The 140,547-nt window shown below is 55.1% G+C and overlaps 1 protein-coding gene and 1 long non-coding RNA gene across 8 annotated transcripts; both read left to right on the top strand.

Moving 5' to 3' along the window:
* Positions 1-19,991: 19,991 nt before the first annotated feature.
* On the top strand, positions 19,992-22,266 carry LOC102006691. Its single transcript, XR_264324.2, has 3 exons — positions 19,992-20,655; positions 21,797-21,883; positions 22,027-22,266. It is a non-coding gene; the product is annotated as an uncharacterized LOC102006691 (long non-coding RNA).
* A 36,325-nt stretch (positions 22,267-58,591) lies between these two features.
* Positions 58,592-118,697, top strand: Bahcc1 (BAH domain and coiled-coil containing 1). 7 transcript variants are annotated; one of them, XM_013506095.1, is made up of 28 exons: positions 58,592-58,776; positions 62,507-62,909; positions 84,507-84,686; positions 93,145-93,267; positions 96,348-98,090; positions 98,307-98,415; positions 98,706-98,896; positions 99,033-99,191; positions 99,440-99,699; positions 99,855-100,185; positions 101,115-101,936; positions 104,956-105,155; positions 105,250-105,386; positions 106,119-106,250; positions 108,881-108,998; positions 109,644-109,920; positions 110,596-110,778; positions 110,857-111,158; positions 111,384-111,491; positions 111,579-111,735; positions 111,816-111,930; positions 112,022-112,097; positions 112,178-112,286; positions 112,772-112,891; positions 113,047-113,223; positions 113,350-114,530; positions 115,606-115,842; positions 116,371-118,697. In XM_013506095.1, the coding sequence occupies exons 2-28, from the start codon at positions 62,735-62,737 to the stop codon at positions 116,575-116,577; spliced, it is 7,929 nt and encodes a 2,642-aa protein (XP_013361549.1). In that variant the 5' UTR covers positions 58,592-58,776; positions 62,507-62,734; the 3' UTR covers positions 116,578-118,697. The 7 variants fall into 7 exon arrangements, with proteins under 7 accessions (XP_013361549.1, XP_013361546.1, XP_005407335.1 ...); XM_013506092.1 differs by having other exon boundaries at positions 113,047-113,268; XM_005407278.2 differs by having other exon boundaries at positions 104,953-105,155.
* The last annotated feature ends 21,850 nt before the right edge of the window (positions 118,698-140,547 follow it).

Genomic DNA, 140,547 nt, shown 5'->3' with positions numbered 1-140,547 from the left:
GAAGTGCTCAAGTCAGATGGTCTGGCCTTTCCCCAAACCTCAGGGCAGGTCCCGGGGAAGCCTTGACCCACTTCACAGTGCCAGTCTAAGTGCTTTGTGCATATTCATTCATTCAATCCTCCCAGGAAGCCTACATGGTAAGGTGCCATTATTAGCCCTATTTACAGATGGGGAAACTGAGCCACAAGTGGTTGAGTCAGTAGTCCACTCTGCCAAGTGCCAGGTGTACCACACGATGGCCCCATACGCTGCAATTAGTGCAACAGACCCACCCACCAGGATGAGCCAACCAGGACATCCTCAGAAGTATTTACCTCCCTCAGATTTCCCCACCTTGAGTTTTTTCTCCCCCTTCCAGGCAGGGTCCTACAACCCTGGAGGTCCCAGCTCTGTCCAGGAGCACCTGCTTTGGGAGTACCTTCTTCTCTGTGCCCTAGTGTCTCTACCTTAAGCAAGCATTAGAATCACCAAAGCCCAGTTGCAGGCTCAGCCCCAGTTCTGAAAGCAGGCCTGGGAATTGGCCCATAGCCCACACTCCCGACAGGGACTAGGTGACACTGAGCTGCCTGTGGCCCACACTTTGAGGATCACTGCTCTCTGGGAAGTCCTTCATGGTGGTAGCCAAGGCCTGTGGTTGTGGCCATGGCCATGGCCTGGCTCAGTCCTCTCTTCACCAATGCTGGGGCCTCTCTAAGGCACAGCCCCCAAAACCCAAGATCCTCTTATGCAGAAAAGGAAGCCAGTGCTTGGGCACAAGGAGGGTCAGTGGGCTCTGGGCTGCCTGGCCTCTGGTCCCCTTTCTGTCCTTTAGTCCCCAAGCCCACCCCCAAGGGCACCCTCTGCTGGCCATCAGAGTTGGCTGGGAAGGCTGACTGACCCTGCTCAGCCAGGCTCTCTGACCTAGTTACATGATCAGAGTAAAGGCTGCTCTGATTGGACAGCCTGGGTCCTGTGCCCTCCCCAGTAGGAAGAGGCACTACATTGACAGACTGACCAGGAGAAGAGCTGGTGAGGAGTCAGCTGGGCATCATATCTGGATTAGAGAAATCTGTGCCTTCAGCCTTTTCACAGTAAACATGAGAGCTTTTTAGCCTCTCCTAGCCTCAGTTTCCCCTCTGTGAAGTAGGTCTCTACCCTGCCTGGTCATAGCTTTCAAGTCAGCAATATACTCTGCCCACAGGTTGCAGAAAGAGGGCCTCCCTCCCCAAGCAAGCCATCTGGCTGCCAGTCTAGATCCTGGGGTGGGCAGGAGACTGGTTCCCAGGAGTCTCCCTTGCAGCTGAGCTGGATTACCACCTCCCTGACTTTCACAGTTCCTTCGGGAGGATGGGGTCACCTGGGGTACATCTGAGGATAGTGCAATAAACACACAGCCACCATATGAGATGGACAGTGAACTGGCTGCTTCTGCCCAGATGCTCCAGGTGGGAGCATGTGCTGGGGGCAGGTGGCACCTGCCCTGAGTTGAGCAGATGGGGCTGGAGGCTGGCAGGGGGACTGCAGGGCTGCCTGGCCTGTACTCCCTGGGAACCCATTTTACATTTGCTTATCTCTGCACCAGAGTCCACAGGGCAGGTCATGCATATGCATTTTCCGGTGAGAAATTGCCAAAGCCTGAGCCACCTGGATACCCTGCTTAAGGCCCCATAGCTGTTTTTCCCTGGTTCCAGAGCAAGGAGTCTGTGTCTTCCTTACCAGGTTACACGCAGGATCTTGAGTGGCCTAGAGTGGATGGATGGTCCTAAAGGTCTTCCACCCTGACCTACCTGGTCCAGATGCCCGCAGCAGTCAGAAAGACACCTAGCAAACAGCACCTTGTGCCTGCCAAGGCTTGAGATGGTAGGCAGTTGTGAAGGACAGAGGCACAGTTCCAAACCTAAGGCCTAGAGTAGCCCACCCAAGACTACACTCACCCTAGACCACCAAGCCTGGCACTTGGCTCCTGGGACCCCTGGCAGGGTTCAGTAGCAGCCAGGCCATCTGACTATGTATGCATCTGTGTGTCTCCCCAGCTCCCCCAGTGTCCCAAGAGGGGCTCTGGGATGCCACGGCCTTCCCCAGCCCTCTAAGAAGCTCCTTCAGAGAGGTCCAGGCCCAAGCACAAAAGCCAGGCCCATGTTGGTGTCCTGGCACCCTGAGAGGGTTCAGGAGGGAAGATGTGGAGTGGGCAGTCTGCCAGCCTCACTACTATACCTTCCAGAAGGGAGAGGTGCACCTCAGACAGATCCTAAGGCTCTTCCTTGGCCAGGACAGCAGCAGAGAGGGACATGATCAGGCCAAGGTCAGGACAAAGACCATGGCAGCCTCACCTGTCAGTGAGGGCAGAGCAGCCTCCACAGCCCAAGACTTGTGCCCTGAAGTCAGGCTGACTGTCCCAGATGGAGCCAGGTGCCAGCCCCCACAAGGTGGAAGCAGTGTGGCCCCCCAAGGTGGAGGCAGGAAGGACCCTGAAATGGAGGCTGGGGGGGTCCCCAAGGTCGGGCCAAGTGGGCTCCCCAAGACGAAGCCAGCAAAGGAGGAGGAGAAATAAGGAGAGATCCTGGCTTGCGGTGTGGGCAACATGGGTAGGGAACCACAGCCTCCCCCTGCTGCCTACTCTACGCCCTCCATGTTTGGGCTCTTGGCCCCTGGCCCTGTGTCTGCCCACTACTCACCTGGCCAAAGTTTCTGAGACACAAAGATCTGCTCCAGCTTGTGCAGAAAACAGGGCAGAGGGAGCTGGAGCCTAGGGGGCAGGACAGAAGACAGAGCCAAGTAGTGATGGTGAGCAAAGCTGCAGGAAAATCCATTGCAAAATTGCCCTGAGGGGCTTAGGAAGCTGGGACCAGTGGCAGCTGGCCATGAGGAAGGCCAGAATGAGATGCTGGGCTCTTGCTGTAGAGGGAGCCCTCCACTTACGGTCCCCAGGGGTCCAAAGATGCCCAGGGAGGGAGAGGGTCTACCAGTGAGGGGCCTCCAGCAGCCAGGACAGTCAGCTCTCAGGACCTCTCTTAGGTTAGGGCTGAAGAGCAGAACCAAGAGCAGCCTGGCATCTCCTACAGAAGCCCAACCCCTACGCAGCCAAGGCCTGTCCCAGAATGAACCTGGAAGGGGCCATTTGTCTGCAGTGTGGCCTGAGCATCTTCTAGAAGGGACAGGAAGTGAAGGGAAGGGAAGGAAAGGGACCATGCCCCAATGGCCCCAGGGCAGTGCCATACTCCACCCTGATGGCCCCTCTCCACCCCATTGTGCCCCCTTCTATCCCACAGCCCCCCTCCATCAGTAGGCTGCCCACCTACATCCCTTGGCACTCTCTTCCACCCAGTGATCCCCCTCACCTCATCCCACCCATTTTCACCCCACAGTCTGCTGCCCCACGCCCCAAACAGGTCCATAGTAGCAGAGTGGGCACATAGGACGCCAGGATGCCAGAGTCTGAAACTCCACTGTTGGATGTTCCCAGCACCTGGGCAGGTCTGGGTCCCACTCTAAACTGTGCTCACCACCACCATTATCACCCACTCCTACGCACCCCTACATGTTCCTTCTGAGCCCTCCTAACCCAGACAGACCCTGCACCTCTGGGGGTAGGGGCAGCAGGGGGTGAGAGTCCCCCTATCTCTGGGGACTGGATGAGGGAGTGGGCAGGAGAGACCTCAGCCTGCCTGCCCCCAGGGTTGCCTGGGACAGACCCCTTTCTGGGAGGGAGAGAGGGGACTGGGTTGTCTTCTGGGGGCAAAGGCAGCTGGGAGACTCTTCCTGGGGGCAGAGTTAGGCACATGTTGGGACAAGCTGTCGCTGTCTGGTGACTTATCCAGCCACAAAGTCCTGCCGGAGCCCCCAGGCTGCCTCTCCCCACCTGCCCTGGGAAGTCTCCCAGCAGCTGTTTTCTGGAACAACTGGAGCTGAGGTCACCGGGAGGCCAGAAAGGGACTGGAGGGAGTGCGAGACCAGGAAAGCTAACCCTCCGCCCCGCCCCCTGGCCTGGAGGGTGGGGGCCGCCCAGCCAGTGCAGGAGCCTCAGAGGGCGGGGAGAGTGCAGCCCAGGGCCAGCCGCCAGCACGGCCGCCAGCAATGTGGTTTCAATCTAATTGTCCCAAAATATTGTTACAACACAAACCACGTGCCATCCACTCACCTGCAAATAATCAGCGGCAAAGCTACCGAATAAATCGGTTCCACACTCGCCTGGGCCAGACGGCCCTGCACACCAACCCGGGGCACCCGGGCTGGCCACAGCCAGGCAGCTGCCTCCAAGGTCTGCTTCACGTCCAGGCAGGACAAAGGGCACAGAGGGACTCATCCTCTCTCTCTGCAACTCCCAACCAGGTCTGGAGCAAGTGGGCAAGGACAGCCCTTGATGTCACAGCCAGCTAGGCATCAGGAGGTCAGGCAGTGAGCTAGGTACCACTGTGGATGAACCCTGTTCAGTTGAGTACTGTGCAGTCTGAAGGCCCAGTAGGTTTCCAGCCTCCTCGCTCCACCCTGACCACCAGCTTCCAATACAGGTTTTCTGTCCACTGCAGGAACGGCAAGACAGGCCCCCAAGTCTTTCTGATAAACAAGACTGGAGTGAAGGGCAAACCAAGTAAGATAAGGATGTCTCCTCACTTAGCTAAAGAGGAAGTCTGCACTGTGCTATAGAGTAAAGCTTGAAAAGTAACATAGATGTCTGAAAAGATGGGCGCAAAATACCACCATCACGCCGTTCATGTCCAGGACTTTATCATCCCAAACAGAATCTCTGTCCCTACTAAGCAGTGGCTCCTCATGCCCCCACCTGCCCCTAGTAAACTTGAATCTACTTTCCACCTCTGTGAATTTACTTGTTCTAGATATTCCTTAGCAGTGGAATCTGACAGTATTTGTGCTTGCTTGCTTGCTCGCTCACTCTTTCTTTCTTTCTTTCTTTCTTTGTTTCATTTATTGGTCAGAACCCTTCCACTTGGCCTGTCCTCAAGGTCATGCCCATCGCAGACTGTGTCTGAATGTCCTTTCTTTTGAAGGCTGAGTAATATTCCACACATTTGCTATTTGGCTTATCCCATGGGGGACAGCTGGGCTGCTTCCATTCTCTGGCTTTGTGAACAAAATCATATAAACTCTGGCAGTAGGCTGGGGCTCCGTTCTGGGTGTATACACAGGAGCAGGTTGCTGAGTCAGAGGAGGATTCTGTGTTCACTTTCTTAAGAAGCCACAAAACCTTCTTTACTGTGTCAACCCGGATTGTTTTTATTTTTATTTATTTATTCATTCATTCATTTATGTGGGGCTGGGGATGGGATGCAGAGACTTGTGCATATGAGGCAAGTCCTCTACTCCTGAGCCACACTCAGGTCGGTCCAGATTTCAATCTTTGACAGGGGACTATGACCCCCTACCTAGGGACCTGTGAAGTGTGAACGCTCCAGAGGCTTGGGCAGGGCATGCTCTAAGAGTCTGCGAATTCACACCACTGATTCTCATTAGCTCTGCCCTCCAAGATGCAGGGCCTCAGCAGCTGGCTCCATCACTCTGTGCCTCAGTTCCCTCATGCAGGACAGCATCCACCTCTCCAGAGGCAGACAAGGCCAGTACCAGCATGTAGCCAGTGCTCAGTAAATGTCAGCCCTCACTGCCCACTGCTGGCCCAAGAAGAAGATGGGCACAGGCCGACCACCTTGTTTCTTTCACAGAGGGGCAAATCCTATCCCTGGTGAGTCTTGGCACTTTGCCCCAGTCCATTCTCTCTCTCTAAACAAGCCCCAGGGTCTCCAGGCAGGGCCAGACTGGGGCACAGTGGAGCTCACAGCCCCATGGGAAGAAGGAAGCAGCTGCCACAGGAGGGACAGGTGTCAGAAGTAGACAAGGGAGGGCAGAGGACATCCTGTATTCTTCCAAGCCGTATGGTGTCTGCTGAGGATCCCTGTCTCTACCCTGCAGACAGACTGGGCAGGTAGCTAGGTAGAGTTCTCTCTAGCATGGCAGGACATCTGGCTTGGAGCCCACCCTGGGTGCCCCAGCTGGCACCCTCAGGCTCCTAGGAACCAGGCAATCTCTCTACAGTGGGAAGGCACCTAGATAAGCAAACTGAGGTCCAGAGAGAGATGTCTTACGGGCACCTGCTACTGCCTGGCCTTGCACTGGGAAGAGGCACTTGGAATGAGGAGGGGCTGGAAATGAGAGGGCACATGTACTGGTCTATTCCAGGGGAGATGTGAGGCACAGTAGGGCTGGAGGGAGCCCCTTTATGATCCCCCTTTCCCTGAACACTGTTCCCAGGGCAGTGGGATCTCAGGTTGCTTGGCAAAGCTGCTTTGGGGGTTCAAGCCTATCGAAGGTGAGATAAGGGTCTCTGGACGCTACTCAAGATCACAGACTGAAGGTGCGCCTTGTGATACTCCCATCCCAGGTTATCCCAGCAAAGCTCTTCAGTTTCCAAGAAAAAGCTGTCCTCCCTCAGGCCAGGCATGCTTGACATGACCCACAGATGGCCCAGCAATCTTTAAAACACACATGCTTTATTTTAGTGTGCATTAGGAAAAAAACAAAGCCAACACATTAAGCCCATGATTTCACAGACAAAACACTCTGGACAAGATCAGATAAAGAGAAGTCTGTGAAATTAGTGGGAAACAGTGGAGCAGGAAGCAGTACAGGAGTCTGTGGATGTCAAGCCTGGGCATACCGAGGTTTAGGATGCTCTTGCCCTCTCCCACTTCTCCCACTTGCCTGGCTGAGGAGGGAAGAGAGTGCAGGGCAGACAAGGGTTCCCCAGCTCCTCTAGGACTGGACAAACAGCCCAGGCCCAGTAAGGATGCTCCCAGCATCTGCTGCTGGTCTTTCCTGTTTGTCGGGCAGGCCAGGTGACTCCAGAATGGCTGGGGCCACACTGCCCTTCACCTCTGGCCTAGGGGTGGGAATTGAGAGCAGATGGGAAACCCCACCCGGGCCAGGCGCTAGGCCAGGTGTGTTTGGGCTGTGACTCTTTCCCACACCCACACAGGCCTCTGGCCAGAGTGTCTAGGTCAGCTTGTCTCTCCCCAGCTCTGAAGCACCAGTTATGTCTCCCGAGGCCCAGAACCTAGGAAGCCAGGCTGTCCTGGGGCACTAGTCTCAGGCTCTGCACCCCTCACCACTTGCTCTGGTGCAAATTCTCACTGCTCCTGCTTCCTCCTGGCCGTGTGGCTTTGGCAGGTTGTGCCAGCTCTTGGGGTCTCAGTTTCTTGCCCCTAGATGGTTTGTCAGCCCCACGTGAGCACTCACCAGTTCCTGAATTCCTGGGCCCTCCCCATCCCTTATCATCCTTACTTGGAGCACAGAAGCAGAGGTTTTGGGGGCCAGGTAGCAAGTCAGTCACAGGTCTCCTTCCTGGGGGTCCCTTCCTGTCTATCACTCAGGATCCCCTGGGACAGGTGGACCAGCCCCTAAAACAGTGGAGAGGATCTGCCCAGGGACCACACAGCACCCTCAGGCCCACATGGACAGCAGAAGGTCAAGTGGTGAGTGTGGCAGAGCAAGAGCAGAGGCTTCCACCTTCAGCATCTGCAGCCCCAGGAGAATGGGTGGTGGTCAGTTGGGGCCCAGTGTCTGGGGGCCTGGGATCCAGCACTGAAAACAACAGCCTCCCTCTGCGGGCTCAGGCTCCCACTCCTGCTCTTTGGACAGATGGTGATAAGGTCCTAATGGGGAGGAGGCAAGAGCCAGAGTCCAGGGAGTGGAGCCAGACATTTCCACACCTCATGGTGCAGCATGGCCCATGCAGAGGCTCCATCACATGGGAGACCAGAGCCCAAATTTAGAGCAAGCATCCCATGACAGTCCCTGCAGGCCAGCCATCACTTCCAGAGAAATGTGAGATCTAGTCCTGGGCCTGCTGGCTGCACTCTGTAGACAGGGAGGGGTGCCTGCTGCCTGGGGACCTGAGCAGGCCCAGTGCTATGGGGACCAAGAAGAGGCTAGGGGAGAGACTAGATGGTCAGGCGCAGACACAGACTTGGCAAGCAGAAGCAGGCCTGGAGCAGTCCCAGCCTGGAGCTCTGGGGGACAGGATGCCCCTCACCTGCATCCACTCTGACTTGCTGAACTGCTGCCATGCCACTGGCCCAGAGCTGCCAGGCCAGATCACAGAGAGCACCAAAGTCACCAGCTTGGATTTGAACGTAGACCTCTAATCCTAATCCGCAAGGCCCCATGTCTTTCTGCTGGTGTGGAGATATCTGTTACCCATGGAAAAACAATTCAATCTAAGTACTTGGAAGGCTGAGTCAGAAGGATCACTACAAGTTCAAGATGAGCCTGGGCTACATAGTGAGTTCAAGGGCAGCCCAAACTACATAACGACACTGTCTCAAAAACAAAACAAAGAAAGCAAACCAGAGGGGAAAAGACAGATCTGTGCTGAGTAGGACCTCCTGAGACCCCTTAGTCCCTTGGGGAGTTTGAGGGGCTTCTTCAGCCTGATTGGGTCTTGAGGGACAGGAAGCTGCTAGCCCATGGCTGGCAGTGGCAACTGTACTGAGTGGAGGTGGCCAAGGGGATGCCCCTGTGCTGCTCTGAAACACAGAGCCCCTCGAGTGAGGATGCACACTCCATAGAGAGCTAACTGGCCCTCTACCTCAAGCGCTGGACACTTGTCCTCAGTGGCCCCCTGCAGTACACTCCAGAGCCAGAGAGCAGGCTGTGTGCAGCTCAAGGAGAGCCATCAGCTTGGGGCCAGTTCTGCTGTCCTGGGCTATTGGCCTTGGGTAAGCCATGTCCACTCTGTGTCCTCCTTGACTGAGGTTTGGGTTTTGCCAGCATGACACACAGTGATGTCAGCAATGTATGAAGCCCATCATGGGTCCAGAGCAAACCTGGGTGAGTCAGGGGCACCTTTGTCCTGAATGCTGTGACATGCAGGTGGCAGTAGGGCTGTAGGTTCTGATGCCTGAGAACGTTCCTTCACCTAGGTGAGTGCTGGGAACCCAGAGCAGGAGGCCTGGGTGGGGGCCTGCCCATAGCCTCTCCAGGGGCTATAGAACCAGGACTGGCCCCACACCCTGGCTGGGTGGCCCTAGGTACAGAGTTTAAATTCCTGGCACCTCAAATTCCTCTTCCATGAAATGAGAATAATTATAATAGCACAGACATCCCCATCTTGTGATAGTTCCACCTAATGATTTTTGACTTTCTAATGGTACAAAAGTGATACACATTTTGCTGTGGTTTTTTTTTTTTTTTTTTCCAGTACTGGGAATTGAACTCATGACCTCATGCAGGTAGGCACTGTGCCAGTGAGCTAAATCCCCAGCCCAAAAGTGATACACATTTTGTAGAAAGTGTACTTGAGTTTTCATCTTTTCCTGGGCTATGCTATGAGGACCCATCCTTGAGCTGCCAGGTGCCCAGCACCACCAGGGAGCCACAGCACCCAGTTACCGGGTAATCACGAGAAGCAGCTGACACTGCACTGTGCTAGGTGGCTAAGATACAACGTCCCGTGGACAGTCCACATGTGAGTCGAGCAGCACTGCAGGAGCCCGTGTTCTGTGGCCCAGCGTACAGAGAAGGCTATGTCTACCTTGAGACTCCAGCAGCAGGTATACTTTTGGGGATCTTCCATGGGTCACGACCCTAGACAAGCAAGACCACTAGAAATTTTTCCTTTTTTTGGCAATACTGGGGATTGAACCTAGGGCCTTCACACTGAGCTATATCCCAGCCAGCCCTTTTCTGTGTTTTATTTTTGAGACAGTTTCTCACTACATTGCCCAGACTGGGCTGGAATTTGCACTCCTCCTGCCTCAGCCACCCAGAGTGCTAGGATTACAGGTGTGCACCACTATGCCTGGTCCTTCCCTGACATTTGAATGCCTAACTGAAGGCCCACTGGGGGGCGTGCCACCATGGAGACAGGGGCAATGCCCACTCCTGCCCTTCCCCCACACGCCCCAGATACTTGCTCGTGGTTTAAATTAGCTACAGTCCATTTCTGGCATTTGCAGCCAAAGAATATTTTTATAAATTTGTGCAAACAAAATGCATTTTATACATTGAATTTGTACCCAGTCATTCTTCTTAGAAAGACTTCTGTCCCATTTGCTTTATCTCCTTCTTTCCCTTTATTTAGAATTGCTGAAACTTCTGAGAGTCTTATAGATATCATGCCACTTTGTCCCAAGTGCTCCAGCACCTAAGAGCTAAGAACAAAGACCTTCTTATGTCGCTGAGCCCGGGAAAGGGATTGCTTGCTGTACAGTCCTGTTAGATTCCACACCACCCTGTGCAAATCTTGGTTATCTCTTTAATGGTTCAGGGCTGTCCCTTCCCAGCCTGGGTCTGAGTCTGTGGAGGGTTTCCCATTTCGATTAATTTGTCTACAATAATAGAGCAACCTATCCCCCCAAGCCCCACACCCCACCCCCTTTTTTTCTGTTTTTTTGAAGTGTTGGTGATGAACCCAGGACCTCCAGCATTTGAGGCCTTTCTAAGTGTCCAGAGCTGCAGAATGGCCCTTCCTCCACTGAATCCTCCTGCTGTTCCTTTGTGGCCCCAACTCATTGAAAAATCCCTGAGAAGAGCATCACATAGGTGACATTGTGAGCCATCTGGGGAAACCCAGGCTTGGTGCAGTGGAAGGACACAGTTCCCACAGCTGGTCCCATGTGCTACCTGAGGACCCCTTAGTTTTCATGCTCTGATCCCAAATCACCAGTGCCTGGGGACCTGCATGGATGGCCATCTCTGCAAGATGATGCTCTGTCCACAGAAGCATCCTCCAAAGCTCTCTGAAGCCGGGACACTTTTACCTGCAGGGACAGCATCTGGGCCCAGTGCACAGGGATCTGCATCTGTCTATCTAGGGCTAAGGCCAGTGAAAGAAGAGTAGATGGAAATCCCTGCAGTCCTGAGCTAATGCTGCAAAGAGCTGTTGGACAAACTGGTCCCCAGTAGCTCTAACTAGGACACTGGGGAATCAGGGTTGGGGTGGTCAGGACACGCTTGCTCCTAGTGCTGTCAGAGCAGAGCCCCTACTGCCCCCAGCCCAATCCAGGCTCCAGAGCTAGGAGTGAGGTATGAGCTCCTCATGCGCAAAGGCTGCCTTTCTAGCCTGCCTAGCTTTGGAAGTTGGGTCAGCTGCTTGGCCCATGGGCACTGTCCTGGGCAGGAGGAGGTATCCTTCAGATGGAATGACAACCTTAATCTGGAAAACATTGTGTCAGGACAAGAGCTCATTTCTCAGATAGACACACTTGGTTCAAATCCTGCTGTGTGGCCTTGAGCAAAGTATGGACCCTCTCTGTGTTTCATGTCTTCATTTTTAATGTTATTTCCATGGAACCATCTTCATAGGGCCCCAGAATGCTACTGCTATAAATGTACAAAGTACAGGTGCTGGCAAGTACTGGCTTTCCCTTCTGTCCTGCTCTATATCCCTGTGTCGAGGGAAAAGCTGTTTGGTTTGGCAGTCTCTACAAAGCTGGCATTCTGGGCCAACATGAGCTCACTACACCCTGGATGGGCTCAGCAATGCTCTTGTGGACAGAGCATGGCCAGCTGGCAGGAAGGCCTTACCTAGCCACGGCCCTCACTTGCAGCCCCCAAACAGAGGCCTGTGCTCTGCCTCCCCCAGCATGTTGCATCCCTCCAGGGCATTCCGTCAAGGGCTTCCTCACAGTCTGGAGCTGCTGCACGGTGGGGGTGCTGTGGAGATGCAGGATGTCCTTTTGCTCTCCCCAGTGCAGCTGTCCCCTGTAGGGTTTGCTTTGGTCTCTGGCTCTCCAGGGAAAATTCTAGGGAGAGGCCCTGCTGAAATAGGTAGTGTGCCCCCTAAAAGGCTGTGGCCTGGAGAAACCTTGTCATTGGTGACCCACCCATTCAGCCAGCCAGCATCCCCAGGGCTGGCTCTGCAGCCCAGTCCAGCTCTTCTGCGGCGGTCATTGGACTACCTAGGTCAGAACCACCTGGGATTCTTGGGGGTCACAAGGGCCCAAGCTTCTGGGTTTTTCCCAAGAGCCTCTGACAACTCACCCCAAAGGCTCTGAAGGACCAGCCAGGAGCTGGCAAAGCAGCCAACTGTGGCAAGGGTCTGCTGAGGACCCAGCTGTCACCCCCAGGGTACCAGGGTCCTGGCAGCCTGAGCTCTGTCCTACATCCACTTCCTGCCTGCTGCAAGGAGAGGCTCAGAGCTCCAGAGCACCAGGGATGTAAGGCTATACCTCCTAACAGGACAGGGAGTCCTGGGGACAAGGTCCCCAAAACTACCAGTGCTTTGGAGGATCAGTAGGACTGAGGCCACTTGTCTCTGAAAGGAGGGGTCCCGAGGAACAGGCACTCATGATCCCACCTAGGCCCCATGGTAACCTTCCTGCCCTTCCTCTCTGGCTCCTTCCTTCTCCAGGGCCCAGCTGGCCTGGAGCACTAAGTTAGGGGCTATCCTGGGTCAGTGACAGAGCCTGGCTGGGAGTACCTGAGAGGACCTACTGTGCCAGGTCACAGGCCCAGAGAGGAACTGGCTTTCTGACCCTGGGGGCAGAGGTGGCTCCCACCCTTTCCAGGCACCCCCAGCCTTATGTTACCTCACCCAGCACTGGGGCTGCCGAGCTGCTAAATTGCACGGGAGACCCCTCGCCCTGGAAGATTTTGTTCATTAATGGTTTTTCCAGGGTTCTCTGGTGTACCCAGGCCCCCCCTCCCAACTGTCCTGATTAGCAGTGAGTGCCACATCAGGAAAATTATTAATTTCCATCCCTCAAGTTTACTTCTGGGAAAGTTTGCCAATTAACTCAGCAGGCTGAGGGCTCCCAAAATAAAAGGGAAAGGGAGGCAAAAGCCCAGGACGGTCTGGCGGAGTGGGGAAGGTAAAGAATCTGTCCTCAGGAGCCTAGGGGTCAAACAGGTCAAAGCCACTGGTCAGGGGTGGCATGAGGAGCCAGGAGTTGCCCCTGTCCACCCACAGTGCCTACGGCAGAAGGGGCAAGGCTGCCTCAGTCTGGGTCATGTGGGGCTCTGTGGCATCTTGTGAACCCACTAGGGTAGGGGTGTGGGGAGACAGGGTGGGCCAGGAGCCCGGCTCTGGTGGCATTTGCACCTGGATACTGAAGACCATACAGTGCTGATGGTTGTGAACCGAGAGAGCTAGCAGCCACAGATGGCTGGGATGTTTCAGGGTCTACAGACTGTGGCACCCAACAGTCTCCAGCTCTGGCAGCTCCATGCTTTCTTCTCTTCTTTTGTTTGCAGTTTGAGGGATGGTACCCAGGGCCTTGAGTATGCCACACACTGCTCTCCTGCTGAGTGGCACCCCTAGGCCCATCTGCTGATCTTTTGTGCAAAGCCAGGCCCTAGCTCCAGAGCTGGACTCCCCTCCCCAGCACTTGCCCACCTCTCTGACTCCTGCTAGCACCAGTCTGCTTCCATTTAGTGATAGCTGGGGTTCAAATGTGGTTCTGTGGACATGGTTGGGGAGAGGATAGAGGTGAAGTGGTCCCATACAATGGGACACCCCCATAGGCTGCCTGGGAACAGTGAGTGTAAGCCAGAGACTGAAGGGAGGCAGACAGCAGGTGCAGGAGATCAAGAAGGCATTCCCTGGCATTCCATGTGGCACCCTGGCCAGATGAAAGCCCCTGACAGGGACAGTAGACTTCCCAGAGGCTAGAAGAAAGGAAAATTAAATTCACACAGAAGGGAGTCACAAGGCCAGGTACAAAGGGCTTCCTCCTCTGAGGCCAGACCCAAGGGACCTGCCCAGCAGACTATGGGGTGGGGGTGGTGAACCAATGTGCCCAAGGTCCCAGGGTCCCTGGGTCCCTGGGGGAAAGCTCTGTACAGCCAGCCTCCGGATGTCTGGCTCAGGAATGCTTTCTCAGCCTGCTTGGCGGCATCCAGACACAGAGGGCAAGGCCACCGAGTAGCCTTTCTCCGCTTTTTAAAAAGCAGCCCATAATAGTCCCCTCCTGCGGCCTCAGGCCAGGGCTGTTGGTCTACTTCCTCCCGGGTCATGCTCTTCTCTGTGTACCCCGCACCATCCAACCATGTCCTAACGGCCCCCTTCAAGCCGCAGAAGTACTTAGAACCATAAATTAAAACAAATTGCATTTTAAAAAGTAAATAGGAGCCATTTTTTTTTATTGTGTAACAACCATTAATGAAGTATAGTCCCTGCGCTGTAATTGCCCAGAGACTAAAGTTCAATTCCTGCCATCCACGAAGGCTGGGTGTCACATCTACATAAGTGTAAATAAAGTTTCAGGCAGGATGAGGGGCTTGGGAGAGGGTCCAGCCTGCTGACCCCTTGGGGCAGGTCATAGAGTCACAGCCTGGAGCTGTACCCTGGTACTGATGTGTAGGGGATCCTGGGGCCAGTTGAACACAAAGAGGCGTCTCCCCGTAGGAAAGATCAGGAAGGGACTGAGACCAAGCAGGGTCCACCCACCCAGGAGGAATGGGAGACGCAGACCACACTTGGCTGCCTAAGGCCCTGAAACCCCTCCACAAGCAGGACACATACACACACATGCACGCACGCACGCACGCACGCACACACATGTTCTCTATCTGATCCCAGGCCAGCCACGTGCAGCAAGACCAGCTCGCCAGCCCTTCTGCCTTCCAGGGCAGAGGCACTTTTCTGGGCTCCCTGTTCCACTAGGGGAGCAGTGATGAGGGCCAGACCCTTCCTACACAATGACATGCTGGAGTCCCCAGGGGTGCATGGAGCCAGAAGCTGGGGTCAGGTCTGTGGGTAGCAATTTCCATGGACAGACAAGGGAGCAAGTCACTGTCCTTTCTTGAACCCACTGCTCAGCACTCCATATGGGGATAGGGGACAGCTACCCGGTTTGAACTGTGGGGGGAGGGTGTCCCAGGCAGAGACGGACACTGAGTAGACACCACAGTGGCCTGGCTTTCCCCTCCCCCAGGGCTGCAGGCCTCTTAATGTTTAACTTGCTCTGGGCCAGTGCTGACCCCCAAAGCAAATAGGGGCAGGCTTCCTGCGAAGGAGGCACCTCTTCCCAGTACCAGGCAGCTAGCTTCTTGGGACAGAGAGTGGGGAAGAAGTGTCTTAAAGGAGGGCCCTGGTAGGCAGTTACTTGGAGTGGGCTGGGACAGCCAGTGTCTCCACAGCCCCCACTGATGCTGGGACACTATTAACTTCATCCATCTTCACGGTCCAGAGAGCTATGACCTCTCCCCAGGAGTGATTGTGGCCAGAGAGTGGCATGCAGAAGTGGCCCACAGGACCCCAAGGCCTGGCGGGTTCTGAAGGCCAAGGACGGGGCTGGGCGCCAGCAGGGAGGGGGCTCACACTCCAACAGAGGGCAGAGGTGTCCCTGGAGAGAGCAGGAGAGGGGGCTTCCTCCAGAAACCCGCTGAGCTATTGTTACACTTTCTGAGGCCAGGGAATGTTTCCAGGAGACTGTGACAACCAAAAATAATAATAATGCCCCTCCCCCAGCAGCAAGAATTCCAGAAAAAACAGCTGTTGCCGTTATCACCCGAGGAAAAAACAAGGTCAGGCACTGCGAAGATTTAATTTAAAGTGTGCCCCTGCAGCCCCCGCACCAGCCAGCATGCCCGCGTCCTGGCCACGCGCGGGTTCGGGGCCTGTGTGGGCCGTGGGGCACCCAGGCTGTCCCTGCAGCTGGGGACGGATAGAAGGCTCCCAGAACGGCGGGGGTCTCTGGTCTTTGGGATTTGAAGTGACCGCAGGCAGGCTGCCATTGTCCCCAGCTCCTGGGGGGCTAAATCAGTCTGCAACAAAGCTCCTGACAATGGGGGAGGGAGGCTGTCAGGAGAACTGAATCCGGCTTTAATCAGAAGTGATGGCAGAGTGAGCCTCGGGCCACAGCAAGGCGACTAAGACCCTTTTCCTAGTCAGGCCAGGTGCTCAGAAGTGGAGGGGATAGGGGACAGCTGTCCATGCTCGGAGGCAGAGGCAGGGTGGGCCCGTCTTGGAAGCCCCTTTCACGGACGCTCACTCCTGAGGGAAGGCACTGGCCGCCAGGCCGAGAGGGTACAAGTGTCAGAAGGTGTTGCACAGTGGGTGCTGGGGCCCCTCGTGCCGCCACTGACTGGTAGAACAGAGCTGTTTTACAGCAAGCAGCTCCGAAGACTCTGGGCAGCGCGGGTCTCCTGCACGTGGTGCAGCCCAGGGTGGGCAGAGGCTTCCGGCCCTTAGAGCCCAGAGATCCTGGGGCTGTGCCCAAAGATCCCTGGGTCGCAGCCCCGGGGACTTCACAGCGTGGGACGATGCAGAGGCACAGCTTGGCCTTGGCGAGGAGTGGTACCGTGTGCGCTCGGCCCACAAGGCTTCCAGGTCCCCAACCAGGTCGAGCTGTGTCCCGGCAGAAATCAACAAACGCCATTAATTCTCAGTATATTCCAAATTGGAGAGTTGGGGGTGAGGAGGAAGGGCGGAGGGGGGAGGGGACGGGCTTGAACCCATTGGTTTTTTTTACTTTAAAAATTATATATTTTATGTCACAAACGCTTTTCGTTAAGACCACAAACATCCAATTTGGCTTGGCGTAATAAAATCAGCCGGAGCTCCCTTAAACGGAGCCATTGCGGAGAATTAAGTTGTGAAATCTAATCTATTATATCCATAAAGGAGAATGCTTTCATTGTAAATTCAGGTTATAAAGAAACTATACCTAGGCCACCAGCCTCCCTTTTGGATTTGCTACTTGAAGACTTATCAAATTACTTCAGAATGTTGGGCTACCCTCTCCATATCTCAAGGCAACAAAAATTAAAAGTGGCAACATTTCTTTTAATAGTACAAAAGGTCAGAAAATCTGCCACAACAAGGAGATATAATTTTAAACCCCCCCTCCCACTGTTGGGAAGCGCCCTTACTATTTTCCCAATTAGAGTTTAAAAATCTAAATGCGACAAGACCAACTTCTTTCTAGCTCCGTATGGGGGGCGGTCATCTGGAGCGAAGTCCCGGGTGGGCCGCACGTGCGCCCCGCAGAACACCTGCGGGATCGGGGTGGGGCGCCCACTCCCCACCAAGCGCGCCCAACCACTGGCCCGAGGGCGCTTGGCTGGCTTGGGCAATGGCCAGGCCAGACAAAGGAGTCGCCCACCAGGGGTTTATCTGCCCCTCACCCTTCTGGGAAATTGTCCCTCACACACACACTCCACTGGCAGCTTGGAGTGGGGAAGACGCAGCCCTTAATAATATTTATTTGGTCTTACAAACGGGACAGGGATATTTATTGTCCTTCCCGAGCTGACCAGAAGTCGGGGTCACTAAAGACCCTCCACCTTAGCTCCCGAAGAGAGGTGTTTGGGGGCGACGGCGAGGAGATCGATAAGTTTCTAAATTCCCAGGGAACTGGAGGACGCGGCTTTTGTCAGGCCTGCGAAAAAGATTTATGAGGCGCCGGCGGAGTGTCGGGCTAGCTTCGTCCAGGCTGCCAGCGCACCCCGTCTAATCTTTGATTTCCATCTAATTATTTTTTTTCCTGCCACCTCCGACTCAGTGTCCGGAGAGGCGAACAAAGAGAGGGGGATGGGACCGCATGGCATCTGTGCAGGTTGGCCGGGGAATCCCCCCTCCTGCGGGTACCCCGCAGTGCCCTAGGCCCGCGGCCTGTGCGGGTGATGCAGGAAAAGGGGTGGCCTGGGGCCGCGAGGGACCCCGCTCCGCAGCGGGGCCTGGGCTAGCGAGCGAGCGCCGTCTCCTCGGGTAGGGCCCGGAATCGGAGCAGGCCGCACTGCACCCGGCAGGCATCCAAGGAGGGATCCCAGAATTGCCCACCAGCGGTGGGAGCACAAACAAAAAATTTACCCTAAATTTAAATTAAGGTGGCCGTGGGGGCGGGGGAATAGACGGCTCAGCCTTTGGCAAGTTTCTTTGCTCCCGGCTCAGAAAAGTATCCCTCCCCACCACCAAGAGTAAAGGAAGAGAGAAATTTGGGTTTTCGCGTTGGGGAAAAAATAATCCAAAATGAAAAATGATTTTATTGGTCACCACCCATAAGTCAACTAAAAACAGGGATAATTAGAGTGTGGGGAATTAGGGGGACCATAAATCTGCGGAGCCCTTTCCACCGGAGTCGGGAGCGTTTATAGCTTTAGTTTTATTTGAGAGAAATGAGGTCCAGGGCTTTGGTGGACGCGGGTCCGCACCCCGCGCGCCACGCGGGACCGAAAGACAACGCGCGCCCGGGGCTTTGGTCCGCGGAAGGAAGGTGGTCACATGGGCTGCGCGCCTTGCTCCAAAACGGCTCCTTCCCAGGCCCGGGTCCTTTTCTCTCCCCAGCCCAGAAACCACATTTTGGGACGAGCGGGCGAGTCATTTTCCTCCCTGTCCAGACTCCAAGAAATATTCCTGTGTGCCTCGGTCGGGTCTGGGAGGCGAGGGATTTTTGTTACATGCTCCATCCCACTCAGGGTTCCCAAACTCCCAGCCTATCCTACACCCTTCGCCTCCGCCTTTTGTTCTCATTTACTGGGGGGAGGGGAAGAGACCACAAATTACTCCCCCTACATATCTTCGCCAAATTACTTAATTTTCAATCTTTGCGAAACGGCCAAGAGTAAATTTCATTCCATAGGGGTTTTCATCCCACCGACTGGAGAGTATTTTCCAAATTCCCACACAGCTAGGACCCTTCTCCTCTTCTGAAACAGACTTCCAAAGAAACCTCCCCAAGCAAACATCATCTAAAATCCTATTAATCAGGTAAGAAAGTGGGCAGAGCCCTGGCTCAGCTGTTTCTTAACTTTGGCAAGGGAAAGTGAATTCTCTTTTTTTAAGGAACTCTAAAAACAAAAGCTCCTTTCCTTCGGTTTCTCTTCAATCTTCCCTTTTTTGGGGTTGTCCTTCTTAAGAACGGGGGCGGGGAGACCTGAAGGTCTACAGTCAGAAGAGTTCGCCCCCAAAAAAACGATTCTCCAAAAATTTCTTTTGTTTGAAGTGGGCATGGGGGAGGGGAAGGAGGCTGCTCCAGTCGGACAACCGACCTCCTCCGACCAGAAAAGACCCCAAAGTCCACAGGCCTCTCCTAGCTGCAAGCCCGGGGTGTCTAGGACCGGGAGTGGGTCGTACCGGGGCGACAGGAGCTGCTCACCCGGCAGCCGCCAAGGTCGAGCCTTCCCTGCCCGGGATTCCTTCGACACTTCCTTTCAAATCGAGCCTGCCTGCTCGGAACAGAATCCGAGTTTTCCAAGGGCAGGGGTGGAGACGACTGCAGAAAGAAAGCTTGCTGTACCAGCTGAGGCCCAGGCTGGGCGCCGTTTCGTTGGCGAATTAAATGCCACCGGGAGAAAAGGGACGCAGATTTCCACTGGGCCCTGTTCCTGCTGGTCTCGGGGTGAGGGTAGATGGGCGCCCGGGTGAAAGCTCTAGTAACACCACGTGGGGCGTCCACCCTGCAGAAAGACACGTTTACAGCGAACGGCTCCTACACACCAGCCGGGTTTATTCATTCCCTCCCGAGAGCGGGCTCCGGGCGCGCGGGAAACAAGGAAAACGCACGTACCTGGCGGTGCTCCGAGGGCGGCCTCGCGGGCCTTCCGCTGGCGAGGGGCCCCTCGAAGCCACTCCCCACCCGGCTAGTGGTCCCACGGCCCATCCCTCCCTCCCCGGCGACGCACCCGCCAAGCCAACTCTCCAGGAAGCGCAAGAAGCCGGAGACCTGGCCTGCCTTCGTGGTCGCCGCACATCCCGCCCGTGATCCGCAGAGGGTCCCCGCGGGTCCGGGGGGGACTCCGGGCCCGGGAGCGGCGCAAGGGATGCCGATCGGCGGATCCAGTTGCAGGCTCGGCCCAGCCTTCTGCGACCGGGCTCTGGCATTCCCGGGTTGGCGGGCCCGCTGCAGAGACAGACACGGAGCTTTCGGGGAAGAAGGGGCGGCCGCGGTCCAGGTAGGAGTCCCCGGGCGGGAGGGGTGCAGGGTGGAGGGGCAGGCGGGCGCGGGGCACCCTGCGGCCGCAGCCCTCCGGGGCGCCCCGCCCCCACCGCCCCACCTCCGTGAAGGACAGCGCCTCCGCCCGCCGCGATCCCCCCTCCCTCCCGCGCGCGCAGTGGCCCGCGCACGCCCAATCACCTCCAACCGCCGCCGATCCCTTTGTCTGGGCCGCCGTAGCAGGCCAATAGGATCGCTTGGGGGCGCGGGCGGCACGCGGGTTGATCAATGGGTGCACTCGAGGGCGTGGCTTATGAGGAAGCGCTGCGGCCCGAAGGATTCGTAGGGCGCCCGCTGCGGGACTAGAGTGCGGAAGGCCGGTTAGGGCCGCTGCTGCCGGGTTCTGCTCTTCTGAGCCCCGTACTCTATCTATCAAGATAGCACCCGAAAGCCAGCAGGGGGACGTGGGAGGGGACGTCGCAGTTGCAGGAAGCGGGGACGGCGACTTGGAGAGGGTCAGCCCCGCGGCCTCAGAGGACTTCGTCCAGAACAGCCCATCGCGCCCTGGAAGGACACGCGAAGTGCAGGCGACACAGCCTCCCGGGGGAAAGGAGTGCGTTGTCCGTAAATCAGTGTTCCGCTTCGAAGTCACCGGGCTTCTTCAGGCTCATACTCAGGGAGTGCCTGTGGGATTGGTGGCTGATGTCCCAGCCTTACCTAGGAGGAGCAGTGGCCCCTCATTTCCTGAGCTAAACAGCCAGTGCCGGGGAGCAGACCTGGAGGGGACCACAGCCAAGGCTTCGCAGATTGCTGCTCGGGGCCTCCTCACCCCACAGCTCCTATACACCGGGTAAAGCCAGGGTTTCACCATTGCCCTCCTGTGGGGAAGTGGGGGTGGAGATAAACCCCAGAGGGCTGGCTTCTGACTTTTCTCCAATAAAGATTGCTTAGGCGGGCTGCCTTGTGCCCAGAGGAGGACTGTGGTCATTTCTGGCCTCCTGCATCTCGAGAAAGAGAATCCACAGCCTATGGGTTTCTGTGGTCCCAGGCCTTGGTGAAGGTGTTTTTCAAACTTTCCTTGGTTCCCAAACCTTGGCCCCAAGTGAAATCACAAACAAACCAAAATAGAAGAGGAAACGGAAACAGAGCAACATAGTGGACTCGGTGATTAGGATGGACCCGGAGATTAGGATGAGCCCTTTGCTGTGAGATCCAGTTTGTGGGGCCAAGGGAGAAGTGAACCCTGGTGTAAATAAGGTGTGGCATGGTGGAGCTGGAGCTAGGAGAAGAATCTGGTCACAAACATCCCAGGACCTGCCAAGGGCTCAGCCTGAGCAGGTTCATCCCCCATGCCCCTGGCCCCATTGTCACCAAAGTCACCATCCAGTTCTTTGTTGCCAAAACCACTGGACAGTGACCTCTAAGGCTCTGAGGGTCATAGGGATCAGCTGTTCCCCAGGAGACTAAAGGTAGCCTGGAGAGCAGGCAGGGGCTTCCAGCAACCTGACCTCGTCCAGTCACCACTGCATTTCACAGACCCAGATCGATATGGCCTTGAAGATGCAGCTCCCAGGGATTAAGCATCCAAGGCCTGGAACCTGAACCAGTTTAGAGGCCTCGAAGGGATTGAATCAAGATATAGGTTTGGACAGTTCCTAACAGTCTCTGTTCCCACCCTTGAGCCCAGGAAATGATAGAAAAATGTTAAAACCCATTATAACCAGAGAACTGGAAGCGTACCTGGGGACATGAGTAGACTGTCACAGGGGCTGGAGAGGAGACCACAGGTTTAGAGCTGGCAGGGATGGTAGCTTTGAGGTAGTCATGCTCAGAGGCTTCCCATCACCCATACCAGAGGGTTATTGGGGTAGAGGCCAAGCCCTCCCTGGCTGTGTTCAGCTGGGGACAGTGGACAAGACATCCTATTGGCAAGTAGCACCTGGAAAGATCAGAGAGTCCCCTGTCCTCACGCCCAGCACTGATGCTTGCAGCAACCTGCCTGGCCTGCCACAGTCTTGAGGCTGCTGAACACTTGCTGATGGACCAACAGAACCTCACAACCTGAGGTGACACATCAGGTATGGCTCCCTGGGGTGGGGATGTAGATTGACCCTTCCAGGGTTCCCTAGCAAGGGGTGTGGCCATGCAGCCAGTTCTGCTAAAATGAGTGGCCTTGGTGCTCCCCCGGTGTCTCCTCTCTGCCGCTGTCTCCTTTCCGCAGGCTCGAGGGCCTGGGTGCCCACAACCAAAGTAAACCAGCAGTGAACAACAGAACTACCATCAATCTGGGTGCCGAGTGGCTTGGGCAGTCAAGACCAAAGTGGAACCGTGGCCACGCTCTCAGAGAGGAAGGTGCTTCCCTTTTGTTTGGGCTGTTATGCCAGGCTGTATATATCAGCACCATCAAAAGTACAGTTAATTTAGCTCAAATTGATCTCAGACTAAATAATTCGACCTGGTTCTTGAATTTTATATCCACTTCCTTGCAATAGCCTCTGGGTGGGTGGTGGGCACACCCCTCTCCTTGGCTTTAGTCCTGGTATTGTGGTTCGCTCTGGCCAGTGGGATGTTTCAGATGTGAAGTGATCAAAGGTGTGGAATGTGCTGGCAAGGCCAAAACTGCCCCATGGCACAGTGGAGAATGAATCATATGGCGATGGGAAGACACTGGTCCCAGGAGGCACGAAGCTGGAGCAGGTGGCAGCTCACCTTACATCCCAGAACCCAGGTCCAGCCTGGCTTGGTGGGCTCAGCTGGCTGGGAGGCACTCACTGCTGTTTTAAGGTAGAATCCTCATTGCTGTTTTAAGCCACTCTGGGGTGGTTCTTTATGAAGCATCATGGGGACAGCTGACTAAGAGGCCTGTGGGATTAATGCTGAAGTCAGTGTACAGGGCACTGGAGGGATGGGACCCTAGAATATGTGGCATCAGCTGAGCACTGGGGAAACTGGGCAAGGGGTAGGAAAGAGCCAGAACCTTAGTATGCTGGCTGCTATTGCGGCTCTACCCGGTCCTGCCAGAGAGACAGCAGCCCAGAAATGTGGGCTTGCTGGTTGGAAGAGGCACTGTTTATACCTCAAACAGTAGGAGAGAAGATTCTTATTGCTTCAAGGCCGGCAGCAGAGACAGCTCAGTCAAATAAGAGGGCTTAGGCCTGTGGCAGAGCTCAGATTAAGAATCAGGTTGCCGAGAAGGGATCAGATAATTGAACACGACCTGGGCTGTCAGTGGGATCAGTGCAACTAGGGAAGCTGCATCTGGATCCAATGAGCAGACCCTGGCCCCTGGCCACGCCAGGCTGCCACAGGGTCTTCCTCTTGAGGTGACCTTCTCTGTGGTGACCTTTTCCATGTGTGGGAAGAAGCAAGGGTACTCCTGAATACCTGAAGGCCAGAGGGCAGGCTGGACATCCTGCTGTCCACCCAAAGCAGTTCCTCTTCTCATGGGACACCTGTCTGCACCACCTCCCTGGGCCCCTATGGTAGATGAGCACCAGTTTCAGGCTCACACAGTTGTCCTGTGGTTTCCCTTCCCATAGAGTGGGGGCAGTCATGCACAGAAGCCACACTGATGATGGCAGAGCAGCCATCACCTCTGGGACCTGAGTGGCTATGTGGAGCACACTGCCTCAGGTCAGCAGTAAATAAACTGCTAAGGTGTGTGACGTGGAAAAGCCAGAGCTGGGCGTAGTAGCCCACTTGTGTAATCCCTGGTACTTAGGAAGCTGAGGCAGCAGAACCACACTTTAAAAAAAAATTAATTAAGTTTATTGAGTACATTTTAAGTATAATGATCACATTCATCATGGGGAATTTGTACCTGTACATGGTATATCTTGGTTCTCTTTTTTCCCCTTTTCCCTACCCTCCCTTCAACCTCTCTTCCCCTCCATATTTACAAAAGCTTTGTTTCCATTTTTCCTTTTTTTCACGTTTTTTTCTTTTCACTTCCTTCCTTTCCCCACCCTCATCCTCAGTTCCCCTTCCCATTTGAACATTTTCTTCAAATTTCACAATATTTATTATAAATTTTGAGGACCACAAATTTTAAAGTCCAATCTGGGTAACTTAGTGACTTTGCAAGACACTGTTTCAAAATTTTTTTAAAAAAATTTTAAAAGAGCTCGGGAGGTAGCTCAGTGTGAAAACCCTAGGTTCAGTCCCCAGTACTGGGGTGGAGGAAGCAACAGTTTTTACAACACACAGAATATTTCAAGACAGCACTAATAATATGTTCAGAGAGAAAAGACAGTTTTTGTTTTTATAAAAAAATCTGGGGACTGGAGGTGTAGCTCAATGGTAGTGTGTGTTTAGCATTTGTGAGACCCTGGGTTCAGTCCTCAGCACCAAAAAAGAAAAGAGAAAACAAAGACTCTAAAAAGAAAAAAAATACAAAAATCATCAAAATAAAAAAGCTGGGGAAGTGAATGCTCAGATGATTTTTGCTTTCTTCTTTACAATTTTCTGTATCAATTTCACAAGAATATATTATTTATATACTCGAGAAAAATAAAACCATGTTCATTTGAGAAAATAAAAATAAGCCTTAAAAGATACCTTCTAACAGTCAGCTAGGTATCTTGGGAAATAAAAAATTGGAGACTGGAAATAAAAATGCTCACTAGGTGGGGCAAGGAGTGGAATGGCCTCAGCCGAGCAGTGGCCTTGTGGGCTGGAAAGTCAAGCTGAAGAATTCTCAAGGCCAGAGACGAAAAGGACAAAACATGTAAGTGTGAAGCAAAAGTTAAGAAACATGGCAAATGGGCCCATCGTTTCCTACATCCACTTAAATGGAATTCCAGAGGAGAAAGAAAAGAAAAGGAACTAATAAAACTGTCCAAGGCTGGAAGAGAAACACTCAGATAACACTGTAGAATGCAGGAAAGAAAAATAAAAGTTCCCAGTACGGGAAAAAAACAGAAGAAAAAGCCCGACATCTGCTGTGGCAACTTGAGATTCGGCAACAATGGAGGGGCACCTTCACAGTTCACAGGGACAAGGATCACAGCCTGTGATCCCAGGCCAGCCCTAACAGCCTTCAGGGGTAAGGAAAAACAAACATTGTTTTGGTCATGCCAAGTGTGCAGAGTTTATTTCCAACAAATACTATCTGAAATAATGACTGGATTATGTGCTCTAGCAAAACAAAAATAAATAAACCCAAGAGGAAGGCAGGGAACCCAGGAGCCAGGAAACTGATGCTTATCGGGGCACCCGTGTTGGGAAACGCTCTTGGCAGGCTGGGAGGAGGCTCCAGATGACCTCAGAGTGGACAGAGGCAGGAGAAGGAGGAGGGGAATAAACAGCAAGAAAGGCCGGGTCTTGCCAATGGGATTACACAGATTCCGGTGAGTTCTAGATGGGTCAGAAGGTGTAAATTCAAGTACATAGTGAATATATAACCCTGAGGCTATGATGCAAGCTCAGGGGTAGAGCATTTGCCTAGCGTGGGCAAAGCCCTGGATTCCATCCTAAGTATTGCAAAAAACTATTTTAATTAAATGAAATGTAACCAGTAGATAAAAAGAACATGATATAAACCTTCCCAACAAATGGAAGAGACAGCTTGGCATACGTAACCAAGGTGGGGGAGGGGGTACGCAGAAGGACAGAGAGCATAGTGACTGAGGCCAGTGCCAGGCACCAGGAAAAGTCCAAGTGTATTAGTAATTACAAGAAATGCTAACGAGTTAGTCATGGAACAAAAGACAAACACTTGGCTGAGATACAAATTTAGAATCCTGAATCGGGCATGGTGGAATACCTGTAATCCCAGCACTCAGGAGGCTGAGGCAGGAGGATCACCATGAGTTCCAGGGCAGTCTGGGCTACATAGTGAGACCCTGTCTCAACTACCACCACCACAACAAAATGAAAAAAATTCAGAATCCAGACAAACTACTGAACTGACCTACTCTAGCAGCTGCCCACTCTGGTCGTTGCTGTAGGTAACCTGGGTCTGTGGAAAGCTCATGGGGAGAATGGGGGTCCCAGCCCTTGGATAGGACAGTATTATTTTGTTTCCATTGATGTCTCACTAATACAAGGGCTGATCAAAAAATATGGTGTGTGTTAAAATTTTTAAAATTTATTACAGCTGGTCTATAATTGCAATACTGTGAGGCTGAAGAGGAGGATTACAAGTTTCAAGGCCAACCTGGGCAATATATTGACTTAGTGAGCCCCTGTCTCAAAATTTAAAAAGGGCTGTGCCTTAGTGTGAAGGCTCTAGGTTCAATTCCCAGAAACACAAGAGAATAAATAATAATTAAAGAAAATAAAAATTTATTACAATAAAAGACACATTGTCATTAATCCCCCTCAAAAGACTCTCCCTGGATTTGAACTTATCCCATCATCCTTGCCACTCTGAAGCAGTTCCTGAAGTCCTCTTTCATGAGTGTCTTTATGAGGTTTAATTTTTTAAAAATACAGTGGATGCTGCTACTAAGTGCCACCTAGCAGCAAAGGCAGATTCACAAAAACATTACAGTGTGCCTTCATCCACCTTGTTCACCAGGTCTGACACCATGTGACTTCTGACTCTTCCCCAGAGTCAAACTGATATGAAAGTAAAGTGTTTTGAATCGATTCAGGAACATTGAGGCAACCATGACAGTGCAACCAAAGACACTCATGAAAGAGAACTTCCAGACCTGCTTCAGAAAGTGGTAAGAATGATGGGATTAGTGTGTTTAAAGAAAGGGGATATTTTGAGGGGATTAATGGCAATGTGTCTTTTACTTTTAATTTTTAAAAATTTAAATATTCACAGTATCTTTTGATCACACCTTGTGCTTCGCATTCCTTCACCGAGTTAAGGACAACTAAATATTTTCAAATCAACCTGCAATTATTACAGGGATCTCTGTCAGTACTTGAAAATTCTGGTAGATTTCTTTTTTTTGGTTTTTTTGGGTTTTTTTTCCGGTACCAGGAATCGAACTCACAACCTTCCACTTGCCAGGCAGGCACTGTGCTGCTGAGCTAAATCCCCAGCCCCTCTGGTAGATTTCTAATGTGTCAATAAAAGAGCACGTCACACATCAGAACTTTTGTGATACAAACATATAAAATATATACAAAAATCATATAAATGCTTTGACTACTGTGTTTCATTATAAGTTTCCTTTAAAAAAATCTATGTGTTTTCTTTCATGTATTTAAATACATTTTGAGAAGGGGACCTAAGACTTCACCAGGTGCCAAAGGTTCTAGCCAATCATGGTGATTCTGCAGCTGTGGCTAGAGCCAGGTTGGATGGACTTGACCCAGTTCAGCACAATGGACATCAAGGGACCTTTGTCACCCAGCTCCAGGACAAGTATTTAATTTGTGCTAGGGCACCAGCAGACATGCTCCCTTGCCCTAGATCCTTTGGATCAGGGTAAGAGGCCTGCAATTACCACTGACCTCTGCCCAGCCCCAAGCAGGATTGACACTTTTCCTGTTGCTGAGCTGGAAGGACCCTGGAGACCCTCCCACACCTCTCAATGCCACCCCTACTGCCTGCTCATTCTATTTCATGAAACTACAGAACATGTATTTTGATGTCAGTGGAAGCTCCCACACACCTACCTGAAAGTACCTTGGAAATACTAGCAGTGAGAAAGGCAGAAGGCAACCCCAGCAGATACCTGTTGCCTGTCTTGGGTGGTGGTTATATGTGTATTTGTTATATGAGGATACACAGGCAGGTACATTTCAAATAGGTGCACTTGGCTGGGTGCACTGGCACACACCTATGATCCCAGCTACTCAGGATGTATCCTCAGGTTGAATTCCAAGAACTAAAAAAAAAGTACACTTTGGGCCAGGTATGGTGGTGCACACCTATAGTCTCAGCACTCAGGAGGCTGAAGCAGAAGGGTCACTACAAGTCTGAGGCCTTCCTGGGCTACATAGTGAGTTCAAGACCACCCTGAACTACACAGCAAGACCCTCTCTCAAAAAAAGTATATTTTGATAGATGTATATCATATCATTGGGCTTCAATAAAAAGCTATGCCAGCCAGGTATGGTGGCACACGCCTGTAATCCCAGCACTTGGGAGGCTGAAGCAGGAGGATTGCTATGAGTTCCAGGCCAGCCTGGGCTACAAAGTGAGCTTGAGACCAGCCTGAACTGCATAGTGAAATTCTGTCTCAAAAAGACAAAAAAAAAGCTATACCACATAAATATTAACAAAAAAGGCAAGTATAGTTATAAAGTATATTAATAAAAGATCAAAAGAAATAAGACTAAAAACATGGGAAAGGCCCCAGCCCCGTATTTCATTTATAACTATGCACCGACTGTCAGCCCTGTCAGGAACTATGCAGCTGCAAGTGATAGAGCAATCAACAGGCTGTGGGATGCAGAAATGTAGAGAGAGGCGGACCCCAAGATTGGTGTAGCCACCTGTAGACACCATCCTGGCAAGGTGCTATCTTTGGGTGGCATTTGGTTTTTGTCCTCATGGTTGCTGCACCTCTAATTATTACGTCCTCTTTCCAAAAAGAGTGGGGAGACAGCATCTTCTGAGTCAGAACCAGTTCTGTGGGCACCCCCATCTGCAAGGGGGCAGGGATCTGGCATTTCCTCTAGACAGAGAGAGGGAGGCAGGAGCAAGTGGTGAGTCTGCCACACCAACTGTCAATTCCTAGGCATCAACCAGTAATTTTTCAAAACATACAAAGAAAAAAATTATAGAAGTGCCTATGCTAATAAATCCTCATTTGGTGGGAAATCTCCACACACTAGTCTCAAAAATGGAAGAAACAAGTGGACAAAAAGGAATTAGAGACATAATAGATTTGCAGCGCTGAGGATCAGGCCCAGGGCCCTGCCCATGCCAGCCAAGTGTTCTACTGAGCAACATCCCAAATACTCTTAAAATTTTATTTTGAGACAGGGTCTCACTAAATTTCCCCATCTGGCCTTGGACATGTGATCTTCCTGCCTCAGACTTTCAAGTCCCTGGGATTATGGGGGTGCATCATCATGGTCAGTAGATAGAGAGTTGAAAATCACAAATAATACACATGTCAGAACTTTATAATCATATGTGTGTTATTTCCACACATATGGACTACTCTCCCAAACTGAATATTTATCAGGCCACAAAAGACATCCCAGTAGGTTGTAAAAAGCAGAAATCATGCAGTTCTTGATTATAATGAAATCACTTAGAATTAGTAGTAAAAAGATAACATAGAGTGGTCACCTGAACAGTTAAAGACATCCTAAGTAACTCTTGGGTAAAGAAGGAAATTAAAACAGAATTTGCAAACTATCTTATTAAGAATTTTTTTCTTTCTGTGGTGCTGGGGATGGAAGCCAGGCCCTCATGCATACTAGGCAAGCACTCTGCCACTGAGCTACACCCTAGCCTCAAATTGCAGTTATTTATAAATGAAGAAACAGTAAGAGGCTTAAATTTAATACCTGTGTCCTAGCCCAAAGGAAGAATTTGAAAATATATGACCTGAAGTACATTAATTGAAAAAAAAAAAAAAAGAGTGAAAGGAATAAACTGAGCTTTTAACCAGAGAGGTTGGATAACACACAACAAAGAAACCCAACATTTTATAGGATTCTGCATCATGTTCAGAAAGGGACTAGAACATAGGTTTCTTTTCTTTTTTTCCCCATAGGTTTCTTTTCGCTATTGGTTTTGAAGAAGTGTTGAGAAGAGCCCTCTCTTTTTGTGTTTTTGAGTACTTTATGTAATACGGTGATTATCCCCTGAAAACCTAATAGTTCTTGCCTTGAGGCCATCAAGGGCCAGTGATATTTTTATAGGTAGATCTTAACCACATTTCCCACTTCTGTGGCTATTTCTGCTACTTCTACAGTCAACTTAATATCTTTTTTCCCACCACAAATTAACCTTTTTCTTTTTCTTTTGTTAATGCAGACTTATTCCTAGAATTCTTGTAATTTAAAAACAGTAACTCTGCCTCTGTGTGTTTACAGTCTTCTTTGTGATTCCTAATGAACGGTGGCCACCCTTGCCTGTGTGCACGTCTGAACATCCATGGGCAGATGTGCCTGTGTGCGTGCCCATGTGTGGAGGCACATGTGTATGTCTACCTACGTGTGGGCTCTCTCTCTTTCTCTTCATTCTTCTTCCTACCAGCTCAGGAGGTGACTGTCCTATCATCACTTATCTCCTCTTTGCTCTGCCCTGCCATCTCTTTTTCTACTGGCTTTTTCTCCTCCTCTTATAAATATGCTCAAGTTTCTGTGGTTCTCAGAGTAAACAACATCACCACAAACAACAGCAAACCAAATAACCAAAAATGCCTCCACCAAATGCCCTACTAGTTAATGCCCTGTCCCTCCCTCTCCTCTCCTTTCAGCCAAACATCTGGAAAGAATAGTGTGCATCAGGCTTCTGTTGTATTTTGTTTTGTTCCAAATCCATTGCAAACTAATACTTTTGTAAAATACAATAAAATGAATTACTAGAAAAATGGAAAGAAATCCCCAAAGACATCCAAATTGCAGCCCCTAATTTTTTATTATTAGAGTCAACAGGCATAGATCACTGTCAGGCTATTGCAGAAGTGCTATACTCAAGCCCGGGTGCAGCGGCATGGATCTGCAGTCACAGCCCTCAGGAAGGAGAAGCCAGGCCAGCCTGAACTACATACCAAGATCCTGGCTCAAAACAAACCAATAAGCAAAATGCTATTGCTATTGATCCCCATGCTTATCTTAACAAGAGGAAAGAGCTCATAGTGCCTAGGGCTGGGGGGCTCCCGTCAGAGCAGCAGGGGCTGCTCTGTGCCACTCACACACACTGATCTGCAGCCACCTGACCCTGCTTCAGGGCCACCTTGCTCTGAACAAAGCCCCTGCAGCAGCCTAGGGCTTCTCCCTGGGTGGCCCAGTGACTATTTCCGTTTCTTTTCTTCACTGACTCTCTCCTGTTCCCATCTTAGTCCATTTTCTACAGCTATAACAACATACCCAAAACTGGATAATTCTGGGTAATTTGTAAGGAAAAGTTTATTTAGCTCACTGTTCTGGAGACTGGAAGCCTAAGGCCATGGCGCTGGCACCGTAACACAGCAGGGGCACTGCATAGCAGGACAGGTCAGGCAGCCAATAGCGTCTCTCTTCCCCTCCCTATAAAGCCACAAATGCAGCTGGCATGGTGGTGCACACATATAATCCCAGCTCTCTAGGAGACTGAGGCAGGAGGATAACAAGTTCGAGCCCAGCCAGGGCACGTTAGTGACTTAGCGAGAGCCTGTCTCAAGATAAAAAAAATAAAATTAACAAATAATTTTAAAAAGCGCCTGGGGCTGTTGCTCAGCCCTGCTAAATAAATAAATAATTACTAATGTCATCAGAGGGCCTCCACCCTCATGACCTTAATTGCCTCCCAAGTCGCCACCTCCAAGTAGGATTTCAGTTTAACTTTCTAACACCTGAACTTTTGGATTGACTTCAAACTACTACACCCTAGTTCTTTTTCCTTCCTTCTTTGTTTTCTTCATTTCTTTCTCTCCTTTTTTTCATTACTGAGGATTGAATTCAGGGACACTCTACCAGTGCACATACCAGCCCCTTTTATTTTTTTATTTGGACTCGGACTTGGGCTCAGGCGGTGCCCTAGAGGGAGGACAGTTTAGGAGGTATTCATGGGGGTGTAAGATGTGGAGAGACGGGACGGGGCAGGTGGGGTCAGCAAGGTGTGGTCTGCCCATGGGCCGTGGTCCCTAAGGCCCCTGTCCTGCCTTCCTGGGTTACAGTCCTCCTCGCCAGTGGGCAGCCTGCAGCAGGGGTCCTCAGTCCTGCTTTCTGTATCCCCACTCTGCCCAGGAGCCGGCTCAGGCCACGCCCAGAGCGCAGTGGGTGTGGTCGGGGAGCTGCAGGTTCCAGGAGACTTGGTCTCCACTATGAACCTGGACGTCTGGCTCTTGGTTTCTGGGCTGTTCCAGATCAGCCTGGGAACCCGCTGGGTGCAGAGTCCTGACTGCCAGCGTTTCTCACTTAGAGGCTCCGGGGGAGCCCCAGGAGCTGTCATTTTTTTTTTTTTTATCACTTACAATTTTAAAAGTGTGCAAATGTATGTAATAAATATAGCAATATGTATTTAGCAATTATATAAAATCACACATATAGATTATACATATATATATTCACAAACATGCCAGAATTTTTTTCGTTAAGCTTTTTATTTTGAAATAATTGCAGATTCACATGTTGTTGTTGTCAGAAATAACACTGAGGGATTCCACATGCCCTTTACCAGGTTTCTCCCACGGGCACATTTTGTAGAATCACATGACGTACTCATGGCCTGGGTGTCAACACGGGATCATCACCGGGATCCCTCCTCGCACCCTGTATCGCCACATGCTCTTCCCACCCTCTCCTCTTTTCCCCCTCCAGGAGCCACTGTTCACTTCTCCAAATCTATAATTGTGTCATTTCAAGGATGTTCTGTAAATGGCCTCACACAGTATGTAACCTTTGGGGATTTGGTTTATTCTCTCCACATGTGAAGATTCCTCCAGGTTGTCTCAATAGCTTCTTTTCTCTCTCTCTTTCTTTCTTTCTTTCCTCCCTCCCTCCCCTCTCCTTTCTTTTCTTCTTCCCTCCCTCCCCCTCCCTCCTTCCTTCCTTCCTTCCTTCTTTCCTTCCTTCCTTCCTTCCTTCCTTCCTTCCTTCCTTCTAGAAACCAGGGCTTCATGCATGCTAAGTGCATGCTGCACTCCTGAGCCCCATCCAGCCCCAGCTGACCCCTTGCTCTTCTCTCTTGCTGAGCAGTACCCATGGCATGGATGCCACTATCCATCTGAGGAAGGCTATGTAGATGGTTCCATGTGGTCAGCTAATACAGTAAAGCTGTGATGTACATTTGTACTTAAGATTTTGTGTGAATGTAAATCTTCATTTCTCTGGAATAAATTCCCAGGAATATAATTGTAGAGTTGTTACATGAGGATTGAACCCAGGCCTTTCACACTGAGCTATATCCCCAGGCTTTTTTATTTTTATTTTTAAATTTTGAGACAGGGTCTTTTGCTAAGTGGCTAAGTTGCCCAGGCTGGGCCTGAACTTAGTGATCCTCTTGCCTCAGCCTCCCAGAGCGCTCGGATTACAGGTGTGCGCCACTATGCCTAGCTTGTATCGTTTTTAAGGAAACTGGCAAATTGTTTCCTGGAGTGGGTGTATCATTTTACATTTGCACCAACGATGAGTAATTCAGTTTCTCCACATGCTCACCACCATTCGGTTTTGTGGCTGTTTTGTCTTTTAGCCATCTGATCATAGCTATGTACCAGTGTCTCACCCGGGTTTCAAGTTGCATTTTCCTGACAGCTAAGGATGCTGAGGTCTTTTCACATGTGGATTTGCCTCAGCCTAACCTGGTTAATGAGGTGCTTGCTCTCACCTTTGCTCACTTTCAAACTGAGTTGCTCACTTTTGCCTAGTTTTTTAAGCTTAAGCTTAAAGAATTCTTTACATATTTTGGGTGATAGTAGCCCTGGTCTAAAATGTGGTTTCTAGATATCTGTTCCCCATCTATGCCTCATCCTTTATATTCTGCCTTTAACTTTCTATATTTGAATAATTTCTAGCTTAAAGAAGAGTTCTTAGAACAGTACAAAGAGCCCCTGTATCCTGTCCACTGTGATTCCTCAAGTGTTAACCATTTACATACTTTCTTATTCTGTATTTTTGAGCTACCTAAGAGTAAGTTGCAGAGAAGATGCCTGCTATCTCTTGACACTCACATGTGTTTCCTACCACATTGCCTAGCTCCTACATCACCACAGCAGCACCATCTAAATCAGGACTTTAAAGCTGGGCAAGGTGGTACACGCCTGTAATCCCAGCACTTGGGAGGCTGAGGCAGGAGGATTGCTGTGTGTTTGAGACCAACCTGGGATACATAGTGAGCTCAAGACCAGCCTGAGCTACAAGCTCAAGAAAAAATGAAAAACAAAACAAAAAAATCAGGACATTGATGTTGAGGTGGTACTACCATGAACCCACAGACCCCACCGGAGTTTCTGTTTCACAAATTGCTCCAACACCATCTGTCACGGTTCTAGCCCCTAAGCCAGGCCCATGTGTTTATTTGTTGTTATGTTTCTTAGTATCTTTCAATCCAAGATTTTATTCCACACTCACCTAACAGTTGGGCTCAGATGCTTGGAATTCAAAGAGGTAGGCAGAGCCAGTGAAGCATATCTAGCAGATGGGTAAAGTGAGACCAAAAATTGTGGGATTTGTTCAAGGCTTCACAGCTGGTCCACAATGGGGCTCTCTCACCAGGACTGCAGTTTAAGGGGGCACTATCAGCTGATAAGGTGGCCCTGTGAGCCACAGCCTACTGGCCACTTCCAAAATACATAAATAAAAGCTGGGTGTGGTGGCACAAGCCTGTAATCTCAGCACTCTGAAAGGCAGAGACAGGAAGATCACCAAGTTTGATCCTACCCTGGGCAACTTAGCCACTTAGTGAGAACTTGTCTCAAAATAAAAAATACAAATAAAATTAAAAAGGATTGGAAATATAGCTTAGTGGTACAGCACCCCTGGGTTCAATCCTCAGTACCATCAAACAAACAAAAACACCTAATTAAAACATAATGAGTGAATTCTACTTTTGAATTTGTCTTTCTCTGTGTTTCATTGCTGTGATAGTTTGGAAGAGCCCAGTTGCTCCCTCTCCTGTTGCCCAGGCCCATACCTACCTCAGAAGTGGTCCATACCCCTCTGGGGGTGCTATCAGGACGTGCTCAACATCCGCTTGCCCTTCACTGGTGACACTTGTGTTTGCCACTTGGCTTAAGGTGACGTTTGCCAGGTCCCCCCACAGTGCAGATAATTAATTAGCATTTTGAACTTACTAATTACTAAGTAATAATTGGGAAACACTTTGAGAGCAGATACGTCAAGGCTGAGTAAATAGCCTGTTTCCTTGGGCCTGTCACCAGGAGTCTGCTCATCCACTCTTCACTCCTCCCGGAATCAATTATTAATATGCTGGTTGCCAAATGGAAGTTTTCTAATCCCATTATTCCTCCTACACTTAAGAGTCAGCTTTCTCCCCCATTCATGTATTCAATCATTTATTTTTATCATGAATTATTTATACAGTAAATAAAGATAGCATCCATTACTATATTGCGTTGTTCTGATTGTCCCCGACCCGGCCACAGGGAGCCCTTTGAGCCATCTCCTGCCCTCCCATGGCACTTTCGGCACTTCCGGATTTCCTGGCACAAGAGACATTCCAGCGTATCCTGAACATCCCTGACCCCACCCTGGATTCGGCTTTCTGCAAAAAGCCTTTGTTTCTGTTAGTAGAGAACTAGACTGGAAGTCAGGACCTGGGCCCTAGGCTTGCATGTTGCGGCTGGGGCTTTGCTGTCTCAGGGCCAGTGCTAGACGCACACACCCACATCTATTTCTAGATCTATCTATATTAAGAAACCGGAGGTCTTGCCAATACCGCAACTGCTGTCCAGCACCTAGAAGCTGATTCCAAACTTCCTCCTTGGGCTTCTTTCTCTACAAGAGAAGCCTCCTGCATTATCCTGAGAGCCCCTCCTCAGCTGCCTTGAGTGGGACCCTCTCCACCACCTCCTTTCTCCTCCCTCCACCAAGGGCCCATGAGGCTGGTTCCTGGCTCTGCGAAGGGGAAGGGAAGAAGCCGGGCCTGGTAGCACATGCACACCTGTAACCCCAACACTCTACTTTATGTTTTGTTTTGTTTTTTTTTTTTGTACCAAGAATCAAACTCAGGAGCTTGCACTTGCCAGGGAGATACTTATGCCACTGAGCTATATCCCTGGCACCCCAACACTCTACAAGGCTGAGGCACGAGAATTGCAAGTTTGAGCGCAGCCTGGTCAACTTACCAACTTAGAAAGACTTTATCTCTACAAAATAAAAAAAAAAAAGGGCTAGAGATGTAACTCAGTGTGAAGGCTCTGGGCTCAAGCCTCAGAACAGCAAAAATAAACAAATAAAAATTTTAAAAGAGGAAGGGAAGTTAGAAAGTAGAGACTGTGTGACTTTAACGTGGCCATCATAACAAATGACCACAAACTGTGGGTTAAACAACAGAGATTAATTTTCTCCTCCCTCTAGAGCGAGGAAGACTGAGACAAAGGTATCAGCAGGTGGCTCCACCTGAATCTTGGAGGGACAGTCCATCCTGCGCCCTCCCAGCTCCTGGGACCCTGGCCCTCCTCAGCATCTCTGGCTGGCAGATGAATTCTCCCATCTCTGGCCCTGTATAGCCTCTCCCTTCTCTGTGTACAAACTGCTCTCCCCTTGTAAGCACAGCAGCCACTGGGCTAACTGTGCTTCCAACAGTGAGTACATCTCCTTCATCACCAAGAGCACCACAGGTAGGTGAATCCACCTGAACTTGGTCCCCTCCCAAAGACTATTTCCAGAGAAGGTCAAGTCATAGCCCTGGGGTTCAGCACTTCAACATATCTTTTAAGAGACACAATTCAACCTGCAACAGGATGGAACTTGCATTTGCATTGAGCCCAGGGTTGCAGCTTCAGTCTTCTAGGACCCCTGGGTTGGAGTGAGATTCAACAGAGAAGGAAAGGCTGGGAGCCAAAGGGTAGGGTAAGCCAGGGCTAGGGGTGCAGAAGGATGCTGACCATGGGGCCCCAGAGGGATCTGGATACAAAGTCATCGCACATGAGGAACAGGGAGGGGATAGGAAAATACTGTCCAGGGATATGCTGCTCCCTCCACAGTGGCCAGGAAATGCTGGCCTGGGGACCAATGGGCAAGGGATCAGCTAGGTGCCTTCATCCCAGGGTTCCCCTCTAGTGTGAGAGCTCAGGGGCCTAACAAAAGCAGGGATGTGTAGGCTCAGGCTTCTCCCTGTACAATAAGAGCCCAGGCTGGGCCACCGCCTCAGTGGGAGCCTTGTAATCACCCCTACTTGGAAACTGCTGGTCAGGCTTTACCAGTCATCAAGTCATTTAAAAACCTGTCCCAAGAGCCAGGTATGGTGGCTCACACCTGTAATCTCAGCACTCCAGGAGGCTGAGGCAGGAGGATTTCAAGTTCCAGCCATCAGAGCAACTCAGTGACTTAGTGTGAGACCTTGTATCACAGTAAGAAATGAAAAAAGGGCTGGGAGTGTAGCTCAATGTGAACACCCTGGCTTCTACTCCCAGTACTGAAAAAAAAAAAAAAAATTCCTGGCATAAAACTTAAAGGACGTGGCTGACCCAGTGTGTACAGGCCCTGTATAGCTGTTTCTGGATAGTTTGGCAGCCAAGCAGAGGTGGCCAAACATTATAAACCTAGAAAGCTTGAGTCCTGAGTTTGCTGCCCGCTAGGGCATGGCAGAGATCCCGATCAGTTTTTAGCAACAGCAGATGAAATCAGGTGATCCCAAGCTACACCAGAGGTGGTCCCTCATCATAGAGATGGTGAAACAGGGGCCCGGAGAGGCAGAGGTGAAGTCTGACCAGCTGCCAGGTCCGTATTGGACTAGCCCTAGCCTCTGTCAAACCTAGTTCTGGTTGGGCCTGAAGTTCAGAGGAAAAGGCAGGAAAGGGCCTCCATCCTCCAGGGCTGGAGTGGACACATCTCTCCACCATTGCTTACACGGGCTGGAGCAATGGCTACGGTCACAGGTTCACATGTTTGATGAATTTGTCATAACTTGAAAGGCCCTGGTTTCTACGTTAACTTCCTGTTCCAGTTCGCTTGCCAGCATAACCACAGGCGGGTTAATTGCATGTCCATCAACACCCCCGGGGAGCTCACCGAGCCTTCCTTCTGCCATGGCTGCGTTCCTCAACCCAGGTTCCAGCCTGCAGGGAACCCCTAGTGCCCTCACACCCACACGGAGTCACAGCCAGGGCCTGTGCTGTGTGCCTTTCAGGTCCTCCTCTCTCCCATCCTCCCTGTGAGCTCCCCATGGGTTTGCTGGAAGGCATGGAGTTCTGACAAGCATAGGAGCAATTCCACTGCTGGGACCTTCTTCCCTCGAATCTCACCAGGCCCCAGGCGTGCCCGAGGAAGGGACGCAAGGGACCAGTTCCCACACCTGGCCTACCAGCTATCCCACTCCTGCACTGTGCGGATGAGCACAGGAACAGGGAACTGCATGATCGTGAGGTGTGCAGGGCAAACTTGCAGAGGTGGCTCCATGAGGAAAGCCAAGTGTATAGCTGGGATGTAGCACTGTCCACTGTCAAAATTGAGTGCACTCTGCATGTTTGTGACAGTGTACATATGCCTGGAGGTGGGGCAGGTGCCTGGATGGTTCTTTCTCTTTAGAATCTTTTATTGGGGTAGGAAAGGTTACTGGTAATGGAACCCAACACCTTCACATTGAGCTGCATTCCTGGCCTTTTAAAATTTTTTTCATTCTTGAGACAGGGTCTCACTAAGTCACAAAGTTGCCCAAGTTAGCCTCGAACTTGTGATCTTCCTGCCTCAGCCTCCCAATGTGCTAGGGTTACAAGTGTACACACTCTCACACAGCAACCTTATGAATTTGAAAAGGATTGCTTAGGTTTCCTGGGACTACGGTAACAAATTTCAAAAACACTGGGTGAGTTAAGGTAAAAATTTATTATCTCCTGGTTCTGGGGCCAGAAGACTAAAATCAAGGTGCTATGGGGCCAGCTTGCTCTGGAGGCTGCTAGAGAGGACTGTTCTTTTCCTTCCTGCTTCTGGGGCTCATGGTGCTCCTTGGCTGGGCCACCACATTGCAGCCTCTGCCTCTGTCTGCACATAGCTTTTCCTCTACTGTCTGAGCTTCAAATAGCTCCCTGATTTTCTCTAACTCAGAGGACACTTGTCATCAAATTTAGCACCCAACCTATACCCAGGCTGACCCTATCTGGGAATGAGATGCGAGTAAGAACCTGAAGAAACCTGTGAGCCAGCAGCCCAGCCCTTGCTCTATAAATGGGGTACAGCTGGCCCAGGATGGGCCTGGCCCTGAATGCCTGAGCCCCTGGGTACCTGTATGCCTGGATACATGGGCTGCTAGACTGTGTCCTGAATTACTCCTTGCCCCAGATACAGCCAGCCTGCCTGGGAACACAGGAGTTGGGGTGAGGGTGACAAGAAAGAAGAGACCAGAAGCCACAATAAAAGTGTTGAGGTGTCAAGGTCTCAGAGTTAAGCAGAACTGAGAAAATGCAGTGCAGGTATGGCTTGGCCAGACCTGGTGCCGCTGTGACTCTGTCCAGATAGATGTCCTCAGTGCACATCCTGTGTGGCACCTTGCTATGTACACAACTGCAGAGCCAGGGGATGCAGTGTCAGGAGCCAGGCAGCCTTGGGCTCTATCTATGGTCTGGGGTCTTGGACAAATGACCTTTTCTCCTTATTGTACAAAACAAACGAACAACACTAGCTGGCCTGGGACTGGCAAGAGGGCATAGCAGGATGGCTCAGGAAGATACCTTTCAACAGACAGACCTCATGGGTCAGACTGATTCTGTCCTACCTCTATGCCTGGACAGCCTGTCCAACTCTCTGTGCTCTTCAGCCCTTGTGGGGCTACTCTGGGATCCCCTGACACATCAGTGTGGAGACTGCAGTAGTGACAGAAGGGACAGGCATGGGTCCTACTCTGACCATAAGCATGGGTCCTACTCTGACCATGGCCATGGGAGCTTCTTCACATTGGAGGCAGGAGAGGCCCCCAATATGGAAGAAGGCCAGGGGTTTGACAGAGGTATCCTGGGGCTTCTGGGTGGTCCAGAGGACTGCTGGCTGCCCAGCCCTTTGCCACCAGACACTTTCCTGGGATGTGCATGGCTGGGAGGTGCAGGGTCCAACAGGCTCTTGGTCCTTTCTATCTGTTTTCTAGTGCACAGGATGGGTCCTGGCACTCTGAGGTCCTGACCTTCCTTTTGAGAACAGCGGGAAAGGGGATGTTTCCACGAGACCAGCCTGCAGGGAGCTTGTGTCCTCATAGGGGGTGGAGATCTGCATCAGGTTCAGTGAAGACAAAGAGGGACAAGGGAGACATATGTTGGTGCAGTCTCCAAATTAGGCCTGGCAGAGCACAGCCAGGTGGAGTAACCAGCACTTACTCTCCCTGCTGTTGATGGATGTCTGGACTAGGCAGGCCTCCACAGCCCATGTCCTTCTCCCAGTCACCCTCAGAGGGAGATGGCCCTGAGTCTGATTTTCAAAGGAGGCTTGGCACTGGTAGGCAGAGAGAGAATGAGCAGTTCCTTCGGGCTCCCCAGCCCTGAGCAGCCCAAGCACAGACAGAGCTGCCTGGCACTTCACAGTCCCTGCCCTGTGGTAGGGAGGTAGCATCCTGCTCCCCAAGCTGGACACCTGGGGAAGTGACAGAGCCTCAGCACCTGGGCGTGTCAGGAACTTGGTCACTTGTCTCAATGAATGGGTTCCAGCCGGTGAAAGGGCTGGGGAACACCTGGGCCTGCCCAGCCAGCTTGCCTCAAACCTCCAGCCTGTTCTCCCTTTTCACACACCTGCTTTGGAGCAAACCAACTCAAGGGCCCTCCCCCAGCAAAGTCCTTCAGCCTCTCTGAGACCCTCTGGAGCCGGAGAAGCCACAGCCAGGTAGGAACTCTGAGAGGCCCTAAGGGCAGTGCTTGCTCAGACAATTGGGCCTGGGGGCAAAGCTGGAGGACAGCGGAGGATGGGCTGGCTCAGGGGACAGAACAAAGCAACCTTTCCCGTGATGGGCCTCATGGAAGCCAGCAGAAGGCAGAGACAGAGACAGGCCACAAGTAACCTTCTTCCCCATTGCTACACACAACTCAGCAGGTGGGACTGTGTCCCCCAAAGACACATTCAAGTCCTGCCTGTGTCTGTGATGAACCTAGGAAATAGGGTCTTTGCATGCGGACCAAGGACAAGGTCAGACTGGAGCAGCGAGGACCCTACATCTAGGGCCTGGTGTCCTAGTTAACAGTGAGACCCTGACATGAACGGTGGTGACAGCTGCAGAGCAACATGAATGTTCTTAATGCCACGGAGCTGTGCACTCAGAAATGCTTAATTAAAATGGAAAGTTATACGTACATACATATACATATGCACAATTTTTAGGAATAACTAAATAAAAGTTTAGGAACATGAAGTTTTAGAGGGTATGTATAGTGAAAGAAAATGCATTTCCAAAAGCTGTGTACATGCCCATGGTTCCCAGTGTGCACGCAGAGTGTGACAAGCCACATGCACACAGGGGATAGTGACTCGGATTAAGAGGTGAATGCAGGGGCTGGGGATTTAGCTCAGCGGCACAGCGCCTGCCTGGCAAGCGCGAGGTCGTGACTTTGATTCCTGGTACTGGAAAACAAACAAACAAACAAAACAAAAACAAAAACAAAAAAAAAAGGTGAATGCAGACCTCATGCCAAGCTGAGTATACAGAATCAGATGCTTGGGAAAGCAAACCCAGGCCTTAATTACTTGATTCTGTTTCTACCCCTGACTGCATAAAAATTTCAGAAAGAATACAGAGAAAGCCAGAGGGAGGCAAAGGGTGATCTGAGAGGAGAGAAGTAGCCAGGCAAAGCTGAGGCACAGGTAGTGGCGGGGCTGCCCAACAGAAGGACAGAGGCGGGGACAAGTGGTCATTTGCCACAGACCCTGGACACCACTGTATGGCCCAGCAGTGCATGTGGGTTCTTGGGTAAGGGGGATAGCAGGCACTCAGGTGGTAAGGCCTGGGGGGTCATGCAGGTAGAAGCTGGAGCAGGCAGGAGGGGGCGTTTCCTGGCCAGGAGGACCAGCTGTGAAATGAAGGTGCCTATGACCCTCGTGACAAAGCAGGGTCCAGCCAGCCTAGGGCTGACATTGGGGCTTCTTTGTGGGGTCAGGAGGTCAGGGCCAGACAGCCTGGCAAGGGGATCATGGGACTGCCACCTGGTGCTTGGTAGCCATACACTGGGGCTGGGTGCACTGCTCTTAGCCCAAGAAGAGGAAGGGAGGCATAGAGGTCTATGCAAGTCACCAGCAGCCACTGCAGGGCCAGATCCTAGCGCCACTGCTCAGGCCTCCTCTGGCTGGCCCAGGGGACAACTCCTGCCTGTGAGGACCTGTCTTATCCAGGCTTCCTGACACAACTCTCTCCCTCCTTGCTTTTTTTTTTTTTTTTGTCCGACAGGGTCTCCCTATGCAGTTCAGGCTGGACTTGAGCTCACTTTGTAGCCCAGGCTGGTCTCAAACTGGCAATGATCCCCCTGCCTCAGCCTCCTGAGTGCTGGGATTACAGGTATGCGCCTCCACACCAGCTTCTCCTGAGGCTTGGTCCTGTCCCCTCTTGCTCCTGCCATGACCCCACCTTCACTACTATTCAATGTCCCCCGCCCCAATGTGCCTCAGCATCCAGTCCCTGTTGCCAGGAAGAGATGTTCTCCCTCAGCAGAACCAGCCAACTCACAATTTCCTTGAGTGGCTGATGTCCATGTGGAGCCCCTCTCCCTGAGACAAGCTGACCCTCTGGCCCTGGTCTCCCTGAAGGACCCCCTCCTTAGGGGCTCAGGCCCAAGATGGCAGGCACACATAGCTCTGCTCCAGTGCCCACACCCATACCACCCAGGATACAGAGATAAGCTTTGCAGTAGCCCTGTGACCTCAAACTGAAGACCTGCAGGTGGGCCCTGGGACAGGCCTGGATGACTGGCACGGGAGCAATCAAATAGGCCAGTGGACAGGAGGCGGGTCCAGAAAGCCACCCCTCCCCCTCTGGTTTCTAACAAAGGCCACTGCACTGCGGCAGGCAGCAAGGCCTCCCAGACAAGGTACCACGCCAGCTGGACACTGACGCAGAATGACCCTTGATCCTACATCACATCGTACACAAAAATTAATTAAAAGTGAATCACACACTAAAAAGTGAAGAATACTCCCCAAGCCTTCTAGAATAAAACTTAAGGGCATCCTCTTTAAAACACTGTGGTTAGCAAAGATTTCTGATATCGGACACCAAGGGCACCAGCTCTGAAAGAAAAGAATGGACTTCATTAAAATTAAGAACTTGGAGATGCCAGAAAGTGGGTAAAAAATAATCCACACCAGGCAGTGGTGGATGCTGGAAGAACCAGCTAGTCAGGAGGCTGAGGCAGGAGGATCACCGAGGTTGAGGCCAGCATGGAAAACGTAGCAAGACTTTGTCTCAAAGTAAAAAATAAAGGACTGGGTATGTAGGTAGGGTTCACACCTTACCTCTGTGTATCTTGCATCCAGAATATATTGAGAATGCCTACAAATCAAGAAGAAAAAGACAACTCAATTGAGTTTTGTTTTTTTTTTTTTAAAGTGGGTAACACACTGGAACAGACATCTCAAGGACCCTAAGGTACTGAAGTGGCCAACATGCAGATGAAAACCTGATCATTAATCATCAGGGAAATGAACATGTAAACCACCAGCAATGCTGCCTCATCCCCACAGGAGGGCTGACAATGCTGGATGTCAGGGAGGATGTGGGACAACTGGGGCACCCTCTCACTTCCAGCAGGAGTGTGGAGTGGCAGGGCCACCTCTGAAAATCATTTGGCCACTTGAACCAATTCCTATACCTAACCAGTGCCTCAGCATCCTGGATGGAATTAACCCATGCTGGTTAATTTTGTGTCAATGTGACTGGGTTGAACATTACTCCCGTGTGTCTGTGATGGTGTTGGTTTGGGGATGAAGTCAGTATTTGATCAGATGAGCACAGACTGAGGGCAGAAGATGGCCCTGTCCAATGTGAGTGGGCCTCATCTAATCAGTTGAAGATGGACCTCAATACACTGATCCTCCCAAAAGTAAGAGTAGATTTCCTGCTGACTGGCTGAGCTGGGATGCAAACTGGGTGACTCATACTGTCTCCTCAGTTCTCCTGGTCACAGAATGCCCACTGCAGATCTTGGGACTCCTCAACCCCATAATTCAATCCCAGTTCCTTCCAATAAACCTCTTTATGTAGACACAGACATGATGGGACAGCTGTTTCTCCCATTGGTTCGGTTGTGCTGGAGACTCTAAAGACAATACCCAAGACAACTAAGGGCTTATATCACAAAAGGCAGGAACAAGAGTGTACATAGTAGGGCGTGGTGGCGCATGCCGGGAATCCCAGCACTCTGGGAGGCTGGGGTGGGAAGCCTGAGAATTTGAACCCAGCCTGGGCAACTAAACCACATAGTGAGATGCTGTCTCAAAATAAAAAATAATTAAAAGGGCTGGAATGTAGCTCAATGTAGTTCAGTCCTTAGTTTTAAAAAAAAAGCTTATGCACCAGCTCCATCCTTCACAGCCCTCTAGTTTCCCAGGCCTGCATGACAGATGTCCACAAACTAGGTACTTTACAACAATACAGATTTATTCTCTCCTAGTTCTGAAATTGAGGTGTTGGCAAGGCTGGTTTCTTGTGGTGCCTTTGAGAAACACTTTCTACATCTTTCCTCCTGTTACTGGTGGCCATAGCAATCCTTGCTGTCCTTTGGCCTGTGGCTTCATTAACCTATGCCCTGCCTCCATCTCCACATCCTCCTCCCTCCAAATCCCGCTCCGCAGGGCTGCCTCTCTGCTCTAGTGTGCCTGGCTAGTGGGCATCTCTTTCTCATCTCGCAGGAGGGAGAACCTCTGGGTTCCTCTGGAGACCAACTGTGCCTCCTTCCAGACCCTGGCTGTGAAGACTGTGATGCTGGCTACAGGATGAGGGGTCTGCACATGGAGAAAGGTGCCCAATAGGGGCCAGCTCAGCCACTATTACACAGCTCTGGTCCTACCTGGGGGTCTTCTGGGATTCCAAGGCTGGGGCTGGGGGCAGAGGAAAGGAGAGACTCAGAGAGGAACTCCAGGAGAGAAGGTTGGCAGTGGGGCCCTTGGTCAGGCTGGGCCAGAAATTAAGAGGCTTGGGGGATCTTCAGGCAGGATCAGGAAGCTGGAGGGGACATGGGGGTGGTGAGGGGGCCAGAGTCAGGTACTGGTGCAGGTGGGACAGGCCTCATGTCCTGTTGGCATAGAATTTCTCATGGAGGGGCAGGAGCTTGCAGGAGATCCATCCATACCCAAGAGGTACCTGCCCATGTGAGAGGCTAGCTCCCAGTGGGGATGACATCCTGGGTTCCTTCTGCACCCAGCAATGTGCTGCTTGTTCCAGAAGGAGCAGGGTCTGCCTCCCCCTCCTGGCTCCACTCAGCTGGGCACTGGTACTGCTCATGTGTGGGTAAGTGGGAGCTGGGAGTGGAAGAGAGGAGCCAGGTGGGAAGAGAGACCTGGGCTGTATGTGGCCAGGTGGGAAGGGACCTGTGTGGCAGTTGGGTAGGATGAAGAAACTGGGACACTTCCTAGAGTCCAGCATGTGCCACTGGCTATTCCCCAGCCCAGATGACTCACACCTGGATTTGAGCAAAGGAAGCAGAGCAGTCAAGACAACCAAGCTGAGCTGTGTGACCAGGGACAAGGCTGAACCAGTTAACCTTTAGGGCCATATGACCAGGGACAAGTCACTCCACCTGTTTGGGCTCTGGGCAAGCTCTTAAAGTGCACAGAAATGTTTTGGGGTACAAGAGGAACCCCCGGGTCCCTGGTTTTCCTCTGTTGAAGGAGGTGGCTCTGGGCTTTCCAGTCAGAGGGGACCCAGAAGTGGTCTTTCTGATCTCTGCTCTTCTAAGAACAAACCCAGTATTTGCCCTTTTCAGAAAGAAGAAAGGAAAGAAAGAAAGGACACAGTCACAGCATCCCTGTTCAGTTGGAGAGGCAGTCAGGAAAGAGGGGAAGTTGGTGATTTAAGAGCAAGAAAGGCTCAGGTGACAGCCACGGCAAATCTGGGCAGCCCCTCACCCCTCTGAGCCTCACCACCCTTCTTTGTAACCTAGCAGGAGGGAAAGGGGTATTTAGCAGAGCCCTTAGCTGTCCCATAGCCATCAAACCCCACAGAGACATGTGGCCTGTGAAGGCAGACCTGGCTCCCTGTGTCCAGGTGAGGGTCCCTGTGGGCTGGCTTCTTGTCACTTTCAGAGAGAAAACAAATTTCTGCGTGAAGTCGGTTTGAACTGCTCTGGATTCCAACCTGACAACTTCCAAATTCTCCTAGGATTTAAACCCTTCCCTCCCACCTTTCTGAGCAGGTCTTGGGATCCTCATCTTTCCCTGACAGTCGACGGCTGTGCCCCCTGCAGAGAGGGTCTCCTCTGCCCCCTGTCCTGTCCCCATGGATCTTTTGGGGGACATATACCTACACCTTCCACAGAGGGTGGCCTGGGGCTTTTGAAACAAAGAACCACAAATTGGAGGCTTAAAACAATAAAGTTTATTCTCTCAGAGTTCTGGACATCAGAATCCCAAACCAGGAGGTCAGCATAACCACCCTATCTTTCTCTTAGAAGGACACCTGTCATTAGATGTCGGGCCCACCCCAAATCCCACTTACCTCAATATATCTGCAGAGAACCTTTGGCCTGGTCATATTCTCCAGTTCCAGGTGGAGACTTTTTTGGCAGGTCACCATTCACTGGGGTGTGGAGTCTTCAAGCCATGGGCAAGGCACTGACCACCAGGGAAGAACAGGCATGGGAAGGAGCTGGGGAAGAGGTGACAAGGTGGGGGCTTGGCTGGGGCCCTGGGTAAACAGGATGGTTGTTCCTATTAAAAAAGGATATGCCAGACAGAGAATGTCATGGGTGTGCCCTGTCTCCAAGCCTTGGGCTTCTCTGTGCTGCCTGAGGCTGCCCCATCACCTCCATAATTGCCCAGACATGAGAGTGAGATGAGGTGACAAGCTGGGCCACCTGCAGCTTTCCTGCCCATGAGCAGCAGTGACAGGAGACAGTGATGATATCAGCCAGGTTACACAGGGATCAAGTGGGGCTGCTGTCAAAAGGCCTGGGAGTGGCTGCAGGGCCCATGGGCTGGAGGGGGCGGGCTGTTGTGGGTTCTGGGTGTGGGCTTGGATAGGATGTGCTAAGAGACAGGGTCATAGGTATAGGGCAGCTGTGTTTATGGGGTGACTTCCTCTCTACTTGGTGGCAGGCAGGTTTAGTAGGGGCCTAACTTGCCTGCCTCCTTGACCCAGCATGAGGAGGAACTATTCACCTTTCTGTCCAATTTTCCACCCAAACTCTTGAACGTTGGATCTGCAGCTTATTAATAATGTAAATTACTCAGCAGGAAGATGCAGGAATGGTGCTGGGAAGGACCCACCAGGAGGGTTACCTGCCTGTCCCACCTGCCCCTCACCTGTGGGGAAGGGCCCCACCCCATCCCTGTCAGCCACACTCAACCCCAGCTCGGCCCCTTCCCCATGGGGCCCCACCTCAGCCTCCTGCCAGACAAGGTAAGCAGGCCAAGAGTCCAGGTAGCTGGGATAAGAGGAGCCCCCTGGGGCCCCACATTCATTTGAAGGTACTTCATGGCATGGGGGGACACATGTGCTCAGCCAAGGACTGGTCCCTAACACTAATCCTGGCTATTCATACCTGTGTCAGCGCTAGCCACTCTGAATCAGTGGACACCAGGGGCCCCCCTGAGGCTCAGCTACCAGCCTAAATCCCAAATTTCCCAGAGCTCTTGGGCTATGGCTAGATGGCCTGGCTTCATGCCCTGAGACCTTGCCAGCACAGGGGACTGCCTGGTAGCCAGTCCTGCTCCCTTATGGTCCCTTCCTGACACATCTACTCAAGGACCATGCAGAGCTGAATTCTTCCCTTTGGTCAGCTGAGGGAAATAAGGAGCCCTCCAACGTTGGCATGGGGCCCCTGTGCCCCAAATCTCTTGCCCTTCTCCCTGCTGACTCCCTCTTGGACTCTGTTTTGGGGAATAGTGCCTGCCCTCCCTGAAGTCTGAGTGTCCTAGATCTGCAGTGTCCATACACAGAGCTCCAGGCTACCCCCAGCCCCTGTGGATGCTAAGCCATCGACCCCAGGTCCCCACTCTCCACCACTCCTCACTGCACATCCTGCAAAGGTGCAAAGGGTGCAGAGCAACCACCAGCCACAGCCACCCAGTGCAGGCATGGACAGAGGATGCCCTGTGAGAGACCAGCACAGTGGGATCATGGCACAACTGGGATTGCAGGGAAGCCCAGCTTTGCCTGGGGAACCAGGCTCCACATGCTCTGCCCTTGCTGGGCACCCTATGCCTTTACCTTGTCATGTCACATTTGTGGCTACTGGGCTGCTCTCCTCAGAGGCCAGGAACCCAACCTGGCTGGACCACCTCCCTATGGGTAATCAGGAAATAATCACTGGCTCTACTGGTCTCAGGGGGCAGGAAGGACTTCTCCTTCTTTCCCCAACCTACAGCACACACCTAGATGCAGCTGATGGTTTCCCTGGTGCCTGGGGCAAGCTGAGGCACCCTAATGCCTACAGTCACTCAATGGGCCTCTGATGCAGGGATGGGGCTGGGGGAGCAGAATACCCCCAGCACTCCACAACAATGTAGCTGGGGCATAGGGCCCACCTTGGAGCAAGTTACTGTCCTTCAGGCTTGCAGGTTTCATTGGCCTAGTGTTTATTAGTAGCTTTCTTTTGTTTCTGATTATCAAATGAATATATTTCAAAAGGGAAATTTGAGAAATACAGAATTATAAGGACAATAAGGCCTACCCATCATGCCATTCCCCAAGTAATTCCTTAGTCTCTGGACACTGGCCCAAGAGAAGTGGGCAGCACCAACTACTGAGTTCTGGGGAGTTCTCTAGGCCCCTGAGTGCTCCCCACCCCTGCCACCCCCCCAAAATCCATAACAGTGTAGAGAGGACCCCACTTTCTAACCCAGACTCACTGCTGCCATTCAAATCAGGGAGACTACAAACATTTGCCCCTGTCCCTTTCTGCCTCCAGGAAGCCTTCCATGACTGACCCACAGCACACTCTGTGGAATCATTGCAAGGTCCTCCAGCTACCAGCCTTACACCCTCCTCAGCCAAGGTCTCCAGGGTCCCTTCTGTCTCCCCTCTGGGCTGAGACCTAGCGGGGATGATGGATGGATGCCCTGGGTAGGCTCCTCCTCTTCTGGACGACCACAAACTCCCAGGAAGGTCAGTCTGTGCTTGAGCCAGACCAGGACTGGGGAATTGTTGCTTGGCTTCTATTGTAGCTGGGCCTGGGGTGGAGGCAGGAACGTAGGGGGAGGTGGGGTAGGGGTCAGAACCACCACCACTACCTTGATCTCCTCATCTGACCACTGCATCGCCTCCAGTGGCTGCAGCCATTTTAATAGAAAAAAGTTGAGTTTAACAAAGTTGTGTCAAACCTTGGACTCAAAACTGATTTTTATTTACGTCCGAACATCTCCTACTCCCGGCTCCCTGGGTACCAGGCACATGGCTGGGGAGACTGTGTGCCCTTGCAAGGGTTAACTGAGGCCCAAAAGCCAAAAAGCACACAGCTCTTGTTCTGAGGCCCGCTGATCCCCTGGTCCCGTGGTCACCACGGGGTGTGGGTGCGGACAAAGCCGTGTTCATGGAAGCTCCGGGCCTGATAACAGTGGCACAAGGACCCCTTTCTCTGCTGTCCCCAGCTGTGTCCCCTCCCCCAGCAGGCCTGACATCAGAGGCTCTGGGTCAGACATCCTGGGAGCACCCCCGCACCCCAGGCTCAGCTGCTAAGGCTCTGGGAAATTCACAAGGGGGCTGTGGTAGGGGAGGCTCCTGCCTGAATGGTAAGCGCAGCTGCTGCTGGCTCATCCTGTCCCCAATGGGAAGCTGCCTGCATTTTTACAACTGATTTTTGAACCTAAAAGTGGAGGTTCACATCCAGCCTGTTAAGTGTAATCTTGTTGGTTTCAGGCCAACCTGACCTTTTGGAATCTGGCTTCCAGATTCTTGCCATCTCTTAGCAGTTCCTCCCAACCAGAGTCAGAGTCTGGGGCCTGCCTTGCACAGCTTCACCCCAGGGACTCAGAGAAGTAGGTTGGCTGGGTGGGGCCTCTGTATGGGAGGGGCAGCAGGAAAATAGGGCCCTGGCCCATTCTTCCGGTGAGTACTGTGGTCTAAAATGCTTCTGGTCTTCAGGTGGAAGTGTCAACTAATCCATGGGTCTTGGGCAGTCAGGACCCAAAGGCCATCTGATCCTTATTTTAGTTTTGTAGAACCCAAGGCCAAGTGCTGAGGCCCTGGGTAAGAGGAGGGCAATGCATTCACTCAGTCTCAGTTTGTTTGTCTGTAAAGTGGGCACCATCATCACCTGGTCTGCATTCCGGGCTGTCTGGAGGTTGAGCAGCTAGGGCAGGATCTGGCCCATGTTGTCCTACAGGATAGAGAAGTGGAATGAGCAGGCCAAAGCCACAGTTTTGGGAGTCTTGGGCATAATCAACGCTTTGTGGAGCCCCCTGTGGCTCCCCCTCCAGCCAGGGCACAGAGCAAGCCAGGTCCCCTGCTTCTTCTCTTGGGCCAGTGGGGTCAGGAGATGCCCACTTCTTTTCTCCTAGCAGTCCTCAGGGGCTCTCTCTATCCCTTCCTGAGAAAGCACACCCGCTGGTCCCCACTAATTGAAAGTCCAGTCTCTCGACAGCTGTGCATCCCAGTATAACACGTGTGAAAAGACCCAAGTCCTGGAGAGTCCAGGTAGCATGTGGCCGAAGGCAGCTGAGTTTAGGTCCTCCCCATGGCCCGAGTCCGGCGGGGAATGCGGTCTGGCTGGGGCAAGCGCCCCGTGCGGGCAGTGTCGCTGTCCCTCGCCCCACTGCGACCGTCCCTACCGCGCAGACAAAGGCGGAGTGGCGCCTTTAAGGACGCAGTGCGGCCGGTTCAGTACCGGAGGCGCCCCCCGGGGAGCTGTCGGGGTTGAAGGAGCGCAGTGCGCACTGCGCACGGTCTTTTCCCACTTGTGCCGCGTTAGGGTTAAGCGGGCCTGCGGCCACCGCGCGGTGGGGAGTGAAGCGGGGCTGGGCGCGCAGGAGCCCCAACCTAGGCCTGAGGCGGTGGACCGGGTGTGTCTCGGCCGCCTGCCCTGAGGTTCGTGGAAAAGCGGCCGCGAGTGGGAGGGCCACGGCCCTTACCCTGCCCGTGAGTCGGGAGCTGGGATCAGAAAGAAAGAAGCCTCTGGCGCGGGACTCCGAGGCGCACGGCTGGAGACAGCGACCACTTTTTTCCTCGCGCCCCCAGCCCCCTCCCCGAAAACGAAAAGAGCCGGCGCGCCGGGCAAAGAGATTAGATTTCGCTCCTCTCATCAATTTTCTGTTTAATGTCACCAGGCCCCATTGTGGGAGAGGGAAGCACGTCATCCAGGCCATAAATTCGCGATTATGGCGCCTCCAGCCGCCTCCCGGCTCCCCAGCAGACTCGGCCAGCAGGTGGGGACCCAAGCCCAGGGCGTGACACAGCCAGCCTGGGATTCTCCCGACGCGGGTCCTGCACTCAGCCTGCTCCCCGCCCACGTTCCCAAAGCCCTTTTGTTTCTACCTTGGATATGGGAGCTTTGATTTCTTACCACCAGTCTCCGGAGGCTTCTTGCATAGAAAAGTTCTGCCATTAAAAAAAGAAAGAAAAAAACCAAGCAAATAATTCTGGTAGGAAGAAAATCGCCCATTTGTGTGTAGGTGCTTCCACCACCCAGGGAAGCAGGCCGCTGCCAGCTGAGGGCCCAGCAGAAGCGGCAGGCCCTGGTCAGGTCAGGCTCCAAGGGCTTGGGCCATTGAAAGAGCTTGTGGGTAGTGTCATTTACGGGATTACTGATGCATCATGAATTGGGGTAGAATCTCTTCCCAGGCCTGGCTCCCAGCAACCCTTCCTCCTCAGTCAGTCTTCCCTCCTTTCCTGCTTTCTGCCCCTTACCTTGGGACTCAACTGGGAGAGAGCAGGCACTGAGGGTGGGAATATGTATTTGTGCATGTCAAAAAAAATGGATCTATTGAATGATTTTTAATTTAATGGATCAATTGTCCTGTTAACAAGAGGTGGTGGTTGTGCTACAGGCCTGGCAGCAGCCAGGGGTCAGGTGGTCTTGTGGCCAGACCCCTTCTGCTGTTCTCCGTGTCGGGAAGACAGCCCACTGCAACAGATTTTGGCTGCTTTGTGGGAACTTTGATGGAAAAAAAATGTATTTTTGTTCTATAAATGCTGAAGGCCCAGGACTCATCCCCCCAGAAAGAAGGGGGAGGGGAAGGAAGTGTCCGTCTCCGGGGGAGGGAGCCCAGGAGGCACTGGGGATGCAAGTCCTAGAGGATGCAGGTGTGGCCCACCACCTGAGAGCTGGGCCTGGGATTGGCATGGGGTGCCCCAGGAGTGTCCCATGGTGCAGACTTTGACTGTGCAGGAGGAACAGGCCAGGATAGACATCACTCTACACAATGGGGCCCTCTGCTGGGGCAGAGATACTTGAGGAGTGGTCTGGCCTGGGCTGGGGTTTTCAAAATGGGGAATCATGGGGACCAAAGAAATCCAAGCACAAGCTGGCTTCAGGCAACTGCCATCCGGGGTGACAATGAGGAGGGGCAGGGTGCTGCTCGGCTAGCTGTCTAGACCATCAGAGATACCAGAAAAAGTGGGGTGGCACTGTAGCCCCCATAGACCCATGGTCTACCCTTATAGATTCTGCTGCTGGCCCCACTGACTGGCTGGGGCCAAGCTTTAGCCAGCTGGGCCTCATCTGAAAAGACCCTGATACCCAGCCTGCAACCCCCTTCTGGGGCCCAGGAAGAGGCTGGGACCTCCTCTAGCCCACCCACTGGTGTGAGACCAGGATAGGCAAGTCTGGGTATGGAGGCCTTGAATAGCACAGCTGGGCCCTGGTAGCCCTGCAGCCATTGTGTCTTCAGCACTTCTTCGGCAGCTGGGCCCGGTGAAGCAGACAGTCCTGGCGGGTGTCCTTATGGCTTCACTCTGCTTTGAAGGATGTGCCTGGAAGGACCACATAAACCCCCTCTGGTCAGGCTCTGCCCAGGAATTTGTCCCCAGCAGGGGATCTTTAGCTCCTCAGTTCTCACACCTAGCTCTGTTGGTCTGAGGTCTGATCACCCAGCCTGAACTCCAGTCATGGGGTCCTTCCTCCCTGCCAAGATGGCTTGGGCCAGCCTCCAGCCTTGAAAATTGATCACTCCTTATTCAGTTAGATCCCCAAGCCATCTCCCCCCTACCCAAAGAATCTGTTCCTGCCCCTAGGCACCCCCACACTCAGCTACAGGAGCCTGTGCCTGTGTGGGGAAGGAGCTCACCTGAATAGGTGGGTGCCTAGCACAGAACTGACACCCTCTGAGATTTCCTGAGTGCTCCTCATCGAGGAAGGGACTGTGATCAGGAGGCTAGAGGGATGCAAGACTTTGAGGGATGGAGGAAGATGAGGGGCTGAGACCTTCTTCCTTAGCCTGGGGGTCCTGCATCTTCCAGATCCCTGGTAGTACTAGTAACAATCACACTGTCACTATTAAAAAGTCAGGGAGAAGCCAGGCCATGGATGCTTCTGCCCTTTATGAAAATCACTTTAATTTAACACAGATGGGTCTCCTCTCTGATAACCTTATACAACGAGCACCCTGAATTATACTTTCCGTGTGAACACACTGGGTTATATTTAGCCACAAATTACAACTCTGTGTTTAACAAGCACCTTCCCTGCATGAGGAAAGGGATGGGCAGCTTCCTGACCTGGTTGGACGAAACCAGAAACAACAGAAGTTAAACCTCCCTCTGAGGAGGATGCTCTGGATGCTGTTTATCTGACTTTGGAGTCTCCTGACTGCTCCTCTTGCTTTTTAAAACTTACAACCAGGTCCTGTGATCTGTCTTGGAAACTATCTATGGCCCGTGGTTACAACCTGGGCCTCACCCTGGGGTCCCTAGGGCTCCAAGCAGGTATTGGCCTGACCCACCTTTCTGTTTTTTGTGGGGTTTTTTCCACCTTTCTGTTTTAAATTCAGAGTTGGACCTGTCCTGGGAATGAGCAGCCTCCAGGGAGGTGACTGAGTAATCTCTTCCAGGCCTGGCTCCTGGCAACCCTTCCTCCTCAGTCAGTCCTTCCTCCTCTTCTGCTTTCTGCCCCTTACCTTGGGACTCAGCTGGGAGAGAGCAGGCACTGAGGGTGGGAGCTGGACACACACTCCCATACAGCAGCCCTTTGCCCTGCCCCCTTACCTCTGGACTCAGACTAAGTAATAAAAGGGGCTGTGACTGAAAGCTTCTCTTTGGGACTGGGACACTCTCCTCTCCCAAAGAAGCCTGGCCAAAACAGCTTAAGGCCCAAAGACAGGAGACTGGCAAAAAAGCAGCCACTCCTAGTGCCCCACACTCCATGTAGGACCTCTGGATGTCCCAAGGGCTTCCCTATCTTCCCCAGAAGGGCTCCAGGGAGTTAAGCGCAAGAAAGGGGAGCTGGGCTTTCCTTTGGAACTCTGACCTTCCCCCTACCCAGCGATGACAGACCTTTTGGAGCTCTGAATAACAAACAGCTGGCTGTGGCACTCGTGCCATAGGTTCCCACCACTGTCACCATGCAGTGCAGCCAAAGGCTCTGATGAAAAGACCCCTCCCGCCCAGTGGTAGTAGAGATCCTCCCTCAGAGGATGGGGTGGGGGGTACTCAGGACCCTGCTTCTGCAACCAGGAAGTCTCTTGGAAATGGCATGGTTTACCCTTACCCACCCCTTTATTTGAGAGGAAGAATGAAAATTCCTTAATCGCCTGAGCTGTGCTGATTTGAGGCGGGGCAGGGTTGTCTTAACATGGAGGAGGGTTCAGGGTGCTAGGAGCTTCTGAAAATCCCTGCTCTAGCCCACTCCTCCAGTCCTGTCCTGCCTGAGCCTCCAGTCCTGTCCTGATATCGGTCCTATTTGTATGTTGACCAAGTGCAAACCAGGGTCTGTGGGCCCCCAGCACATCACCACCCATCCCTCCAGATGCAAGCTTCAGGCCTGGCCACTGGACCTGTCCCTGTAAGCCTCTGGTGGGAAGAATTAAGAGTCAATTTTTGTCATCAAGAAATTGTTTCTAATTTGCCCTTTGACTAATGGCCCAGGGAACAATGGAGAGACACCCAACACACAATTACCCAGCAGTGCTCCTTGTTTGCTCTCTGGCCCAAGGAGGCATTTATCTGGAGCAGGGACTAATTCAAAATTTTATATAATTCGCCTTACACTCCCCTCAATTTAAAAAAAATGATTATTTCGGACAGTAGGACCACAGCTATTTGGGAGCCGGGAGATCTAATGTGCTGGCAGTCTTTGGGAGTATGTGTGTGTCAGAGAGCAAAGCTCGAGTCTCCAGGGTAGCAGGTCTTGGGGTTTGTTGGGGTGACAGTGGCCACCAGGCTGTGGCCAGGACAGTAGTTTTGGGGAGTGCTTCTGCACAGGGCCCCTGTGTTGGTGTGTGATTCAAAAGTGTCTTGTGCATGTGGGAGAGTGATGTGTCATGTGAGATTCACATGTAGTGTATGTTATGGATTTATGTTTGCACACACGGCTGATGTGTAAGCACATATAAATGTATACATGTAAGTAGAGCACAAACAGCTGTGCACAAATGTTCACGTATGTGCAACCGTGTGATGAAGAGTATGCATGTGTGTCTGTGCCCAGGTGTCAGGGCACAGCTGTGAGTGGCAACCACTTATCTTCACTGAGGCTGAAGGGAACCCTGAATGGTGCTTGCCAGACCTGTACAAGCTGCCAATGCCCCTGATGGGGAGAAATGGGGCTGAGAGGTCAAGGATGCCCCTTTAAGGTTTTCAGGCTGCTGACTGTGTGGGCTGGGGAATAGGCATCTGAGGCTTACCCCACTGAGAACCCACTCCTTTGTAAAAATTTATCTGACTACAAAGTCCTGGATATTCCAGGGTCAAGAATGACCTCGGGTTCATTATGCTTTCTCTTCTTTCTGCCCTTGAATCTGCACATCCCCACACCATGCTCCTCTAAATTGAAAACATTTGTTAGCTCAATACAGAAGGAAAGATCAAGAAAGGAACTAGGGAGGTTTCCTCCTTGTGGATGCTAAGCCCAGCCAACATGCTTGGGCCCTCCAGGTTGGGAGGCAGAGTCTTGTGAGGGGAACACGAGAGCTTACTTTGGTCCTGTGGAGGGCCAGTACAGGCACTGGGTGGCTGCCAGTCCCTCACCGCATCAAGCAGGCCCCCAGGCAGTTATCTGCTGTAACAACTGTTTTGAAGCAGTATTGAGAGGGAAAGAGGTGGGGGGAACCCACTGGATTTGTGCTAAGTGAACCGTAGAGTAGAAGAGGGGAGCAGAGGTTGTGAGATGGGGGCAGGGAGCTGCTGTATGTGACCAGAAGAGCATAGAGAGGTGTCAGGGCTTCTCCCAGAGATAAGGGACAGCACTAGGGGGTTCTCAAACCAGCTCTCACCCCCTAAAGTAGGGATCCAAGCTGTCAGAAGGATCTAAAGCCGTTTGGAGAGAAGACTGGGGAAGGGGAAATCCTGCATCTGCCCAAATGGGGCTAGAACCACAGTTCCCTCTGCCGGACTCCAGGACCTTCTCCTGCCCTTGTGTGTCTGCGGGCTTTAGAAGACCTAGGTCTTTTCTGCTGGACCCCCAGGACCTTCTGGGGGTCCTAGCAGCTCGGAGGACTAAAGTATGCTGTTAGATCCAAAACTTTCTCCATGTTTTTTCTCATTCATATATATAGAACACACATCATATATATACTTTAAAACTTCAAGTGGAGTCTACAAATTAAAAGAAGAAAAAAAAGATTTCTGGATCCGAAAAGCTCAGTGAAGAAAGCTATGGGAAACTCAGCTTTCAAACAAGCAAAGGAAACGCGCCCTCTGCAAGGGGCGCCCTGTGCAGGCCAACATATGGGGTGGGAACTTCCAACCCACGGCTAACCCTCAGACCGGCTAGGACCGCAGATCCCTGCCTGCGGAGCGGTTTCTCCCCAGCCGGGGTGGTCTCCTCGGTGTGCGTTCGAAGCGGGAGGCCTCCGCGTGCGCCCGACAGGCTAGAGCTGAATCGACCCGGGTCCCCCGACATTCGCTAGGACCAGGGCTTTCCGCCTCGTTCTCCCGAGGCCACCACGAACCCGGTGGTCCGCGTCTCCCACCCGACGCCTGCGCCGTCCCCTGGGCCCGCACCCAAGGACCTAACTCAATTGCCCCAGCCTAATGAATAGCCGCGTGCTAATAGGATCTCCGGGTGCGCCCGGGGCCTAGCGGTTACCGCGCCGTGTTACTAAAGGCGGCGGCCGGGGACTGGCCGGGAGCTGGGGTCCTGGTACCAGCGTCACCGAGCCAAATCCCGAGACTGCAGACCCAGGCTCCGCGCCATGTCCTACGCCTCCGGTCCGGTTCGCGGAGCCCGACTTACCTGGAGCTCCTCCCGGCCGCGACGCCCAAAGCGGGCGCGGAAGTAGGCCTGGTCCCAGGCGGGAGGGGAACCCCTGAGCCCCGCCCGCGGCCCCTACCCCAGGTCAGCGCAGCCCGTCGGGGGCGAGGCTGGTCAGGATGTCTGCCTGCTTCTCTTTTCTCTGTGGATTCCTTTGATCCTAGGCTTCTCCACCGCACCTTGGCTCCCGGGCTGCCGGGGTCGGCCCGCGGGGATCCTGGAAACGGTCCCCAGTTTATCTCCTTTCATCAAGCGGCCTTGGGCCGCCTTGAAACCGCGGAGGCAGTAATTGCTTTTTTCGGGAGGCCCTGTGCGGACTGGACAACAGCCAATCAGCGCCTTGTTTACACTCAGTGAGTGACAGCCTGCTGGCGGAGTGCCAACCAATCCTAGCAGTCCCGCGGGAGCGGGCGGGGGAGGGGAGGCGGAGACAGAAAGGAAACAACAGGCTTGGGGTTAACCCCTTCTCGTCCTCGCCGGAAGCAGGCGATAAAGAAATTCTAATACGTGTGAATGTGTCTTTTGCCATCTAGTTTAAACATCCTTTTTTTTTCACGCGAAGAAAGAGGAGTAAAAAATGATGTATTGCTCGTCACTAAGACATCACCTCGGCTCCCCGAGAATAAATACCACTTGGATAGGAAACAAAATTCTAACCAAAATATTTGCTTGCAGGGTATTTTTTAAAGTGGTTTGATTCTGATTACGGTAAAGAACTGTTCCGTGACTATTTTCCACTGTAGGGAGAATGTAGGGGATATGCAGAAGGGTGGTTCTGAGAAATGCTGTGCCCCGTCCTCACACCAGGTCAGCCTGCCCCAAAATTAACTGAGGAAGTATTTTTAAAACCTAGGAGCAGAAAAAAGTCATCCTTGTCTTATCAACAAATCCTCGATTTTCCTTTTGGATTGTAGCTCTGTTGCAAAGCCCCGCAGAGGGAGATAAAATTGAGGGCCTGCAGCTATATGCGAGTGGAAAGGACGTGTGTGAGAGTGGCCAAGACGTGAGAGGACACGCATTTCTGGGCTCGGGCCGGAGTAAGCGGGGCAAGCCTATGAGGTTTCTGGGTTTAGAGGTCGGGCCCACCGTAGCCAATGTTCTGCCACCTGCCAGACAGATGCCAGGTATCCAAAAGGTATTTGCTTTTAGGGGTATTATTGTTTCTTCTCCTGGCATTCTGTGCACCGGAGCCAAACGTTAGACCTGCAGGATTAAAAAAAAAAAAAGAAAAAGAAAGAAAGAATGAAAGAAAGAAAAAGCCTTCCCTGAGCTCGGACACGCGTTCTCACTCGCCCCTGCTTCCTCTCCCGCCCAGCGCCAACAGATTCCCATTCAGCAGCAATGATCTGCGCAGAGGAGCTGCGCAGTCGCCTGGCTTGAATTAGGCGCCATCCGGCATGGTAGTAGCCCTGCTGCTCCCTGATTGGCAGCTCTCTGGCCTGGCGCCAGCCTATTGGGAGGCCTGTTTACGCCAAATGAGTGGCACGAGCTCCCGTCCGTGGAGGGCCGCGCGGCCAATCAGCGCGCTGGCTGCTCGGGGGTGAGTGGCACGAGCTTATTAGTATGCAGGGCCCGTGGCTCGCCGCGCCGGGCTGCAGGCTTGAGAGCCGCTCTGGATGGGCTCGCTAGAGTCGTTGTTGTGGAAGCGGTGCATTTACAGTGCAACAGTCAGCACATTGAAAATACCAATAGGAATACAAAACAAAGTCACATTTACTGATTTAATTGTATTGCATTCAATTGTATCCAGGAAACAGCCTCCAGTAAGTAACTGAAATTGCTTTCATTTTTTGTATTTTTATTATTTTATTTATTTTGGCTTTGGGGATTTACATTTTTTAGCAAGAAATTCAGGATTGTGGTTTTAAGAAATAATGTATCTTCCCTTTTAAAAATCCGTTATAATGTCGAGAAGTCTTTTTAAAGAAAAAGATGAACTATATATGTGTGATTTTTTTTTTCTCTGAAAGAATCCTATCGATCGGTTTAAAATTCCCCCCGTAATGCGTCCTTGCTTTGCTCTGAGCGCTTGTTGTCTCGATCGACACCCAGCATTAAAAATAAATAATCGAGACAGAATCGGACTACCGGGCAGCGTCCAGCGGGAGCCCCGCGGGTGGCTCCGGTTGGACAGTCAGCGAGCGCCCAGCTCTAGAGTAACCACGAACGAACCCCGATTACTTGCTCCCCCATCCCGGCCCCCTCCCCGAGCAGTTCTAGATGGGCTCCGCCCGATCGTTCCGCCGCACAGAGAGCCGGCCGGCTCGCGGCCGCCACGGCCGCTGCCCAAAGGAGCCTTCCTGGTCGCGGCGAGGGTCCGGAGGGAGAGAAAGGAGTAATAGCGAGGTTTTTCGATTTCCCTTCCCAGCGCCTCGTTCATTTCGGAACCTTTCAGAGAAAATTCTTTTCCGGAGGAGTCGGGGGGTGGAGGGTGAGAGCCGAGGGCGCAGGGCGTCTTCACCGCGCATTCCGGGCAGCTAGCGTGGCGAGGTCCGCAGGCGGATACGTCCCCAGCCGCCAGGATCCGGCGCCACCCAAGCTCGCGTTCCTCTCCGTCGGGGGAGGGGCGGGCGCGGCCGTTTCGCAGGGAGCGGGTTTTGCAGCGGCGCGAGAGCCACCCTCGCCCGGTGCGCGCCTGGCCTGCAGGCCTGTTGCGGACCCCGAGCGCCGGAGACTGGGGCCGAGGGGAGCGGAGGCGCGGAAGTCCCCGCCCCCAGCGGGTCGCAAAAGCCAAGAGGGTTTTTAGATGGAAAAGTTGAAAACAGCGCAAACCTGTATAAGTTCAGAATCCCAGAGCGCGGGAAGAGGGGAACGGCTGCTCCGGGGGTCACGCCCTGCCACCTTGGGGAGGCGATGCGAGGTTCACTTTTTTCCAAAAGGCCCTTGCCGACGATTCTCTGGCCTGAGCGCGGTCCTCTGCACGCCACCGCTTTCACTGCTTTTGCTCCTTGGTTCAGCCCAGTTTTAGGGTCCTCCTCGGCGGCCTGTCCCAGGGATGGGGAGAGGGTGGGCTCGGAGCCCCGGGACGCGGCGGGTGGCGGCGCCGCAGCTCCTGGCTCCGGAACGGATTCGCAGCCTTGGCCGCGGTGGCCGCTCGCTGCCTGGCGGCTCGGGCTCTCGCAGGCAGGCGGGACTCGCGGCGTGGCGGCTCTGTAGCAGCGGAGAACACAAAGAAAAGCCCTCGCCAGTCCAGTAGGAATCGTGGCGGCACACACTGGCAACTTAATCCGCCCCTTTTGTGTAAAAAGTCGAGCAGGTCGGTCGGAAAGGGGCAACCTAAGCCAGCAATCCGTCCGCAGGAGATGGCAGAGTAAAGTTGATGCTTGGTCCCAGAGCCCGCTTCTCGAGAATCTTGAGCAGCTCGAGCTTTCTCGACAGTTTCGAAATTTCTTAGTGGAAAGAAAGCGGGAGAAACACCCACAAAACAAAGGCCAAGCGCACACACGACTCTCCGAGGCCGCCGGGAAGCCTCGCAGCCCCGCTCATAGCCCCGACCCTTCTCGGGCCCTCGGCACCTTTGAAGCCACAGGCTCCTGACCTCCCTCCCCTTCCTGCTTTCCCTTTGTCCTGCCCGGCGCCCTCCAGGACTCAGGAGGCGCCGGCCAGCCCGGGCGCGCAAGCCCCTCATCCGGCCCCCGCAAGCCCTCCTCTGACCCCGGCGCGAGCAGCCCCCTCGGCCTGCTGCTCCCAGCCCTTGCGGCCTGGCTCGAAAGCCTGCGCAGCGGTAAGCGGTAAGCAGAGTTGTTTGTTGGACCGGGGAAGAGTGTGGATACCCTAAGGGAAGGGAACCCCAAGCCCCTTTGTATGCAGTTTTGAGACAAAGAGAATGCTTTGTGTAGTCCCGTTTATTTACAATGTAAAAGCTCCGCGAATAAATATTAAAAAAGCTTATCAACTGAACAAATATGTATTCACTTAATACATTATGTTTTTGGTTATAGATTAAATCAGACACAAAATAGTTTGCAAATAAGATGTTGTAGAACCCAGAGCATAAAATATAGCAATTTATAATGGTATTTACGAAATAGGAAACATCTTAATCGCTTTGTTGTCACGGTGGGTCCGCTAAAGAAAACCACTATGAGGCTTTTTGCAAGCTTCACAATTAAGAATATCGAGTCTATCCATCTCCCTTATGTTGGAGGTGATAGCAAACATTAAAACAGTGCATGTTTAGGAAATAAGGAGAAATATGTAGAATGACAACGATCAAGAACCTTTGGAGGCACGTGCATGGTGGTGCCATTTATAGCTCTTGCTTGAGTCCAGTCTGAAATTGTCTCCAATTTTGCCTGGGAGTGGGCTCCAAGGTGGGTGGGGGTGGAAGAGAAAGGAGGTGAGGGTTATCTTTAGGCAGCCCTGCAAAGGGGTGGGGTGGATGAAGGTCAGGGATCTGCTGGGACCTGGGCATGGGTTAAGGCTTCGCTGGGCCAGGCCAATCCTCCTGGGTTGCAGGGCCGAGCTGTAGTCTCAGATCCCGCAATCACCGGCTGATGAGCCATGTGGAGACTGGCCTTGGCCGGGCAATCTCGAGTAGGCACTGAATGGAGAGATGTCGAGGGCGATTTGGGAGGCTGAGAGAGAACGATTTCTGACTTTCAAAGCCCCCAGCCTGCAGAGGAAGAGCCTGGGCGAATCTGATTGGGGGGTTGGGGTGATTGTTGTCTCTTCAGGAAGCTCCAGGCTTGGGGACAGCAGGCCAGGCACTGCGGCGTGGCAGCCCAGGTGATGCTGGTGGCGGTTGTGGGATGCCTGGGGCACCCGGGAGCCAGCTCAGGGTCCTGGCACAGCGTTAGCGGGCAGAGGCCGGTCCCAGTGGGACCGTGGGAGGGGGTTACAGATTCTAAAGAATGGACTGAAAAGACGCATGGGGGGGATGGGAGAGGGGAGAAAAGGAAGGTTATAAAAAAAACTCTTGAGTTACAATCAATAAAATTACTCGCTTAATTAGCATGGTTATTCGGTTAAGCGGAATGCAGTAAAAGCTGGACCTCGGAATGATGGGCGAGGGAAAAAAAGAGCGTGGACCCCAGGCCTTTTCCTCCGAGACACCTTTGGGCAGCGGGGGAGGGGAGAGGGTGTGCGTGTGAATGTGTGTGTGTGTGTGTGTGTGCGCGCGCGAGTGTGCGTGATGGCTTCGCAGATTTGGGTTTTTATCACCCAGCGGAGCCAGCAGCCTCTTCGACACGGCGCCCTCAGTGTAGGGACCCGCGGGGACGCCAAGGGGAACCGGGGCGCAGCGTGGCCGAGTCGCCCCCTGCTCCTCCAGGCTGAGCACAGCCGGGACGGTGCATGTGCACGCGGGGACCTGGGTGCAGGGCGGCCCGGGTGGCCTGGTGCGGGCTTGTGTGGCAGGGAGACGTACTGAGCGCTCCGGGTCCTGGCCCCGGCTCCAGCCCTAGGAGGGGGAAGCGGGGGTGGCGGCGGGGGCGGGGAGGCCCGGGCCAGCCGAGCCCCCAGTCAATGAGTGTTTTCTGCTTGCTTCCGCAGACCATGGACGTGCACGGCGGCCGCCGACTTGGCGCTCGGCCGCCCGCCGAGAAGCCCAGTCCTCCGGCGTGCTGACGGGCACGCTTCCCCTGCCGCCGGTGACCCCGGACACCGCCTCTTCCGCGCCACCCGCGCGCCACCCGCGCGTCTAGTCGCCCCTGGGCCCCGGCCACGCTGCTCCCAGGAGGCAGCGGCTGGCCGGGGCCGGGGCAGGGGCCGGGGCCGGGCATGGATGGCCGAGACTTTGCACCGCCGCCGCATCTCCTGTCTGAGCGCGGGAGCCTGGGCCACCGCGGCGCTGCTGCCGCGCGCCTGGCCCCGGCCGGTCCCACTGGCCAGCCTTCCGCGCACTTCCAGCCGGGGAAATACTTCCCGTCACCGCTGCCCATGGCTTCACACACAGGTCAGTGCCCATGCTCGGCGGGTGCAGGACGGGAGGCCCTCCGTGCAATGGGGATGTTCGATGAGGATGTTTGATAGTCCGACCGGAGCCCGCCCCTCGGCTCCCGGAGCAGTTCTCAAGCTTTGGTTTCATTTCCCCGCCCGGCGCGGAAGGGGCTTCGCTCCCTGCCAGCCCGGGAGCCTGGTCCTAGTAGTGGTTTATGGAGGCCTTTCCTGGGGGGTCCCCCGGGGGTCTCAGGCAGCTCTGCAGCTGGCTAAAAATAAAACCTTCCATTTCTGACCACCCCCTACCACCACCACCTACTAACTAAATTCCCAAAGAACCTTTTTTTGCATTCTCTGTTCACCTCCTTGGGATGCTCCGGCGCTAGGACTAGGAAGCGCTGTCCGAAGGAACCAAAGGCTCTGTAGCTGGGGGATGGGGCCAGCGCGCCGGGTGCAGCAGATTAGGGCGGCATGCGCGGGGCGAGCGCTAATGGGGACTGCTGGTGTAAGACGAGCAAATCCTGTTTCTATATAAAGCCTTGAAGTGTCAGGGCGAGAATGGGTTTGCAGGGGATGCGTTAGCTTTAACAAGTGCCTCTGGTATCTTGCTAAAGCCGGACAAAGCATGGCCAGAGCGCGGCCAGCAAGCAGCCCGCACCTAGGGAGGGCAGCGCTGCGCCGCGCTCCAGATTTCGGTGCAGGCGAGTGCGCGATGAGTGTGCCCCGAGAGGAGACAGCCTGGGGCGGCCTGTGGGTGCCCAGCTTACCGATTTCTCTCGGTGCACCGTGCACTTTGCAAGCCAAAGGTTCTGTCCTTGGCAGAGCCCACCCAGGCCTCTGTTTTGGGCATTGATCCTGGCGTTGGGGGAGGTCTGGGAGAAGGGCCACATCTACCTCCTTCTCCCGGGAGGACTTTGGGGTAGCGCAAGAGGCTGAGCGTGGTCACCCCGCAGATCGGCTTGATAAACATCAGAAATGTTTGCAGCTTTTTTTCTTTATATTTGGCAGTAACAGTTACTATTGCTAGCTTGATGAACTGTGAATACTAATAAAATTATATCTGTTTTAATGGGATTACAATTAGTATGTGGATTGAAACGGATGGCACAGACAGGGCTAGAAGGGAAAACGTTGGAAGGAAAGGCAGTCTAAGAGAAAAAGCATACATTTCCTTTTTTAAAAAAATTCAAAATTGCCTAATTACTAAGGGGCTACCAGCATGTACTGCTCAAGGGCCTTCCACGCTCACGTGGTCTGGGGCTCCCTGGGCTCTCTGCCGGCTCAGCCCCACTCTGCCCGATTCTTTTCCAGCTGGAGCCTCTGGCCAAACTGCCCTGTTCTCTCCATTGCTTTCTTCTTTCTTTCTCTCCTTTTCTTTTTCTCCAGATTTATAACTGGAAAGAGAAAAAGTACTTGCCTGAGCAATCAATGATTTAAAAATATCCCTTCTGATGTCTCTGTGGTTATTAAGTGTCTCTTTCCACCCTTGCATTGAGATGCTGCCCACCCAGAGCAGGCCCCACTGGGCTGTGAGGGAAGAGATCACGGTGGCTGCAGGGGACAGTTCCCCAGCTTTCCTGCCAGCCCTTGCTTCTGGCTGCAGTTCTGTGGCCCTCTCTGGGGGCCGGGAGACCAAGCCTTCAGGCAGGGCCCTGGGGAGAGAGCTGTCCTCCTCCAGCATGCAGTGCCCTCTAGCCTAGCAGGTCACAGTGCCATGAGGGGAGGGGCCTCTAACATCAAGGCTTTCATGGGGGTGCCCAGGCAGGCTAGGGGCCATCCCCTTTGGGGAGGCCAGCCCAGGCCAGACTCTCTATCCCTTCAGGTCACTGCTGACTCCCAACCCCATTCAGCAGCCCACAGCTGGGCCAGCTCCTGGTTAGCCACCATTTCCCCTTTCTACCCTTGTTTCCAGATCTAGGTAACACCCAGTCCGGTGGGAGCATGGTGGGGTGTCCTGGACCTTTGTCTCGTTCATTCTAAGTTTGACCACGTGGTTCTTGGAGTGCAGGCCACAGAGGGGTGTGAGGAATTTCTCTGAGTTCTGATCTGGTCTGTGTCCTTCATCCTTGTTACTTGACCCCAGTCCCCCCCTACTACCCCCCGTGCATTGGGGCTCTAGAGGATGCTGGAGGTCCCCCCAAACTCCCTCTTTTGGGGCTGGAGGACCACTTGTCCCCTGCTCCTAGAAGCCCAGTTTCTACCCCCTGGGGACTGGAGGGACATATTGTGCTTGGAGATGTCTGATCTGTTTGTGATGGGATCTGTTTGTGATGGGAAGCTTCACGGCATGCAGGGGAGGCGGCTGCAGCTGGAAGCCTTTTGCAACTGTGGAGAGCCAGGACATCATATTAGTTTTTAAGATTTCACTATATGTATTTTTTTTAAAAGGAGTTACACCCAGGACTCCTTTGCCTTAGTCTGTGTCATATATAGGATCTAGTTTAGACAGAAATAGATGTAATGAAGTTAAACAATTTTTTTGTGTCTCATGTGTGGATTTCCAAATGGCCAGTTTGGACTTTCTTCCTATTTCCATGAATGTCCTGGGTTGCAGGCCAGCATCACAGCAGCCCAGCTGGCCCTTCCAAGACAGTTGCTCCAGTTTCTTCTCAGTGTTGGGCTCTCGCTGGGGCCAAGGACCCCAGTGATGCACTGGCTTTCCAAGAGCTGCCTCTTCTAGCCGCTCTCCCTGCCTGCGTGGTCTGGCACCACAGCACAGGCTGCGCCGAGGGTCTCCCCACCAGCTGCCCCCTCCCCCACTTCCCACCCAGCATTTGCACAGCATCAGCCTGCGGGAGATGAAGGTGGGGCCCAAGGGGCTATGGGGCTCCAGGGCTTCTCCTCCCATTGTTTTTCCAAAAATGAAAGTGCTTTATGTGCGGCCATAGGGCTTTGTGGTAAAGTGTTGTTCAGTAACCTTGTCACCAAAAGGTGCAATTAAAATGTTTGGAACTATTATTTTTAGTGCAGTGTTAGATTTTGTCTCTAATACAGATGGTCTGGAGGCAAAGCTGTGAAATGGGGGGGGGCGCAAAGAAAAAAGAAAATTGACAAGAACCAGCCCAAGATTTCTCATCAGCGCTACTGCCTGGAGCAATTGGGGATCTTGCCTGTGGGCTGAGGAGCCTTAATCAGGAGGCAGCCCTGGCCTGGGAGAAAGGCCAGAGTTGTGTGTACATCTGGCCCCTCCCCCCTTCTGGCTAGGTCAGCTTTGGTCCCGTCTGTCTCTGAATGTCCCTCCTCAGGGCAGGGGCTCCACCAAGGGACTATTTCGTGGCTTGGTTTGCATAATCTGAGTCCCTTTTTGGGCTCAGAATTGTCCCTGCCTGGGTAGCTAGGTGCCCTGGGCTGGGGTTGTTATGGGACCCAAGCCCTCTAGCAGGGAATTGCAAACTTCCTTCCTGCCAAAAGTGCTCAGGTAGCCAATCTGGAAAATAAAAATAAAAATAAAATACCCCCTAAATCCCGCCCAGCTTCATAGGAAAAAAAAAAGAAAATAATAATTTCCTGGAGTGAAAAGACCCCATCCAGTTTCCCCTTCCCTCATCACATGGGGTTTTTTTGTAAAGGAAAAAAATACATTTTCGTAAATACCTCATTAACTCCATGACAGGATGGAGTGTCTCTGCAGCAGTTACCAACATTAAGTAGGTGTGAAAAGAGTTACTTTCCGAAGACTCTACCCATCCTGCTCCCTAAGTGACAGAGCTAGACATCAAAGCTGCCGCCCATGCCCAGCGGAGCTGCGGGAATCCCGGAATCTGGCGGCCTGGCAGCCGGCTTGGGGACTGTGCCGGCTGTGGCTGCACCCGCCCCACCAAAGCCGTTTGTGGAATGTAGGGTTTTTTTTCTTTCTCTGTGGGGTTTGTGCTGCCACTGTGTCTGATTATTCCTTTAAGGAAACATCGAGTTTTCTATAGGAATATCCAGGTCACGTGAGCAATAGGCAAATTAGTGATCGAAATGGGGAGCAGCATTGTGCAGATAGCACATCTCCCCTGGAAAACACACGCACCCCCAAACACTCCCTGGTTATTCTTAGAAATCTTCCTCCTCTCCCGCTAGACAGGGTTCAACAGCCGCACAGACAGGACAGAACGCATAGGAGGTTGTTAGAATAACATGGATGAGGCTAAAAATACCCCTCAGAAACACACATAAAAAAGCCAAATCCAACAACAGAACGAGCTAAAAATATTTCAGGCTTTGGCAAAGAGCACAGAGTTAAATAAATTATACAAGAGCCATTCATGGGAGCAAGTTGACTTTCTCTCTTACGGGAACTTGGTTCAAGCTAATAAAAATAATAATTTACTGGCCACTGAGCTTTGCATGAGTTTAAATTTAATTGGTGGGGCTTCTGGCGTTTGTCACTTCTTGGCGATTAGTGGGCTTGCCCTGGCCTGGGGAGGGTTAGGGAGGGGTGCGGAGGCTAGGGTCCTCAAGAAGCAGGGCCCAGGACTAGGGCAGGGTCCCTAGGAGGCCAGAGGAGCAGGAATGAGGCTGCTGGGGGTCTGGGAAGACACAGTAGGAACAAGCAAGGTGCGGCTATTTTAATTTGATAAATGATTGTACTCCTTTAAGAGTGTGTTTTAACAATCAAGATACACTCCAGCAAGTTGATAGGATGTTCGCTGTCAACTTACATATGTCATCAGAGCGGGCTGTGAGCATAAATAATGTGCACGCGAGCGCTCCGTGTGCCTGCAGCCTCTCCTAGAGGCTGAGGCCAGCAGGTAGCACCTGGTCCCCTCTCTCTTGGTGTCTGAAGGCCATAGCCAGAGGAGGATGGGAGGGAGGGGCACTGAATGGTCCTTTCAACTTGGTAGATATGGTCTGGGTCCTTCATTCTGGGGAGATCAAGGTCTACCCACCAAAATAAGAGCACCAGACTCCTTGCTCAGAGAAAAACACTTGTGATGATTGGAAGGAGGCAGCAGATGTTGAAATGAAACCATTTCCCAGGAATCCTAAACCTCCACTCTGAGGATGAGGTCAGGATAGGCCCCTTTGCTCTTTGCTCTTCCTTGGCTGTTCCCTAACTAAACACTCCCCAAATCCCGGCTGGCTGTTCTAACTCCCCAAGGACTACGTTTCCCAGAATGCCTTGGTCTAGCTCCAGGGTCCAGCCTGGGACCTTGCCTGTCCCTGCTCTGGGAATTCCCAGGCACAAATAGAGTTCAACCAGTGCCATTGGGAATAAGTGCTTTCTAGCCCAGCGCCCCCTTGCCCTTTCTCCTTGGAGGCCTCTGGCTGCCTGGCTTCCTTCCTACCATAAATATCTGAGTATAGACCCTTGAAAAAAATGCAGCTGCCCCTCAGCCCCACTCCCTCCACCCTGTAGCACAGCTGCCTTAAATATCAGGCCGGAGTCGCATGCAAGATTGTCACCAGACTTCTAAGCTCTGCCTGTGGCATATGACTTCCTTTGGGAAAGACTTCTTGAATGGTGCAATGCCTATGGAGTCCCACTTTGGGGTGGTAGCCTCCACCTTGGCTTCCTTACATCCCCAACTTGCAGCAGTGCATGACAATGTAGAGATTTCCAAAGAGGAACCACCCCCCCAGTCCCCTGTAGAGGAAGGCTGGCTGTCCTCACCTGCCCTGAGGAAGTTCTCAAACTCTCAGGCAGGCAGCTCCTGGAGGGAAGGTGGCCTGCCCCAAGCACTCCTTGGAAAAGCTCCAGAAAGTCTCCTTGGGTGTGTTCGTCTCTTGTTGCTTTGCAGACATGCTGGGTATGGGCTTTAGGATGCAAAACACATGTCCTGTCTGTGTGGCAGATAGGTCACTTGTTCTGCCCAGTGTCCACCCCCTCATCACCAAGAAACAGTTCCCCTGGGGTTCCCCTGGCCCCATTAACCCCTGGGACCTCATTTTCCCCACCACAGACACGGTGTAACAAGCAAAAACCAAAATCACAACCAGCAGGCAATATCTAGAAATTCGCCCCAGAGGCCAGTGGTACTGAGGAGGCTGGTGGCCTCAGAGAGCCTCTAGCTTGGGACAGTGCTCCACTTTGGCTCTGACACTCTGCCTGCTGATGTTTTTATGGGATAATACACTGTTTAGATCACTCGGGCCTATTTGTCCGTGGGCTGCCCCTGTTTGTCATAATACATAATATCGTTGCCTCCTGTGGCCTGGTGAGCAGCTGCCACTGCAGGTTCTGGGAACTGGTGGATGCTGGGCAGGGTACGCCCAGGCCCTGCTTATGAGGTCTAGGCTGGGTTTACAGCAGGCTTTAGGCCTGGCAGCCCAGCACGCTGCCCGAAGCTGAGAGGCAACAGGCTGGCATCCACTGGTTACTGCTACAGCTGTCCTGTGATTAGGTTCCAGATTGGTCCATCCAGGAAGGGTTTCCTTCATGCTGACCTGGGGGCGGGGGACAGGTGGGTTTGGCTTCTGCCTCCTCTTCCCTCCCTTTCCTTCCCTCTCCCTGAACAAAAAGACCTGTGTTTTTGGACACAAAGACTCTGAGGCTGGCTGGGGTGCTCCCTTTTCCTGTGTTGGAAGACCCACTCTACCAGGGACCAGAAAGATGAAGCAGCCCCTTCCCCTTACCTCAGCCAAGGACTTAGTGCTCTAGGCAACAATTCCAGAAATGTGGGAGGACAGTGAGAATGGTGTGTCTCTGATTGGGACCTCTGAACAGTGGCCTGGGGTCTCTGAGACAGAGGGTGATTAGGGGGAGTGCTTTTTGGGGGGCCCACCATGCTCCCCCATCCTTAACCATATTAGATTAAAAAGTATACCAGCTCACTATTCCCTTTCATTGACAAATCTGGAACCTAATCACAGGACAGCTGTAACAGCAGCCAGTAGATGCCAGCCCACTGCCTCCAGCTGGCTCCCTTTCCCTCCCTGGCCTGTCCTTCCATGGTGTCTAAGGGCTTTCTTTCCCTGTTCTTCTGGAAGGTATCATGGAGCCTCCACCCTAGAGCCAGGCTAGCAGGGCCCTCAGGACCGGCGTGTGGACCGGCGTGTTGAGCAGAGCTGCGATGAGTGAATGGATTCAAGCGGGGAAAGTGTCGGCTAAGGGGAGCAGGTTGGGCACAGCTAGACAGGAAGCCTGCAGAAGCCAAGCCCAGGGTGGGGATGCTGTAGTAGGCTTGGGGAAGTGGGTGCACTGCTAGGTGGGTATCCCTTGGAGGCTGGCAGGGGTTTCTTGGTCCTGCAGATGGCCAAGTTGTATCTCCTTCGCAAGACCTGTGCTCTAGATCCTGACACAAATGTCCCAGCTAGCCCAGCCACCATGGCCCTTCGTGCAGTCAGCAGTGGGCTGGCTTGTAGTCCACTGCACTACTAGCTCACACCTAGATTTCTGCAAGCTCACACTCATTTGCACTTCTGCTGTCCTGCTCACACTGGCTTTTGGGGAGCTGCATTCCAGCAGGCCTGGCAGAGCCAGCCTGCCCCATGATGGGACACAACCTATTCCTTCAGCATGTCCTTCTTGCCTGTTCTGTCCTTTGGCTCCTGGCACCTGCGGGGGGAACCAGGCCACAGGTCCCCAATGAGCTGCTCCCCAAGGGCACAGCAGCTCGGTTCCCCAGTCCCCCATTATACTCCTCTGTGTGTGTGCTAAGGCCCCTCCCTCTCATCTGCTGGAGTTGGCCTAGCCCTTTCCTGAGCTCCCACTGTGAATGAAAATGTTCTCAGGTCCAGTTCATCCAGACACTCTGAGCCAGACTGTCCCCCTCCATCAGTTCCCTGTCCTGTCCCTGTGCCCTTGGCTGTGGCTGTGCTTATCTTGCCCCACAGGATTCTCAACACCTGTCCCAAGGTAGCTGTATCACTGGCCACCTCCTCACACCCCCTACCCATTTTAGCTTGTTGTTCCTGAGGGTTCACCACTCTCAGTTGCCATGCATCCTGCCACCTGGGGCTGCGCCCTCCTGGCACTTCACCTGTGCCCCACCCAGAGGTTCTGACCCACAAGGGGACCAGGTTTCTGGTAACCCTGATGATTCTTTCACAGCCCTGATATTTTGATGTGTGTCCAGGCCTCATGAGCTCAAACAGGCCCCCAACTGCCTGCAGAGCCACCTCCCTCACCCCCTGAGATTCATGTCCAGCTGGAGCTTTGCTGGGCAGTGGGACCTTCTGGGCCAGCCACATGCCCCTTCCCCTCCATAGCCTCAAGCCCCATGCAAAGCTGACCCTCATAGCAGTCCCTGACCAGCATGCTCAGGTCAGTGCTCTTGCCCTACATTGGGCCACCTTTTTGAGGGGCAGTAGGCTCCTGAGTCTGGGGTGTCTAATGGCCCTTTGTAGTCTCAGGTCTGGGTCCCACAACAACTGGCCTTCCTGTCCCAAGCTACTGAGGACTGTGCAGTGGGGCACATGGTTGTGAGAGAGCCTTGCTTGGTTTTTTGCCCCCTGGAAAAGAAGGAAGATAAACCATCAATCAGGGAACTAAGTTTCAGAAAAGTTGAAAGCTTCCACCAGGGCCTCAGTCGGCCCCTGACCCTGGTCCCTTCGTTAAAGACCAAGGTGCCTGCCTTGTGACCCTGAGGAGCATCTGCAGTCATTTGCAGAGGTTTTGAGGCTGAGTACTTGGCACTTTTAAAGGCATCAGTCAAGCAGGTTGGCAGACTGAGCTGTTGCCTCTTTACTAGAGCATCCTGTGGTAGCTGAGGTAGGGGGTGTCTCTTCTGGAGAGGTTGCACCCTGTTGCTATGAAGGAGGGACCTGGAGGGGGCCAGGGCTGGTGGGGTGGTCAGTTCTTCCCTCATGCTAGGACTTCCTGGCCATCCCTGAGGAGTTCTGCATGTTGGAGGACACACTTATATCTGGAAGCAAAAGCCAATGACTGTTGGAGTCACAGGGTGCAAGGAGAAGGTGAGGAGGGACCCTGGGGTTACCCCCACCTCTCCCAAGGTGGCCATGTGTGTGGTTGCATGTGGCAGGGGAAGGAAGAGGGACCAAGTGTGCATCTGCAGTCATCACTTTGCAAGGGGACAGTCAGGGCCTGGGAGAGGAAGGGTGGTGAGCAGGAGCTGTAAACCTCTTCCCTGGCTCCTCACCCCAACTGTCTGCAGAGCTCCCTCCCTCACCCCCTGAGGTTCATGTCCAGCCGGCTGCCACCTGGAGCACCTGCCAGGCAACTGGGCTGGGCCAGCAATGGGGAATGGTCATGGCACCTGAGATTTATGTCACCAGGTCACAGTGCCACTACTTTGATCCCCCAGAGATTCCTCCTAAGCCTAAGGTCCCTATGGGTCATAGTTTACTCAGTGCATGCTGGGCCCCAACAGTTCAGCTACCAGACCTTCTCTGAGTCTCAGTCTCCTGCCTCTAAAATGGGCTACAGCTGTCCCCCACTGGAGGTTACTCTGGGACTTGGGGCACAGTCCTGGCTTGAGTGCCCTCCCCTTGTGGACTTGCTAGCCTTCCCTGTCACTTAAGAGCTGGCTCCAGGAACCCCCAAAGCTGACCAGACCCGCGTTAGCAGCCTAGAACCCCTAGGCCCCTCAAGCCAAAAGGCCAGTGGGTGGTGGGACAGGCAGGAGACTGGGAGCCCTCCTGGGCCAGCCCCCGCTCCCAGTCCAGCTCAGGCTCTGCAGCCCTGAGGCCAGAGTCTGGGCTCACATCTAGGACCCTCAGGGCGTTGGCATCAGTATCCTGCACAAGTCCAGCCCCTGTCACCACCATCACCCTTGCCCTCAGTGTGTCATGGCGAGTATGATGTGGTTGGAGTAGGCCCACATGGCCCTGCCCTGGTACTCTGGGCCTGAGTAGGGATGGCCTATGGGCCATGGAGCCCCAGGCAGTGTAGTGAGGAACCTCTGAACCACTAGATGGAGTGCAGGGCATGGAGGGGCCCTTCATAGACCACCTGGTCTGCTGTGCTCTGGGACTGCAGGGACACCACTTTCCCCAAGCAACAAAGACAAGTGAGACACCAGCAGACCACCTGGGCTAGAAAGCTGGGACCCTAGTCACCCTTCTCTTCTACACTAGCTGTCAGAGTGGCTGTCCCAGGCCCTATTCCTCTACCCTTTCTGATGGTCCAGACAGGCAAGAGTGGAGCTAGACCTATGTGTGGGATGGAAGACAGGAATCCCACCCATTTCTGCAAAGGGTGACAAGGACTCTGATGCCCCTGGCCTTTGAGGGCCCCAAGTGCATGGACCTCCTTGTCCTATCTAGAGAGAGAAGCAGCCCCTCTTCTCCATCTGACTGGCTCCCCAAACACTGTGGTCACTACAGGCCAGCAGGTCACTGTATGAGCAGTTTACCTAGAAGCCAGTCCCTTTTATGAGTCCCTTTTGGTATCCTAAAAATAAACTTTCAATTTGCTTTAAATTAATGCTAAAATTAAATTGTATTGCACCTTTAGGCTAACCCTGAAAAAACCCCTAATGTGTGTGAATACAGATAAAAATCAAAGAAAATGAGGAAACTGCCTACAAGGCCATCCTCATCTTTCATGACATGTGCACAGTTGGTGGTAAATATTTAGTGAAAACCCAAATTACCAGGTCCAAGGTAAAGCCCTAAGATGGAGAGGGCCGGGAAATGCTCACGTACCAGAGAACCAGTACCAGTATGGTGGCCACACATGCCCTGCACAGCAGGAGACTGCTTTTCCATCATGGGCCCTTAGGACCTGTTGGCGAGGCACCACTTGGGGTCCCCCGAGTCTGCACTAGCAGTTTTTCTGCAGAAGCAGGTCTGTCCCCTGTGTTGCTGACTCCCTCCTGAGTCTTATTTCACCTCCCTTGAGGTTCCATGTCTGTTCTGGACCCCCAACCCCTCTACCATTATCTGGTGCCTGGGTATTAGGTGAGCTATTGCTGCATATCAGGCTATCCCCAAATTCAGCAGCTGCAAACAGCAAGTGTTTGTTAGCTCACAGTTGTAGGTACCAGGAATCAGGATCACAGGGTTAGATGGGCTGTGGGCATTTCAAAGTGCAACTATGGGGTCACCCTTCCAAGGTTCCCCTCTGGCTGTCTTCAGCCTCTGGTCCATGCTGGCTGTTGGCTGGAGACTGCACCTTCCCATCGGATAGTGCTTGGTGTGGCAGCAAGCTCTGCTTAGCACAAGTGAGTAGAGCCCGTGGTCTTTCTGCAGCAGACTTGCCTCAGGGTTGTGGTCATTTGCTTTTGCCATATTCTGTTCATAGAAGCAAGTCTGGGTCCTGTGCACACTGAAAGGAAAAGATAACATAAAGCAGTGAGTGGCGGGGTCGGGGTCATTGGAGGCCTCCCACTCCTCCCATGGCCATAACTTCCCTGGTTGTCCAAGGTCTTTCTGACCCTACATGACCCTCCTACACCTTCCTCATCCTCCCCTCCCAAGTCCCACCAGCACTGTGGGCCCCAGCCCTGGCCAGGGCACTGCTGTCTACCACAGACCCTGTGACATCTGACTCTGTGGGCAGCCTGCTCCTAGTTGGGCCGCCAGCAGGTGGAGTGAGCTGGCCCTGTAGCACCCCAGAGATCTGTTGAGAGCCAGGGTCGTAGGTCAGTGTACTTAGCTGCCTGTGTGTCCTCAGATTCCTAGCTGGGCTGGGTGAGAGTGGGTGACCCTGGCACAGGGCAGCGGCCACTCAACCCATTTAATGAATGAGCTGGGGTCAGATTTCATTCTCTGGGCACTACTCAGGGCCTGCTCTGTGGCTTGGACAATGGGGGTTTGTGCCCTCCAGTCTGGAGCTGTGCTTTCTGCAGCTGGCCTAGCAGAGTCAGTTGGTGCCCAGGCCCACCCTGGTGCTCCCCAAGCCCTCCTTGGGCCAGTCCAGGCTCTGGGATAAACACTAGGCAGCCCCATTTCCCTGGAGCAGCAAGCTGGGCCTGAGCCTGCTTGGCTGGTCCAGGGCTTCTGAGAGTCATGTGCATTTGGGGGGTCAGTCATGGATCTCTAGGTCCTTTGAAGCTGTGGGGGACTCTCTGAGGACTTCCAGCCTCGGCAGCCTAGCCCTGAGACTCTGGCCCCTGCCTGTGATCAGACTCCCCTCAAGGCCAGGGAGCAGTTACCATCTATCACTTACTTGCCACTCCCACTGCGGAGCAGGTCCTACCTGGGTGGCACAGGCTCAATGAGATCATTTGCTTACCCAGTGGTCACAACACCTGGACTGATGAGGTAGCTCCTCCTATACTGTCCCAGACTTCTGTGCCTTGCAGTGGTGGGTTGAAGATGAGGCCAGATAGTTGTGACCTGGCTGTGTTGCTTGCTTTCCTGCCTGGTCCCGTCTCTGCTGGGTCTCCTGCTGGGGTCCAGGCTGCGTCCCTTAGCTGGCTGGCTCTGACTGGTTCTGGATGCCTTCCTCCCTTCTTCGTGGGGGCCCCATTCAGTGGGAGTGGCGTCCCTGTCCCAGGAACTCCCTTCACTCTGCTCCCAAAGCATATTTCTATCTCAGGATGCCAGGGTATTCCTTGCATTTTGTTCTGTTGCAGTGTTGTTCTTGGAGACAGAAACCTCCTGGCTCTGTCCTTGGAGTTTGCAGCAGCCCTGACCTCTAATATCAGGGAGCATCCCAGAGCCAGAAAGCAGGGTGCCGGGTGAGGACCCTTTCTCTTGGGGTGGGAAAGATTGAAGTCACCATGCGTGACCTCGGCCTTTCCATGTGGCCTCAGCTGCCCCAGCCTCTGTGTCCCCACTTGGAAGTCATAAAGGACGCCCCAGGGCATCTGGGAGGGGTTGTGGACTTGTGTCATTCCAGGGGCCAAGTGGTTCCCACCTCTGCCTGGCTCCCCAGTACGGTGATGCAATCTTGCTGAGAAATAAGCAGCATTTCACACTAATTGGCCTTGTCTCTGCCCACCAGGCCCCTGCAAAGTGCTTTAGCCTCCTCATGCTCCCTCTGCACACACTCTCTGTGTGCTCTCAAGGGTGTTATGTTCTCCCTACCAGGGTGCGCCCCATCCCGGGCCCCGAGATGTGAATTTACATGAGGCCGGGAAGCTGTCCCTGAGAGAGACAGCCTGCACTGTCATGAACTTCCCCTGCTTTCTCGTCCCACTCACTGTTCATCTAGGGACTGACTTTCCCTGCCCCCCGCAAGTTGTCCTGCTCCCCATGGCTGGCACCAAGGTGTGGCAGGGGACAGATGCCTGTTTGGCCCTTGGACCCGCACTTGGGTGCTGAACAGATGGTCTCTTGGTGTGGAGGAGTTCCAGGGAGGGAGGCCTTCATTGTGAAGCAGGCAGGCAGGGCCTTTCAGAGGAGGGCGGGCTGGGTGTGACTGGAGAAAGATATCATGCGTATCCCCGAAAGGGCAACATTGGAGTGTGAGCCTCAGTGCCTGAAGACAGCTATACCAGAAGCAGTTGCTTTGGAAATGAGGACAAAAGGCTGTAATGGCCAAGGCATCCAAAGAGCCCCTCACCCCTACAGTGCTATGGGCCTCAGTGTTCCTCCTGACTGCTCCGGGGTGCTGCAGAATGAGCCACCCCATTCTGGGAGTCAGGCCATCGGTGCCTGGACCTTTTTGGGGAGTGGGAGCTGGCCTGAGTTCTTGCAGTGGTCAGCAGAGCTCTCCCAGCCCTGCATGGTAGCTGACTCCACTACCAGAGGTGAGGACCACCGTGTGCATGGCTGTGCCTGCTCCATGTCCTTCTTAAGCTGCTGACATAAGTTAGTGTTCACCCTGCCTGGGCTCAGGGTGCCATGTAGGCCTGAGACCTTCTAGGTATCATCGAAGGAGCCTCAGATCCCCAGGCCGGCCTACACTCTCAGCCTGTGGCTTGACTTGAGGATATTTGGTGTCATCTGAAGGACCACAGCTGGCCTTCTCCACCTCTAGTACACAAGGTGCTCCTGCCTGGAGTCGCTGGCCCTGGCCAGGCACAGGGTTGTGCACGTACTTGTTACAGCCTGGCCCAAGGTCATGGTCAGTCCAGCTGTGAGTGCCTGAACATGGCTACCATGCCTGTGGGCTGGGATGGAGCCACGACTCAGAGGCCAGGACCCGGTGGACACTCATGTGGATGGCCTGCAGGGGGATAGAGGTGGCTGGAGAGGAACTAATTGTGTGCCCTGGGTCTGAGGGACCTGATTACGCACAGAGCCATCACGGATGCCCAGGCTGGCCAGGCACCTGGGGACCAGGCCTGTGACTACTCACACCTCCAGGCAGACCAGATGGGAATATGCATGTGGGTGGGGGGCCCCGCCCTGAGGTGCCCCTGGCCTGCACCTGTCTCCACCTCACCTCTGAGGAGGTTGGGGGAATCATGAGTCACACACTGAGCAGGAGCTGTGACTGGTCCACTGGGTAGGTAGAGAAGAACTTTCTGGTGCAAGAGAACTTCATGTTGCCCAATTGAGCCAGAGCCACCAGCCTTGCCTATGCGGTTGCCTTGTCCAGGCTGTGGCTTATATGTGTACATATGTGTGCATATGCATGGTTATGAATCTGTTGGTGTGTTTGTGGATATGTGCTGTGTGTGTACATGCATACTTGAGCACATGTACTCTGTGCATTGTCTGTGTTTTGACTGTGTGTGAGACCCAGTGTCAGTACTGCCACCAGCCCCCTGGCTTATTTCAGGCCCGTGGAAAGGAAAGGAGAAATATGTACTTTGGAGGAGATGCTTCTGCAGGCAGGAATGGTGCTGACCTGCCCCGGGCACCTTTCTATGCCTTTGCCTGCCCAACTTATTTTCCTGTGTGACTTGGGGAAGACCTGGCCACTTGCCTGCCCAGAGCAGGAGCAGGGACACAGAGAATGTGTAAAGAGTGGAGAAGAGGGGAAGTGGCCCCCACCCTTGCTGCATGCTCTTGGGACACTCTGAGTCACTCCGGGAGGAAGGGAGTCCAGGGCCAACCCGGTGGTGAGCCTTGGCCACCCCGCCCCTCTGCCTTAGCCAAAGGGCTAAATTTACCCTTTTAATAAGAACCAGACTTATATCCGATTTTCCTTTTCTTTTATTGGTTCTGGGCTGTTGGTGGTTGGGCCTGTCCCCTGTCATCGGTGTCTCCCAGCCGTCTCCTGGATTTCTGGGGCTGGTGGCTCAGCAACTACAGAATTTTCCTATTATGGCTTTCGAGGGGCTTCCTTGGGGCTAGCAGCGACCTCTGGAAGGTTCCCTAGTCTGGCTGAGGGGCTTCCTGGGTGATGTGCTCATTCCAGGCCCATCCTGTGTCTCAGGAGTGGGCTGAGCCCTCCGCCCACTGCTTCACATTCTTGGCCTCCCCTCTGGCCCCCACCACCCCACAGGCTGTGGTTCCAGGCCCTGCCTCCCTCCTCTTTCTTCCTGTGTTCCTCTCTCCCTGGGCCTGTGTCTGCCACCTCCTCTACAACCAGTTTGGAGCTGCAGATGGGGGCTGGGATGACATGGTGGCCCCCTGGGGTTGTGCTGACCATGGGGTTGGCTTAGAACAGCCCTAAGTGGAGTGAGCAGGCTGTACACCCTAACTCCGGTGGCAGCCAACTCAGGTGGATGGGAACTGCCCCAGATCTGGACAGTTCCTAGGCCTGGCAAAGGGTAGCCCTGCAGGAGCATCTGATATTGGAGAGGAGGGCTCCATCCTGCTCCTGCATGGCAGAGTAGAGATAGGCCTGGCCATGTGGCTACCCTCCAGAATCCATGACTGCTGAGGCAGGACTGGGGTCTTAGAGCTGCAGCCTGGTGCAGACTAAACTGGGAGATAAGTTCTGCCACTGGCAGGCCTGGATATACCCGTACTGGGGTGGAGGAGATGTGGGCAGACTACGACAGAAGCCTTGCCTGGGTTCACTCGGACAAGTAAGGGGGTGTGTCTGTTGGAGATCTGAGCTCTCGGAAGTGGCTCCTTGGAGAACTGGACCAGCCTGTGTCCCCTTGTCCCTGAGTATAGGGTCTGGCTGTATACCCATAGCCATGTGTACATCCCATAGCCACAGACATGTACCCAGAGACATAGGCACATACCCTGTGAGTGTTCACGGGCAGGCCTTCTGGCTCTGCCCACATCTATAGTACAAACTTCCCACATGGGCTGGTACTGGGGCCCTCATGCTTTCGGGGTCAGTAGAGCATCCTTGGCTGCACCTGGGAATCACACCATGTACACTCAGGCACATGGTCACTGGGTGGCCTGTGGCCTGGCTCCAAGGCCTGTCAGTTTTCTGGTGGGCCTGGGTCCTCATCTCTGGCCCCTCCTCTTCCTCCTGGGCAGTCGGATGGGCACATGCCACCCCTGCCTCCAAGCCGACTGAACAGAGCCTTTCCCCCTAGGAACGCACAGGATCCTCGAAGGAAACCCCGGGTGGAAGTTCTCTATCCTCTCTTGTTTCCTGGAATGAGAGGAATGCGGGCGGGGCAGAGGCTATCCTTCCTTTCTCCTCTCCCCTGCTCCCTCTAGGGTGTGGCTGTGCGTGGGAAGAGTGCTTTCGCTCCCCCAGCCAGGCTGCCCAGCACTCTAGTCTCAACCTCTTAGTGTCCCCTGTGGAGACCAAGGGACAGTTGCCCTGGACTGGGTGTCCCCGGCATTTGGGCAGCCCTTTAGGGTTTGGGAGAAGCACAGCCAGAAGCCCCTAAGGGAAGAGGGGCGCTTGAGTGGGTGTGAGCAGGAGGGTGGGAGCTGGCACGAGTGGTGGTTGCAGCTGCCAGACGCAGAGCCAGGGAGGTCCATGCCAGCAGCCCGTCAGCTGGGCTTCCGGAAGCAGCAGGAGCGCTGAGAGCCTGGGAAGGGACTTGCTTCTCAGGAGCTGCCGCCATCTCAGTGAGCCATGTTTTTTTTTTTTTTTAACAACCCATTTCACAGTTTCCAGAAAAGAAAGACGCTGTCTCAGTGGCTCACTTAACTCAAAACACATGCATGTCCCCTGAAGCTCTGTTCCTATTCTACAAAGCTCAAGCTGCTGTCACAGGGCAGAGCTGGGACAGCCAGGCAGGAGAGCCAGCTGGGTGGGTAGTACAGCCAGCACCAGTTCATCAGACAGCCAGGCCTAACCTCTGAGATGCCCAGTCCATGGGGGCTTCTGGGATGGAGCATGCTCAGCATGGTCAGTCTACCCCACTTCTGTTGCCACCATGGCTGTGTCAAGTGGGCCTGGCCACAGGTAAGCAAGAGAGAGACTGAGCCATTACAGATCTGGCATGGCCAGGTGGGGCTGCTCTGCAGGGCAGACACAGCTGGCGGGATAGCACTCCACATGGGGCTAGGGTGAGGGCTGGGTTCCATGCTCAGAAGTCCTAAGTATGCCTAGTCTTGGAGCCACCAGAACCACTTCACATGGCACATGGGGCAGCAGCAGTTGTACCCCATTTCTCCTGCAGCCAGCAGCCCAGGTTCAGGTGCCCACTGTCTCCCCGTGCAGGTCAGCAGGGACCAGGAGGCTGTGCCTAAGGCGCCAGGCAACCTGAGGCATGTCAGCCAGCCCTCCTGGCCTTCTGGCTTCCGGAGAGGTTTTCTCAGCCAGCCTGGTGCCTGGGGCCAGGCCTCCATGGTGTCTTGGGCAGAGCTAAGGTAGCCTTAGAGCTACCACAGCTGGGCAGTGGGGGTAGAGGTGCAGCATGGACTTGCTTGTCTTGGTGGCCAGTGACACTTACAGCTTTCAAATCCCTTTCTGGGGAAGAGCCCCAGTGTACTGTGGCTCTGTGACGGGGAGAGAGAACAGGCAGTGGGCCCAGACAGGCTTTGCACTAGGGCTGGGCCACCTTGACCATGCACAGGGGTGGCTGGGAAGCCTTGGAGCCAACAGGCTCACTTCACCTGGCCCACTTCACCATGAGGGAACGTCAGTTGTAACCCGTTCCTTCAATAGTCCAGTAGTGGATGCAGGACTTGGGGCCTGAGGTGCCATGTTGTGTGGGCCCATAAGGCCCCTGTCAGGGTAGGTGCCAGTGCAGTCAGTGCCAGGACCCAGGTGCCTAGCCAGAGTAGGCCCAGGTCAAGCACCCCTCCAGCATTCTTCACTGTCCCCTCCTGGGCTGCTAACCGGTAGGCAAGGTCTTTGCCAAGAGGAAACAGCTTCAGCCCAGTTCCCGGCTGGACTTGGCCCATGGCTGCAGTGCTGGCTGGGGCCCAGGCTACACCGGGATCCCAGGCAGCCACTGTGCTGACTCTGTCTGGGGTTGACTACTGGTCGGCTTGGGGAGGTGGCAGCCAGGTCTGCCCACAGCTCTGTTGGCTGGGCACTGTGCCATTGCCCAAGTCCTCAGAGGTAGGGGGACAGGAGCGCAGATGCTCTGTCTTAGGGTTTCCTAAGCTGCTCAGGAACCAGGTTGGCTGGAGAAGACCTCAAGGAGCCAGCATTTCCTACCCGCAACCCTGGGACTTGCTGCCCACCTAGCAGAGCCTGCAGGCTCTACTCCAGGTGTTCAGCCAGGGCCGAGATGGTGGGGGTCAGAGTGGGAGTCCCCAGCCTGTGCTGGTAGGAAGGGCAGTGTGCCTTCACAGGCCGTCCTAGTGCTGTCTGCTAGCCAGGGAGTGAGCCTTGCAGCATTTACCATTGTGGGCTGGACTTCCCAGGAGGAATAGGCAGCAAAGATGTCAGGGTTCTCAGTCCCAAGGTGGTCCTGCTGGAATTGGGAGGTAGTGTTCAGTCTTCTATAACTCTAGAGAAGGGTGAATGGCAATAATTACAGGGGAGTGGGTTCTTTTGCTTGTTTTCCTGTGCTTTATTGCTTGGAATCACCTCGGTGATGGTAGAGATATGGTGTCCTTGTGCCAGATACAGAGCTCTAGCCCTTGTTTTCAGCATGAAGGAAAAGGAGTGAAGACCCACCCCCAGGTGGACAGCCTAGCCAGGCACAGGAGGGACGCTGGGGCCACAACCAGCTGCCAGGGAAGCTGCCTGGTCAGAGGATGGAGGCGTGGAGGGCCATCTAGTCTCATCCCCCTCATTTCTCAAGTCTCTGAGAAGCCCACTAATGAAGCAGCCAAAGAACAGGCAGTGTGCGGGCAGGAAGGCCACAGGCTGGAGCTGCTGCGGGGAGAGCAGCCTGTCACTCTTGTGTGTCCTGTATGGGGAGCCAGGCTTGGAGGGCTGGCGGGCTGTAGTGCTTCCTCAAGCAGTGGGCCCTCCTTCTAGATCAGTGTCAGGACAGTGTCAGCAGAGCCCCTCCCAGGGCCAGGATGGATCTCCTCGGTGGGAACATGATGGCCTGAGAGCCTACTCTGGACTTTGGCTTGGGGTCTACCATGGGGGCTCTGGAGGGTTGGTTGGCCAAGATTTCCTACTGCTCTCACAGAGCCCTTAGGCAATTCTGTAGGGCCTCAGTTTCCCTGGAACTACAGGCTCTGTGGGATGCTGAGCTGTGGGTTCTCCTGCCCCGCCTGCCTCCTGTGTGGGAGAGCTCAAGGTGCAGGGTTCCCAGGCTGAGATCCTGGAGTAAGTTTTTTCCAGACCTGACTTTTGGACTCAGTTGCTTCCCACTGTCCTGGGAAGGAAGGAGTGGGTGGGGCTTCCCTGGGAGGCTGAGGGAGGAGAAGCCTGGGGGACTTGGGGCAGGCCAGGGTGGGACAGAAAGCTTGCAGCTGGGGCAGCCACACTCATCCCACAGGCATGCCCCTCCAGAGTCTCCAGAGTGGGGCAAGGAGGCTAACTTCCCTTCCTAGCCCAGAGTCCCCTCCCTTGGCTGGACAAGCCCATGGTCTGGCAGGGGCTCCTAACAGTCTCAGCCCTGCGGTTTGGGAAGTCCCTGGCTCCTGGGCACCTTCCGCCTACTCTTCCTCTCCCTGCAGTGGGGTCCCTTGTAGCCCCTTCCTCTCTGGCCATGCCTGGGAAAGGCTTCCTCTCAGTGGCACATGCCTATCCTGTCATCCCAGGAGGGGAAGGAGCTGCCTTCCAGTGCCCAGCCTGGGCTGGAAGCTGGCAGAACATAGCTTGGTTACTAGGGTCCCAAGGGGCGTCCCCTCTCCCCTGGTCTGGCCGCCTCTCTGCTGAGTCACCTCTTGTCTGGGAAGCTCCTAAGGCCCAGCCAGGCGGGATGAGGCATCACAGATTGACCAGCTCCCCTACCTCCTAGGCAGAAAGCGGCTTCCCTGACTCACCTTAGGCTGCCTGCCACCTCTCAGAACCCAGAGCCCATGCAACCCCACCAGGCCCTGCCCTGCACCCCATACCCCTCAGCCTTGGGATGGCCCCATGCCAGGCTCGTTGCCCAGGGATAGAGATGACAGTGCACAAGGGCACCTTGCCAGGGTGGGGGCCAGCAGTGCCATCTGGACCACCCAGAGTAACCCCATATGCAGAGTGCTCAAGGGCATATATGTCATGCGAGTATAAGAGCTGGTAGTCATGGCAACGAGAGAGACTCATTCAGCCTGGCCTTGGCCACTGGACTTGGCAGGGAAGGAGCACGGCTATGAGTGGAGGATATGGCAGACTGGGGAACAGAGGGGTGGGCAGGCTTCATAGGCTAGCCTGGGGCGAGTAGCAGGTCACCATCTCCTGCACTCCTAGGCCACTAGGGGAAATGCCAAATGTGTTGGCCAGGCTGAGGAAGCTTCTGGCTTCTGCTGCCTGAGCCCTGGATAAATAGCTGTCTGCCACTTTAAAGCCAGCCCCATCAGCCTGACCCTGAACAATTTGAGGGGACTTCAATTGATTGATAAATGTTCCTTCCTTTCTCACTTGTTTTCCCTCTGACTCAGTTTCTCCCCTTGCTCACGTGGGACTGGGCACCCTATTCTGATTAGCCAGTCTGTTGGATGGGGGAGAAGGATGAAGACCTCACTTTGGAGAAAGGCCCATTCCATGCTGCCCAGGCTGGGTTAGAGACCTTGGGACCTCTGGCTGGGGCCCTACTGACTGGGATATTTCAATGAGGCATAGGCAGAACATTTGGCCAAGTGCACCTGTATCTAAGAGGCCTTGAGGTAACCACTGCATCCCAAGAAGAAGGCCTATGAGGTAGCTTATTCCCCACAGACCCTCAGTGCTTACTTCACACTGTACCCAGCACCTGGCAGATGGTACTGGTGCTGATGTCATTACTGGTGGTGGCAGTCATGAGGATGTGATAGGTGGTGGTGCAAGGTGATGTTGATGGTGACCGTGATAATGGCGATTATTGTGGTGGTGCTGGTGTGGTTGGTGTTGTGGTGGTAATAGTAGTTGGTGGGTGATTATGGTGGTCATGAAGGTGATATGATCAGTCCTGATGGTGATAATAGTGATTATGGTTATGTGACGATATGGTTGTTGGTAGTGGTAATGTGGTTGGTCATGGTGCAGTTGGTGGTGGTGTGGTTGTTACTGTTGCTGGGGGTGGTGTGGTGGAGGTGATGTGGTTTGTTGTGATGGTGGAGGTGACATAGTAGGGACAATATATCTAGTCTATATATATATATATCATTATTGGTTTTATAGTAGTGGAGTGGTGTCAGTCCTAAGGCACCTGAGACACACAGAGGCCCAGGACCCTGATGCCATTGTCACATCCCTATGAGACCAAATTTTCCTGTGCTGGGCTTCTTGGGTATTTAAAGACAAAGGCCCTGGGGCTGGGGATTTAGCTCAGCGGCAAAAGCGCCTGCCTGGCAAGCGCAAGGTCGTGAGTTCGGTTCCCGGTACCTGAGAAAAACCAAGAAAAAAAAATAATAATAATAAAAAAAAAATAAAGACAAAGGCCCCTGGGGAGCTTAGGGGTGGGGAGGAACCATGGGCAGTGGGTGCGCCCCCTAACCCGAGCTGTACTGTAACTCATGCTGGCCCCTGTGTCTACAGCTAGCAGCCGCCTGATGGGAAATTCTCCAGCGTCCTCTTTTATGGGCAGCTTCCTCACCAGCAGCCTGGGCTCAGCAGCTTCCACACACCCAACTGGCCCCACCTCCACCCCCTCCGAGCAGGCCTACCGCGGCTCTCACCCCAGCACCTCCCAGATCTGGTTCTCCCACTCCCATGAAGGTAAGTCAAGGTCCTGGGCTCCCAAGTAGCACTGTGGTGGCCGCAGGACTGACCATGACTAACACTGCCAAGCATGCTGTGGGGAGAGTCGCTCCCTGCCGAAGAAGCCCCTTGAGGGAGGTGGTAATTGATTGCAAACAGAGGACAGCCCTGCTAGGCACTAGTCTTGGCCAGATGTGTGCTCCAGATGGGCAGGGAGGGTGGAGGGGGTAGGGCAGTGAGGACTCCAGGGAGCTGAAGAAATGTGGAGCACAGCTGGGCTAGCCGGACTGGGCTGCACCCTCTGACATGGGCTGCACCCACCTTCCCAGACATGAGGAGGCATGGACTCCAGATGTGCCAGCTGAGGGGGAGAGACAGGGAGGGGAGATCTGTCAGCAGGCACAGGCTGCCTCCCTGCTACCCTGCCTAGGACAGAGTCTCCATCTCTTGCCCACAGTCAGTACCTGTGTACCTAGTAAACACCTATCACTCTGGAGATGTCATGGCCGGAGTAGTCCCCTGAGGCCCTTTTGGGACCCCAAAGTGTGGTATGCCGTGCTCAGCTCCCTGGTGCTGCTACTTGAGTGGTGGCCCAAGGCCCCAGTGTCCCTGCCCCCATGGCTACTGGTATCCATGTGGCTGTGCCATACCCCATGGTGTGGGAAGGGTTAAGCCCCCTGCCGGCTGGCACAAGGGAGGTAATTGCAGTTGGCAGCAGGCATAGAGGGCGCTCACTTCTGGCACCGACCCTGCCGTAACTCAATGACTGCTGCACTCGCGTCGTGTTTACAGAGCACTGCGGACCCACACACCGTGCCGCCGCCTGCCCGGGTTCCAGGCAGGGAGATTAGCGCCTGGCACTTCTGGAAGCCAGAGAAACCTCTCTTTGTGTGACAAAAAAAAGGGGCTGTTTTCCAAACAGGACAGGTGACGAGTGAGGGACAGTTGTTAAAATAATCTGAGCTTTAGGCACCGCTTGAAGAGCACATGTTGGGCAGGCGATAAGGAGCCACATTCTTCCTGGGGGGAGGGGCGGCCAGTAGGGTGCTGAGCACCAAGCCGGCAAAGTAGGGTCCTCGGCCCACTTGCCTGTGCCCCGTACCCTGTGGACACTGATGGCCCCCTACTCTTTTCTAGCCCTTCACTGGGCATCGGGTTGGCCAGGGCATCTGGCCCTCAGGACATCTGCGGGAGGAAGGAGGGTGCCAAGCAGGGGGAGCAGGCAGGGGAGGCCCTTAGCAGAAGTCAGGGTCCCTGCCCTTCCTGGCCTGAAACAGGCACACTGGCACACATGGAAAGCTGACTTGGTTTCCCTTCCTTGCACCCAACCATGACCCCTCCTCAGGGCTCAGGAACGGGACAGCCCACCCCCAAGTTCTGCATCAGAAGCTCAAATTCCCACTTCCTCTCCATCCACCCTGGGGACCCCACCAGCAAGGACGACGGTTTGTGGGTAGCACCACCTGCCCTGGAGCGCCACTCTGCCCTTGGGGTCTGCTCAGAGCATGGGTTAGGGGTGGCCTCTAGTCAGTACCCACAACGGCCTTCTGCCCCTCACTTCCCTTTGTAGCAACGGCTGCCTGGCTGAGCTGCTTACAGCTCCCTGGGCACCCACAACCTTCAGTCCTACCATGGGGTGCAGCCTCAGTGGTTCCATCTTCCTCCCTGGCCCGGCAGCATCCATTGGGCTAGAGGGGATGGTGTCCAGGTGGTGCACTGGGGAGGCTTTGACTCACACCCAGCCTTCCCCATGCCCTGGTGGTCCTGATCTGGGGAGGCAGGAAGAGGGGTTTGTACCTATAGAGCCCTGTTTCTGAGACCAGCCTGAGGGCAGTGGCCATGCTTTGCCCTGGGCACCCTATGCACAGGTATCAGGAGACATTCCCACCATCAGCGTGCTTACAGCCTGGGTAAGGAGGCCAGCCCAGGTGATGCAGGAGGTAGAACATGCCTCTTGAGCCACCTCTAGCTCTAGAATACAGGGTGCCACCCAGGGCTCACCAGGGGATGGGCATGGGGATCAGTGGTCCTGGGTTGGGGAGCTTATCCCCAACCTGCCAGGTTCCATTCGAGGGAGGCAGTGAACCCACATCTGCCTGCGTATCATATGACTACATGGACCTTCCTGGTCTGTGCCTCAGTTTCTCCTCAGTGTCCCCCCTTCCCTGCCTTCAGTTAAGCTGCCTGCTGGCTCGGGATCTCCTCCCTTCAGGGCTTCCCCTGCCCTCTGCATCTGCAGCCTCACTCCGGCGAGCCACATGGTGCCGGCCGGCTGCGAGCTCACTGTGCCGGCAGAGGCCAGGGCGGGCGGGGCCGCAGCGAGTGGCAGGCTGGCACGCTGCCCTGGCAGCGTGCCTGGCTGCTAGTTTGACTGGGTGCCAGCTGGCTCCCGCGTGCCAGGGCCTGTTCCTCGGCTGTGTGTGTTCAGGAGGGCGGGGGGCAAGGCGGGTAGGGGGCACGCGACACGGCCGAAGAATGTGGGCTGGGCTGCATGGTGGGCTGCCTGGGCGGTCAGCTTCAAGGCCTGGCCTCATCCTTGTCCCGATCCCCTTCACTACCCCAGGACAGCAGAGAGGCAGGTGCCCAGCAAAGCTAGCTTGCCACTCCTTCCCTAGCCCTGGGGGGCTTCTGTGTTAAGGGCAAGGAGGCCAGGGGTGGGCTAGCAAGTAAGACCCAGGTGGGAGTAACCTCTGAGGCACCCCACCCTAAGCAAGGCCCCCTAGCCAGCCGGAAAACCCCCCCACCTCACCATCTGCAGGGCAGCTGCTAGAGTGGGGCCAGGGCTTCCTCTGTCCCTAAACAGCTGGGGGTACAGGGAGGTACCCTGAGCTGGAGGAGCCGCCCCAGAACATCTGGCTTGGGGCAGAGCCTGTTTGTTCCACCCCAGGCCTCCTGACCAATGGGCTTCTCCAGAGGTGGATGGCTCCAGGGCCCAGGGTGGGCTGGATGGCGGAATGGGGGGGTCAGCAGTGAGCCGCTGTCCAGCCAGCCTGTCCTGGGTGGGTCAGCGTGGGTGTAGGCGCAGCACAGCTGGGCCTATTGTCAGTGAGGCTGGCCTTCTCCCATCCCACTCCCAGCTGCCTGGCTGGGACCACCCACAGGGCCATGAAAGGGGTTCTGTTCCTGGGGGGCTCAGCTGGGGGGACTGGAGATGTGGAACTCCCACAGCCAGGCTCTTCGTGGTCTCTTGTGCCACCTGGAGGGGGAACCACGGGCACACATGCCAGCGCTGGCTGTCTGCTTGGCTGGCCTCATTGTCAGATCCAGCCCTACCCAGGGGCCACTTTTCTATGGGGTCTGGAAGAGATCCAGTAGGGGTAGGGCTGCCCACAGCACCCACTGCACATACCCGCGGCCTGCCTACTGCCACCAGAACTTGTAAGAGATTCAGGATCTAAAACCTGTCTGACATAATAGAGGTCCTACCCGGTGCCCACTGCCTCAATGGGCCAGAGGCTCTGGTGGCCCTCCAGTGCGATCCCCTGGAATTGCCATCTCTGGCAACTGTCCCTGCTCCTGCCCCCTTTCTTGAGATCTCAGAAGCTGCCACCTCTTTTGTACCTGTTTCCTAGGTGGCAGTGATGCCCTTCAACCTGCCCCCAGAGCCCAGGCCTCCTCTCCCCGGTCCCCTTTGTCACAATTCCCTCGCTTCAGGCCTGTAGCCCTGTGTCTGTGTGGTCCTGGGGCCAGGGGCTTGGCCAGGCTCTGATTAGAGGCTGCTGTGGGCCCAGAAGGCCTGCACATGGCCCTGGCCACCCCCTAGGCAGCCATGGGCCCTGCCTCTTGCAGACCAAGTATCCAAGGAAGGCTTCACAGCCCAAGAGCTGCATTTACATGCCCAGCTGCCAGACTCTTAAGACTCAGTTTCCCCATCTGTAGACCACACTTATCAGAATAGCTGTTGGAATCCAGAGAAAGCTGGATGAGTACTGCAGGCTGGGTTGAAACCTGTTCCTTCTCTCCTGTGTCCTGTGGCTGTACATGCTGGGGTAACTCCTCAGCCTTTGGTCACTGGGATGGTATCCTGAGGTTTGACAGGAGCAGGGCACACTGCTCCTTGGTAAGAGGGGTCCCAGGCACAATGCCCTCATGTGCCCAGGTTGTGCCTACAGAGGGAAGGGGAAGAACATGCGCGTGGAGAGCTGCCATCCAGATGTCCGTGAAGATTTTGGAGGTCATGCCCAAGGTGCTATGGCCACAAGCTCAAAGGATTCTCAGTTGCCTTCTCAAGCCTGAAGCCTGCAGCAGGCCGGACCCCAGAGCTCCCCAACCTGTCTGCCTGCATCAAGCCTGGTACTGGGAACTGTCCAGGGCTTGCTGGGGTCCTGGCCAGGCCGCCTGTGACTTTCATTCCAGAGGTACCTGTCAGAGCCTGGCTCTTTCACCTGCTCTGCACTGCTCTTCTCAACACGGGGATGGGTGAAGCTTGCCAGGCCCTATACCTGGGGCAGCTGCAGATCAGCATGTGGACACAGCATCCCTGATCCAGCATCCCATGGGCCTGCAGAGGACTCTAGGCATACCCTGAGGGATCTCAGGTTCCCCCATCACCACCAGAACCCAGGATGTGGTGTCAGTCCCGGGAGGTACACTTGGAAGGCTTAGCCTGAGCACCTCGGCATCAGACCACCTGGGTTAAGGGGGCTTATGGACAGACACAGGTGTCTCCCCCTCTTGGGGAGGGGGCTGTGACAAGGTTACTCCCTTTAGGCAGTAGATCAAGGGATAACAAGTGTCCTCCAAACACCACTATGGCCCTGCCTGTACCCAGAGCCAATGTCACTAGTCTGTTGTGCTCCATGTGAGCACAACCTCAGGCCTCTCCTTAACCCGGTGCTCCTGGGTTGGCTGGAAGCACCTGGGAAGTGGCCAGCACTGAGTTAGCATTGAGTGTTGGCATGTGTAATAGATGCCATGTGACAGGAAGAAGCTGCCAGATCACACAAAAAGCAGAGACCTGTGTCTCCTAGAAGGTCTCAGTGGAGAGGTGAGAGGCACTCACCATACCCACTTGCTCCTCCTGGATGCGCAAGAGTAGTGTCTACCCTACCTGCCCAGTCTTACCTCTGATCTTTGCCCACTGTGGTCCCCTCCCACTTCATTGTACCCAGGAGGGGCTGAGCCCTGAGCCTGTTCTCTGGGTCACTCATGTCTCCAGGCACCTGTGGCACTAGACAGGCAGGAAGGACAGGATGTCCTCAGTGAGACCTCCACAGCCCACTCCAAGGCCTGTCCCCAAGTCAGCTGGGAGCTTTGAAGCAGTGGGTGGCTTCAAGTTTGTCACCTGCCTGTTGGGATGACCGTAATGGCCCTAAGCTCAAAGTGGGATGAGGCTCTGGGATAGTGAGGTGCCCCCAGCAGGGATGTGGGTTTGAGTGCCCCAGCCTGAGGGAGTACAGCCACCCCCTGGCTCAGCCTTGGATCAGACCCTAACCCTAAGCTTAACTCTGTCCAGAGGATCTTCTCCCCACTGTCCTGGGGTACCCCCCAGAATTCGCCACCCTGAAACAGTCTCTTTGGCAGTGGCTTCTTCAAGGACCCCATGCCTCCCCAGTGGGGCCACACCAGCCCTGGCTTCTGATTCTAGTCTCACAGCAGCTGCTCTGATGCATAAAAATCATTTTTTATATTCTTCTTCAGTTCAGAGACTACAGTCTTATTGGGAAAAAGAAAGGGGCCTTTCTGTTGCTGGGTGGGGAGGACCTCCTCCCCCACTACCAGCCCCCCCACCCTTGCTTTTCCTCTTCCTGCCCTGCACTCCTTCCTTTACCCCTAATTCCCCATCTGGGGCCTCAGAGGCAGGGGCCTACAGCAGGCTGGAGATGGAGCTGGCCAGGCCTTTGGGCTGGGCCCCCGGGGATCTCCGGCCCCCACACTCCCTGGCCTGGACACCACCAGTTCAGGCTCAGAAGCAGAGGGACACCAAGGCCATCCACCCTCACCCTGCCCTAAAGGGCAGCAGGCAGGAAAGAACTGCTCCTTAGCTGGCTGAGCGCCTGCAGTCCCTGAGGATGAGGGAGGCCCCGACCTCTCCAGGGGAACGGGGTGGGGGCGTCCATGCAGTTTAGCCTGGGAAACGGCGTCTGGGAAGGAGGAATTTACAGACTTCTGTTTACAAAAACGAGGCCCGTAAAATATTTAACAGCAGCCAATTACAGGGGGACAGCTGTGGTGGTTTAACCAGCCCCCCAGGCCTTGCCCGTTCTCCTCGGCTTTTGTCAAGTCTTCCAGGAGCTGAGTTTAATCTGGCCAACATCTGCTGCCGATGTGCCCCACACACCAGGCCCATTGGCCTGGTGCTCCAGCCCCAGCCTGTTCCTCAGCAGGAGGGGTCTGCCGGGGACAGGACAGGCACAGCACCTTCCCAGGGTGAGGCCTCTGCTGGGGCGGGGCTGTGCTTGGCGAGCAGGTTCTCAAGCCACAGGCCTTCGCAGAGCCTTACTCAATCTGCAGCCTCTTCCAGAATCAGGTAGGGGACAGGGTTCCTTCCACAGGGGACAGAGTCCATGGATTCACTTGGACCCACTGAGCCAAAGAGGGTTTGGTGGTGTCATCAGGGCCTGAGTGGTAGCCTGCAACTGTCAGGGGTCCCACTGGAAATGGAGTACCATGGATGTCATGGCCTTGTTTCAGGGGTCCTGGAGTGTCCCCACCTGCCACCTGAAAGTGCTACAAGCGCTGGTCTTGAGCCCTCATCCTCCTTCACCTCCAAGCTAGGCATTGCAGATTGTCCCTCAGCCACTGCCGCCCCCTCTCCCATGCCCAGTTCCCCTAGCCTCAGCCTGCAAGAGCTATCCTCCACCCCTGATGCTCAGGGCGGGCTTCAGGGCTGCAGCCCCCATGCACCCACAGGGGACCCTGGCACTGAGCTGGAACATTGGGGTGGGTCAGCCCAAGGCCTGAGACTTGAAAACAGACAGACCTGGGGACCCCTGCTCCTTGTCACCATCCAGAGTAGTATGAGAAATCACAGGAAGCTCTCAGGACAGTAACAGAGTCCCCAAGAAAGATTCCCCTGGGGCCTAACATGCCCATTTTAGAGTGAGGCAGGGAGCCTGCCCTGCCCAGTCCTCCTGGTTCTGGTTTATTCTGTAGAATGAGGAGGGGCAGCCAGCAGTGTGTCACCAAATGAGTGCTCAGGACAGAAGGGCAGAAGGCTGCTTTCAGGCCCTGATACTCACAGCAGGCTCTGGGGCTGACCTGGGCCCCACATCCCCATGACCCCACATCCCATCTCCTCAGTCTACAGTGATGAAGCCAGGAAGTGCACAGGATCCCCAGGCCCCATGCAAATGCCCAGCCTCTGAGGACATGCAGTCCAATGGCTGGACAAACCTCAGCTCAGCCCAGCTCCCCTCACTGGAAGCCAGCTGCCCATGTAACAAATGGCATCAGAGCAGCCAGAAAAGGCAGCCCCAGAGCCTGGATTAGTAGACTGGAGGACAGGCCCCTACTCCAAGCAACTGTGGGCTGTAGCTGGGGAGGTGGCTGGGCACAAGTCTGGCAGTGTCAGTAGCCTGGGTCCCTGTCCCATCAGACCTTGTGAAGAAGGAGCAACCCCAAGAAGCCACATTCCTGATGGCTGGTGGTGACTTGGCACCCCGATTGTTACTCAGTCCTCCCTGTCTTTCAAGGTAGGACTTCATCGGGGAGGTTCCAACTGACCAGGGCTCCAGGGCCAGCAGTGGGACCAGCTCCAGGCCAGGGCTAGCATCCCTGCACAAGAGAGACATCTCAGAACCTTGGCTGCCTTGGAGGGGTGAACACTTAGCTCAGAGAGGGGCCCTCCTGACATGACCTGAAAATCTCTAGATAAAGATTAGAGGCTGCGGCCTTGTGCAAGAGTTTCTGGGGCTAATGCTGCCACTGCATGGTCCCAGCTCTGCTGCAGATGTCAGACCATGAAGAGGCTAGGCCTCCGGCCTAGGTAGAGAGCTCTATCAGCAGCGACACCTGTGGCTTCCCGCTGCAAGGAATCTGTGGAACCCTAGAGGCACGGCCTTGTGTGACTCATTCCAACCAGCTCCCCACAGCACAGCTGGCCTGGGACTATCTGCCTTCCTGGCCGACGATGGTGCAGACACAGCCAGGGTCTGGCCCGGGCTGTCAGCGCTCTGTGATGTCTGTCTGCCATGCCCCCTCCTCTCAGAATACCTTTCTAAGCTCCTTTGTGTCCTGCCTGAAAGCACACAACAAACACCAAGAGCTGGGAGGGAATCAGAGGCGCCCTCCTCCAGCCTCCCCTTTCCCCAGCCCATCAGCAATTCAATTTGTGCCGCACCAGAGGGATGGTATTAGTTGAGTCAGAGTTAATATGATGTATTGATGGGTTGATTTCCCACCGGTGGGCTGCGTGCCAGGCTCCACAGGACGTCACTCCTGGATCGCCTGCCAGCTTCTTGTCTCCCTGGGATCAGGGCGGTTTGGGCCAGGATGCCAGGACCTCATGCCACAACCAGTCCCTTTGCTTCTCTAGCTCCTACATACCCCAGATTTTCAGGGAGTCTGGCATCCACTTTTCTACCCGTGAGCCACTTGGATCACCATGGAAACAGTAATGTTCTCTGCGGGCAGCATCGTTTCTATGGAACCCAAAAAGGCAAGTGCCACATGGGGCCTAGTGTCGGTCGGGTGCAGGGGTGGGCAGGGTGGAGAGCCTCTGGGGCACAGGTGAAGGCAGCTAGCCTGGCTGGGCCTTGCCCTCTAGGTGTTGAGCCCAGCTGCACCCCTTAAACACAGCCTTGCTGTCTCTCTAGCTCTTGGGGCTGGTGTCCATGTCCTCCCTCTGGCCTCGCCTTATACCCCACACAGTTCAGGGGTTCAGGAGCTCAGAAAGAATGTGCCTCCTGAGGTCTGGTAGGGGGAGGGAGGAGCAGAGCAGTGTCCCATAGACAGAGGAGGGGACACAGACTTTGGGTCTTTGCTGAGAAGACAACCAGTAGAGCCCTGCGAGGGTGTCCTGGTGTGGGCACAGCACGGGTATCAGCAAGCAGACGCCACCCAGGAAGCTGCAGGAGGTCACCTGACTGCAGGTGGGGCGGGGTGAGAGTCAGAAGTGTTGGTCCATGTCTACAAGTTAAGACTTTTCCTGGGGTTGTGGGGACACCTCATTCAAATTTTAGAAAGCCCTCCTCAGGGTGGTATCCAGAGGCTGGGGTGGCATTGAGTTAGTAACCATGTTTCAGGTGACCAACAATAGAACTTGAACCCAGATATTATGTCCTATGGGGCTTGAATCAGTGACGTCAGATGTGGCTTGGAGCCAGATGTGGCAGTGTACACCTGTAATAATGCCAGCACTCTGAGAGACCAAGACAGGAGGATAGTAAGTTTGAGTCGAGCCTGGGTTCAAACCCAGTACTGAAAAAACATAAAAATAAAAATTTTTTAAATTACTTTTTTAAAAAATGCAGTGTGGGCATGGTAGCACACACCTGTAATCCCAGCACTGAGGAGGCTGAGGTAGGAGGATTGCTGTGAGTTTGAGGCCAAGCTAGGCTATGTAGTGAGTTCAAGGTCAGCCTGAACTACATGGCGAGACCCTGTCTCAGACAAACAAACAAAAACAAAGTGCAGCTGGGGTGAGGGGAGGCAGAGGATCCTAGATGACCAGTTTTGGTCTGGGCTCTGGGAGGGGCCACTTAGGTGCAGATCTGACAGGAGTGAGGGAAATTTAGCTAACATGCAGAGAGGTGGAGGGGGGCATTGCCAAGAGGGACAAATTTGACCCGGCCTACAGAGGGACATCCCATCTGCAGAGGGACACCCCGCGTGCTGCAGAGGGGGACTAGTCACTTCATAGTAGTCCTCCTGGAAGCCCTACCGAGTTAAGAGGAGAGGGTCACAAGGCAGACAGCAGGACCCTAGAGGTGGATAGGACACCCAGAGGTGCAAAGGAGCCTGTGGCTAGTCCTCCTGCTGTCAGAAGTGGGGACCTTAGTATGTCCAGCATCTTTGGTCCTTTGGGCCCAAAAGAGCCCTGAGCTATTAGAGGAAGGCTTTGGCCTTGCTGAGACTGGCCAGCTGTGATTGGTGCAGGTCCTTGTGGGACAGACCAGGGAGCTCATGGGCCCACCCAGGGGATTTCTTGCTGATCCTGAACCTAACCAGATGTTCTCGACAAATGCAGCCTACTGCCTGGGTTCTGCTGCCTGGGGAACAACCCCCTCGGCCCTCGGGGATCCCCCAATCTCCCAGTCAGCCTGGCAGTCGTGTGCAGCTGTTTTGACAGCATTTGTCAGGGGTGAGCAGGTGGCTGGTCCCAGCCCCAGAAACCCGACCCCCCGAACTGAGGCCGGGACTCTCTCCAGGCAGTGGGCCCAGGCTGGTGTCCTGGCGTCTCTGGCTGGGCCTCTCGGCTTTCACAATATTGTGGTAGAGCCTCATCCAAGAACATTATTTGGTTTTGGAAGTTGAGCTAATTAGGTTTCTCCTGGGCTACCCCTTTCTACCCCCCCTTCTAATTAGTAGGAAATTGACAAGGAATTTACATGACTGAGGACACTTTTACAAGTTCCAAACATTTCTTTTGTTTCCCCCTTGTCTACTCTCTCTAGGCCTTACCCTGCTGCCTGCCCACCCAGCTGGGTGAGAGGAAGAACAGCCCCCAGGGTCCCTGAGAGGCACTGAACTAGCCCCAAGAGTGGCCTTAGTGTCCACCGGGACTGGTCTAAAAAGCAGGGAGCAGACCCCTCTGAGGGCAGGAAAGTTTGCCCAAGTGGAGCCCTAGCTGGCTGGCTTGCAGATGGGTGTCCCGGCTGGGTGGTTCTACTGCTTCCCTCGCAGAAATACCTTTGTTCCATTTTACCCTTTTGTAATCCATCCCTGTCCCACCTGCCTGAGATACCCAGTTAAGATGTTGCGGGACTGGGCCTCCTCAGGGTGTCCCAGATATAGACCCCACACACAACACCCACCCTAGGCCTCACTTCTTCCCTGGGGGCCGCAGCAGCACTTGGCCATCCATCCTGGCTCAACCCAGTCCCCAGGCTACAGGGCTGTCTGCAGTCCTTGAGCACCTAGGCAGCGAGCTTCCCTTGGCAGTTCTCATGCATGCGCCTAAAGACCCTGCTGAGCTGTGCTTCCCCCAAAGGGAGCAAGGAAGGTGCTTCTGTCCCACACCTCACCTCTCTGGTGCCTGCTGTGTTGCACCTGCCTCCCTCTGAAAATCTTCAGGAACCACAGGCCCCCAAAACCTAGTAAGGGAGGCCTTGGTCACTTAGTAGTTCTGAGGCCATAGCTTGGTGTGGAGAGTAGTGTTTAATGGGGAGCTTCAGTTTAGAGAGTAGAATAATCCTGGTGGTAGATGATGGTGATGGTAGTACCTCATTGGGAATGTGGCTTAATGCTGTTGAACTGTGTATTTATATATTTCTATATTTCATGCAATATTTTAAAAATGAGACAAAACCAGGTATGGTGGTTACACGTCTATAATTCTAGCACTGGGGAGACTGAGGCAAGATGTCAAGTTTGAGATTGTAGCCTGGGCTACAATAGTTCAAAGCTAGCCTGGACTACATAGCAAGGCTCTGTCTCCAAAAAAACCAGAAACAAACACCTTCCCTGGACAGTAGGTGCCAGCTAGGTGATCAGGGGAGGCATCTGGCGCTAGTGTCCTGGGGAGTATGAGCCCCCCACCCCAGGCTTCTTGTTGACCTTGGCTCTTTGGGCCCACAGATAACTTCTACCTGCGCAACCTGCCCCCCCAGCCCACACTCCTGCCTGCCAATCACAACTTCCCTGGTGTGGCCCGGGGTGCACCTGCTCACCCCATCGGCTCCTGCAGCCGGGACCGGGGTGAGGCCGGCCCCTCTCAGAAAGGCACCAAGGAATTTGACAGCTTCCTCGTGGGCAAAGAAATGGGCAAAGAGAAGACCAGCAAGGTGGCAGAGGGCAGGGAGCGACCAGTAGCAGAGGAGGACAGCAGTAAGGAGCGGCACAAGCTGGTGTCCATGCCAGCTGACGGGCCCTGCAAAGAGGGTGGCCCAATGCCCCGGGGCTCCTGTGAGGGCCGTCCCAAACACCCCACCTCTTGCCTCCTCAATGCCAAGGTGCTCAATGGTGACCTGGGCAAGGCCCCGTTGGCCAGCTGCACTGGGAGTATGCTGGGCCGGCCTGGCGCCAGCGTGGCAGCTTCTGGACGCTGTACCAAGGAATCAGTGGGTCACACAGAGCCTGGGGCAGCCTTCAGCGAGTGCCTGGAGCGGCGGCAGATGCTACACCATGCAGTGTCCTACACAGTGCCATCCGGCCTGCCCACCGGCCCACCCCCGCCCCTCAGCACGGCCTCTGGCTCTTTCCCCTGCCTGCAGCTGCACACAGGCCCAGATGGGCTCTGCCCACTGCAAGACAAGGTCCCTCGAGACCTCAAGGCCAGCAGGCCCACCTTTGTGCCTTCTGTGGGACACCTGGCTGACAAGAGCCGTCCCTTGCCGGCGGCTGAGGCCTGTGCTGTGGTCGGGGAGGGCAAGGACCGACACCTAGACGGGGCCATGGGCCCTGACCACATTGCGCCCTATGGAGTCTCCTACGCCCACCTGAAGGCCGAGAGCAAGGTTGAACGGCGGCCTGGGGGCTTTGAGGCAGCCCTCAACCCCCGACTAAAGGGTCTGGAGTATCTCAGCACTGGCCCTGAGGCCCCCTTTCCTGGACTCCCCAAAGCCAGTCTGGATAAAAGCAGCTACTTTGAGTTGCCTGCCCCTTCGCAGGACTGTGCTCGGCCCCCTCACCAGGACACACTAGGCGGGAAGGCCACCCAAGCCTGCTGCACTTTAGACAAAACCGTCAACAAGGAGGCTCCCACTGGTGCCCCTGGGGCCCAGAAGGTGGCCCGGATCAGGCATCAGCAGCACTTGGTGGCTCCTGAAGTCGAGCCAGGGGGCAGCACAGCTGAGGCCAAGCGCAAGTCCCTGGAGCTGGCATCTCTGGGGTATGGTGGGCCCCACCTCCCCCCCTGGAGCATCCAGGCAGGCCAGGCCACCACTATGGCCATCAGTGAGGAGCGCAAAGGCAGTGCCTACCTGGACCCTTTTGGCAGTGGCCTGCAGCAGGCAGCTCTCCTGCCCCAGGAGCTGCCTACCCCACCAGATGAGGTCTCAGCCATGAAGAACCTGCTTAAATACAGCAACCAAGCCCTCGTGGTGGGGCAGAAGGCTCCCTTTGTGGGTCTAGGTGGCCTCAAAGCCAGCTGTGTCCAGCAGGAAGTGAAGTTTCCAGCCTCCAAGGGCCCAGGCTCAGTGGAGAGACCTGACTGTGCCCGCAGCCGGGAGCACGACACCCCACACGGAGATGGGGAGGTGCGGCAACCACCTGTGGGCATCGCAGTAGCCTTGGCCCGGCAGAAAGACACAGTGAGCCGGCCTGAGACAACCTATAGCACCAACAATGGGCGGCAGGGCCGGGCAGTCCCCGCCTTCAAAGGTATGGCCCCTCAGGACAGGAGCCATTGGGTGATGTGCAGGGTGCCCCAGGACAGCTTTGCCCTACCCCAGGAGCTTGATCAGCTCCCCACACCTGCCCCAAAAGATCCCCTGAACCCCTAGGGTAAGGAATCCTCCTTCCATGCGTAGACCCCAGCTCAGGGAGGGTCAAGTTGGCTGCAGAGCTTGCACAATCTGTTCTCTTGGCCCTGTACAGCTGGCGGGGGACCACGTACCACACACACTTTGGACCTGGAGAGCGAGGAAGAGAGGACACGGCTGTGTGATGACCGCCTGGGACTGGCTGGCCGCGAGTTGCTGCTACAGTAAGAGCCAAGCTTTGGCCCTGGTGGGAGTGGGGCCTGCTCGAAGCTCAAGGGAGGAAAGGAGGATGACTGTGGCTAGAACATTGGGATCTGTGGCCTGTCGTGGGCAAAGCTGCACATTTACCCTGGCCCCTTTTCAGGAGGCCTCGGCTCATACTATCTCTGCCGCAAGGCTGCTGCTGGGGTCTGCTGTGAGCCCCCATCCTTTCCCTCTAGGTTGATGGCCATGGGTTTCAGGGGAGCAGGGCAGGGTCATTCAGGTGGCAGGACTGACTCCCGTGATCTTACAGGGACAACAAAGACCTCGTGGAATTTTCCCGGATCCATCCATCAAGCAGCTGCCCTGGAGACCTGGCCCCCCACCTCATGATGCAGGGCAGCCAGCTGGGAGGGGACCCAGCCCCCCACCCCCATCCTGCTCACCCCCCCTGGCTGCCCCGTACCCGCAGCCCCTCCTTGTGGATGGGGGGACATTCCTATGGTCAGTCTTCAAGGGCAGGTGGGGTAGATCCAGGCTGATGGGGATGTTTGGGTCCTCTTTTGACTGGGGCCCCCAGCAGTTGGAGGCCTAAATGACCTGAGGTCAGCAGGCCTGATGCTATGCCTCTGCTTCCCAGGCCTGGGGCACCCTGCCCTGCACCAGAACCTGCCCCCTGGCTTCCCTGCCTCTGTGCCCGGCTCCATGCCCTCTGTGTTCCCGCTCCCCCAGGACCCCCCTGCACAGCTTGTGATCTTGCCCTCGGAGCCCACACCCCACACAGCCCCCCATGCGCTTGGTAAGGGCCTCCTAGGCCTGCCTGATTACACATGGGGCTCTGGGCAGTGGGTCTGAGTAGCGGGCAGTCTCTGGTGAGTGGGAAGGCAAAGTGGGAGGCTGGCTGGGAGGGTCGGGATGGGAGGTGGGTCAGCTAGGGACAGGTCTGGGGAGGGTTAAGGGGAGGAGGGGCTTGAGGAAAAGGGGCATGCAGCTCGGATAGGTCCTCTGTCCCTAGCCGGGCTGATGGCCCCCTGGCCTTGCCTACAGCGGATGTCATGGACCAGGCCTCGCTGTGGCCCCCCATGTATGGGGGCCGTGCGCCGACTTCCCACATGCAGCACCCTGGCCAGCTCCCTGTGTATTCCCGCTCCCAGCTGCTACGGCAGCAAGAGCTATATGCCTTGCAACAGCAGCAGCAGCAGCAACAGCAGCAACAGCAGCAGCAACAGCAGCAGCTGCAGCAGCAACAGCAGCAGCAGCAGCGGGCCACCCAGGCCCTGGAGATGCACCGGGCCACCCAGTTCCAGGTACCCTAGCCACACCTAGCTGGGGCCAGGGCGGTTCTGTCCTTCCTGGCTCCAGCCCAGCTGACTGCAGGAGACCTTTGCATGCCTCCCTCCAGGCTGTGGGACTCATGGGGGCAGAGGGCCTGCCAGGCTGAGCTTCTCCCCCCACCCCACAGCGGAAATCTGAGGACAACCACCTGGACCTGGAAGAGCCCACCCAGGAAAAGGCCCCGAAGTCCACCCACAAGCCAGTTGCCTTAACCCCCATGGCCAAGGGCACCCCCTCGCCCATTGCTGCAGGCCAGGTCAAGCTTTCCCCTTGCTGTCACTCGCCTGCCCTAAAGCCCCCGGCCAGCTGCCCCACACCACCACCTCATCCCAGTGCTCCCTGCACTTTATCCGTTTGCCCTGCCAGCAGCCCTGGGCCCAGCTCTAAGGTGCCTAGTGCTGAGGACAAGAGTGGGGAGTGCCAGCGGGCCGGAGCTGACCTCACAGCGTTGGAACCAGGTGAGAATAGGCAGTTGCCCTTCATGTCTCACCCCATTAGAATCTTTCAGGAAGCAGGGCTGATCGGGGAGGAGCTGCCTCTCACCTGCCTGGGCCCCCTGCTAGGACACAGGGCCTTTTCTTTCCCTCCTCTTCTGTCTAGTGGTCTGGGTGATCCATGGCGAAGCACACAGTATCCCAGCTGCATGTGGACACAGGCTGGGCGTGTTAGCCAGCACTGGGGGCCTGTGAATGATGAGGCACAGGTCTGTCTGGGATGGTGGCAGGTCCCCAGGGGCACCACACTCAAGATCTTTCCTTGGCCCTGAACTTGGGGCTCAGCAGAGCTGGGGAAGGGGTGTCTGGGGCAAAGCATGGGGCCTTGGCCCCAAGAAGAGGAGGGTTGGCCTGTGGGGGTCTTGGACCTGCCTCCCGCCAGCTCCCTGCAGCCCACGTGATTCTTGCTGAATCCAAGCTTACTCTGGACACCCATGGGGCGAACATAAACCCACCCTAATTCCACAGTAAGGAGACTGAGCCAACAGAGGTTTCATGTATGTGTGTGTGTGTTTTAGGTTTTTTTGTTATTATTATTGCAGTTAATGAGGCGTAATGCCTCCGACACACCGCTGGCTTGTTCTGGTTCAGGGAAAACCCTGACTCAGGCATCGTGTTTTAAAATCCCCCCTTTTGGTTAGCCATACCCTACCATGCCTGAGATGGCCCGAGGCTCCCAGCCACCTAGGGACTGGCTCTGATGCCTAGCCTCCTGCTGCCCTCTTAATCTAATGTGTCCCCTGTCCCTGCCTGTCTCTTCTGCAGCCTAGAGGGTGGCCAGGGACCCTCCCAGGTGTGAGTCAGAGGACTTAAAAGGCCACCACCCCAATACAGTAGGGTCTCACTACCTCCTGCTGCACTCAGCCCACTCCTGACAGTCCTCTCCTTTGCAGACCTGCCTCCTGGACACCTGCACCCTATGGCGGGCATGGGCTTCTCCTCCCTGCCCTCAGATGTGCACTCATCTGACCTCTCGGGCCCCAAAACTATGCAAACCGCTGTCACGGGGGCCCAGCCTGAGCCTGCAAGGACGTTCCTGCCTGGGGAGCCGCCCCCACATAGCCCTGGGAGCCTGGAGGGGCCTGGGCTACTCTCAGGGGCCAGGGAGACCGCACCAGACCTTGCTGCCACACCCCACCCTGCCAAGCAGGGACCTCAGGGGAAGGCAGAGGACCCCAGCCCACTTGAAGGGCTGCAAGAACTGCAATTTGGGGCCCTTCTTGAGGGAGAGGGCCCCAAGGCCAATGGCCAGGCTAATTCTACTCAGGGAGGGGCACAAGAGGAAAGGACCAGGGAGAAAGGGTCACAGGGGCCCCTATTGGGAGTCTCTCCGCAAGCCCCAGAGCAGCAAGCAGGGAGCCCACATGCCCTGGATGAGGACAAGGAAGGTATACGGCAGGCCCCAGAGGAGGCCCCACTGCAGGAGGAGGCCAAGCTGGAGGAGAAGAGCATCGGGGACTCAGAGGAAGACCGGGGGGCTTCCAGCAGCGGCCACCCACTCAGGGCACTGCCAGGCCTGGATGCCTTGGTGGCCGCTACCATGGACCTTGGGGACCTGCCTAGCATTGACATGCCGGATCCTCAGCCCTTGATGGCCTCTGGGCCCCCCAGCGTGGCCCCTCTGCCCCACAGCTCAGGAATTCACGGGATTGCCCTGCTCAGCGAGCTGGCGGACCTGGAGATCCAGCGGCAGAGGAGTGAGCTGGCCACACAAGGTAAGCCCTGGGGACTGCCTCCCTAGGACATTGGAGCTGACCCTCCAGCTGGCTCATGATCTGCCAACCTAACCAGGAGACTTTGGTCTCACTCACTTGTCCTTGAAATTAGGGAGGCCCCAAGGAGAGTATCCTCTATGCATGCCCTCATCCATAAAAATAAGACCCAAGTGCCCTGTGAGAGGACCCATTCTACCCCTAGCTATGACAAGTGCCCTGAGCAGGACCTCGAGACCAGGACTGCCGCTCCATGGTGATTTCACAGGAGGGATCTCGAAGCAGCCCTTACGTGTACTATCGCTGTGGCACATAGCAAGTGTCAAGGTGTGATGAAAGGACAAGGAGCTCTGGTTTCCTCCTCTGCCAGGCCTCCACCACTAGGCTCTGTGGCTCCTGGGGATAGGACTGTGGGCCTGGTGGGGCCAGCTCTGGAAACATGTGCCTCATCTCCCAGTCCCAAGGAGGTGACGCCAGGCCTATATTGGAGCCAGAGAATGAGATGGAGGCCCAGGGCCCACCTGCCAGGCTATAGCCACCCATAGCCTGCTTGTGCATGGTTGGCCCCACATAGTGGGGGAACCACACAGCTCCCTGGTCCACTAGAAGCCCCTTCTTCCTGCCAGAGTAACCACCTTCCCTTTAGACCCCAGAGAAGGAGCCCTGGGTAGGCAGCATCCCCAACTGGGCCTTATTGCCTGGACATCTAAAGAAAAAACCTAACAGGATCCTCAGGGCCCAGCCACTTGTTTTCCTGATGCACAAAACACCCTGTGCCTTTGGTGCTGTGTGGAGACAAAGTGCAAGCTCTTATAAAGTTAATTTCCCTAAAGGCCTCTGGCACTCCTCTGCTAGGGGCTGCAGGGCTGCCTCAGGCTCTCCCTGGCAGGACATGGGTAGGCATTGCTATGTAAAGTTGGTTGTGCCAAGGAGGGCCTTCCCTGGGGACATACCTAGCAAGCTTCTAGAGCCCCCTGCCTCTGGGAGGGGCTGTGCAGAGTTGAGCAAGCCTGGGAGTCCCCACTGGAGTGGGCTCCTAGCCAGATCCTTAGACAGGCCTTGTTTGGACCTGCTGGCCACATGTCTATGAGGTGACAGTGCAGTGTCCAGCGACCCCATGTGGAGGTCCCAGGGCAATGTAAGGAGACTGGCCTGGGGGTGCTGAGTGATGCCAAGCATATGTGTTACCAGTGTGGCTGGACCTGATCCTATTCATTGAATAAATCTATGTAGATCACATAGGGGGATGGGCAGCTGTGTAAGCTAGTGTGAGGCTGGAACTGTCAAACCAGGCTGGAGTGTATAAAGGAGAGGCAGAGAGCCTCACTCACTCTCCCCTGAGCACCGTCCCCACTTTGTGACCACTTTGGCTGAAATGGATGGATCAGCCATGTTCTGTACCAAGTGAGGATTCACAGGGTGGACAGATGGAGAAGAAAGTGCTGATTTGGAGGCCTGTGGGGTGTGGAACACAGACCAAGGGGACAGGATCCTAGCCCAGGCCTGTTAGAGCATCTGTGCAAGGCCAAGTGGGGGCTGCTCACCTGTGCTTTTGAGGAACTCTGGCAGATCGCAGTAAGCCCCCAAAACAGGAGACCTGGAGCTAGTGCCCGAAAGGGGCCTGAAGATAGGCGAGCCCTACTGCTGGCAGATGAGAGGAAGCCTTCAGTTCCCCTCTGCCCCACTCCTCTCAGGACCCTTGGAGCAGCTGCCCGGTCTCTAGGGCTTTCCTACTGTGGATAGCCCTGGCCATGCCCCAGAATTTGTGCCTAGAGGTTTGAACATCCAGCAGCTACCCCTCGGGCATTTGTGCTTTGGTTCTTGGGGCTGTCTGCGTCCTGCCCTGCACTGAGCACCCCTCATATTTAGTGGGGCCATGGGGGGCTCTGTTGCATCTCCCCACTGGCTATATTCTGCGGGAGAATTCCACAGGGCCCCCTCCGGGTAAAGCTAGATCCTCAAGCACCCATCAGCCCTTGGGAGGTTGTGACCTGCCCATCCCTGCCGTGTTCACACTGCACTGCCTTCTCTGCTGCCCCTTGCATCAGAAGCGCTTGCTGGGTGGAGAGGTGCAGTGGAACGCCCCTTTCTCTATGTTCACAGCCATCTGACACACACATTCTGAGTCTTTACAGCTGATTACAGTCCTGTCAGTGCTAGGGACCAAGTTGCCCTGAGTTGGCCATGGAGCCCTGCAGCAGTCCCTGTGTATGCTCGAGACATCCTATCATTCTCAGAGTGCTTCCTTGCTTCTAGATATCACATCATCCCTGCACCCTCCACCCTCAGCTGGAGTCAGCCACATCTCTAGGAGCCCCGGTTCCTCTCAGTGGAACGTGGCCTTAGGAGTCATATTTAGGGCATTGGGGTGCTCATTGTCATTAGAGCACTGCTGGCCTGGGCCACCTTCTCTCTCACCCCACAAGGCTCTTTCTGTTTGCCCCTATCCTTTCCTGGACATCCTCGTGGGGCTCATGTGAACCCAGCCCTCCATCTCTGGGGCTCCTGTTGCTGTGGCCCTGAGTCTCTCAGACCTCTTTCCCAATTAGACACCCACCCTCTGCTAACTCAGACTCTGACCCTGCCCACCTCAGCACAGGGCTTCTGATTCCTGCCTGTCACTGTGACAGCCTATGGCTGGCTCCCTGCCCTGCCTCCAACTCTGAGGCCCCAGAGACCCTCCCACACCTCCTTCCTTCCCTGTGGTCAGCCAAAGCATGCTGGAATCATCTGTTCTCAGGTGTGCAGGGGCTGGGGCAGAAGCAGCCCAGCACCACCTTAGGCCCTGGAGGGGTGCAGGGTAGTAGGGGTGACAAGGAAGCTGGAGGAACTATGGATAGCCCTGCATGAAGATGGGTGAGCAGAGAATGCTATATACCCCTGTCCTGCTATCCATGGGTCTGCATCCTGGGGTGCTGGGCAGCTTCAGAGAGTCTGAGGCTGTGCTGGGTGGCGGCTACCATCAAGAGCCTCTCTGAGGGGCAGTATGTGACCCATACTGACTCTCTTGCCCCCACAGCAGAAGATGAGGATTTGCTGGCCTTCAACCTGCAGCACCTGGCCACACTGGCCACAGCCTGGTCCCTGGTGGAGGCCGCCAGCCTGGACAGCACAGTGGCCTCAGCCCAGCCCCCAGCTGCCAACCCTCATGGTGGCCCCAGGCTCACACCCCGCATGCAAATCCTACAGCGCAAGGATACCTGGACCCCCAAGACCAAGCCTGTGAGTGGCCCCTGTCCCACATACTCTGCACACCCAGGCTGCCGCTCACTACCCCATCCTGGCTCTCAGACCCTGGCACCCATCCCGCACACAGGTATGCCCCCTGAAGGCTGCCATTGACCAGCTGGACACCCAGGAGGTGGAGATGCGTATGCAGCTGGCAGAGCTGCAGCGGCGCTACAAGGAGAAGCAGCGGGAGCTGGCTCGCCTGCAGCGCAGACATGACCATGAGTATGTGGTGGGGGAGGTAGAGCCATGGCTATCCCCACTGTTCCCCACAGCCACACCTGGGAGGCACTGCCCACCTTGTGGGCAGAAGGCATGCTGAAATGGCTGAGAAGCTGGGATCAGGGAGCCTCTCAGAGGTGAGGTACTCAGAAGACCTCAGGACAGCCGGGTGTGATGGGGCACGCCTATAATCCCAGCATTCGAGAGGCTGAGGCAGGACGATCCTTGTGAGTTCAAGAGCAGCCAGGGCTACAACATTAGCTCAAGGCCAGCCTGAGCTGCATAGCAAGATCCTGTCTTAAAAAGACATCTGGGAATGAGACTTTCGGTCAGCAGAGAAACTGGGTAGAGGTGGTGCAGAGAATCGAAGGTAGAATCAGTCACCCAGAATACACCAGGGCAGGAAGATGCTAGTCCACAGGTGGTGGGGCAAAGGGTCAGTGCCTAGAAAGGGTCTGGGTACGGCTGGGGACAGCTGGAGGCCAGGGCCAATGTTGGAGGCTGCTCCAGAAGCAGGGCAAAGCTGGCTGTTGCAGCAAGGGCCAAGGGAGAGCCCTGGCTGCTATGAGCAGGTTGGGCAGGCAGGGCTACAGGGGATGGGCAGTGGACTTCTGGCTGAGCTTTGGGAATGCCTGTCTGTGTCCCCAGCAGCCCTGTAAGCAGTGCCCTCTGGTAGACATGTTGGGGTAATAGGGGGAGCCATGAGCCTCTGACAGCATCCCTTGGGGTCCCCAGGAGAGAGGAGAGTTCCCGCAGCAGCCCAGCTCGGCGGGGGCCTGGCCGGCCAAGGAAGCGCAAACACTCCAGCTCACTGCCTACCCTGAGGCCTGGGAGCCAGCTCGCCAGGAGCGATGGCAAGAAAGCCAAGTGAGTCCTGCATGCAGGGGACATGGGTGGACAGGGCTGGCCTAGGCATTCTCCAGGTCCCAGAAGCAGGGTCCCAGCTCCTCTCTGGCTTTCCCTGCTCCCTGAGCTGCAGGGCCCCTCTACAACTTGAAGTAGTGTCCAGTACAGAGCCCTGCTGGCACCACCAAGGGCAGACACCCCGCTGCCTGTGCTCAGCCATCAACATTGGTGCCACCCTCCAGGGAACCCACAGCACAAGGGCTCAGGCACACTAGCTCTGAGACGGACTGTGGCCAACGCCATGGTGTCGCCCCCATTCATGCCATTGGCCTGGCCCCCTCGAGTGTGAGGCGGTGTTGCGTAAAAGGCTCTTTATCTGCACTGTATAAAGTCGTTGGTCACGCTGCGCTGCTGCTCACGGCTGCCGCGCGATGTTATTATCCATTACCCGCCCGGCGCGGTCGTTGGCGCACTCCCGGGCCGGGTATAATTGTCCTTCTCGGCTACAAATTGCCTCTCCCGGCAGGCCCATTTGCATAAATCCTCCGAGCTCCTCCAAACACGATTGGCGCGCGTGCACACTGCATCAATCCTGATGATTTGGTAATAATAGTTAAATCGGCACTAAATGGTTCCTTCAATTAAGACAGAGGCAAAAAATTAATCTCAGGGCTTTATGTCACAAAACATTAGCAAATGCAGAGAAGGTTACAGGGCGGGGGAGTTTGTGTGGGCTGCGGGAGGGGATTCACCATATGGCTAGGGGGCCTCACTGAGCTGTCCCTCTACCGTGTCCAGGTGTCACCCAAAGCGGGGGCTCCAGGGATATCCCTCTCAGAACCCACCAGCAGTGTAAGGGCTGCTGGGCAGAATAGGGCTGCTGGAGGCCAGGGTCTTGCCAGGGGCCTTGTGGGGGCACACTACACAGAGCTGGGGTTGGCCCTGCAGCCTTTCTCCATCCAGCTAGGTGCTGGAGCACCTCGTCTGCTGGCCTGGAGCCTCCAGCCCCAAATTCCAGCCTAGGAGCTTGAATGTTGCAGCCACTTTCCTGTGACAAGAGAAGCCAGGCTCTGGCTAAAAAGCAGCAGCTTCAGGTTAGGGAAGAAAAACAAGTTTAGATCCCTCCTTTCCCAAAGATAGGGTCTGCCACCTCCCCACATCTCCAGCTCCTGTCTCCATTCTCCATGTTACTGAACTCCATGGCAGCAACTGGCTGTTGGGCCCAGGGGATAGGTCTTTTGCTCTGGAGGAAGTGGGAGGGGCAGGTGGGGTGGCAGGAAGCTGGGGTATGGGAAGCCCCCTGAGCTGCAGGGCTTCCTGCCTGGCCTCTTAGCCAGAGGCCCAGCCTCCTTGCTAGACAGGAAGGTGAAAAGGGGCATCTGGCCACACCAGGCCAAGGCCCCGCCAGGCTCCCAACACTCATCCGAAGCTTGTTCTCATGAGCAGCCAGGGCCCCCCTGTGCTGGGAGTAGGGAGATGACAGGTGAGAGGCCAGGCCCCCAGCCCTTGTCCAGCCAAGAGCAGGCAGACAGAGCCTCAGGCTCGGTTTCCCCATGAAAAATGGGGCTAGGATGGAAATAAAGTCATGCACTGGGTGCAGGAGGGTGGTAGAGAGTGATGAGTCTACCCCCATGGCATGGAGGCCTGGACTGGGGAGAATGCAGGCAGGATGCCTTTTGCTGTGTCTCCAGTGACTGCTGGACCTGCGTTGACCCCTGATCCAGCTCCCAGCCTGGAGGAGATAGCATACCTGTGGGGCATTAGGCAGTGAGGCTCAGACTCAGCAGTACCCAGGACTCACCTGGGAAGTAGATGGTGGGGTACAGGTTACCTCCACTAGACCCCAGTTGAGGGCTTGAGATTGGCCCGGGGGATCCCTGAGGATTGGAAGGGGAGTCTGTATTTCTTTAACTACTGTTCCCACCCCACCCCTATTGGAAGTGGAACCTATTCCTGGGAAGCTGTCCATCCCCCATGTCCTTTGTTCCTGACTCTGGTAGGACCTAGCCTTAGATACCTACCAAGAGCCAGGCCTGGGGCTGGGGATTTAGCTCAGCGGCACAGCGCCTGCCTGGCAAGTGCGAGGTCGTGAGTTTGATTCCTGGCACCGGAAAAAACCAAAAAACAAACAAAAAAGAGCCAGGCCTGGACCTGATCCCCATCCCAGCCTCACCAAGAGGCACCCATGCTCCTGTCCCATTTACCACATAGAAGGCTGGGACCACAGACCCAATCACACAGGGGCCAGGTAGTGACAGGGCCAGGGCCCTGAACACTAGGCTGCCTCTTGGGAGCCAGGACTCCTGCCAGTTCCCAGCTCCTCTCAATGGACATCCCCCAAAGGGTATCCCTCCTCAGCAGGCTGGAAACACAAAATGTGGGGAAAGAAATGCTTACTTCCAGCAAGACCTAGCAGGAGACCAGCAGATATGGGTCCAGGACCACTAAGGGCTGGTGATTGGACAGAGGGGGCTGCCAGGTGCCCAAGGCCAGTCAGTGCTGGCTCAGCTACCCAGACTCCTGGAGAGGTGAGGGCTGTTCTGAAAGGGGCAAGACTGTTCTGGCCACACAGGGAGGTCAGAGGGAACAAGGCTTGGGCACCCAGGCATGCTGACCAGGCCTGTGCTCACCTTGTGACACCTCGCCCCCAGGGCAGTGCGGGCCAGCTTGAGTCTGCTGTGCGCAGAGCTTCGAGGCAGTGACGAGCCCATAAAGAAGCGGAACAAACTGGAAAAGAGCGTCTACATGGGCCTGCAGACAGCCTCTGCGGTGAGCCCACACCTCCACCCATCCCAGGGGAATGTTGGGACAGGGAGCAGATGGTGTTCCAACACCTGGCTGGGATACCCAGCCAAGCCAAGCCTCTGTGAGCTTTGGGTGCCTTAGTAGTGGAGGCAGAGCCTGGATGGAATAGGGTGAGACAGACAAGTCACTGCCCATACACCCCACTGGCATTCCTCCCACCTCGGCTTGTGCCATCGGGAGAGACCGTCAAAGGTAGCAAGCATTCTGTCAAGAAGAGGGTGGCCCTGGCCCTTCTAGGGATGGCTCTGAAAACCATGTCCAGGGTACCGCCAGCCCACCCATCTCTCCATGATCAGGAGCCAGGACCTGACCAAAAGATCTGTCCCTCTCAGATAGGAACAAATGGCCTATACCCCTGACACCATGATACCCTGACCTCTGGCCTCCCCTTGCCCTGAGGTCACTGTGTGAATGGGTAGAGTGGTGACTATGGAGTGGGTGACAATCATAAGTGTCAGCCCCAGTGGCAGCCTGCAACCCCAGGCCCGATGTCCTTTTTGCCTTTTGAGGGCAGAGCATCAGGGCTGCCATCTTCTGAGCCCTAAATTGGGAGAGGGACCTGTGGCTTGGGCAGAGACAAGAGTGCAGCCACTGCCTTGCTGTTCACAGGAGAAGGTGCGGTGTAAGAAAAGCAACAGCCAGGGCGAGCTGGCGTCCTCGGTGACCCAGCTGAAGCCGAAGGTCAAGAGCACGGGGCTGTCTGCCAGCCTCAATCCCTTCCCGCGGAAGGAGGCTGCCCCAGGTGGGCGCATCCGGAAGAAGCTGTCCCGAACCAAGAATGCCAAGGTGTCTGGGGCAGCCCGGCACCCACAGCCTGATGGTGATGGTGGCAGGGAGATGTCCAAGTTCCCGGCCCAGCCAGCAATAACGGTGGCACATGAGGCAGGCAAGTTGTTGGTATGAGCAGCTGCAGCCAGAACCTCTAGGCTATGGTCACCCAGTGGCAGGGGGACTGGTACACAGGGTGGAGGCCACCACTAGAGCCAGCTTGGTGCTTATAAAACAAAGGAGACCTCTGATTGAGACAGGCGAGAAAGAAGCCCCTGTCCCTAGGGCAGCTCAGTATTCTCTGAGTAGGGAGGGAAGAAGTCCCTAGATGCATCCTGGAAAGCAACAGGGTTAAAAATAGCCCTCCAACTGCCCCTGCCTCCTCTTGCAGCATCCGCCAGGCTGACCAGATGCTTATCTCTGCCCCCAGAAAACATGTGTCCAGAAACAGAAGCCTGGAAAAATAGACTCTTCCTCCCTCAGCCCTCTCTGGGGTCAGAGGCCTGAGAAGGAACAAAGGCAGGCTGCTGGGGGGTGGTAGGAGGCAGGGGCTATCCACACCAGTGGACAACAGGAGAGGAAGGGATTGCCCTGGGGAGAGGTCCAGTCCTGCAAGGTGGTGCCATTAGCAGGAAAGTCCCAGCCTTACTCCAGCTACTCTCCAAAACCAACCCCAGGGATATCAGCAGTGGGCTCCACCTATAGTCTCACCAGCAGACCTGTACAATAGGCCCTAAGCCACCTCAACATGGCCATGCTCAGTGCCAAACCACAGCCCTCTCTGTTCCCCCAGGCAGCGGCTCTGACAGCGAGGACTGCCAGGCTCTCCTGGGGACAGAGGCATCCTCCAAAGATCCTGGACTGGTGCTGCACCCTGGGGCTGGCATGGCCATACTGGGGCCCTCGCCCTCCTCCGTGGTCAAGATGGAAGCCAACCAGAAGGCCAAGAAAAAGAAGGAGAGGCAGGGCTTGCTAGGTAACCAGGAGGCCAGGGCAGGCTGGAGCAGAGGGTGCCAGCAGTGGGGACCCTGCAACAGCCTCCCTCCTTCCCCAGGGGCCTGCCACCTGTCTAGCCCTGAGAGCGAGGTCAAAATCAAGAGGAGGGCAGTGAAGGCCAAGGTGGGCGCCAAGCTAGAGCGGGTCCCAGGGCGGCGGCCCCCAGGTGCACCGGGCAAGAAGAAAACCAAGGGCAAGGCCAAAGGCAACCTGAGGGCAGAGCCAGGGGCTGCCTCCAGCAGGGACACTCTCTTCAGCCCCACCCGGGCCTTCACCTGCCACGAAGAAGGCAGCAAACTGGCCAGCGAGCGCCTCAAGAGAGCCACACGCAAGAGCACCATGCTGCAGCCGGTGCTGCGGGTGAGGCCAGCACGGGAGTAGGCCCTCAGTTGGCCATGGGCATCCCAGGGACCAGGCCCATGGGGGAGGGCATGAGTTGGGAAAAGCTTCCCAAACCCACCCCACCCCATCTCCCACCAACTGCCATGAGCCTGGGCTCAAGTCAGTCACACAGCCCAGGGGGCCATGGGCAAGGAGGCCACTGCTACACCCACCTTTGTTCTTCTGCATCCACCCCATGCACAGAGGAAGAACGGAGCCCTGTCTATCACCCTGTCAGCCCGCAATGCTAAGGCCATCCTGGGGAAGGGCAGGAAGCTGGGCAAGGTGAAGAGCAAGACCATCGGCAAGCAGGTAGGAGCACCCCCAGCCCAGGAACCCAGCCTCAGCCAGCTCTCTCACCTTGCTGAGGCCACCTGCTCACCCTTGTGGCCCACCTAGGGTCAAGGCCGGGCTGTGAGCCGACTGCTAGAGAGCTTTGCCGTGGAAGACGACTTCACCTTCGACCATGATAGCAGCTTCTCAGAGGAGGAGGAAGAAGAGGAGGAGGAAGAGGCATCCAGGGGCTTACTGAACGCCGAGCAGAGTGCTGCTCTGGGTGAGCAGAGATGGGTGTGTAGGTGCAGAGTGCGAGTGGGGTGCCCGGGCCACAGTGACTCATCACCCTCTCCTCCACAGCACGCTCCTGTACCATCCACAAAGAAGACCTGCAGGACGGGCTGCCCGTGCTCATCCCCAAGGAGGACAGCCTGCTGTATGCCGGCAGTGTCAGGACCCTGCAGCCCCCTGACATGTATGTGAGACCTCGGCATGGGCCAGAGGGTTGGGGCTGCGCCTGGTGGGCAGCAAGTCTCCACAGGCCCCTCACTTCCCACTGCCTGTAGTTACAGCATTGTTATTGAGGGTGAGAGAGGCAACCGGCCCCGTATCTACTCTCTGGAGCAGCTCCTGCAGGAGGCGGTGAGTGCATGGCATGGGGACCAGAAGAGGATTTGCCCTGGGCTCTGACCCTGCCTACTTATGGCCCTGTCCCAATGCAGGTTCTTGATGTCCGGCCACAGTCCAGCCGATACCTCCCACCTGGCACCCGGGTCTGTGCCTACTGGAGCCAGAAGTCTCGTTGCCTGTACCCGGGCAATGTGGTCCGAGGTAAATGTACCCAAGGCTGGGACTCAGGGCAAGGCTCCCTCTGAGACCCACAGAGTGCCTATGGAGACTCTTGTCCCGGTCTTGCTTGCCCTGCAGACTGGAGTGTGGAAACTGGGGCAGACAATAGAATCAGCTCCCCAGGGGCCACCAAAAACTAAGGGGGTATGGACTAAGGAGGCTCACATGTCCAGCTAGGCAGACAAGGTAGGCAAAGAAGGACCCCGAGTTCTGGCACCAGAGTCACTGAGTCCATCACAGGTACACCAGCTGCCCCAGCAAAACTCCTGACCCCATGGCAGGGTGGCCAGGCCTCAGGTGGGAAGGGGCAGGCACTGGCTGCTCTCAGGGCTGCTGGGCAGCTCCAAGCCCATGTGGGGTCAAGGAGTAGATGCAGCCCAGCTCAGTGCCCTGCCATCCTCCTGCCTCCCTATCCCTTGCACCTGCCCAATAGGACCAGCCACATGCTCATGCCATCCTGTCCACAGGTGCCTCCAGCGATGAGGAGGAGGACCTGGACTCTGTGCTCGTAGAGTTTGATGATGGGGACACAGGCCACATCGCTGTCTCTAACATTAGACTGCTGCCTCCAGACTTCAAAATTCAGTGTGAGCATGTAGGGTGGGGGCCGCCCTCCTGCCCCTGTCAGTACCTGTGCCCCTCATCAAGGCCTCCACCGGCTCTGGACAAGTGCCCTAAGGGGGTGATGAGGGGTAAAGGTCACCCTGTGGACCTGTACTGAGCCCCTCTGCTCACTGTGCAGGTACAGAGCCCTCGCCAGCTCTGCTGGTGTCCAGCAGCTGCCGGCGAACCAAGAAAGCATCCAGTGAGGCCCCCCCACCGATTGAAGCCCCTACCCCCAACCTGTCCCCTAAAGCGCAAGACAGCCCCGAAGCATCAAAGACTTCTGGGAAGAAATCTGTCAGCAAAGACAAAGCTGGTATTTGGACCACCAAGACCCTGGGGCAAGGGAGAGCCGCTCTGGGTGAGGGGAACTGGGTGGAATGGGTGGAGGCAGCCTCACCATCCCAGCCAGTCCCACTGACTCTCCTTGGCTTCCCCCCAGGCAAAGCTGACCTCCTAACCTCAGGTGCCAAATCCGCCTCGGGGGCCTCAGACCACTTCCTAGGCCGCCGGGGGAGCCCCCTGCTCAGCTGGTCAGCAGTGGCGCAGACCAAACGGAAGGCAGTGGCTGCAGCAGCAGTGGGCGGCAAAGGGCCAGGGGCACTGCAGAACCTCTTCCAGCTCAATGGCAGTGCCAAGAAGCTGCGGGCCCGGGAGGCCCTGTTCCCCGTGCACAGCATGGCTGCGCCTGTGTTTGGCAACGGTTTCCGTGCGGACTCCTTCAGCAGCCTGGCCCGGTCCTATGCACCCTTCGTTGGCGGGACTGGGTCAGGCCTGTCTGGGGGCACCCACAAGCTGCTACGGGCCAAGAAAGCTGACCGAGTAGAGGCTGAGAAAGCCGGGCGGCGCAGGGCAGGCAGTGAATTCCTGGTCAAGCTGGACCATGAGGGTGTGACCTCCCCCAAGAACAAAAGCTGCAAGGGGTTGCTTGTGGGTGACAAGGACTTCAGCCCCAAGCTGGGGCGACCCCTCCCTAGCCCCAGCTACGCACACCCAGCCCTCATGGGCAAGGACAAGAAGGGGCGGGCACCTGTCCACCCGCTGCCCATGGGGCTGGCACTGCGCAAGTACACAGGCCAGGCCGAGTACCCCTTGCCCTGCGACAGTGACTGCCCCAGCTCCTACTCAGATGAGGATGAGGATGGGCCAGAGCTGGCAGCTGGCGTGCCCTCCCGCTTCCTCACCCGCCTGTCCATGTCCTCCTCCTCCTCCGGCTCATCCACCACCTCCTCCTCGGGTTCCGTGTCCACCTCCAGCCTCTGCTCCTCAGACAACGAGGACTCCTCCGACAGTTCAGATGATGAGGACCCAGCCCTGCTGCTGCAGACCTGTCTCACCCACCCCGTTCCTGCCCTTCTGGCCCAGCCCGAGACCCTACGCTCCAAGGGGGGCAGCCCCCACACCCATGCCCAGCGCTGCTTCTTGTCCAGGGCCGCAGTGGCAAGTGCAGGCACCGGCCCCAGTGTTGGCAAGTCCAAGCTCAAGTGCAAGGAGGCCCTGAGCTTCTCCAAAGCCAAAGAGCTTTCCCGGAGGCAGCGGCTGCCCTCCGTGGAGAACCGGCCAAAGATCTCGGCCTTCCTGCCTGCCCGGCAGCTGTGGAAATGGTCGGGGAACCCCACACAGGTATGTGCCCCTGGCCCCAGGGTGGCCTGAGAAGGAGCTCCTCTCCCCCAGGATGGGCTGGCTGTCACTTTCACCCCCACTCTGTGCCTCTGCCCTCTCATTCTCCTGTTCACTTCCAAGTGAACGCATTGGAAACGGGGCAGGAGAGTGGGGAGGACAAATACCTACCTGTGACCTGACAAGGCAAATAATGACAATTATCATCCCTATCTCAGGCCTTACCTGTAGGGGTCATATGAACCCCCTCAGATGCCCTGTGCTTTGCTTTCCGTGTCGCTAGGTCCCTTGCCAGTGCTGCCTGAGGACCGTTCCATGCTGATAAATGACAGCTGGCCTCGGGAGGGCTGAGAAAGGCTCCATGGCAGACACACAGATGCTTCCCTTGACCCCTGCTCTGTTCCTTGGGTAGACCCGGGTTGTTGGTGGGACCTTTGCCCTGGTAAATGACAGTGCAGTGCCTCTGCCCCCAGGCCCAGTGTGCCTTTTTGAGTCCAATATAGTCTTTCTTATCCTGACACTGTGTCGGGGCAAATCCAGGCATAGTCTATCTCATCTTGGATGGTAGTGTATTGTTTTGTTTTGGAGACAAGGTTTCACTATGTAGTTCAGGCTAGCCTTGGACTCATATTGTAACCCAAGCTGGCCTCAAACTCAACAGCAATCCTCCTGCCTCAGCCTCCGAGTGCTGGGATTACAGACATGCACCACCAACCACCTCTGGCCCTGGATGGTGGTTTTTTTGCGGGGGTGGGCAGCTTTTAGAGACAGGGTCTTGCTGTGCGGTTCAGGCTGGCCTTGAGCTCATTTTGTAGCCCAGGATGGTCTCAAACTCACAACAATCATCCTGTCTCAGCCCCCTGACTGCTGGGATTACAGGTGTGCGCCACCACACCTAGCTGAATGGTGGTTTTGATGGGTTCCCCCAGCAGTTGTGTGGTTGTCCCCCACCCTTGCAGTGTCCTTCTGCACACACACACTCATACACACCCAGAAGACATACCGCCTGTCCCTCCAACATTCTCTGTGCCTCCCAGACCCCTGGTCTCACCCTGCTCTACCCACATCTCCCCTGCAGCGGCGGGGCATGAAGGGCAAGGCCAGGAAGCTGTTCTACAAGGCCATCGTCCGGGGCAAGGAGACGCTGCGCATTGGGGACTGTGCCGTCTTCCTGTCAGCTGGGCGGCCCAATCTGCCCTACATTGGCCGCATCGAGAGCATGTGGGAGTCCTGGGGCAGCAATATGGTGGTGAAGGTCAAGTGGTTCTACCACCCGGAGGAGACAAAGCTGGGGAAGCGGCAGAGCGATGGAAAGGTGAGGGACAGGGCAGATGCAGCAGGAGACTCGCCTCTGTGGGAGGCCAGCATCCACAGCCATTGCCACCAGCTGTGGCAGGGGGAGTGGTCAGTTAGAGCACTGCCCTGCCTGGCCAGGAGGATCCACACCCAACCAGTATGAAGGCCTGGGCTTGGCACTGGGGCAGGTCACCTCCACACCCCAGCAGTGCCTCTGAGGTGATCCCCTCCCCTCAAGGGGGGCTGTTACTGAGGCAGCGCTTGGCTCTAAGCAGGTCCTGATCACACCTGGGATTCAGACCAGCCCCTTGCATTGGCTGCTCCCAGAGGTGGAAGGTGCCCCCAGCCACACCCTGTCCTTCAGAGGAGAAGCCAAGTTTCCTCCAAAGAAACGAGATTCAGCTCAACATCCACGAGGGGCCCCAGCATAGACTTCTGGGTCTTTATCAGAGCCTTGTTCAAGGGCCCCCTTCCCAAGCACATGGGTCTTTCTGAGTGTTGGGGGGAACAGACCAAGGCCCATCCTGACACATGTGCCACCCTGCAGAATGCGTTGTACCAGTCCTGCCACGAGGACGAAAATGACGTGCAGACCATCTCCCACAAGTGCCAGGTTGTGGGCCGCGAGCAGTATGAGCAGATGACCCGAGGCCGCAAGCATCAGGACCGGCAGGACCTCTACTACCTGGCGGGCACCTATGACCCCACCACTGGGCGCCTGGTGACAGCGGAGGGTGTGCCTGTGCTGTGCTGAGCCACCACCCACCTCCCACCCTCCCTGGGCCTGCGTGTGCAGGTGGGGCCAAGCCAGGGGTAAGTCTGAGAAAATATGCAACCCCTCCAAGGCAAGATCGGGCTTTTCCACAACTTTCCCTGGAAAGAGCGCTCTTGGTGTGGACTCAGTCCCATCCTGTCTTCCTTGGAGGGTCGGGCCGGCCATCGCGGCCCCAGCTGCTCTGTTTTCCCACGTCGCAGTTCTCAAGAGATTAGAACCCAAGCCATATTTCCCTAGTACCTCTGACTGTCTCCCACCAGGGGAAAGCAGAAATCAGGTGTGTTGTCTATTTATTTCTCTATGTAAATATTGTATTTCCGTGGGGAAATTTTATGGAAAAAAAGTGGAAAGGATTTTTCCCCACCCACATGATGGTGTGTATGCGTGTTCGCACACATGTGTATGTGTGTGTGTGTGTGTGTGTGTGTGTGTGTGTGTGCAGCAATTTTGTTCTGGAGTTATCTTTGGAAATGCACTGTTCTCCTCAGCCTAGCTGAGTCCCCATGGGGGCATCTGTGATGACAGAGGCAGCTCAGGTGGGGCAGGGGCCAAAGGCCATAGGATGACTGGGGGGACCTTGCTGCACCCCGCAGCCTCTGGGGGCCCACTGCAAAGTGAAAGTCACACTCGAGTTTACTTCCTTTCCAGCCATCTAGTACTGGGCTTGGGGGTAGTGATACGCATCCCCGAGGGAAGGGACTCTAAGACAAGATGGAAGCCAGTATCACCCTGTCCCCGAGCTCTGGGAAGGACTGCAACCATGTGTATCTTACCTCTACTTAAGACAAAAACGAACAAATATTTTATCAGTAAGAAAAAGTGATGTTTTGATCTTATTTCCGAAGTATTCCAGTTATTTCTGATTTCTGTTTCCTCAGCCAGTTTGGCCCTGCAGAGCAGTTGGGCCCCTAACCCCTGTGCCCCATGCCCCCATCTGAGTGCCCTTCACCTCCTTCCCTTTCCAGAGAGCAGCAGGGCTGCAGTGACAGGGTGGCTGGACCAGCCCCCTCTGGGCTGGGGCTGGACCGCAGTCCCCCCATCCCCTCCACACCACTGGACAATGGCTGTAAAACATCCCTTCCTTCCTGACCTCTTCCCCAGTGCCTTGCTGTCTCTGGTGACCTCACCGGCCTGCTCCAGAGGCCCTGGGAAGGGAGAGGGGCCCTCAGACCCTCTGCCCACCCACCCCTGGACTTTGCTGAGCCTTCCCTGCAGCCACTCAGCAGGATAATGGCCTGGCCTCCTGACCTCCCGAGAGCCCAGGAGAGGCCGGCACCCTCCTGTCCTTCAGACAGACAGAGCAGGCCAGACCTACCACCCAGAGAACTCCACATCCCACCCCAGGAGCCCGCTGCTCTAGGGGAGCTGTAGGGAAGCCCCCAGGATGCTAGAGGTGTCCTGGGCACCTCACACCCCACTGGAGCCCTCTAACCCCCATTCTTTGCTCTTGCTAGTCAAGAACACACCCCATCCCTGGGGCCTTGTTTCCCCCAACTGCTGCCCAGCCCCCCAAGGGCTCTTCCTGGTGGCTCCGCTGGACACCCTTCCATGGATGGGGAGAGGTGTGTGTGATAAGGACCCCCTTATACCCACTCCAAATCTGCCCGGTTTCCCACTCGAGTGCAATATTTCATTCCTGGCAGTCGCCTGGGGAGATGGCCCTCGGGTGCTCCTCATAGCTTAGGAACCAGAAAGTTATCAAGGGGAGGAAAAGGCCTGGCTGCCGGGCCTGGAACTTGGGCTGGTCAAGCCTGTGCACAGGAACAAGAAGCCTCTTTCCTTGGCTGCCTCTTTACCCTCAGCCAGGCTTTCTCCTTTGTCTGTATTTCTTTCTCTTTTTCTTTCCTTTCTGTGTGTGTGTGAGTGGTGTGACCCCTCCCCTTCTCTGTGGTTAAACGTGGCGAAAGCACGATTCTTGTAAATGTGTAAACTAAGAGGATGGTTGGATTTTTTTTTCAATGTAAACACTAAAAACAAACAAAACACAAAGGTTTTATGAACACCAAACTCTATGTAAATGCATTTTAGTATTAAATTTTTTATTGATAACTTGCTTAAGAATAAATATATGAACTATTGTACAGGTTCTCAGTGGTCCAGATGGTGACTTTGCCTGGTGTTCTTTGTGCAGGCCCCACCGTCACTCCTGGGGAACCAAGGCTCAGGGGCCCTGGGGATATGCCCAGGCCTGGCGTGGGCCTCCCCTCCTGCCCCTGGTGGCAGCCCAGGCACAGGGCACTGATGCTGGGCTAGGAAAGAACATACCACCAGGAACGGAGAGGGTGACCTCCAACTCCAAACCCCCAGAATATGGGCCCCCTTGAGCCGGCAAGCTCCCAGCCATGAGCCAGGCCTGAGCCTGTGACAGGTCAGTCACCAGTGCAGTCTGCATTCATCAACATGGCCAGAAGAGGTTCTTCGAGAAGGGGAGCAGGTTGGGATCAGAGCACAGAGACAGCTGTGCTTGGTAACACACATCCATAACCCCAGCACTCTGAGACGCTGAGGCAGGAGGATCATAAATTCAAGTCCAGCTGGGCAACTTGGCAACTTAGCAAGACCCTGTCTCAAAACAACGAAGGGAGGCTGGAAATACAGCAGTGCCAAGGCCATGGGTTCAATCCCCAGTGCCTCAAAAAAAAAAAAAAAAACCTAGAGTGAAAGGAAAGTGGTCCACACAGCCCACTCTGAGCACCGTGGATGCCAAAAATGAAAGCCGCCACACAGCAGACATCCTCCTGGGAAGGGTAGGAATTGATTCATTCAACAAACGTTTTCTTGGCTGACAACTGTGCAGGAGATAATAAATGACAGTCTTGATTGTTAAATGGAAGATTGCGTAGCCCCCAGAGGCGACCCAAGGTCAGAGTATGTGTTGGGAATGGGGTACAATGCAACTCCTACCCGGAGAGAGCCTATCCATGAGGTTGTAGGCCAGGGATGGGATGCTCCTTGCTTTCTGTAGCCCACCCCAGTGTATAAGGGGTTGCAGGACCATGCACACGCATGCATGTGTACACATATATCCACCTATATGCACACACTTGCACATGCTGCAGCCTGCCAGCCCTGGCTGGTGCAGCTTCCCACCCCCACCCCCATGTTTCGCTAGGGGACAGAAAATCAGATCCCACCCCAGGAGGCAGAAGACTCAAGTGCCAGTGGAGCAGCCAGGACCCATGAGATACAGTCCAGGGACACAAGGAATCCCCACAAACTTCCTCACCACTCCAAGGCCTGCCCAGTGGGCAACAGGATGGGGTCCCTGGGCACTAGGCCTGTGGCTTCCGGAAGCCAAGGTGCCCATCACATACAGGGGCCCTGACCAGGATAGTACAGACTGTGTGCCCTTGGATCCTCTGAGGCTGTGACCTGGCAGCCCCTCTTGGTATCCTCTCCGCTGGCCTCCCCACAGCTGCAGAAAGGAGGGCCCTGTGAGCAGGCTGGGAGCTGGGGCCAGACTGCACGTGAAGCGCAGGATACCTGGGGCTTGGGCTTCTGGCATCAGGGCCCCCCGAGGGCAAAGGAAGAAGGACTGGGGTAGGGCCAGCCCCCTGTGGGCTTGGGAAACCCAGATTTGGTAGCTCAGGCACTTGTAGGGCAGAATCCAGCCTGGAACAGAGCCAGGACAGGAAGGAGGCCTGATCACTGCATGGGTACACAGGGTCCTAAGTGAAAAATTCAATATCCGCCCCCTCCTCCTGCCCAGGTCACACAGGGAGGTCAGTGGCAAGGCAGCTGTGAGGCAGGAGAGCAATGGAGCCAGAGCAGGATGGTGACAAGGCACAGGAAGGTGGGCAACAGGCCTGGTGGCACCAATACTGGGGCTCTACAACTACCAGGGACAGCAAAGCAGACAAAACTGACTGTCCCTGGGGTGGTTAGGCAGGCGTCCTGGAGGAGGTGTTCCCTGGGCTGAGTCTTGGAGGAGCCTAGGGCAGGACAGGCAGAGGACAGACAAGGACTTTGTTGGTGGCCAAGAGGAGAGCTAGAATGTGGCAGAGGCCCGGTGACAGAATGCCTCCCCAGACAGGATGGGACCAACACCATCCACTGGCAAGGGAACACTTGGAGACTGAAACAGAGTGTCCACAGTAGGGCCACACTCTCCGTTGCTAAGGGTCAGGGCTAGAAGGCCTGCAAACAGGGCTGGGATGCTGGCTGAAGTGTCGCCAGCAGGCCCAGATGACATGGACAGGTATGTGAGCCCCAGAAACAGGTATCCCCAAGGATAGGCCCCTAGGACATAGCAGGGGTCACAGCAGGCTTAGGGAAACCCCCTCTCAAGCTCTAGCTTCCCTGAGTTAGGACACAGCCCAGCCCACCTGGACCCTCATGCCTGGCTTCCCCCTCTGAGGCAGGGTAGCCCCAGCCTTTCAGAACCTGATGCCCCAAGGAACTGGTCCAGGCCAAGGGCAAGGTGTGGAGGGAAGGACACAGCCACGGTGCCCTGGGGGTTAAACATGCAAGGCTACACTTTGATCAAGACAAACGAGCCATTATGTGAAATGCTGGAGCAAGATAAATGATGGTACTGGGTGAGCGAGATCAATAAAAGTGATGTTTTATCAGGTAGAAATGACAACCCAGCTGATCGCAATTCGTTTTTAATACCACAAACCAATTGGGAACGAGGGGGCTTTAATTGCTGGTCCCCAGCACAGGCAAGATGGCCAGGGCTGGCTGGGCATTGGTGGGCACTCTGGTGCTCAGCTATCCAAGGGCTGCCCTGGACTCAGGCCCCTGGATGGTCTCCTGAGTGTGCAAGGACCAAGGATAGGGTAGGGAGGGAGCTGCCAGAACCTCTGGGTGCTAGCTAAAGAAATGGGTGGAAGTGGTGCTCCTAGAGAATGGCCCAGAACAGTTCCACATCCCCCACACCTCTAGGAATCCAGAGGCCTTGTCCCCCACCCACCACCACCCCTCTCAGCCCTCTGCCCAGACCTGCCCCCACTCAGTGGCCCCCCCCACAGAATGCAGCCAGCAAGGAGACATAGAGGCTAAAGGAATCCAGGCCTATAGCCTGCCACCGACCCCAGGCAGAAGGTGGGCTAGGCAGGGGCAGTCTGAGGCAGGTCCAGCCTCTGGACCAGGCCTGCAGGTGCCACCTGACTTTCCTAGTGCCTGTCTGTCCTTGCACGTGAGATCATAAATACCTCGACTCTTGCCACTGTGTCCCTTGCTATGAAACCAGGATTTCCAAGCCAACATGTGGGCAGGGTCCACCCAGTCCACACCAGCAGGCCTCAGCCACACCCCCAGATAGGAAGAGCAACTGGCCTGTTCTGCCTGTGGCCTGCTCAGTACCCTCCTGGCTACAGCAGCTGGGACTCAAAGGCAGGAGTGTACAGCAAGGCCTCACCCCACATAGGGATCTGGAGTCGACCCTGCTGTTGGAGGTTCCCAGCTGTTCCACTCAGTAGCTCCTCAAGGCCCAGGTGACAGTAGAGTTTCTGGGGCATGGCCCTGGGCCCAACTGAGGCCTCACATGGGAGGCTGCACTCACCTGTTTTTATTGAGAGCCACGGGAAGTGCTGAGTGTGCACCCACGTGCCACGGCCTTGGATCTGGAACCCTCACTCTTACCCTGGAACTCATGATGGGGCAGTGCAAGCATGAGCAAGGGGGCGGCAAGGCTGTGAGATGCTGAGGGCAGGAACTCAGAAGCAGTGGTGCAAAGGCAGGTGCACGGCAATGCCAGGAGGTGACCGGAGAGGCCTAGGGTGAGGACTGCCACATGCTGCTCCTGTGTGTGTGGGCATCCCCCCACAGGGCAGCCCAGGCCAAGGGACAGTATCCCCAACTTATGTGAGGAGGTGCAGAGATAGAGGGATACTTGGGCCCTCATAAATAGCACGGGGACACCCCGCTCCACCCTCTTCATCAGGGAGCCAGACCAGCTTCGGTGACAACAGAAAACCAAGTTGTTAACTCAAGACACAGACCCCCATGCCTGGACAACCTGGAAGCATCCCAGTGTAATCTCTGGGTGGTGCTGGGCCCTCCAAGCTGCTCAGATCCAGTTCCACTTTCTGCTGCCTGCACACCTGCTCCAAGGAGCTTCTGATCCCCACCCATACCCTGGGCACCCTTAAAGGCCCAGCTCCTGCAGGAGGAGGGACAGAGCTGCCTTCCACACTGCCCTTCCATGTTTGGTCTAGCACCATAGGACTCACATCCACAGCCAGACCTCCCAGGGTACTGTGTCAGTTCTGAAGTCCATGCATATGTTTTGACTTCTATCCCAGAGGAAGGACAGACCAGGAGCAGACAGACAGCTACTGTCACACAGGACAGGGCTTGCAGTGAACCGCACAGTTCACTGAGCTTGTGCCACTTTGGAACTTGGAAAAACTTTATCATCTTAGGCTCCATGCACCTCTGACCACATCTTCTGCCCCGCTCCTTTGCTTGGCTTGGTTCTCAGTCATGCTCAGCCTCACGCCACCCCAGCTGCATTCCACAGGCAACCCAGGGGGTGCCAAGACAGGCAGATAGCACAGCACCCATCCACAAGAATGGTATGGGACGAACACAGTACCTGGCCTGCCAGGCCTCCACCTGCTGCTCAGGGCAAAACTTCGCCAGTCAACAGGACAACAGGGGCCCCAGTGACACCCAGCCCTGGTGCCCAATGCCTCCAGCCTATTCCACACATCTCAGAATTGCCCGATGATGCCCCTGTACTGTCAGAGCAGGGCTTCGGGCACAGCATGACTCCTCAGTCGCCTGAGTGTGACCACAACCTGTCCCCTCTCAGTCCTCCCGCCCTCCGCCATCTAGGGGCTAATCTAGAGGCTGCACGTGTCTCGACACCCCCCAGCCATGGGCTCCCCTAGCAGCCCTTCCCACATCCAAAGGATGGTCTAAAGGCCTCCTCACAATTTGGTTCACTCAAAGGAGAAAATTCAAACCACCTTTTTTATCTGAGAACCTCTGAACAAATTCATGATCTTGACCCTGCTCTGGAAGTTAAGTTCTACTTAGAAGAAGCAGGTTCAGGGTACAGGGGAATGCCACACTCTTGGGGGTAACCAGGAAGGATGCTATAGTCCCAGGCCCTTAAACCTTCTCCTGAAGTAATTCCTCAAGACTTCCGTCTTGGTATCAGGCCCTGGCCATGACCCGACCCCAGATTCCTGGATAGGGTTGCGGAAAAAAAATATAGGACTCCCAGTTTCGTTTGAATTTCAGAGAAAGAACAGATAATTTGTAGCATGAGTGTGTTCCATGCAATATTCAGGATAAACTTAGCTTAAAAAGTTACTCATTCTTCCTTTGAAATTTCAGTCTTGTATTTATTTCAAGCCGTCCAATATAAACTGAATATTTCCCAGCTCAGCTGCCCATCATGGGCCGAAAGGATGTGCTCAGAAGGGGCCGAGCAGACACTGAAGATGGGCAGCTATGGGAGTGCTGCTGCCATGCTGATCCCCCCAGTACAGACTCTTGGCCCCCAGGAAGTCCCATAACCCCCTGACCAAGGAGGCGGCGACCTTGGTTTGCAGACAGCCCTCTGTGGGTGCCAGCCCCAGCCCCAAACAGCAGCCCTACCCTACAGCACAGTGCTCCAGCACACAGAACAGCATGCGGAAGTCTCAGTGCCCCAAGCTGAAATCAACAGAGTCCCAGGCAGGGCCTGGCTATCAGCGGACACCAGCAAATTGAGTAGCAAATGGCAGGCAAGAGCCAGAGCTTCAGGGAACAGAGGGGGAGACACCATGGGCTGTGCCCAGCTACACATGCCCATATGATGTCACCAGAGACATCACATGGAGAGTTCTTAATGTCAGGGGTCACATGACCCACTGCAGCCAGCATAGTTTCCTGGATGGGCAAGTGGGGAGGTTATACAGAGGACCCTGAGTCTTCCCACCATCGCTGGCCTGGGTCCCTACTGACCCAGCCTCAGCACTGCGCAGCCCGTGGTGGCATGTGATCACTCTGGGCCCCTCCCATCACAGCATGGGCAGCCACTTGTCCTCACCAGGCGTGTACACCACACCGGATGGCTAGGAACTAAATCCACTCAGGAAAGTGGCCCCATCCAGCCCCGTACCCAAGCTCAATTCTGAGCCCATATACAGCAGGACTTCGCAAAAACCTCTTCCCTGTGCTCCCGCTCCATCCCGTGACATGGCGTCTGGGCTCAGCCTAGCATCCACAAATCAGCACAAACAGGGAGCCAGGAGGTGGGAGTTGGAAAGGGGCTTGGAGCCTCTCACTGACGCACTGGTGTCCTGAACTCTGCTTCCTGTCCTGTGTCCAGCCAGGTTGGCCTGCTCTGTGAAGCCCAGGAAGTGGGCTTCTGGGTTGGCCCATGGTGGGCAGGGGACACTGGTGGAATTGGGGACCTCAAGACCATTGCTCTGTGACGGGATGGTGTGATAATTGCACACCTTGGCCATCCATCCTAAGAGGGCAAGGATCACAGGAACCCCCAGGAATCAAGGTTGTATCTCCCCACCAGGGGAAGACCCCCACACTCAAGGCTCTGCTTAGACCAGGGACAATATGGCGCAACAGGTCCTGGTGGGGCCCTGAGTCCCCATGAATGCCCACGTTGGCTTGAGGACAATGATGGTGCCCAACGTGGAGTCTCTGCCTTAGGGTCACGTGCTTGCTCTTTTCAGTACTGAGGACTGAACCCAGTCCTTCCCACTGAGTCCTTTTTTTTTTTTTTTTAAGCTAGACTCTCACTAAATCACTGAGTTACCCAGCTTGGACTCAAACTTGCAATCTTCCTGACTCAGCCTCACACAGTGCTGGGATTATAGGTATGTCCATATGCTTATTCTCTCCCAGAGCATCAGCTGTCTTGGCAGTGGGTAGTGGATAGTTTTGGCATTTATATCCACTGATGCAGATTCCCATAACCCCAGCAGAGGTCGGGGAGATGAGTGTGCCCTGGAGTGTGGGCACAGATGTCACCTCCATGCCACACCCAGGTGGCCTGGGTCGACAGCTGCACAGTGTTGTGCCAGGAACTGTGGGTGTGAGGTAAGGATGGATATGTGGTCACCCTGCTGTGGCAGGACTGGCCCTTGCTGGACCACACGGTTCCAGTGGAGCTGCCATCGGATTCCCAAGCCTAGATAGTCACACAGCCTTGTCCCCAGCCTGCAGAGCAAGCCCTTTCCTGGATGTGGGTGACCAAGCTGGGACAAGGTGGCCTGGCTCCTCTCTGGGAAGCCCAGCTACAGGTGGGAAGAGGCCAACATGCAGTGGGAGAGCAGGCCACAGACAAACACAGAGTGGAACGCACAGGCCAGCCACAGGGCACTGACACGGGTCCTCGGGGGTGTGGAGCCCAGTGCCGCTGCCAAACACAGTGCAGCCGAGCACAGTTGGGTCGGTATCCATCAAGACCACACGCCCTCAGTGGTCATGAGTCCCTGACACCTCTACTTCACATAGCAGTGACAACTGCTCCAGCCACTGGTGACAGGCCCCACCCCGAATGTTTGTGGGTTCCTGAGCCCTCCAGACACTCTGGCAGCAGGGAGGGCAGGTGGAGGAGGCCTGATGAACCAGTGTCCAGTCAAACACTAGTGACAACTCAGTGCTGGGACCAGGGACAGACAGAATGGTCGTGAACAAGGCAAGATGCAGAACAAACTATGAATTGAGACCCTTGCCTTGTGGGCACGTGTGTGTACACATCACTTCTGGTGGACAGAAAACAGTCAGGGTGGTGGTACATGCTATAATTTCAGCTACTTGGGAGGCTGAGGCAAGATCATAAGTTCAAGGCCAGCCTGGGAAGCCCTGTCTCGAAACAATAAATAAAAAAAAAAACTGGGTGTGGTGGCACACATTTATAATCTCAGCACTCTGGGAGGCTGAGGCAGAAAGAACACAAATTCAAGCCAAACCTGGACAATTTAGCAACTTGGCGAGACCATCCCTGTCTCAAAATAAAAACCTAAAAAAAAAGATCTGGGGATGCAGCCCCAGAAATGGCTGCCCACAGCCAGCCCAGCCTTGACAGGGCTGGGGAGCACAATTTCACATTTCATTTTGTTTTTCTGGTCTTTAACTCAAATAATCCCCCTGCCTCAGCTTCCAGAGTAGCTAGGGCAGCAAGCCTGCCACCATGCCCACCAGGATTCACATTTGACCTTACTGTTCTCCACAGCAGTGTCTGGTTTCATTTTTTACAAGTATGTGCCCTTTATAAAGTTTAACACGAATGGAAAGGCAGGAAGCTGGAAAAGAGTAAGGGTGACTCAGTGTCAGAGATACAGGCTGGAGACCCAGTTCTGGTGCTAGGAGCCCTGGGGGAACAAGGGGAGGGATCTGTGTCCCTACTAAAGAAATGGTGGTGACAGCTCTGGTCATCAAGAGAAGGACCAGGTCCGAGAAACTGCAGAGTGACGGCCTGGTGTCCTGAGTCCCTGGGGGTTGGGGCTTAGGGGATGTTCTCGGCAACACCTGCTTCCCTGCTGGTCTCCCGGAGACCTGGTTTCCCTGTCTATGAAAAGGAAGTGACAAATGATACCAGCAGGATGGGTTACAGGCAGAGTGCAGGGTGGTGACACCCTAGAAGGGTAGAGGCCTCCTGGCCATCTCCTGCTTTGAAGGGGTCCCAATACCACCCTTTCCCTCCCCTCCTTCCTTGGTAATGGGCATTCGGCGTGTACACAGGTACACGGCCATATGGAGCAGACCTCACATTTCTCAGCTTCCTCATAGCTGTGTGCAGTCCCGGGATCGAGTTCTGGCTGAAAGGTGAGCTCCAAAGCCACACACAATGGGAAGAGCCCTTCCACCCAGGGGCTGTACTCTTGGCCCCTTCCTAGTGGCTGGAATGCAGATGAAATGGCTAGATAGCCAGGTATAGTAGTGCTTGCCTGTAGTCTAGGAGGCTGAGGCAGGATGATCAGAAATTCAAGCCCAGTCTGGGAAACTCGATGACTTAATGAGATTCTGCCTCAAAATAAAAGGGAGTGGGGACATATCTCAGTACAAAGGCCTTGGGTTCAATTCCCAGTACAAAAAAAAAAAAAAAAAAAAGGCAACCATTTCAGATGGTGAGAAGGAAGCCCCATTTGGGAAGACTAAGGACAGGACAGCAGCTGGCTCCTGGTGATTCGAAGCCACCATACTTCTGTGGCATGACTGTGTAACTTCCATCTGATCCTGACTGATGTGTGGCATGGTGCCACAAGTGGCTGTCCTGTCACCAGCCTGCCAGCCCACTGCCCCCCTCCTACGCCCACCCACTTCTGCTGGGCCATCCCCTTTGAGAGTCCCCAGGGCACTGTGGCCTCAGAGCTTGCGACAGACCCTCTCCCAGAGCAACATGCTTGTCACTGCCCCAAGACTGTCACTAACACAAGGCCAGGGCCCCTAACTGGTGCCCCTCACCATGGTGCCCCCTGCACCTAGCTTGTGGCCTGTGCATAAACAGGCGCCCAGCAAGCACACAATGGTGAGCCTGGAGGTGGGCACTGAGCCGAGCCACTTCCGCCACACCTAAGCCCCTCTTTTCTCCACCCCATTCCTGACTTGGCACTGCCACTCTGATGCAGGGTGAACCCAGACCTTCCCACATCTGCCTTTTCCTACAGGCTGACTTCAGTTTCAGACACAAGGAAAAAACTGAGGCCAGAACTTCAAAGCCTGCTGTGGGGAGGGCATAAGGGTGGCTAACCGGCCCTCAAGGGTGCTCCCCATCCTCAGGGACATTGGGAAAAGTCAAGGGGTAGACAGTGTTGTTGTTCCCCTAGCCCACGGATCATCCATATGAGTGCAACCCCACCACTGAGGTTTTGGGGGCACCTCTGGCTCCTGCAGGACTAGAGGCTTCCTAGAGATGGTAGCCAGTACATGGGTATAAAAGTCCATCTCTCTGTAAATTTAGGTTTGGTACATTTACCATCCCTGCCCCCCGTGGTAGTGGGGATTGAACTCAGCTAGGGGCCAAGCTCTTGTGCTTGTGCTCTCCTGCTGCTCTTTCTAGTCCATTTTCTCTTTTCTCTCTTGGACCTTGACCAGTGGCCCTGGCTGCCCACTCTGCTGTGGTGGGACCGCTCTTGCAGTACCGGGTGCCAGCAAGTCCCAAGCGCCTGAGCCAGTGGCTGCTTCTCCTGGGCACAGGCTTCTGAACCCCAGAAGCTCCCCAGTGCCACCCACCTAGTGGAGCTGCTTGGAGAGTGTGTTGGCCACATGGGTGCTGCAGGGCTGTGGCTGGCAATGTCAGCCATATGTGACAGGGAAATGAGGGAAACTTCAGTGTCCCTGAGGGCCATCCTCGCTCAAAACCCCACAGTCCCCACAGGCAGCTCACACCTTGCAAAGCCGCCTCCCTAGTCCACAAATGCTCACACTGATGGTTTGGCTGGCCTCACTTGTATTTACCAAGCCTGTAATTACAAGTGCAAGCCAGAGCATTAAGCTGGCCTCCTCCCTCCCCTCTCCACTCAGCCACCGTCCCATCACTGTCACCAGAGGACAGGTGAGGAATCACGGCGGGGAGTGTGCCAGGGTCCCCTGACTTCCTCGTGGCTAGCTGTGCACACAGCCAGATTATGCCAGAGGCCATATCGTTGAAGCCCCTAATGTCACCTGCTCACCCCTGGCCTTTCCCCACCTTCCAATCCTGCTTGTTCCTTCAAAGCCACCTCAGGCACCACCTCCCAGGCTTTTTCCCACTCTACAGAGTCCTCCCTCTGGCCACCTCATCTTGGGCTTGGCATGGCCACTCTGCTGGGCCATAAACTTCTCCAAACCTGGACAGCATCCTGTCTTCCTTGAGCCCACTAGGAGCAGGAAGGTCACCCCCAAAAGCCTTAGGGGGTAAATAAATGCCCCAACTCAGAGGGAAGCCCTTACTTCAGACTTTATGCAGGGAAACTCACTATCCACCCTGCTGAGACCCACAAGCATCTAAAGAAAATGAAATATCCAGAAGGCCTCCTAGAAGAGAAGTCCCAGAACAGTGTCCTCCAGGCGCACCAGAATGCATCTTGGCCACTACTCACCCTGCTTTGTGACTCCACACTTAGGAGCTCTCCCTCTGTTATGGAGCTCTCCAGGGAAAGCCGCTGAGGGGAGGGGGCTCTGTGGTCCAGCAGGAGGAAGAGACTCCGCCTGGCTCCACCCCACCCATCGGAGCCCTACACATAGGCTACAGGTTGGCTCCACCTACATTGCACGTCCCCACCCACAAAACAGAAAGTCTGCACTTTCCCGAGATGCTTCCATTCATCTCCATTTACACTTCGAAACAGGTGCTGCCACCCGCTCTGGCCTGCTCCGCTGGGCCCCAGAGTCTGACTGCAGGGAGGGCATCACGGGCTTCCTTGGCCCCTGGCTTCTGCCTAGAGTCAGCCGCAGGGGAGTCCCAGCAGGGTGGTACATGTCAATAGGCTTCTCCCTGCCAGGTCACAGCGTCCCCTCTCCAAGGTCACAGCTCTAGAGGGGCCTCTTCCTCAGTTGCAGCTGCCCTTCAGGTCTGGGGTGGTGGCAGCGTCCCTCTGTCGCTGGCCCTGGGTACTGCACATCTCTCCTCTAATTCATTTCTTTTCCATTTATTCCATTCGCCTCAAATGCTCCGTCTCAGGGTGCCATAAAAATGTAAGCCCGTGTCAATTGCCCATATCAAAAAACATTCTTGTACGTTCCACTTGGAGTCGTTTGGAGGGGGAAACTAACGGAAACGTGGGGAACTCGGCACCCCAACCTCCACAGGGGCCACCGCTGTTTGTGTCCCCAGAGCATCAGAGGAGGAGGTGTCAATGACGGGCTGCATCCTTGAAAAAACTGCTGCCTCCACCGCCCAACACCGGCACCGCGTCTTCCTTCCACCCCGCCGCTTCGGCCTCCTGTCCCAAACGAGGGGGCTCTGCTTGCTTTCCCGGGGACAGTCCCCTCGACGACCCTGCCATCTCCAGACCGGGGCCCCGCGCTCCTGGGCGCTCGGGAAGACTGGGCGCCGCCCCCGGGTCCTTGGGGCAGCAGGGACGCGGGCGGGCGAAGCGGGAAGGTCCCACAGGCGCGAGTCCGGGTTAGTTCTTGCTCGCACCGCCGCGGAGTCTCGCTCCCCTCCCACCCAGCCCGACAGCAGCCGCGCCGCCCCACGTGGGGCCGCAGGGCAGGAGCCTTGGGCGCGTGATTGGCCCCCATAGAGCCAATCAAAGGGCTCTATTCGAGGAGGCAGCACCGATTGGTCAGAGCGCGCCGGCGGGGCGGGGGCGGGGCGCCCTTTTGTTCTCGGAGCCGCATCTCTGCGGCCACCTCGGGCCGGGGTCCACCTGCGCGCCCCTCCCGGACCCCAGCTCTGCTCACGCACTCGAGTCAGAGCCAGCGGCCGCCAGGGCTGACCTTGGACGAGGCCTTGCATTCTCTGTCCCCGTTCCCTGCCCTAGTTTCTCCCTGTCTCCGGCAACTGTGGGGAGGAAGAGCTCCTAACGGAAGGACGGGGTTGGGGGGATGTCTATTAGCATCTAGTATTCAGCGAGAGCAGGGTTCTGGGTTTTCCCTGAGAGGCGCACTTGGGAGATCACCCAACAGGAGAGACCGAGTGTCCGGGGTTTACCCCCGATCCCAGGCTTTAAGGTGAGTTCTTTCCTATCACGACTGGGTCTTCCTCCCAGTTGAGACCAGGTGGGAATAGGGCCAGAGCCCTCCTGCCTGGCCAGCTGTGCAAACACTCCCTAAATCATTCGGCTCTTCAGTCACTCTCAGTCAGTGGCAGTGGCCTCCCTCTGAGTGAAAAGTGGTGGTCCCAGGAGCCAGGGACCCTCACAGGGAGGGAGGGCTTTGGGCTGGGGGCTCCTGACCCTAAGGCCCACCATCTTTCCTGGAAGCTTCCTGAGACCCATTCCCAGCCAAGCTGAGGCCCCTCAGGCATCTGCTGCAGAGAGGTCACAGAGAGGTTCCTACAGATAGGGTATCAGGCCCTGGGAATCCTCAGTCCCTGTCCCCAACATGGGCAGACCTGGAAAAGCTCCCCAAACTCAGGGTGGTGGAGAAGAGGCAGCTCTAACAGCAGACCAGCGTCTGGGATGGCAGCTTCACCAAAATGGAAGTCATCTCCAAGGTCAGCTTCCAGACCTAGGAGTCTGTAAAACACAGCTCATCCCTACAGAAAGACAGGTTTGGAGCCCATCTGTACCCTGGAGGCCTCTGTGCTGTCAATAGGGCAGGCCTTGAGCACCTCCATCCTGGTGCTCAACCTCTCACTCCAGCTCCCCAAAAGGAATGGGGGGCCCAGAGCCTCATCCGCAGCCCGGTGCTTGTGGCCCCTGGGAGGACTCCCAGCCCCAGGGGCTTAGCAGGTGTCTTCAGCTCCCCAGGGATAAGCGCTGGGAGGCTGGCATCAGCAGTGTTTCTACTGTTAAACAAATTGAATCAATTAAACAGGCCTCATTGGGGTGGGTGGGAGCTGGGTGGACAGGGAAGAAGAAGGAGCAGAGCTAGGGGCAGCACAGCCCCTGAGGGTGTCCCCAGTTCCTTAAGGACTCAGACACTTTCTTCTTCTCTGCTGTTTGGGGGCAGGAGACCCTCTGCTGACAAGAGGGAGGGCAAGTTCCTGGAGGTGGCTAGTGTGGGTGGGAACTTGCCTCTCTGACAGGCACTCTGATCATTTCTGTCCAGGGGTGAGCAGCTCTGGGTTTCTCAGCCTCCTGCCCTTTAACTCTTTGGGGCACTAGAGCTCCCCAAACACCAGAACCTCCTTCCCAAAGATATCTTGTGGCCAGCACACGTAGGCCTCCAGAAGCTGGGAGGCTCTGTCCAAGGAGAGGAGGCTACCCAGTGAGTCTAGAGGAGGCGGTGCCAGGGAAAGGAAGCAGGTTGTGGGGGTGATAGCTATGGCCTGGGTCACCTAGCTGGAGCAGAAGTCTCCCAATTGGGCAGGTGAAAATGATTGAAGTGTGACCCAGCTGGCAGGGGGTGGCCACTGTCTGGGAGCCCAAGCAGCTGCCTTTGTGTCCTCCAGCCCCAGCTGCCTAGGCCCTGCCTGTAGGCACCACTGGTAGCAAGACCACTTTCTCAACCATCTTCCAAAGATCAGGCTAGAGCGACTCCCCACACTCAAGGAGAGCAGGGCCTAAGGGGGTGAGGGGGAGCTGCCTACACACTGCCACTGGCAGTCGGCCACCTGAATACCTTTGCTCAGTCATGTGCCAGGATGTGCTCGGCATTACCCAGAGCAGCCAGACCATGTCTGTCCCTTGATGTCAGGTAACTGTTCCTGGACCACCAGGGGCACATGGGCATCTATCAGCAAGTTCCCAAGGAGGACAGAGTGGCCATCAAGGACACCATCATCAGCCCTTGGGAGCCCCAGCCAGGAGGCAGAGTGAGTGGGCACTGGCCTTGACTGAGGTCAGTGCTGGCTGAGGGTCTGGAAAAGATCTGGGACTGGGGTTGGAGGGCACAGCTTTCTGCCACTGGAAGGGGGCACAGAAGAGCTGCTGCAGGTACCCCACCCATGGCCTGAACCCTGTTTGGGTGCTGACCCCTTTCTGGCCCCTAAGGACCTCCTGCAGGCCGAGGGCAGAGAGGGGTGAGGAGAGAGTGACAGTGGCTCTCTAGGTTTGGAGGTGATCACGAGGACCCCCCTGGCCCTGCCTTTGAGGAGAGTGTTAAGGTGAGCAGGGCAGGGATAGAACACGGGAGGGATGCTGTGTGCCCCTGCTGTATCCAGACACCCTCAGGATGCAGTCAGTCCCTGTTGGGCGTGGTTCCAGCTGCCCACAGGAGGTGGTCATGAAACCAAGCCACAGGTAGGCACGGAGGGCTGGGACAAATGAACAGTAGTTATTTAGCCCACGGGACCAGTTCTGTTTCACTTCTGCAGCCTCCCGTCCTGGCCCTCATTTTACAAGGCTGGTGTGAACCAGAAGATTAACCTCCACGCCCACCAAGGGGGCCCTCCCGCGGGAGCGGCGTCGGGTAGGAGCGGTGCAGCGGCGCCCTCCAGCGGCTTTTTCTGGGATGGCGGCCTCTCAAGGCCCTGAGCTGGGGCAGAAGATGAAGAAGGGAAGGCGGACGGTCTTGCAGGACCAGCCTTGGGACTCCTTGCAGGGAGCCCTGTGCTCCTGATTGCATCATAAACAACTCGGGAACCAAAAAGGGCGCTAGATCTGGTGGGGAAAGAAAAGGAAGATGCATTTTGGGCGACTCCACTAGGGTCCTGAAAGGGTGGGGCCAGAAAAGGTTACCTGACCAGAATGGAAAGGTGCTGGGAGAGCGTCACATTGGGACCGTGCGTCAAGAGCTGGGTCTCATTTATCCTCATCATCCACAGCTGTGTGTCCGACCTTCCAAGGGAGGCCTCCTGCCCGCAGCCCAGCCTCTACAACAGGGCATACACCTCAGAGTCCCCGTTGCCCTCGCTCTTGGAGGTAAGCAGCCCCTGGCCCACCCAGAAGTACTCAGGGCTTCTGGATCCTGCCACACCTAGACGGAGAGATTCTGCCACACACGCTGCTTCCAGCACGATGGCTGTAGTTTGTAACAGCTGTGTTGAGAAACACTATCAAATGCACTCATTTGAAGTGTATGATTCAGTGGTCTGGGGATATTGCATTCTTTTTAAAATGTGGGTACAGGGGCTGGGGATTTAGCTCAGCGGCAAAGCGCCTGCCTGGCAAGCGCAAGGTCGTGAGTTCGGTTCCGGGTACCGGAGGGGGGAAAAAAAAAAAAAAAATGTGGTACAGGGGCTGGGGATTTAGCTCAGCGGCACAGTGCCCACCTGGCAAGCACAAGGTTGTGAGTTCTATTCCTGGTACCGGAAAAAAAGACCAAATAAATAAATAAATATAAAAAAATAAAATGTGGTACAATGCATGTATATAAATTTTGCCATTTTAAGTGCATAATCCAGTGACATCAAGTACATTTGTGGTGTTGTGCAACCATCACTCCCATCCATTCGCAGGACTCTGTCATCATCTCGGGGACTCTGCTCATCAGGCAACAAACACAGACTGTGAGACAGCCTTAGCAAGGAGGGACATTCTGACACACATGGAACATGAGGGCTTTGAAAATACCATGCTGAGTAAAATAATCCAGCCACAAAGGACAAATACTTTGTAATTCCCCCCAGAATAGAATTCACAGAAGCAGATCAGTGGCACACACCTGTAACCCTTGCACCCTAAGCTGCAGCAGCAAGCGAAGCCCTTGAGCTACCTAGCAACTTATCTCCTGGCTTGAAGTAAAAAATAAAAAGGGGCAGGGATGTAGTTCAGTAAGAAGGTCCTGGATTCAAAACCCAGTACAAAAAAGAAGTGGATTAGAGGTTGCTGGGGAAAGAAGAAATGGGAAGTTGCCATCGTACTGCCTCAGCCTCCCGCGGTGCTGGAATGGCAAGCGTGCACTATCTCATCGCCTGAGCCATATGATTTTTTACAAACAGAAACCGGGTTTTCTGACCAGCAGGCCAGCGGGAGGGGAGAGCCGAGAAGGCAGGTGTCTCCCAGGATCCCGCGAGGCGCTCAGGGCAGGCCGAGACCAGGGGAGGAGAAGCACAGGCGTGGCTGCACCCGTCAGGGTCCGTCGCAGGAACCACGGGGTCATGCAAACAGCGGGGTCTCAAGGACCGCGGGGTCCCGGGGCTTGCTCAAACCTGAGCGTCCATCCCTTCTCGGCAGAGTGGCAGCGAGGCCTGGAGCTCCTGGTCTGCCCACTCTTAGAAGTCGAGCCAGAAGCCATGCGCCGATTGGCCGAGAGCAGGTCGAGAGGGCCAATTACAGGGTAGCCGCGGAACGCCCAACTAGAGCCCGGCAGGCGGAGAGCTGCACGCGTGCGCACTGGGGCCTGAACGCCCCACTATCCCAGAGTAGAGGTCAGAGCGATGGGTGCTGTCCCAGCTCAGTGTCCTGGGCTCCACTTGCTGCTCTTCCCGGCCCTCCTTCCTCCCCCTACCCCAGCTTCTACATTTGAAGCCCGGGCAAGGCCCTTCGCACTCCCCGGGGCCCAGCCACCTTCCCAGCCATGTCCGTAGCCCTGACCAGCATGGGGAGCTGGAGCACTTTGTTAGCCACGAAGTGTCATTTTGGGAGATACTGAGTGCCTCAGTCCAGAGGGGACGCACACCGCACTAGGCCCTTGTCTACCAGGTGTGCGGCATCTGGCTGCTGTGGTCAGCACGGGACAAAGCACCCCCTATCGCCTGCAGGGTGCCCTGCGGGGACATACACCCCATCTGTGCCACAGCCGGGGGCGAGGCTCATAGAGGAAGAGCTCAAGACAAGGACAGTCAGCTCGGACCGGGAAGGGGTTCAAAAGCCAGGGTACCTGCGACCCCCCCTCACCGCCAGGAGGACAACCATGCCTTCCAAAGATCCGGAAACTGCCGGGCCATGGGGCAGGATTTCGCCCTCCTCTTTGAGGGATGCTCTGGTGCCTCATCCGTCTCGCAGGGTCGCCAAGGGGACCTCCTGGCCTCCCCACATGGCCGAGGCAGCTCTGCACTAAGGTCTAGGGACCCGCAGCCCCGACCTCGAGTCCTTTGGGCAGCCTTGAGGCTGAAGCCCTCTAAGAAGGACAGGCTGTGCGCCATGCTCCAAGAAGGAAGGGGCCACCCCTACTGTCCCCTGCCAGCTGAGTGGGGAAGTGCTCTGAAGAAGCTCCTCAACCCTTTGAGGACAGAAGACAGGCAGGGACCCAGGGCCAGCAGGGCCACTGCCTTCTACCAGCCAAAGGAGAGACTAGCTCCTACCATCCACCATCCTCTGTCCCCTCCTCTTCCTGGGGGCCTCACAGGGCTGTGTGACACCATCACTGGCCTGGACCTTGCCTAAGAGCCCCTAGACAAGTGAGTCAGAAACCTGGAGCCCTGGAAGATGGGCAGAGGCAGGCAGACCATGGGCCTGCAGATAAACCCCGCTCATAGTTCTCACTCTGGAGAAGGCAGGCCTGCTCACCTGCCAGTATCACTGTGCTGAAGAATGACAGCCTGTCCACCAGCACCCAGACAGGACGCCTGGGAACCCACAGACCCTGCCTGAGCTGGCCTCCTCCCTGGGCTGCACCCCTCACCCCACTGGCCTAGTGGGTGGCTCATGGATACACTTTGCTCCACTCACCTCAGGGCTTTTGCACTGCCTGCACTCCACCATCTCCTCTCAATCTCTGCTCAAGTGTTGTCTTCACAGAGGACCCTCCTCCTTTCCCCAGCACACTTTCAAGCCCCCGCTCCTGCTGTCCCCTCTCTGAACCACTCCTCTTTGGTCTCCCTACCAGGCGCTTCTCACTCAGTGCACAGGTGACTTGTTTCTGTTTCCTCCAGCGAGGTTCTGAATCCTTTCTGCCCTTTGCCTTTCTTGCTGTGTCATGCATGGCTCTGAGAAGGCTCTCTCTAAATATTTGCTGACAGTGCGAGAGCCATATGGCTGGCACATAACTGTCATCCCCAGCACTCTGGGAGGCTGAAGCAGGAGGTTTGCAAGTTTGAGCCCAGCCTGAGCAACTGAGTGACTTAGCAAGACCCTGTCTCAAAGTGGAAAATAAAAACGGGTGAGGATGTACCTCAGCATGAAGGTCCTTGGTTCAGTCCCCAGTACTGAAAAAAAAAAAAATGCTGACAACAAAGCATAGATATAAATCCATTTTAGGATTCGACCTGAGTATATAGGGGACCTCTCAGACCAGGGTCCCTCCCAGCCTCACACCAGGACAGATCCGCAGACTGCATTTCCATTCCCAGAAGAGCACAGGGCCCTTGTTCTTGAGCAGGGCCACCAGAGCACCTCAGTTCAAAAGGGAAAGACTGTAATGTTTCACAGTTGTCCCAAAGAAAGAAAATATTGCAGCCTTCCAAGACAAAGCAGTGCATGTTCCAGTGGCCACAGGGTGTCATTTTTCACCTGCCAAACCAAGGAACATTCAACAGGGTGCCGATGCCAGTATTGGGGTGCTAAGAAGGTGCCCAAGGACAGGGCACAGCCCTCTGCAGTGCAATCTGACCCCTCTGGGCGGCCCCAAACTTCTACTAAGGAAGGAGTGAGAGCACATAGCAGGCTCCACTCACCCTGCCAGTCCAGGCTGGGACTCCAGACTGCTGAGCTCAGGCCAGGGCTGGGCCCATGAGATGCCAGGGCTGGGATGGCCACTGGCTCCTGCCTGCCCGTGCCTCCCGCCCCATCTGTCCTGCCCAGTGCAGTTAGTACCTGAAGTTCCTGAAACAAGTTGAGAGGAGCCTGGCTGGCAGGAATACCAAGTTGGGGTGGGCACCTGGGCTCCAGCCTCTAAGAAGGAGCCCCCAGGCTCTATGTGGTCAGCAGCAGGAGGGAGCCAAGGAAGTCAGGAATGCATGCTAACGATCTCGTACATCACAGCTCCATCTGCAGCCCGCCCCAGCCCTCCAACTTGCTGCCTGGCGGCTTTCATATTGATGCATGTAATTTCTCTCTAAAAATGAGCAAGATTGTTTATTTGATTTCTATGGAGGCTATGTGAGGTAGGGAGCTGACAAATGATCCCCTAATCCCTGGATGCCACAGGGGCCCTGATCCAGGCTTCCCCCAGCCAACATCCCTGCCCCATGCAGTTTTGCTGCTGGCTCACTTGCCACAGTCCCAGACGCCTGTCGATTTGGAAGGCCCCTTGTGTCCACTTCATGCCTTCGGGGACTAAGGTGGGAGTGGAGGTGCAGACCACTCCATGTTACTGATGAGGTTGTAGCCATGGCTTGTGCCAGACAGTAAATTCCTTTGTTTGCTTCACCAAGACAGGCAAGATCTGAGAACATCACAGAAAAGGATTTCTGTGTAGCAAATATGAGTGTTTTGAGCAGAAGGAAATAGGGGAGAGTATCTAATTCTTTGTCTATACTGGAGGCTGTCTGGGCTCATGGGACCCTACGGAAGGAATCCCAAAGAGCTACATTCTGCTTCCTGGGTGTGACCCTCAATCTCCTGGAGTAGGACTGAGGCATCTGGCTAATTAGAGGTTAAACCAAGCTCAAAGGCAGCCACACCTACAGAGAAATAGACCGGCTACCACCTAGGGTGGCCAGCCTCCTGTGCCCCCACCCTGAGGCATTCCTTCCTGGTGGCCAGGGTAGGCCTGTGGGGCCAGCAAAGCAGAACAGAAGTCGTGTCTCTTCTACGTTAGGCTCTGGAAGATACTGGAGCTTCTGTTTGGAAGTCTCTTTTCCCCTCCTGCCGGTAGTGTCAGGACAGCTTGGCAGTGGATCTTCCAGCCCCGATCAAAGCTTCAGATGCTGCACCCCCAGCCTCAGCCTGACCACAGAGCATAAGAGAACGAGGTGTATTGGTCAGCTTTCCTATCACTGGACAACACCCGATCTGACAACAAAAAGGAGAGGTTTAATTTGGCTCCAGGTTTCAGGAAGTTCAGTCCATGGTTGCCTGGCTCCAAGGCAGGACCATCATGGTGGAAGAGCACGGTGGAGCAAAGCTGCCTAGTTCATGGTGGCAGTGAAGCAGAGCGTGGGAACGTGTCAGAGAGAAAGAGGTGAGGGACCAGACATAGATCCCTGGTTGTATCTCCATGACTCACCCAACACACCCCAGAATATGCTCCACCAGTACCCTGGGGCTTTCAAATCCAAGTTGACACATCACAATTGACAGTTGCACCAGGTAAGCCACATGCCTACCCAAGACACTGTATGTGAGGTGACAGATGTTTGTTTTAACCCACTGAGTTGTGGGGTCATTTGTTGCACAGCAGCAAAGAGCCAAAAGACCATTGGTATTGGTCTGTCTGTATGTCACTACTATACAATGCAATATATGAGGCAGGCTCATTTTATAAAGAAAAGTTTTATTTAGCTCACAGTTTTGGAGGTGTGAGGGTGTGGCACTGGCATCTGCTCAGTTCTGGTGAGGGCTCTTATGTCACATCATAGCAAGAGTGCCAGGGGAAGGTCACATGGCCCAGTAGGACCCTGGGAAGGCCAAGGTCCCACAATTCCTTCATAGTGCCCAGTGCCTCAAGGACCTCCCACCAGGCTCAGCCTCTTAAATGTCCACCACCTCCCACCCCACACTGAGGACCATACCACAGACCAGACCAGAAGCACGGCAGCACCTCAGAACAGCTGGGATGCAGCCAGGAGCCGGACAGGAACTGGTTATAAAAACCAGGCAGAGGTGGAAAATGAAACCCCACAGCTACAGGGCTTTCCTTTCTTAACCCAGGGCAGCCGAGGAAGCCCTGTATCTGGCTCAGGGTGTGGGTGGATCTGCCACCTCTCTCCCCGCCCATCCAGCCCCTGCCTGCCTGGCCCAGGGTCCGCAGGTCCTCGTCTCCAGGGGCTGCGGACTGCCGCTGTCATCGCTCCCGCAGAGGATAGCCCTCATGTCCTCCTGCCGCGCCTTGCATGGAGAGCTTGTCCCTTCTGCTGCCTGGAGAACTCGGGGCCTCCTGGGTACCAGGAGCCACCTCGCACTCCCAGAATAGTTCCGCCCTCGCGGGCACTTCCTCCAACACACAGTAGGCAGTAACCAGGATTCAAGGATATGCCCACCACCCACCGGGGCCACCCATGGACCCAGCATCCCCGAGCCCATGGCAGTGCTGCGGAACACGCTCTTCGGTGAGCGCACGCGAGCCTCTTTGGTCTCTGCTCGTAAGCAGAAAGTGGGAACGAGACAATGGCAGAACTCACACAGGCTGACTCACTGTGCCTGAGACGAGAGCTCCATCGCACAGACGAGGAAAACGAGGCCCAGCCAGTAAAAGGCAGAGCCAGGATTCACAGTCCCGCATTTGATGTTCCCCTAGAAGAAAAGCACCTGCCTGCTGGGGCTTCATGCCGTCCCTGCCCCCGCCCCACCGGAGCTGCGGTGCCAGCCTGAGAAACCAATCGCATCTGTGCCGCCTTCCTTGCAGCGTGATTGGCCAGGGGAGCCGGGCCTTAGCCAATCAGAACGCAGTTCTCCCTGACCACAGACAGATCTGCCCAGTGCTCAGAGCCTTTGGTTGCTCCTGAGCAGCAGGGGTAAAGGTGCAGGTCTG

The sequence above is a fragment of the Chinchilla lanigera genome, unplaced genomic scaffold (assembly GCF_000276665.1).
Source record: "Chinchilla lanigera isolate Chin_1 unplaced genomic scaffold, ChiLan1.0 scaffold00105, whole genome shotgun sequence".
NCBI classification, from domain to species: Eukaryota; Metazoa; Chordata; class Mammalia; order Rodentia; family Chinchillidae; genus Chinchilla; species Chinchilla lanigera.
Note: the sequence above shows the minus strand (reverse complement) of the source record. Positions and strands in the feature narration are given on the sequence as shown.

Excerpts from the sequence above, each read along its gene's own strand:
- Bahcc1 (XM_013506090.1), top strand. The coding sequence starts at position 62,735 with ATGGATGGCCGAGACTTTGCACCGCCGCCGCATCTCCTGTCTGAGCGC. Across the intron at positions 62,910-84,506 it reads GCCCATGGCTTCACACACAG|CTAGCAGCCGCCTGATGGGA; the intron begins GTCAGTGCCCAT and ends CTGTGTCTACAG. Across the intron at positions 105,387-106,118 it reads CAGCGCAGACATGACCATGA|GAGAGAGGAGAGTTCCCGCA; the intron begins GTATGTGGTGGG and ends TGGGGTCCCCAG.